The sequence below is a fragment of the Calliphora vicina genome, chromosome X, assembly GCF_958450345.1.
Source record: "Calliphora vicina chromosome X, idCalVici1.1, whole genome shotgun sequence".
In the NCBI taxonomy this organism is placed as follows: domain Eukaryota; kingdom Metazoa; phylum Arthropoda; class Insecta; order Diptera; family Calliphoridae; genus Calliphora; species Calliphora vicina.
Window position 1 is genome coordinate 5,726,080 of NC_088785.1, and position 144,179 is coordinate 5,870,258.

Here is a 144,179-nt window from a genome sequence, read left to right on the forward strand (position 1 = left end):
ACGTTATTTATTTCATATTTTTTATCCTTTATGTGAATTGTAATAAAATACAAAAGTTTAGAACCAAAAATATTTAAATTTAATGTTGGGTTTTCCTACTCGCGAACATGCAACTGAAAACCTTTCATGTGAAAAGCATGGATTGTCTAGACTTAGTCCGCAAACTTGCAAAGACTGACCTTGAGCTTTATCAATTGACATTGCAAATGCTAAGCAAATAGGAAACTGCAATCGATTAAAATCAATGGCATTTCCGAAGTTATAATCGGAATACGTAACAACTCTTTATTTATTCAAAATGTACAACAACCACAGAATTAAGTAGCCACTCAATGTTTTTTTATACACGTTTATAAATACTCAGAAATACAGACACAATTTATAATGTACACGAATTTACTTGAAAAACACAACACACTTTAAGGCACTCAGTTGATGTTTATTCGAAAAGCGTCTCTGATAAGCTCACTCACGACTGCAACCTCTGCCACTATTTATAACACTGCATAACCATCTAGAAAGCTCTATTTCTAAAATGATCTTTAACTGAATATTCGAATTCGAATACAGCGTTGCCAACTTACGATCAATGGTCAACTGAAAGCTTTTATTTAATAATGCCCACAGATATGTTACAGTTTGCTATTACAGCACTGTTATTTGAAAGTATTATGCTACTTTTAAATCAGCTCTTAAAATCGTTATATTTGAATTCAAGTACAATTTCGTAACATTATAATTTGTCATCATATGTATCAAGGCATATTTAACAAGGTGACAGCAGTGGCGAATTGAAATAAATACAGCCGAATTCACTTATTTTTTATATATAGAGTTTGACATACGGGCGTACGGGCGAATATTTTTTATATATGTAGTTTGACATTTGTGCGTGATATTTCTATAATCAGCTGTGCTGCCGATGGCACCTTATTAAATGCACCTTGATATGTATCCTCCACATGAAATGAAGCAATAAAAATATATATTACACTAGTTTTTTTGTCAAATTCCACTTCAATTTTGAATTCGCCTTACTTGTGTTTTTTGACAGATTGGGTAAAAAGCAAAATGTATGTTTAGTTTGTTTCAAGGCGTATTTAACAAGGTGACAGCAGTGGCGAATTGAAATAAATACAGGCGAATTCACTTATTTTTTATATATAGAGTTTGACATACGGACGTACGGGCGAATATTTTTTATATATGTAGTTTGACATTTGTGCGAGCTATTTCTATAATCAGCTGTGCTGCCGATGGCACCTTATTAAATGCACCTTGGTTTGTTTTATGTTTTTGTATTGTTGTAGGGACGAGTACACCAAGGCGAATTTATAGAAGGTGACGACAGAACTACAACAAATACAACATATACAAAAACAACAGATACTTTGTTTTTGAAAAAGATAAGTGAACTGTCAAAGTTGCCGTTGGTTGTTTTTGCTTTTGGGTTTGTTGTATATTTCGCTTGTCTAAACAACTGAATAAAAAAATAATCAGCTGTTCTTCTGTCGTCACCTTCTAAAGATTCGCCTTGGAGTACACCAGTGCACACTATGAAAGGTGACTGCATCACTACAACAATACAAAAACAACAGGTACTTTGTTATTGTTAAAAAGTAGGTGGACTCAAGGCATATTTAACCAGGTGGCAGCGTAACGCCAGCTGCGTTTTTGTGAATTTTTTTTTGACACTTTACACGGTTTTGCTCAAACAAAAGTGATTATTGTTCTTGTATTGTTGTAATTGTTGTAGTTAGGCTGCCACCTTGTTAATACATCTTGGGTGGACTGTCAAAGTTGCCTGTTGTTGTTTTTACTTTTGGGTTTGTTGTATTTTTCGCCACAACAACCACAAGTGAATTGACAATTCAAACTGAATAAAAACAATAATCAGCTGTTTCATCGCAGACACCTTTCTAAGTGTGCCCTGGGAGTACACCATATATAGCAAGACAGCGTCACGGCAACAAATACAACAAGGCAAAAACAACATGCCTTTTGTTTTTGTTAAAAATTCGGCAAAATGTCAAAATCAGCTGATAATAAATAAAAATTGTAAACAAATATGTTCTTTGTTTTAGAAATAATTAATATTTTGTAATTTATAGATAGTTTAGATGAAAAACCAGTAAATTTTACTTTTACTTCTTATAATTCACACGATGCTGTAAAATTGCGATATTTGCAGTAGAAAAACTACCATATAATATTCGTATGTGCACCCAGCCAAAGGCTGCCTGTACAAGACTAAAGTTAAACAATAAATAAAGAACCTATGGACACTGCTACACGTTCAATATATATATATATTGACCGCGATCCAGTATCGCGATATTTATTTAAATCGCAGAATAACCTAATCTTGCGTGATCCGTTACAATGGATCGCGATCCAAATATCACAATATATATTGAACGTGTAGCAGTGCCCTATGAATTCAAAGATAAAAGTCAGCTGATCTCGTGATGTCACCTATATATATTGTGCCTATATATCATCATATATATCTTAAAATTTTGTATTTATAATTTAGTACAGTTTTATACAACTGTAATGTAAAGTGATTAGATTTTTTTATGATTAACAAAAAAATACTACTTAAAAATACAAGCCTGAATGCAAAATGGAAACATGTGGTACGAATGTTATGAATGATTGGCAGCACTGTATGACAACTCTAAATCGACATTGTTAATTCGCTAATCGTTTTTAAACCGGACAATATACAAGAATAATAATTAATTCGGAAATAATAATAATAATATTTACTTACAAAATATCGTTGTATATTTTATCTAACATAAAGACAGTGAATTTTTTTGAAACTTTGAAGAAAAACTATCGAGCAACAGAATTCTAAGTTTTAGTGCAACCAAAAGATACTATCGGGCTGCCATTTTACAAAAAAAAAACCCTGCATATATGATCAGGTAAAATTAAGAATAATTGTTAAAATTCATTATAAAAATATTAAATAGGCTTGGTTAAGTAACCAATAAAAATTTTCTTTGTTAAAAGAAAAAAAATCTATCACACTTTCTACGAGCTATGACCACGACATCAAATTACAGAAAGCTATTTTGTATTGCGGTACTAGCACAAACAACCATAATGAAATGTTTTATTTCAAGTGTCAAACGTTAAAAAGTATATGAAGCTAAACAAAAAATGCAATTTTTATTAAAATCTAAATTTCATCAACAGGCTACGTTTTTATTATTATTATTATTAATTACCCCTCTCCTGAAAACGCATTGAATACCCCTATAACAATAAGGAAAAAGAAAAAAACTTGTTCACGTGCTTATGGATGTGTGTGTTTGTGTAAAATGCATGCATGAGAAGAAATAGCGGAATCCACACTTTGTGTATTAATTTTTTTTCATTTTAATCTTTAGCTTTTATTTCATAGTTTATTCATGGCTTCACATAACAAAAAATTATAAACAAATAATTAAATGCAACGCTGCAATTACATACGTACAGTGTCTCACATAAGTATACGAATTTTGTTATACTATGAACAGCAACTCGATTTTACACATGACATTTAACATTTCTACAAATTCACTTGTAATATTAACTATACAATATTAAAGATTTATATCACAATTAAAAAATTTTAAAAACCCGCTTACACCAAAGTTTTTAAAATTTTTGCAAAAAAAAAAATGTGAAAATAAAATTACTTCTTAAAACTATATACATTTTCAAGATTCATCGTATTTGAACACAATTTATGTATAAGACTTGATTGCTTATGATAATTATTATTTTTAGGGTTTACTGCTAAGTAGTTAGGAATTTTTTAGTCAATTTGGATCATAATTCATACAAGGCCTTCATATAAAGCCATTACCAGCTTTACTCTACAAATATAAACAAAACAATTAAAATTATTTGGACCTGTCTAAACCTTGGGGGTATCTATTTGAAATTTCTCGGGTGCGTTATTGTGAAATATTGTTTGTAATTTAAATAATTGAATCTTAGGCCCATTTTTGTAAAATAGGGTTCAAAATTTCTTGCAAAATGGACTTATATATATATTTTACTATCCATATAACCATTAATAAATTTCAAGTTTCAAACACAATCACAACATGCAAAACATGTCTCAATTGAAGCCATTCATTATCATAAATCAAGATCGTCGAAACAGCTTGCATTTGAATAATTTTTTTTGGTGTAAAATTTTTGCCGGCTCTCTCTTAGTTTAGAAGTTATAGGAATTTTAAATCAATATATATATGTTTGTATTTAGAAAATTACTTGATCATTATGGGTATATCTGTGAAACACAAATTACTTATTATATTTATATGAAACTACTTTTGATATATAGAAAAAGTGATTTTAGCAAAGCCGGTGCCGGTGTTCGATACAATACATTGTTTTAAGTCGCACGGCCGAAGGCCGGCAATACAACAAATATTAATAGCTATTAACAGAAACAAAACTATGAAAATATAAACTGTTACTAGGATCGCGATTTGTTCCTATTCATTATAGTTGAAATTATGTTTCTATACAAAATGAATTTCAGATACACTATATAACGATCGATTTTGATTTTATTTTAATGTCCAATGTAATATTTATATTCCATTTACTATATCAAGGCTTCACTTTTAAAATACGATTTTTTTTATTGGCACTCCACCATCCTAATTATTCCTCCTTAGTACTCTTCGCCATGTTTTATCAGAAACATTAGTATGTAATATTGGCCAGAGTTCATTTTAAAATTTTTGAGATCATAGACGTTGTCTGCGATGCGTTTTTCCTAGGATTTTTCTTTACAACCGCATTGACAGTAGCTTGGACGATCTTATCGTATCAAATTTTCAAATAAATTTCGATTACATTTAGTATAAATATATGTCAGTTAATATTGCTGAAGAACATTAATTAAAGATTTCTGAAACAGAATTAATAAATTGGACTTTATTTTTGGTTACAAAATATATGTTTCTTTAATTTGTCGGTAGAAATTTGTTGCTATCCTACATTAAGCAAATTTTAAATATTGTATAACTGCTCCCATTCAAACTGTAGTAATCCAATGGAAACATACCCAGCGGGAAAAATATGCAGTAGAGAGTGCTTCCTAAATGCCTCTTTTTGCAGACACAAGTACATCTAGCTGCACTGCAAAATTATTTAATTTTTCACGGCGTGCAGAGAATTTAATTTTTTTATGTAGACTATTTTCATTTACTTACTTGTTATTAGAAGGGGGTTCATAGGGCTTCTTGAACAAATTCTAATAGCAGGCAGAGTGGTATTCGAATCGTATCATTTAGAATGTGTAAGTATGCCTTTTAGAAGGCCTATAAACTGATCACGCTGATAGGATAATAATAAAATACGTGCTCACTATTTTGTAAAAAAAATTAAAAAGCAATAAAACGTTATTCCTAGAATTTAAAAATTCCTTTTGTTACTATTGCTAGATCATAAAATAATTAGGTTCATGCTAATCGCATACTTATGAGAGACACTGTATGTACAAATGTGTGTTTGCACATGTAGATATATTTGTGTGTATGTTTGTTGTTTGTCTGTAATTAAATGTCATTTGTAATAATCTCTGGGACAAGAAAATTGTATGTGATAATTTGAAGTTAGCAAATTGTGTCATATCCCTTAAATGTTTATTTTGTGTTTTAATATGAGTTTTGATTGACTTCAAAAATCTGGACAAACAACGATGGCCATGTAATCAAATTATTCGTCGTATTAACAAAGTACTCTTTATTTTCCAATTTTAAGCAGAAAATTAGACTATTTTTTCTTTTTATAAATCTAAAGGTTACAACTATAATTTTTGGCTAAACTCTAGTTTATTTTTATGTGATTTTGATTTGGCGCTTAGATTTACTCAAATTTCGGGTATTGCATATAAGATTTAGATGCTATTTATCTCTTTTTACTCCGATGTGGACAATATAAGAGTGTATGCCTTTTGAACGGTTTTTTCTATTACTCTTCATGTTACAGAACTATCTAGATGCTATTTATCTCTTTTTACTCCGATGTGGACAATATAACAGTGTAGGCCTTTTGAACGGGTTTTTCTATTACTCTTCATGTTACAGAACTATCTAAAACTAACGCACGACTTATAAATAGTAGCTTTGGGGACCGAAATATTATGACGTATTCATTTTTCGATTAATATTTAACCCTTTGACGACGAAAAATTTTCAGCTGGAAATTTTTAAATTTTTTTTGCGGATTCTTACTCAGAAAGGCGACATTACAAGACTAAAGTGTTGTCAAAATTTAAAAATTATTACTCCTTCTACGAGAAAAATCATGGGACATATGTGTCCCATTCGTCGTCAAAGGTAAAAATTTGGGAACAAATGCATTGAACAATTAAAAGCTTTTTTACGTTTCAAAAAGTAGAGTATTGCTCTATTTACATTGCAAAACCAATAAAATTGAACAATGGCATAAGGTGTTCCCAAACCTTCATTGCATATACGGGCAGGTTTTATACCCAAATATATTTTAGAAGTGTTTAATAATACAGTTTGAGAGTTCGACACACTAATAGAGTACATAATTCCCCAACCGAAACGTATTGTGAGCAGAAATATTTTCCATAAGTGAAGCAGATTGAAAGCAATGAGTATCCATAAATTGGCAGAAATAAGATTGTACTCGTCTACGATGGAATATATTCAGTACCGTTTATGTCCAAGGTTATGATTCGAGGTAGTTTTGAATGTATTCTTTCAAGCTTACATTTTGCTAACAATGCTGAATATTTAAGCCGTCGACCAATTATACCATTGAGCCTTAAAAATACGACCAGTAATAAATCATTTCAACTCAGCATTTGGAAAAACTTTGACCCAAGGAAAATACTTATCAGTCTATATACGAGCATATGGTAAAATTTAAGGGCCGCAGTATATGAAAGACAAACCCATAAGCTTGGGTGTAGTTACGAGTTTAAATTGGTTATTTATATAAAACTGATATATACACAGGCAAAATCGCAGAGAGAGGTTGACATTAGCGAATGCGTGGTTCAAAATATGACAGCAGACCTGGAAAATGTTATATTTCGTTAACATTTCCAAGAATCCAATATTATTATATATATAAACTTATGATCAACCGAAGATCAGATTTTATGATCGTGAGTTTTTTGATGGCTGTAGCTGGACATTATCAAACAAGATAGAATGGAGGAGTAAGGACAAAAAACTGAATTGATAGTCGAACAAACACAATTTGTTTCGCATGTAAAAACCAAAAGTGCTTTACTGGAACAGAAATTGTTTTGAATTTTATCACAAATAAGTTCGATTTTGATTTAGATTTTATGAACAATATACAGGATCTCATAATTTTAAATTAATATTTTGTGATTTTTTAATGTTTTTTTACTGAATTGTTTGTGTTTTCATTGTTTATCAATTATAAAATATTAAATGAAATAAAAAAATTTTAAAGAAAAAGCTCTTTTATTTTTACCTTTGACGACGAATGGGACACATATGTCCCATCATATTTTCAGTCCCCCCAGGAAATGTATAGAACCGATTCAAAATGCGTTGGTCAATAAATTTACGTAAGGCATTGGTACATCTAATACTAAAAGTTTATCCAACAGTATCAATTAGAACTCGAGATATAAGAAAATTAAATTGTTAAAAAAAAAAAATACGAATTTCTGACTTTGAGAATCCCTTAAGCCAAACTTAAACAACATAACCTTAGTATTAACATTAACACCAAAGAACACATTTGTTTTTATCGAACAACACCGCTTAGATCAAAATCCAATGAAAATTGTGGCTGTAATGACGAAAATAGCAAATGGGACATATGTGTCACATTCGTCGTCAAAAGGTTAAAAATATATGAAGACATCTTAAACAAATGTAGCTTATACACTTCGCTGGAATATGGAAATGAGAACGCAAAAGAAATATTAATTTATTGAAAAATATAAAATGGTCTATATCAGGGTTGGCAAAATTGATACCATCGTACTTTTTTTGATACTATTTGATGTTCAAAAGTACCGTGGTACTCCCGAGACTCATTTGATACGCTCAAATCATATTGATACCGACATTGTAAATAATTTCAGAGAAAATTGCAAACAATTTTATAAAAAGTTTTGTCAAAATTTAAAAGAACGTTTAGATTTCGATGATGATATTTTGGTCTGGTTTAACAAATTTTCTCCAGAAAATGTTTTGAGTGGAAAAACTAATAGTATTATTCCGTTTTTAATTGAAATTAACATTCAATATAGAGCATTGGCTGATATAATTGAAATTAAACATTCCGCTAATGAAAATATATGTAATTTTTGGTTAAAGGTATCGCAACTAAAAAACTAATTAAATGAATCAATATTTTAGTAAAATTGTTTTTATGCTAAATTCCCAATTTTATTGATAAATTCACTGAAATTTATTGTTGGGGGATAAGCTAGTTCCTATGCGCATTCCACTGGTTGCTTAGGCCAGATCATCAGGAAACCTTTTCCCAAAAGGTTTTAGAAAAACTAAAGATATTATACAAATAAAACTATAGAGTGTTTGAGAATTACAGACACTCAAGCTTTATTTGTAAAAATATCAAAGCTTAAACAAAACACCAACAATAAACCGTGATTTATCTTTTCTTACATTACCTTACTAAATGGCAAAATCTGATAATGTGCATTGGTTGAGCTAGAGTGCACATTTATATCGATTTAAAAATTTATAATTTGTAATTTTTGTAGCTAGTTCTTACCTCATCTTTGAAAAAATTAAAAAAACACGAGTTTATTTTTTATAAAACTTAAATTTTACACACTACGCCTTCCATTATTTTTATCTTTTGGAATTTTTAAATGCATTCATTGTGATTTCCGATAACTCACATTGCAAATATGCAGTACCGAGTCAAATTTTTAAACATCTTATAAGGGGGTGCTTTTGTTTTGTCCGTTGCGTTTTGAGTTTTTATATGATTTATCATTTTAAATTAATTTTTAATAAAATTATCTTTTACTAAATGAATATTATATGAACATTAACAATATTAGTTAATAAAATATATACAAAATACATCCCAAAAAAGCCGTTTTTATTCAAAAAATTTATAATTTAGTTATGGCCAATACTGTATGTACATATGTGTTTTCTATTTAACGCGATTTTTAGGTCCCAATTTCTTTTTTGTTATGTTACTGATGTATTGTTTTACACGAAATAATGGCGCATTTTAGTCAAGCCAACAACCTTTAATTATTTTACTTCGGTGGCGTTTTAGTGTTATACCACCGAAGGAGGGCGCTGTGATAAATATTAGTTATTAGTAAACTAATAATTATTATAAACTGATGTTGTTTGTTGATTTTCAGCAGCTGGGAATCGAACCCAGGCCACAAATACCATATCATACTTAATGATCAAACGCGCTAACCAATTAAGCCACAGCACCCTTTATAAGTAATTGATTCGTATGAAGTTTGAAAACCATCACATATGGGAGTTAGAAAATAAAAAAAACACCTTCAAAATATATTTTTGTGACTTTAAATTACTAAAGTCTTCTTCTTTGTTTTCTATAACAAGTCTAACTTAAAACAGAGCGAAATCAATACTGTTTAATTGTTTCTCTTATTTATTTACAACAACAAATTAGACAAACATGCATTGCTTTGTTTACTTTTTAGCATGTACACATGTAGAAACAAATTTATGGTTGTTTTAAAATAATTAAATTTCGACATTTTGGCTCTAATTTTGTAAATCGCGTCACCAAACATTTTAAAAATTTGTTTTTGTTTAATATACAAATTCTGAACAAAACCACCAAATTCAGGCATTTGTTTGACTTTCATAATTTGAAAATTTTGTATGAAAAACAAAAACAAATTTTTAAAATGTTTGAAATTTTGTTTTTGCTATCCACATAAATATCACTTGGGTGTCGTGATTTACAAAATTAGTGCCTTTGCGTTTTTGGCGAGTTGTAAGTTTATTTACAACTTTTATTAACACAAATTAGTATAAAATACAAATACATATTTATATTTTTTTATTTTATTTTCCATTCTTTTTAATAGAGGAAGCCTTTATATAGCCAACATATTTAATAACAACCAGCAAACTGTCTTCAAATAGGCAACAGGTATCTGATTCTGAAAAATTGTCGTTGTCACAGGATCAGCAATCACTTAGTGACCAGCATATACTATACACACCGGTCTTCTATATCTCTGGTGAGAATTAATTTAATTTAAATATTATTTTAATTATTAAAATTTTCCGTTATAGAAAAACATGTCCTTGAACCACAATAAGTATTTTTTTAATATTACAGGGAACGGTGGTTATGTAGCAGCACCATCTGCGGGTTATACATTACCCCAACAGAGTGGGCTGCAACAGCCAACTCTAAGTGCAGCAGCTTCAGCCTCTGCTGTATCATCACAACCCCCACTTCAACTTCTACACGGCATTCAGCCATCAGTTTCTTCTGGGCAACAAACAGATTTATATAAAATGCAGCCCCAATCGGCGCAAAACATCGTAAGTTACTAGTTTTTAATATATACAATATCTAGAAACGTTTTAAGTTTTCATATATCGTGTTAAAAAGACATACATTCAATACAAAAGATATCATTTATTTGTAAGCTCTGTTTATTTATGTTAATTTTCTTTTATTGTTATTAATTTTGTAAAATGAAAAAAAAATATGCAAAGTGAGATTTGAAGTCTTATTTATTTAACTAACCTAATAGTAATGACTAGTTGATTTAAATTTATTATTTTGATTATTATTGATTATTGGCCTCATGAACTGATATGTATGTTTTGTTGTTGATACACAATTTCGTTATATAATTTATTTTTTGATATTAAGATTTTATTATTATTAGGGGGAGGATTTTCATGCATTTATTATTGAAAAAAATGCGCCTAAAATATGCTTAAAAAAAACAAAACGTGACTTAAAAATTTAAGAAATATGCACTTTATTTTTGTGCAGAAACATAAAATAATTAACAATGGATCGCTCAATGTCCAAAATACTTTATACATTCCATGTAATCTAGCGTAAAGGCAATAGTCACTTAGTGTAGTCACTTTAAACGTTAATAGCGTGGTGCATTTGTCTCTAAGTTATCCAAAAGGATCAATTGACCCTAAGCTTAATACATGCACGTGTTAAAATAACTAGTCACGTATCTAGTTATGTAACTAGTTGTCATTCTAATTGATATGTAAAATCACTAGTTAAGGACAGCCTCCTAGAACTGCTGGGAAATCTTATAAATCTTATAATTCGAAACTGCAATGAAAACAAATATGAATTTTGGATACATTTAATGAATGGTTTATTATTAAAAAAAACTCTAGAAATTACAATTTTCAATTGCTGATAGTGAAATGAAGAACTTGAATAATATGCATATAAATATGCATTTCGAAGAAAAATATAACAAAATATGCATTATAAATAAAATATGCACTAACAAATCGATGGCATTTAATTGTATATGAGAAACAGATCAGAGATTTAAAGGTGTTCAACAAAAATATTCATAATTCAATGAATATAATTTCAATTAAGCCAAAATCAATGTTAACATCTTGTGGCTTACGAGTCTGATTTAATTAAAAATCAACTTTTAGATGCAACAAATATAATTTTACTTTATTTACTTTACTTAGAACTTTAACACACTACAACATTATCTATTTAACAAACTCAAAACAAAAATCCAGATTGAAGAAAAAGAAATACAAAAGATATGCAAAAACATGTATGTGTGTACTTATTACTTTTGCATGTACATTAGAGAGTACCACCTTACAAGCAAGACTATCATTCCCACGACACACAGAGGGATTTTGGTGTCAAAAAGTCACTTTTTCAAACACTTAATTTCAAAAATCAAATGATGCAGTTTTGTAGAGAAATGTTTAAAGATCCATTTACCTTTAACATATTTGAAAAATATAGCATTTCTCCATAAATACAAAAAATAAATTATGGGGATATCATAAACCGTTAAGAAGATATGGCCATATTTATAAGCCTCTAAAAATTAGTTTATTTTTGATTTTCCATGGAGAAAAAAATGTAGCCCCACTTTCCCCCAAGCTGTTTTTTTTTGTAACAAAATGAAAGGTGGGATTGTCTTATTTCGATTTAAAAAAAAAATAGTTTTCGGAAGTTTTCGGAACAGGACGAAAACTTAACATTTTTTGTCGAATAATAAACGAAATATCCAAAAAATTCTTATCTATGTATGGGTGTCGTGGGTGGTGGGCGTGACCGATTTTATTGAAACTCGGCATGCGTGGGCGTTGGGCATGGTCGATTTTGATATAATTTTTTTTTTTTTTTAATTCTCGGTGCCAAATTTCAATGTTCTACGATCGCTCCTTATAATTTTTGCACAAAAATGTATTGCATTTGGATTGCATGGGCGGTATGCGGTGGGCATGGCCGATTTTAATAAAACTTAGCATACGTTCTTCTTTTGTTTCAGAAAATATATGTACCAAATTTCTAGACTTTTACTTGGATAGAAAAAATTTTATGCGAAAAAATCTATTTGGATTGTATGGGCAGTGGGCGTTGGGCATGGTCGATTTTGATAAAATTTTATTTTTTTCTTAGTTTGGTCGATATAATTCTCAGTGCCAAATTTCAGTGCTCTACGACCACTCCCTCTGTGCGACAGTCTGTTCTACGCACCGGAATGACCCGAGTTCACTCGGCCAAAGGCTGTCAACTCAGCAATCACTGCTGCTACCACAACAACAACAAGCAAGACCGTACATCTCTTGTATAAAGTAGTTTTGCAAGGCAGTTAAGCTACAATAAATAGTTCAAATTTAATATTGGTTTATATTGGTTTTAGTTTTTTTTCTTATAAAGCTGTTGTAAATTATTATGAATTGTACTGTAGATAAAAAGTGGCGGCAGTAACATTACTAACTTGTAAGCGAATTAAATAAATTTATTAAATAAGCTACTACCTACCACATTCTGACAAATATTAGTTATGGTCGTTTGCGATATGTAATTCTCAATACATATTGCAAGTATGTAGTATCAAATAAAATCTTGAATAAGTTATTTGTTGTTCTAGAAATCGATTTTTAAAATGTGTGCTGAAAAATGTTTTATCTAAAATTTTTATTTATTCTTTTTAGTATGTTCCGCAAAGTGCGGCCAATAATTCAACAGGTAGATCAAATCAACCTACAGCAGGAAATATTTATAGACAAAATCCTTCAAGTCCTTCACCTAGGAACAGATATGTCCATTCTGCCACTATGTATCCTGCAGTGCACCAAAGCGTTGTATTGGGACAATTTACAGCACCATATGGAACGCGCACACCACAAATACAACAGTGTCAATATTCACCTCAATACTATCCGCAAATGTATTATCCATATTATTTGCAACAGCCACCACAACAACAACGTACTACAGTTAATCCGGGAGTCGGTGTGGGATTAAGCAGTGCTATGACAGTACAATCAGGTGGTTCTGTTAGTGGCCCTACAGCACCCGGCAACCAAGCTCAGTTGCCATTAGGTGTAGCTCCGGTGGCGACAAATACGGTTTTAAGCGTTGCGAGTTCAACGGCAGCTCAACCAGTTGGAGTTGCTCCATTAGTTGGAATGCCACATCAGCCACCACCTCAACAGCAGCAACAAAATCCGATCCAAACGAAGGGAAAGCTGCGTTCACACGCGCTGCAAATTATCCATCCTGTTACAAATAGAAATATTTTGGAGGATTTAGATATTGACAAGGTAGTTTTAACACAGTTTAATTTAATCTATTCACATTTCTTAACTTCCAATATATTTACAGAATGAGTCGACTAATATTGCATCGGGATGTCAATCAACGTTATCATCTACAAATGCAGTTTCATCGTTAGATACAGAAATTGAACCCCTATCAACAGCATCGACTATATCTATAAAATCGGACCTAAAAATACCTGAAACTTTAAAATCCCATACGGAAGTCGTGCAACCTATAGAAGCGTCAGCACACCAAATATGCGTTGAAAGGAACTTCAAAGGTATATATTTTTCCTTCATGCAAAGGTGGCACAGTGGAGAAAATGAAAAAAGTGTAAATAAACCTGTAACTTCTAAACGTTTAGTACGATTTTGATAAAAAAAAAAATCCTACGACTATAAAGCAGGTGTAGCTGATTTTGGACTTTAATTTCGGTCTTTAAACACTAAGGGAAACCAAGGCCCCATAGTTGGGTATATGAAATATTAAGATTGAGGCCAAATGTTTGTTATCTATCCGATTTGAATGATTTTTATATATTTTTTTTATTATTTATTATTTCAATAAACAGTCATAAATTTCTACTTAATAATATTTTTTACAAAAAATTTAATGTTAATAAAATTTAATGAGGCTCCCTCCCCCTGAGTGCTTAAAGTCCAAATTCGCACATTAAACTCAGCTACGCCTCTGTAGTCATGAAATTTTATTAAAATCGGATTTATATATCCGTTTAGAAGTTATAGATTTATTTCCATTTTTTTTTTAATTTCCCCCACATGATATGTTATATGTTTAAGTATTTGACCCCTTAGATCCAGTAGTTCCTAATTTTATCGACTACTAATTTTTTTTATTTATTAATAAATATTAATTATTTATCAAAATTTTCTTTTCAAATGTTGATGTTTTAAACAGAAAATCCATATTAGTTTTAAAATGCCTACAGTAACACAACACATTTTTTTTTTATTTTATAGAAACAACTCAGCAACAGCAGCAAACACCAATTGTATCGGCAATGACAGACGCGCCATCTGTTGAAATTTTACCGACACAACCACCAAAACAAAAAACTAAAAAGTAAGTAGTACAAAACGACATTGAAACATACATATAAAAACTTATTTCCATAATAATTTTAATTAAATATAATATAAGATCATTAATTAATCTCTATTTCTTCTATGAGCAAAGTTTTCTTTAAGAAATATTTATTTTATTTATTATTTTCTATAACCTAGCTTATTGGCCATAATCGGTTATAAATTTCTACTTAATAAATATTAACTTTTCAATAAATTATATTTGGTCAATTCACAAGGTCTCTTATTAGTCATATTGTCATAATGTCCTAATATATCACTACTCAGCAGCACGGCTTAACCGACTCTTAGGCATTCGGCGCAGGTCTCTGCTGGTTGGTTACGATAACGCAATAAACATAACTTGAAAAACAATCAAAACCAAAACAAAATATTAGGACATTATGACAATATGGCATGATAAGAGACCTTGTGAATTGGCCAATTGTATTTTTGAAAAATACCCAGATTTTGTGCAGTCAAAATTATAGCACCATCGTAAGACCCCTTTTACACTAGGCAATTTAGTTGCTCAAGTCTCTTGTGTTTGTAGATGCCAGAAGTAATGTCGGGTTAAGGAGAACAAAATTTTGCATGCTGTTTTGTTGTTGGGCAAGAGACTTGCGCAACTAAATTGCCTAGTGTTAAAGGGGTCTAAGAAATTGTCAAAAAAAAATATAGAATATTCATGTTTTCGTTTTAAGAAATCGAAAACATGAAAAAAAATTAAAAAAAAAATTAAAAACAAAAAAATTTATTTTACTTTTCACATTTTTTTAGTAACAAAAAAAGTGGTATATGTGAGCTCTAGTTTAAAAAATAATCATTTCTGAACATACAAATTAGCTTAATTCAGAATAAAACTATTTATAGATGTTTAGAAATGGTTTTAAAAAACATTGCGTTGAAATAAAAATATAAATTTTATGTTTCGAAACCGCATCTCTTTTAATCATAACACTCTTGGCCCACCGTTTCGAAAATCAGGCATTAATGTTCTGCACGGTGGTCAAAAGTGACGACTAGTGCTGCAGTTATTCGCTGACCATTACAAAAACAAAATTTAAATTATTTAAATCCTAGAAAAGTTTCACCAATAACAATATAAGGTAAAATTTTCGAAGTCGCATTACCATTTTTCAACATTCAAGTACCAAAACACTTTTTGGTCAAATAATTAAACAAATTATATTGTTTGATATCAGACTTTTATAGAATGTCCTCCGAATCCAATTTCAACCAAAATTTAAGATAATATATTCATCTTATCTTACAAACATACAGATTTTAAAATTATAGTTTGATTGTGGTTTTTCTATTATAACATTCGAAGAATATATTGAATATGTAGAATAAATAATTCAATCTTATATGATATAATTATTTTGGCCTTTTTAGGCTTTCTATTACAAATAAATTAAATAAAATTAAATGCTTTATAAATTCATACTCAGATATAAATCAAAGAAATTATGACCATAGGAATGATCTATGGAATGATAAACTGATCTAAATTTGGGTTTCAAGCTAAAAGGTCAATGTCGTGGCACAGAATGCGATATCCCCAAACACAATTTTATTAAAAATAGATGGCCAAAAGCCACAAAAAGGGTAAAAGGAAACCAAAAATATTTAAGAATTTATTTTCGGGAATGAAAAAATATATTTGTCATACAAGTTCGATATTTTATTTTGAAAATTTTAGAATATTTATGGGTAGATACAGACCACCACTGTCTCGTTTTTGCCAAAAAAATACGAAAAATAAAGACAGCAATACTTTTAATAATAACGTGTTAAGAACGTTACAAACCATAATAATTGTTACTAAATTAAGTTTTGTTCTGGTTAATTTTTGTTTATTTTAATCGATTTCTATTTTGGTGCTCTTTTTTGACTGATGAATTTCTTAGGTATTTATATATTACTAGGACCGCCCGGTGGCCAAATTCGACCACTTTTAAACGCTTTTTTTCTTATTGTGTGTTGAAATAAAAACAGTTTTTTTTTTATTTTTAAATTTATTATAACATACATAAAACATGCTTCAAACACAAATGATTTATCAGATGCAATTATTAGGGACAATTTCAAAAACATTAAAATAACATTAAATATATCGCACACCCAGTTCAAAAGTGACACAACTCAAAATTAGAATTATTCAGAAATCGCCAAAAATTATACAGCAAAATCGGTTCAGTGGAACCAGAGTTATGAACCAAAATGTGAGACAACCTAAAAAAAACTTGATAATTTTAAAATAGTTTTTGTTATTTGTGCAAATATATTGAAGATAATACCATAACATTTGACACAAGTTATTTTTATGTTAAAAGGACTAAATCTGGTAAAAATTATAAGAATCGGTCCATGATTTCTCCTAGCCCCCATACAAATTTCTTCCCGAAATATGGTTCTATGGTCTGTAAATTCCTACAAAATTCAGGAAAAATAAGTTTCGTGCTAAAAGAAATCACAACACTAACTTTTTTGTGAATCGGCCCATATTTGACCTAGCCCCTATATAAAGTTCACTTCCGAAAATCACTTTAATAAGCATAAATATCGCTATTAAGTTCAAATTCGTCATAAATACTCCCCAATATATACCAAAATCGCTGTACCTAATTCTATGAAGATCGGTCCATAATTGGTCATAGCTCCCCTATAAGGCCCATTTCCGAAAAAGATATTAAACTTAATAAATCGATATCAAAATGAAATTACGCACAGATCAGTAATTTGTATCCACCAATCATACTACTGGATTTTGTGAATATCGGTCCATAATTAACCATAGCTCCCATATAAGGGCCACTCCCGAAAATCACCAAAATCCTCATAAATTTCTTACAAATATTGTTATCAGGTTGAAATTCGATGATAGGCCCATAATTGGTCATAGCCTCCATATGAGAACCACTTCCGGAAAACACATTAACCTGCACAAATATCCAAAATAATCTCTACTGAACCAAAATTTTACACCGATCAGTAATTTGTATCCAAGAATCGTACTACTATTGGTCCATAATTCGGTATAGCTCCCATATAAGGTCCACTCTTGTTTATATGAAATTCTACAAAAATAGCCCTCAAATACTTAGGCCCATAATAGGCATATCTTCCATATATTCAACCAAAATAATAGTACACAGATCAGTAATTTGTATTCAAAAATCATACTACTGAATTTTGTGAATATCGGTCCATAATTGGCCACAACTCAGATATAAATACATAAAAATCACGTTAAAATATTTGATGACAATCGAATCATAGCTTCCATATAAGTCCCACAACCCTTGGATATCTAATGATACATATTTATACCCTTGGATATCTAATGATACATATTTCCAAGACCTTTGCAACGACTTATATAAGAACATAGTAAGTTGGACCTACAATCTGTTAAAATCGGAAAAAATATTTTTTAATCCGTATTTTTTTTCCACCAAAAAAACAAAATTGAAAAACAATTTCTTTTATCAAATTAAAAAAAAAAAATTAAAATTAAAAATAACAATTCAAAAATTTTTTTTCCAAAAAATTAAAAAAAACTTTAGAAAAAAAATTTGTTTACCTAAAAATATTTAAAATTTTTATTGTGAAGGGTATATAAGATTCGGCACCGCCGAATATAGCTCTTACTTGTTTACACTCTGTTTCTTTACTTGAGGTTAAAAAGGAAAAATGTTGATCCAAACGTTTGCTGAATTAGATAACATTTTTTGTACATTTGAAATAAAATATCTTCTGCATACAACAATTTCTAACAATTGTTATATTATTTCAGTTGTTATACCATCATATTTAGGTGGAGGGTATTTAAGATTCGGCACGGCCGAATATACTACTCCTACTTGATTCCTCTTCGTTATGTAGATAGGTAATATATAATTATTGGCATGTTTAGCATTTGAAAATTTTTAGCTTGTTATGTTAATGAAGGACTGACTCTGGATTTTTAATTTGTGTAAGGTATGATTTACTTTTAATATTGTGGTTTGGTATTCTAGCTTTGGTAATGTGATTTTGGCTCATGTCATTAGAGGAAGTCCAGTTGGGGTATTGATTTAAGGAAATTAGTTGTGTTCTATATGTTAATAGGGAATTGTACCATTATTTTCTTACGGTAACTCAGATAATAGTTTTCCACAACTATCAACTAGTGAACAACATTGTACTTCAAATTAGATGAACTCAAACAATAAAAAACTGTTTTCAGAAGTAACAAGAAACAAAAATCATGATATCAGTGACGGTGATATTTTTAACGAACAACTATTGGAATTCTTTTTCAATGCTGTCGATGCTCTTCAAAGGTGTCAAAATAAATATGACATAAGCTAAGAGGCTTAGGTGTGATGCTTAAACATGCCATATAATTCAACTTGTCTACACAATATTCACGTTATGCATTGGAATGCTCAAAGCATAACAACTGAGTCAGCAGCTGCCCAGCTGGATTATTTTATATAAAATACAAAAATAGTTATTTTATTTGAAAATTTTTATTATATACGTTTTAAAGACCTTATTCATAATCAATTTTTAAATTTTTCAAAGGTTTATAAAACAAATTTTTTATTATTTTTTTTTTTTGCAGATCCCAGAGTATTTCCGGCATGAAACTGGACCAAAACTTGAGTCAAGGTAAGTTGTGTTTACACAAATAAAAATTAGTTTTATTTATATGTATGTACATATATTAGATATGGTAATGTATATAAATTCGTCGTACGACTGTTTTTATATCGGTTTTTATACATTTCGATTTGGCAAATGGTAGTACATCACTTTTTTTTTTTTGGGAGAAGTGCTTCTCTTGTTTGTGAATACTGGACAATTTATGCGCCCTTTTAATAATTGCTATCATAGCACACTGTGTAATTTGAGCTACTTTTTAGGCCATCATTAATTTCAGCCGATATGGCTGAAATTTGGAATTTAACCCTTTCGCTACATTGTATCCATATGGATACATTTTAGATTTTTGCACAAAACTTCGACAATTATGAATATTTTTAAAAAATAGTCTTTGAGTCTATTTTTGGAATATATTTAGAGATGTTTACAATTTATTTTATTGAATTATCGATATTCGTGTTCGATTGATAGCAATTTGAAAATGTGTGAAAATAGATTTTTGAATCCAAAATTTTTTTTAAAAAAAAGTGCCTTCGATTTTTTGCATATAAAATTTGTAAAAACTATAATTTTGTAATAAAAATTATTTAGAATGCTTAGAAACATATTAGGGAAATATAAAAATAAAAAATATTTTAAAAAAAATCATTGGGGGCTTCAGGATAAGCTTCCAGGACTAAAAATTTAATTTGGTATAACGGATAAACCAGGACACCTAGGACCTTAATATTAATATCAGTCAATATTGATATCAATACCAACCATATGATAAACTTAAAACATCTATTAACACCTCCAGTTAAAACTTGTAGCGAAAGGGTTAAGAGTTTTTATTAAAATTAAAAAAAAAACTGAATATCTCGCAAACTAACCGATAATTTTTTTGGAAATTCGCCACTATGAAAATACGCAAGCGGCTAATAAAATGGCGTATAAGCCATGCAGACAAAGTCTTGCTTGAAAAAGTCGTTAATTTTTCCGTGTGCCACCTTAACGATTAATTTTTAAAAAAAGTTTGTATCTTTTGCTTTAACGAAGCCAAATCTTGTTTTAAAATCAATTTCACTGATAATATAATTGTAAACAGCATCAGTGTTTTTATTTTTATTTTTTTCATAAATCCAAACATTAGAAAGTTTGCTATATTTTAAGCTGAGGCTGTCTCAGCTGTCGAAACGAAAAATAACAAAAGATAAATTCAGAATTCTTTTATTAACACTTTTCATCAATGAAAAACACGACTGTCCACGACCAACATTATCAAAAGCTTATGCAAATTTTATATTTATGGAAAAACTCATTAATTTAAGGTTAAGTTAGCATTGCACGTTTTGTTAACAAAACTAACCACCAAAGCGGTTTGATGGTTAGTTTACTAACCACATTTTCTAAATTATTTAAAACAGATTTTATTGTCATCTATTGCCATTTTGCTAAACAATTATATTTTTTAAGTCATCGTTTATGATTTTTTGCAAAACTTTGCCGTCAGGATGCTCTGGTTAGATAAATATATTAATTTGAAAATATTGCAAAAATCAGTTTTTTTAAGAGACTTTCACGCATTCAATAAAAAAAGCATAGAGTGTTTATTGTTCATCGAATTCAGTGTTAATTTGATATTTTGGTTGTTTGGTCAGAAAATTTAGTCAAAAATATTCGATTTCAAAAAAAATTATACGAAATAAAAATGTTTATCATAGTTATTTTTAATGCCAACCGCTTCACTCCACAAAAAACATTGGATTAATTTTTTCTTACTTTTTATAATAAACTAACCTTGATTAAAGTAAAAATGCAATTGTTTTAATTTTAAACTTATACACAAAAAAGCGTGGCTGAAAGAGTTAAGTCTGTAGTCGTTTGGAAAAACTAGGTAACTCCACTTTTCGGGAAAATTGAGATAACACCAAAAATAGAAAGTACGTTTCATTTACCATCACTCAGTCAGATCGAAATTTTGATATAGTTTCTCATTTAAAAGTTTTTACATGAAAATAACTTGATAAATCCATGCATTTTTTGAAAAAACAAGGTAACTCCATATTTTCTTAAAAAACTGAAAAATTAGAAGTTGTTTCGAAATATAATAATAAAATAATTTTTTTTTTTAAATTGGGTAACTCCACTTTTTCGTAAAAAATAACGGATAAATTAACTTACTGAGTCAAATAGTCAATGTTTTACCACAAATGATTATTTAAGTTGCCTTAATTCCGTAAAATATAAAAATAAATTAAATGTATATTGATGGAAATGCTTTATTGCATCCATATCAGTTTTCCTCTCGTAAAAATTACAATATGTACTATATTATTGTTGTTATCTTTGCCAGATTCCATTAGAGAAAATCTGATTGGACCTACATATGTAAGTCGCTTGATTGCATTAGTCAGGAGATAATCTGTTGTGTAAATTGAGAGATGAAAATATTTTTTGTACAGCTGCGGTCAAAATAATAGCACCACGAAATTCATAATATTGTTATATAATTTTTGCATAAATTTATTTTTATAAATTTATAATTTTGAAAATTAAATGCAAATTATAAAGAAAAACTACATAATATATAAATACTAGGGTATTCAATCGATTAACCGTTAATCGGTTAACCGATTAATTTTGGACGGTTAATTTAAAATTGCCGATTTTCAAATAACAAATAAACCGATTAATTTGTGTCGATTAACCGATTAACCGAAATTCCTTCTTTTTGCACTTTAATTTTTTTTTTTGATTTATTTTTTCCCTTTCAATTCAAATACAAATTTCAAATTAAAATTACATATTTTTTAAACATTCAATAAACATGATTAGTGAGTATGTATAACAACTGACATATGGGCAATTCCACGAGAATCGCTACCACGACTGAAAAAACAAAAACCCTTGAAACTTTTTTTCAAGATGATTTGAATAGAAGAAAAGTTTTATTAAATCTAAAGAAAAAAATCGTTTAAATTCTAATCTTTTTATAAAAGATTACTTCAGAAGATCTCACTAAAACCCTAAAAAACTCACACATCGCTCATTGGCTGCAACAAAGTCAAAATTAAAAAAAAGTCGTTTCGAGAAAAACGTCTTTGAATGTTTTATGACATTTCTTATATAAATTTTTAACAAATCATGCGATTTCAGAAGTATAAAAGTAGATGTTAATATCTTTCTAATCTGTATTTAACCCAAATTTCTACTTATCAAATATACAAGAAAACATGAACTCACAAAAACAACTCTCACACAAAAAATAATTGACGTTTTTGAAAACTGATAAAACTGTATATGAAGGACTAAAAAACGAATTTTGAGTTATGACATGACGTTGTTGCAACAAATAGGCGATATGTTTACAAAAATTATCTCAAATACCTTATTTGCTGTTTTTTATGTTTTTGTACACAAAATTCGTGTTGTATTTTCAATTTAAAATTAAAATATGAATTATTCGGTTAATCGAATAATTTTAAATTAACCGATTATTAACCGAATAAATCTAAAGCTCGATTAATTATTTGCTCGCTTAACCGATTAAACCAGAAACCCGATTAATTGAATACCCTAATAAATACCTAAGAAATTCTACAGTTAAAAAATAGCACCAAAATAGAAATCGATAAAAATAAACCAGGTCAAATTTGAATATAGTTACAATTCTTATGGTTTGTAACGTTCTTAACACGTTATTAACACGTTATTATTAAAAGTAAAATATTGCTGTCTTTTGTTTTCGTAATTTTTTTTGGCAAAAAAGAGACCAACCCACCGCCTAACCACAAAGATTCTAAAATTTTGCAACTTTTGTATCAAACTCGTATGCCAAATATATTTTTTTATTTTCCAAAATACATTCTTAAATGTTTTTGGTTTCTATTCATACTTTTTGAGACCCTTGACCATCTATTTTTTAAAAAATTCGGTTTGACCTTATAGCTTGAAACCCAAATTTATATCAATTTATCATTCCAGAGATCATTATTTCTTTGATTTATATCTGAGTATGATTTTATCAAGCATTTGATCATATAATATTGAGTTATTTATCACACATATTCAATATATATTGTTTGAATTTTATACTAGGAATACCACGATCAAACTATAATTTTAAAATCTGTGTGTTTTATTCAACTTATCCTACATTTTGGTGTAAATTGGATTCGGGGGACATTCTATAGAAGACTGATATCAAACAATATAATTATACCCTCCACTACCATAAGTGGTGAATGAGGGTATATATAAGTTTGTCATTCCGTGTGTAACATTGAGAAATATTCATCTGAGACCAAACAAAGTCTGTCCGTCCGTCTGCCTGTCTGTGTAAAACACGCAAATCAGCAAAATCGGTTCAGTGGAACCAGAGTTATGAACTAAAATGTGAGACAACCTAAAAAAAAACTTGATAATTTTAAAATAGTTCTTGTTATTTGTGCAAATATATTGCAGATAATACCATAAAATTTTTACACACGTTATTTTTATGTTAAAAGGACTAACTCTGGTAAAAATTATAAGAATCGGTCCATGAGTTCTCCTAGCCCCCATACAAATTTCTTCCCGAAATATCGTTCTATGGTCTGTAAATGCCTACAAAATTGCAGTATCCTTACCAAATTCAGGAAAACTAAGTTTCGTGCTTAAAAAAATCACAACACCAAATGTTTTGTGGATCGGCCCATATTTGACCATAGCCCCCATATAAAGTGCACTTCCGAAAATCACTTAAATACGCATAAATATCTTATAAATGTCGCTATTAAGTTTAAATTCGTCATAAATAGTCCATATATACAAAAATCGCTATACCTAATTCTATGAAGATCGGCCAATAATTGGTTATAGCTCCCATATAAGGACCACTTCTGAAAAACATATTAACCTACATAAATATCTAAAAAATATCAATATCAAAATAAAATTTTACACAAATCGCTAATTTATATTTAGAAATCATACTACAGGATTTTGTGAATATCGGTCCATATTTGACCATAGCTCCCATATAAGGTCCACTTCCGAAAAACAGTTAAGTACTAATAAATCTCTTATAAATATCGTTATCATGCTAAAATTCGACACAAATAATACTCATATACATATTTTAATTTACTGTACCAAATTTTACGCAGATTGGCCGATAATTGGTCATAGCTCCCCTATAAGGCCAATTTCCGAAAAAGATATTAACCTTAATAAATATTTAAAACAAATTGATATTAAAATGAAATTAAGCACAGATCCGTAATTTTTATCCAGAAATCATACTACTAAATTTTGTGAATATCGATCCATAATTCGGCATAGCTCCCATATAAGGTCAACTCTTGTTAATAGCGTTGTTTATATGAAATTCTACAAAAATAGTCCTCAAATACTTAGGCCCATAATAGGTCATAGCTTCCATATATTGAACCAAAATAGTACACAGATCAAATCATACTACTGAATTTTGTGAATATCGGTCCATAATTGGCAACAGCTCCCATATAAACACATAAAAATCACGTTAAAATATTTTATGACAATCGAATCATAATAGGTCATAGCTCCGATATAAATCCCACAACCCAATATTTTGAAATTTGTCTAAATATATTTGTATAACCTTTTTTATACTCCGTTTCTTCACTTGAGGTTAAAGCTGAATTAGATACAATTTGTATGTACTTTTGAAATAAAATATTTTCTTCGTAAACTAGTCTAACAATTGTTAAGTATATTATTTCAGTTGTTATACCATCATATTTAGGTGGAGGTATATAAGATTCGGCACGTCCGAATATAGTACTCTTACTTGTTTTTTTTTTATTATTTGACCAAAAAGTGTTTTGGTACCTTAATAGAGGAAATTTTACCTTTAATAGAGGATGTTATAGTGTTATTGGTAAAACTTTTCTATGATTTAAATAATTTGAATTTTGTTCTCGAAATGTTCAGCGAATAACTGCAACACTAGTCGTCAACTTTGCAGAGAGAACAGAATGCCTGCTTTTCCAAATCGTGTGCCAATTGTATTATGATAAAAAGCAAGCAATAACCGGTTATAAATATTTTTATTTTGAATTCAGCTAATTTGTATGTTAAGAAATCATAATTTTTTAAACTACTTTTTGTTACTAAAAAAATTAGAAAATATTTTTATACCCTTCACCTTCGTGAATTTTCCGACCCTATAAAGTATATATATTCTGGATCCTTATAGATAGCGGAGTCGATTAAGCCATGTCCGTCTGTCTGTCTGTTCAAATCAATTTTATGAAGACCACAGATATCTTCGGGATCCAAATCTTCAATAATTCTGTCAGACATGCTTTCCTATTTAAAATCGGCAAAATCGGTCCACAAATGGCTGAGATATGAGGAAAAAACCAGGACAACCTCGATTTTTTACCTACATCTGGATTCCTATGATAGATATTTCAAAGACCTTTGCAACGACGCACGGTGGCTCATATCTCAATTTCATCGGCCAAAAGTCCAACTTTTTGTTAACTCCGATTTCCAAAATTTTAATGCCATTCAATAGTAAACACATTGAAACTAAGGTAGCCAAAAAATTAGATAAAAATATTGTCAATTGTGTGCGTGGCATGCTGTTAAAGTCAAATATTTTATGTCATTTTATAAAAATGTGATTTTTGTAAATTTGATCAGAAGTAAATTATCATTACTCGCAAACTATTAGTTATAGCTCCCATATAAGACCCGCTTCCGAAAATCATTCACGAAAATAAATTATAGTGTAGGGTATTATATAGTCGAGCTTGGCCGAACATACTTCCTCACTTGTTTTTATCTGCTGATAACTTTTTTAATAAGTATAGTTGATTCAAAAAACAAAAAATTTGCATTTTCATACTAAATGCTATAAAAAATTAAAAGTTAAACTTTAACCTTAAATTGCGCAACAACTGCTAAACCGATCATATATAATATTTAGCAAAAAAATCTCGACTTAAAAAAGCACGAGTTAGTGCCTTTCTATATTAAGGTAACCAAATGTTAATATTATTTTTTTTGGATTTTGTGTTTATTTTAACTAATTTTTATTAAAAAATAGTTAAAAATCTAATTTTATTTCAATTTGTCATTTACTTGTAACTTGTATAATTTTTCTGAGGATCTCCGTCGACCCTAAGCTTTTTTTCTACAATTCTACAAGTTAACAAGTGCAAATTTAGTTTAGTGAAACAAAACCACTTGTAGAAGTATGACTTTTGACTTGTAAAATTCACTTGTATCTACAAACTTGTAATTGCATTTTGATGAAACACAATTATGCACAAGTTCACAATTTTACAGGCAAAAACACATGTAATTGTGAACTTGTAGCTTAGTGAAATAGGCCCCAGATATTCGATAAAACCTCAGCCAATTAGTTGCACGTTTAATGGCCGTAACTTCCGCCTGAAGAGCCGTACAAAAGTTAGGTAGCCTAAAATAGGATTTAATCCCATAGTTATCAAACCGGAAATATGCTCTAAAAAAAGTGTTTTAAGCGCTTTAAATATGCAGTAAAACTTTAAAATATGCTCTTAAAATTTTAAAAATATGCTCTTAAAAAACAAACTTTTACATAATTTTTAACCAAAAAAAATTTATACAATTTTAAAAAAATCAATACAATTAATTTCTAAAAGGGTAAATTAACATAAAATAAACAAAAATAACATGAACTAAAACAGGTATAACAAAAAATAAATACAACATAAAAACTATAGGAACTTAAGCTATGAAAAGGCCTCGAGAGGTATTTATTGATGATATTTTATATAAATATAAAGTCACATCTTCAATTAAGGTTATTATTGCAATAAATTACAAAATATTGACTTAAATTTTCAAATAAAAATCGTTGTCTATTGGATCTGAAAACATTTTTATACATAGAAAATGTTCTTTCGACTTCAACTGATGTTATAGGAGCAAATTTAAACGACAATATTTCTTTAACTCTTATCGGTTAAGTTTTAATTAGAACTAAAATTTGATATTTAGATGTGCGCTATTATTAAAATAGTGCTTATTTTATATTAAAAAGAAAGCCATCTATTTCTCAATTTTGAATTTTAAACAATGTAAGTAAAAACCTGTAACACAACTGCGAAAAATAAGTAAGTCAAAATTTGTTTTTGATAAAGTCAAAATATGCTATTAAACAGTAAAATAAGCTCTAAAACGCAAAAATATGACATATATATGCTCTTAAAACAAATATATGCAAAAATATGCATTTAAGGGTAAAATATGCAAAAATATGCACTAACAAATCGATGCCAAAATTCTTAAATAGTTCGGAAACGTGTAAATATCTTATCCATGTGCTCATTAGACTCACCAGAAAAAACATGCATTTGCATATTTTGGCTTCCCTGGCTATCAATAAAGAAACCACCACCGACCCTTTTTGAGCCATCAGTTTTTGATGACATCGTCAGGGGGAAAGAGTCAGCGCTGCCATAAATCCCTATTCGGGATCTTGATATGGAAATGCCTATCGAAAAAAGGTTTTGCGATGCAGTAATCGACATTACTATGTAAGTGCCCATAGTAGTTCAGTATCTTAGAGTGCCCATGATCTTTCCCAGACCACGAACATCCAGCATTCAGTCTCACAGCAGATTTGAGAGCCATTTGTATCACCATCAAGTCAACTGGTAACCAGTTTAGGATAGTAAAAAGTGCCTTAGAGGGGGTAGTCGTTATAGCGCCTGTGATCAGTATCGCAATAGTCCTGAGAACTCGTTCCACAGCCTTCCGGTGAGTAGCATTATCCAAGGCGTGCCACCACACCAACACTCCATAGAAAAAGATGGGTTTAACAACTGCTTTGAATATCCAATTGATACCCTTCGTCATAATACCCCAGTTAGTACCAATTGCCCTTTTGCAGGAGTAGATGGTCACATAAGCCTTGTTAATTCTGTTTTGAATATTCAAATTCCAGGATAATCTTTTATCTAGAATGATGCCAAGATACTTTGCATTATCCCTGATCTCAAGACTGATTCCATTCAGTCTAGGTGGTCTGAAGTCACCGATCTTATACCTCCTAGTGAAGAGAACCAATTCCGTTTTTTGTGGGTTCACACTAAGTCCACTCGAAATACTCCACTCACTTAGTGTACTTAATGCTGATTTCATGCAACTAGATATTGTATCCAGAAATTTACCAGATATAAAAACTGCAACATCATCGGCATATGCGATTGTCTTAATCCTTCTGTTGTCCATCCTGATCAACAGGGTATTCATAGCCAAATTCCACAGAAGTGGTGATAATACACCACCCTGCGGGGTTCCGCGATTGCCACCTAAAGTAGCACAAATGACTCTGTAACCGAGTATCTTTCCGACTAGCCGACGAACACATAGATCAATTCCCAGTTTATCCATCGCTGATAGGATGGCATCGGGCCTGACATTGTTAAAAGCTCCCTCAATATCGAGAAAGGCAACAAGTGAATACTCCTTATGTAGTAGCGACTCTTCAATGGAGCCAATAAACGAATGTAGAGCTGTTTCCACGGATCTGCCTTTGGTGTAGGCACGTTGGGATTTAGAGATGAGTTCCGACGGAATGGTCAGATATACGTCAATCACCCTTTCTAGGGTTTTCAGCAAAAAGGATGCAAGACTAATTGGCCTGTAGTCCTTTGGTTTAGTATGAGTCGCCTTACCACCTTTAGGAATGAAGACTACTCTACATCTCGCCCGCCATGTAGGGCGGACGAGATGTAGAGTAGACACACGCTGTGTATATGCTGATGAGCAGGGAAACCAAAATATGCAAATGCATGTTTTTTCTGGTGAGTCTAATGGGCACATGGATAAGATATTTACACGTTTCAGAACTATTTAAGAATTTTGGCATCGATTTGTTAGTGCATATTTTTGCATATTTTACCCTTAAATACATATTTTTGCATATATTTGTTTTAAGAGCATATTTATGTCATATTTTGCGTTTTTAGAGCATATTTTACTGTTTAATAGCATATTTTGAGTTTATCAAAAACAAATTTTGTCTTACTTATTTTTCGCTGTTGTGTTACAGGTTTTTACTTCCTTTGTTTAAAATTCAAAATTGAAAAATAGATGGCTTTTCACCAAAAGAAAAATTTAAAAAACAGAATTTTTTTTTTAAAATTTAAAATAACAATTCGAAAAATTTTTTTATCCAAAAAATTAAAAAACTGAAAAAAAAAAAATTTTTTTCACCTAAAAATATTTAAATTTTTTATTATGAAGTATAATTAGGTGAAGGGTATATAAGATTCGGCACAGCCGAATATAGCTCTCTTACTTGTTTTAATATAAAATAAGCACTATTTTAATAATAGCTCCATCTAAATATCAAATTTTAGGTCTAATTCAAACTTAACCGTTCTAAGTGTTAAAGAAATATTGTCTTTTAAATTTGCTCCTGTAACATCAGTTGATGTCGAAAGAACATTTTCTATGTTTAAAAATGTTTTCAGATCCAATAGACAACGATTTTTATTTGAAAATTTAAGTAAATTTTTTTTGGTTAAAAATTATGTAAAAGTTTGTTTTTTTAAGAGCATATTTTTTAAATTTTAAGAGCATATTTTAAAGTTTTTACTGCATATTTAAAGCGCCTAAAACGCTTTTTTTAGAGCATATTTCCGGTTTCCCTGCTGATGAGCCATGGTACAACTATTTCTTCATTTTTTTTGAAGATCAGCAGGAATGATCCGGCCCAGGAGATTTATATACTCATTTTCCAGGTTGGCTCCCAGTCGATGATGAGACTGTGACTAGGGCTGCTGATCCTGTTGCTCCTGGTGATAACTCTGTTCCAATAAACAGGGAAAGAATCCAGTGGGCAATCAAAAGCTTCGACCCGTTTAAATCTCCGGCCCAGGAGAGTATCTAGTAGGACCTCCTTTACCAATTTGCTAGTGTGTTTCGGGTCGTTGTCTTGTTGGAAGACCCATTTAAGTGGCATATTCCACACTGCATATGGCAGCATAATATTTCCACGTACATTTTTTGGTCCATAGTGCCTTTTATTTCGTGTATTGTATCAACACCGTTGTATGAAAAGCATCCCCATATCTATGCTTTCGCACCATCGTATTTAGCTGCCTTTCTTGTATACTGGACTTCATTTTCTGTGTTCGGGGTACGTCGAACGTAGATCCAGTTCCACCAAATAATACAATTTTGCTTTGGTCAGTCCACAAAATATTTCTCCACTTTTCATTTGGCCAATTGATGTGTTCGTGGGGGTTTTTAAATCTTGCCGCTGCTTTCTTCTTAGTTAGTAAGGGCACTTTTCACGGACTTTTAGCGAATAGTTTGTTCTCCAGTAGTGCGATTCGCTAACTTTTAACGAACCGACAATCGTAATGTTTATCGACATAAATAATCGCTTGCAGTAACGATAGTGTGATTCAGTAATTTATTTAAAATAAAACTGCTTTAAGTAACAGCTGACTTCAACCGACAGCGAATGTCGTTAAAAATGTTACTGAATAGCAAATTCGATAAATTTTCGTTATATTTATTTTAACGATACGATTATCGTTATAAAAGTTAGTGAATCGCACTACAGAAATCGCCTACGAATAGTAACAACACTTAAAGGAAGTTTAAGTTAATTTTGAATTTTATTTGCTAACGCGGAAGGGTCGCCTTTACTAAAGCGTACTATATGGCGGTTATCTTGACTCGATGTTTTCAGCTTCCAACCGCGAGTCTCGGCTTTTTTTCGTATGACAAGGCATTTGCAATCTTCTGATCAGAGCACGATAGCATTTCTTTAAGTTCAATGTATTTTTTCCCTTTATTTCGAAGAATTCTAATAATTTCACACTTTTATTCGCTACAGTACTTTCCACGTCCCAGTGTTTTAAAATATAACAATATTTTATATAAAAACATATTGTTACAATATTTTCGCATATGATTTTCATATTTACTTATTATTCCACACACGATTTATTCACTTAAGCACTTTAATTTATTGTAAATCACAATTGCTGCTATTTTTTTGATTCATGCACTTCATGAACAAGTAAAGAAATCACTAGGAAAAATCACAGAAATAAAAGCTATCACAATAATTTATTTTTTTTGGGAAAATTTCTTAGAATTTTCCGTAGAATGCGTTTCTGCTATATGATTTTTCGTGAAAAAAATCGACCCACCCTAATGTACATACTAGGGTATTCAATCGATTAACCGTTAATCGGTTAACCGATTAATTTTGGACGGTTAACTGTTCGAATAATTTAAAATAGCCGATTTTCAAATAACAAATAAACCGATTAATTTCTGTTGATTAACCGATTAACCGAAATTCCTTTTTTTGAACTTTAAAAAATTGTTTTGTATTTATTTTTCCATTTAAATTCAAAAACAAATTTCAAATTAAAATTAGATATTTTTTGAACATCCTATAAACATGATTAGTGAGTATGTATAACAACTGACATATTTACCCAGTTGGCCATGTCTTCAAGACAACGTCGACGATGCGTACACGACAATGTTAAATCCTTTACACGTAGGCTACAGCCCATACAAATCGTTGACGACTTTTTCGAACAAAGGGCACTTAAATCGTACACGACAATGTGAGCAACATTATCATGTACATTGTCGTTGATGATCATATGGGTGACAATGTGGTAAAAGTTGTCATCGACGACTATAAACACGACTTCTCTCTCATGTATTCGTTGATGACAGTTAGATACTGTATCCTCCAAATTGTCGTTGATGACAGTATAGTGGACACTATCCATAATCCGGTCGTCAATATACCCACTTTGTCACCAGACTTTTTTGTAGAAATAGATATTTGTTTTTTTTATTAATTAATTATATTAAATAATTTTATTAATTCTAAACATATTTATTAATAACGCACAAAATAATCTTCGAAAGAGTTGTTCGATAGTATTTGATATTGGTAATATCTGTCAGCAAAAGATCTGAAGGTTCATCGTCACACTGTTTCGTTACTTTTTTCGCCGTTACGCACTTGTCGCTCACTTTGTCCTGAATAATATTTTATTCAAGACAAGTTCTTGCAATTGTCGTTAGCTAAACAATTTCGTCTATGACTCTCTGGCCAACTGGGTAATTTACATGTCTTTGAAACTTTGTTTGTATTTACATGTATAGAGGAAACTTTTTTTTGACTAACTATTGTAACTAAACGAAACTATTAAATTAATCAAAATCTAAAACAATCCAAAAAGGAATATTCTATATAATGCTTTTGATTTCTCCAACATATACAATCAGCGAACGTTTTTTTCCAAGAAAAAAAAACGTCATAAGTCAAAAAAGTCGTTTCGAGAAAAACGTCTTTGAATGTTTTATTTACATTTTACTATTTCTTAAATAAATTTTCAACAAATCATGCGATTTCAGAAATATAAATAGTAGATGTTAATATCTTTCTAATCTGTATTTAACCCAAATTTTTGCTTATCAAATATACGAGAAAACATGAATTTTAATTTTGATGTTTACAACAAAAAACACTCACCAAAAAATAATTGACTTTTTTGAAAACTGATAAAACTATGTATATGAAAGGTTATATTACTCAGTTCAAAAAATATGGATTTTGAGTTATGACGTTGTTGCATTGAATACCTTAGTACATACTGGTATAAACAGTACCTTAACGTAGGGTCACACATTGCAAATATTTGCTCAAAAAAGCGTAACCACTTTTTTATCACACATTTGTTTGGCTTGTTTACTCTCACAAGTGTTTTGTAAGATCAAACAGCATCAAATAAAATAAAACTAAATTTTTTGTTTTGAATCATCCTAAGTAAAATAAGTTTGTGAAATAAATAAAATAATTCAAATGTATTTTATTTAGTGGTTACGTCTTTTTCGTCAAATATTTGTCAAGTGTGACCCTACCTTTAGTAAAAAAAACAAGTAAGAGAGCTATATTCGGCTGTGCCGAATCTTATATACCATTCACCAAAGGTAAACAAAATTTATTTTTTTTTAAATTGTTTTTCAATTTTTTTTAAAATTTTTTTTTAAATTTTTTTTTTTTAAAAAAGTTTTCTAAAAAATGTTTTTAAATTTTTTTTAAATTTATGACAAAAAAATTTGTTAGTGAACAAAAAATTCGGGTTAAAAAATATTTTTCCCGATTTTGAACCATTGTATGTCCAACTTATAGCCTTATCTACATCGTTGCAATGGACTTTGAAATGTCTATCATTAGATATCCATATTGTCTATATTACTGACTTAGTAATCCAGATATAGATCAAAAATAGGTCAAAAATCTAGGTGTCCCGGTTTTTTACTCATATCTCCGTTATTTATGGACGGATTTTGCTGATTTTAAATAGGAAACTTCTCGAAAGCATGTCTGACAGAATTATTGAAGATTTGGATTCCGAAAATATCCGGGGTCTTTAGAAAATTGATTTCAACAGACAGACGGATGGACATAGCTTAATCGACTCCGCTATCTATAAGGATCCAGAATATATATACTTTATAGGGTCGGAAAATTATATTGTGGAAATTACAAACGGAATGACAAACTTATATGTATATACCCTTCTCACGAAGGTGAAGGGTATAAAAATTAGTGTTTATTTAAAATAGCTTCTTAAGAATACTATTGCATCTATGGTTTCATCTGCCATTCTGAAACGAATTTTGTTTCCGACATATGCAGCTGCCGAAAAACATATTTCACATCACAAGTATTTGCAAATCCGTTTGCAAATACTTGTAACAAATCTGCAAGTATTTTCTTCCTCTTGTTCCTTCAGAAATAAAATGATATATTTCTGTTACAAGTTGCAAATCTGCATTATAATTTGGTTTAATTATTTGTGGGCTTTTACATTTATTAATAATATATTTTAGCCTTTGAGCAATCGAAATATTTGCATTTTGTTCGAGCACCTCAACTGAGATAAAATCAATTTCGTTTGAAGAGCATTTTAATTGATAAAAATTATGAAATAGAAAAATAGATTTTCCAGCACCCCACTCAAGGAAAACCAAAAATACAACTTTCCTTCTTAACTATGTTTTAGCAGGCGTTGAGCTTTACATCTTTGCTAAACATCACTTTGCGATATACAGGCATGTAGAAGTCAAAATGTATGAAAAAGGCACAAACGGGAATTGGAAAATACCGAAAATCCCGTGATTTAAAATTAAAAATCTCGAGCTTTGGGATTTAAGAAATTTTTTTTACAAAAAATGAAAAAAGTAAAAAAAAAAATAAATTTAGTTTACCTAAAAATATTTAAAATGTTTATTTTGAAGTATAATTTGGTGAAGGGTATATAAGATTCGGCACAGACGTATATAGCTCTCTTACTTGTTATATATAATTCTGAAAATTCTTTAAAAACATATCTGTAAAGCTTGACTCTTCAATCCGCAGCTGCGGATTGCCTGCAAAATTAATATTTTTGTTAAATTTTTCGAATTCATATTTAAAGGCCACACAATCTCGAACTGCTGAGACGTAAATTTTTTGATCTGATATCGAAAATCAGATTTTGGCTATCTTATACCCAACAAAGTCGGATTTTCTAGATATTTGTGCACAATTTTTGTCTCTAGCTTCTTTTTCCATTGTGTCTACACTTTTTAAAACTAAACATAATGACTTGCAATTCATTGTAGAATAACGGTAGATTTGTTGTTAAAAAGGTATATTTAATCTTTTTCCATTTTGATAACAGTGCCTACCGATTTTTAGTGGCCACTTCTTTAATACTAATTAAGAATAAATTTCACATTAAAATTTATTAAAAAATCTAAAAAATCACATTAAAATTTATTAAAAAATAAAAACACCTCTCCAGCTGCTGATAATCGTATAGTCCTTTAACTAAATGAGGTCATAGCAAGTAATCTAAAAAGATAACAACGGTTATTGACAAAATTAATCCGAATTATTATATGTATATCCAAAACAATAACCGTCTTCGACAAATCATTGTTTAAATTTGAAGTTTTCCCAATACACCTTTTTTAGTGTCCAAGTCTGAAAGAAATTTAAATTAAAACAAAATTCTAGAATTTTTCACAGGATAGTGGAAATCCTTGATTTTCATTTCAGAAATGTTTTCCTTAATAAAAAATGCGAAATATTCCTTATTGAAGTAAATTTTTAAAATTTCTATTGTTTTTTTTTAAGTAATGCACACACCTTTTTTTGTCCACATGTCCACAATTAACACATCCGTGTACAATTTGACACCATTCGGAGTCAATAGTGTATCAACCCCAATTTGACAACGATAAAATTACACCATTCCGTTGCCGAATTGACACCATCCGTTGTCGATTTGACAACGTTTGTGTAGGATTTTATAACAGACCGTTGACAATTTGTCACCGTTCGTGTACGATTTGACACCAGACCGTTGTCAATTTGACACCATAAGTTGTCGAATTGATACCGTTCGTGTACGATTTGACACCTGACAATTTTTCCTTTCTATTTTTTTTTTGGTAATTAATATAAATAACAATTTCTTTATTTTTTACATTTCTTTAATACAATACTTATAAATACTTAAATATAAAATAAATATAAAAACTATATCAGGTAATTAAGACAAAAATTGTTTGCTAAATTCCATGTGATCGTCAATTATTTTTTCAAATATTTCCACAAATATGTATGCATGAGGACTGTTTTAACCCACATGTGTGTTTTATTCAACTGTGTCAATTCATACATATTCACCACGAACCCATAAGATTTTTCTACAACTTGACAAAATTTTTTTTTTTTTTAATAAACTTATTTTTTTACTTTATATCATTATATTTTTATTATTATAAAATATTCGGACCAAATTTCGTATTTTTAGTTCCGTTATTTCGGTCATATCATGTTATTAACAGCGGATGTTCGCTGAGGTGGGTTAACGTATTTCCACATATCTTTGTCTATATATGTTTTACCGATTTTTCCAAACATTTTTGAGAAACTAGAAACATTAATAATAAATTTCATACCCTTAGAAGTTCTTTTATTTTGGCTTTATCGCACTTAAAATTCAGTTGATGAAAAAAATTCAAGTATTTTTCTTAAATTGCTGGCCACCACTGTATATTAATTCCTGTTGTTCCTATAAGAAGCATAGGGCCGTAAAATTATTATTTATTAAAAGATTTTAAATTTTTTAATGTAAATAAAATTAAAACACACTTATAAAAAGCAGCTCACGTTGAAATGCGTCGCGAATAATTTAACAACATTGCGTTGTCGATTCGTACCCGTTTGTTTACAACGGTTGGTGTCAAAATGACACCAACCGTTGTCGATTTTGAAACGTCGTTTTTCCCTCAGTGTAAACCTCCTCTATAGCCATTGGACATTTTATTGACATCATACTATAAGTTTAGAAGTTACAGATTTATTTCCACTTATTTCCCCACTGTGTAACGACTTAGATACCACTTCATACAACGTGGAGATGGGAGTCGTATTCCCCCTAACATGATTTTTGGAAATTTGTATGTTTGTGATTGTCAAATTCTATTTATTACATAAAATTTCATATCTCTTAAAACTGTGTTCATTATTTTCAAAAACAAAACGTCACAAAAGTGGTTTTTGTATATAAAAAAAAAAATTATAAAAATATGAAATTTCAAATGTAAATTGCATGTATGTATGTGTTCCCCACCCCTTGAACATAAAAATAATGTTGGAAATAATTTGTGTTAGTCAGCCGACGGTATTGCTTATATTAGCCATACAAATTGACAATAAAAAGCATACAAATTTGAATTGTAATTGTGCGTGTGGGTGGCTGGGATGGATGGTTTAGTGTTTTTCAAATAAAATGGATTTTTTAGATTTGAGTGCATTTCATCTGTAAGTATCACTGACTATATGTTTAAATTTAATATTTAGCCAAATAATATTTTGAATAATTCTATTACAATAAATAAAATTGCATAATTATCTTCTAATTCTCTGTATATAATGTTTACATTTTGTTTTGTGCTTTCTTATACGTCTTGTTTCTTTATTTGGTGTTTACAGTAGTCATTGTATGCACTACTAATAAGTGGTGATACCAAATAAATAAACCTCATAGTCAGCTACTTAATTATAATGAAAACGACAGCAACATCGTAACCAGCTGACTTTGAAGTTTGACGTTTCCAATACATGAAGTTCATTGTCGCCTACGAAAATATAAATTAACTTAAGTTGGCTACAGCGGCAAACGGTGGTCATGTATCCGAGTATTCGGATAAAGAAGTGGCCACTTAAAATCGGTACGCACGGAAGTAAACATAACAACGGATCCTGTTATTAAAATGGAAAAAGATTTACATATACCTTTTTAACAACAAATCTACCGTTTTTCTACAATGAATAGCAAGTCATTATGTTTAGTTTTAAAAAGTGTAGACACAATGGAAAAAGAAGCTAGAGACAAAAATTATGCACAAATATCTAGAAAATCCAAGCCAAGTTGTCATTACTCAATGACAAGTTGTCATTACTCAAATACAACTATCAAGCGGTATAATGAGAATAATATTGATGTTATACCAAAACACATCAATTAAACAAATGGCCCAAATTTCGTCCAATCGAGATATATTGGGCAATTGTTAAACGTAAATTGAAAAAGAGTACAGGTACAGTAAATAACAAGATTTTGATGAGAACAAAGTGGAATAAATATGCTGGAATAACGGTAGAAGTGGGAAGAAAAGTTGTGCAGCTATTAATGGGAGGCATAAGAAGAAAAGCCAGAAAATTTATTCGCAATAAAGATAAAGACATAAACCTACAGTTATATTTTTTTAAAGCTTAATAAATTACCTTTAATTTCATGTTAACATACGTTGTTTCATTTAAAAGTTATGCTCGCTTTAAAAATGTTTGTACATATCTTAATTTTGACTGGTTGTGGTCGGGGTAGCCTGCTGTAGTGTATGTGTTTAAAGCATGAAACGAAATTTTTTTCAGCGTTTTTTGTATCTTTTAAAATGTGGCTGGTCTGGCAGCACTGACCTTTTACACATTCATCTGTTGTTTATAAGGTTGTCTTTGAAACAAATGAAGAACTAAAAAAAAAAGAACAAAAACGTGTGCAAAGTTCAGGTCCATTACGCGTTATCATTTTTCTGTGTTAAAATTTTAAAATAATTTTGATGCATATTTAATAATAATCAATGATTCTTTTCTTAATCAAAAAAAAAAAAATCCACAAAATTTTAACTATCTGTGATAAAATAGCAACTAAATAAAAAAATATATATATATTTATAACAAAAACCGTGTGTGCATAGTGAACGTAATACGCCAGTTGAAATATACACATGCATAAAAATAAATTACCATAAATGTTAAAAAATACTTAAATGGTATGAATAAAAAGTGCATATACATATGTATCTATCTATCTATCTTTTGTTAAATAAACTACTGTCGGCTAAGATTATAACATCACGCACTTTGTTGTTGTCATTTTTTATTATTTTTTTTTGTTGTTCTTGTATTATTTTCAATCACGACCAACCTGAATATTGAGGTTATGTTAAAATATTGTCATATGTGTAACATACAAAAATTAAGTATGTTGTTCAAGTGCTATAAGAAAATTAACTTTAAAGAATGACAGACCAATATATTTTTCGTATTAATAAAAAATCGTGAGTAATGTACGCACATGTTTTTCCGTTTATTTTTTCTTTATAAGCATTGTCTACAATGGTCTTGCTATATGTAGAAACCATGTGTATGTAAAAAGCCGGCTACAATGTAGTGATTCAATAATTTGTGAGTTGCTGCAGATTGCTGCTACTAATTTTGGGCTTAAAATAGATTAAATGTAACTCACCGGTCTTTAAAGTTTTTTAACCATTCAATTTTAATTTTTGATATAGTATGTATGTAGTAGGGTATTCGAATTATTCGATTTTTCTCTTGTTCGAATAAAATGAATATTTCGAATAAGAGATTTTAACTTGTTCGAATAATTCGATCACACGTTTAAAATTAATCGAATTATTCGAATAATTTAAATTTTTTTAAAAAAGTAAAGAATGAAGTTTTGATGTCGGTTTTTTAATATTTTATTGTTAAAGAAAAACAAAAAATAACGTTAAAGTTAACAATTCAAGTATTGATAATGTTAAAAAACATTCGAAAACAAAGTCCATCATTAAATTTTCAACAGACATATTCTGATCAGATTAACTCCCGAACAATCTACAAAACAATTTACTAGCAAACACTTTATTTACATTTTTGGAGCTAAGCTTTAAAAAATATGAGCTAGTTGGACATGATCCTGAATTCAAGTACCTTTTATTTTCATTGGTTCAAGTCTTAAGTTAAACATTTTGAAAGATTTGTTTTTAGAATTGTAACTTCTTGCAGTAATATTTATATATTTATAGAAGGAGCTATCGGAACACTCATCTACAGTGATCGAAAGTCCCTTTGTCTTTAGTTATTTGTCGAATTTCAGTAACAATACAATTTTTGTGAGTCATTATTACTTATTTAAATTTGAAATTATGAAAAATTTTAAGCAATTTTATAATTTTAAACATATACATTAGAGTTCGTTTGTGACCAGGTCACTTCATTTGTTTTTCGGGTATCATTATTTTTCTGAAGGTTTTGCGTAAATAAAAATAATGGCGTCCTTTTTTTTTGGAAAATTTTCACTCCTTGTGGTGGTTCAACACACCTAAAGACGCGGATTTTGAGCAAATTTTTCTGTAGAACAAAAACGGTTGATTATATTGCAAATCTGATTTCACCAGTCGATTCTGCATCAAAAATTAATACAATTGATATTTTTTGAATCCTTAAAAGTAGTTCCTAAAACCCACAACAGGGGGCGCAAATCTGAGAGAAAAAAAATAAAATAAAGAATTTTAGATTTTTTAAACATGCACGATCAAAAGGCATTTTAAGCTTATCAAAACGGTACCAATATTGCCTTTCTATCACAACTCGTTAAAAAGTTATGTTGCTTTAAAAATGTTTTGTTAAAGCAAACTAATAAAAAAATTTCTAAACTTTTTTTTACCAGTTATTATTTTCTTGTTAAATAAATAACTTTGAAGCCTCATAACTTTTAAATGGTTAGTGATAGAAAGGAAATATTGGTGACGTTTTGCTAAACTTAAAATGGCTTTTCATCGTGCATGTTCGAAAAAACTAAAATCCATTTTTTTTTATTTTTTTCTCAGATTTGCGCCCCCTGTTGTGGGTTTTTTGAACTATTTTAAGGATTCAAAGAACGTCAATTGTATTAATTTCTGATGCAGAATCGACTGGTGAAATCAGATTTGCCATATATTCAACAGTTTTTGCTCTAAAGAAAAATGTGCTCAAAATGCGCGCCTTTAGGTGCGTTGAACCACCACAAGGAGTGAACATTTTCCAAAAAAAATTAAGCCATTATTTTTATTTACGCAAAAACCTTCAGAAAAATGATGATACCCGCAAATCAAATTTTTGAAATTAACTCTAATATACATACAGTTGCGAACAAGATAATAGCAGTACCACGAAATTTTGAAATATTTTAATTTTTTTCTCAGTTTACTGTGTTTGACATACAAAAGAGAGTGGACGTCGAATATATTAACTACAGCCTGAACTTCCAAATAAAAGCAGTTTATACCCGCCAGTTCACAAAATATTGCGATATTTGCTTGTAAACCAGTCGGCATTCAGCGTACTCCAAACAAGTACCACTATGTATTTTTGTTAATAGTGGATTTTTCCTTCGTCTTCGTTCTGTGAAGTTTGCATTTAGAAATCATCTCCTTACTGTTATATCAATAACTTCTAAATTTCATTCGGTTTTTATTAGCTTGACAGATTAAATGGATTGCATTTGATGATTCTGACGATATTTCGATCGTCCTGAGGTGCAGTTTTCCGTTTGCAGTTCCTATTTTCTATTTTTTCTTTCTTTTCAATAGCGTTTGATATAAAGTCCATATATTCGGAAAAGATTTTCCTTATTTTTTTAACTTTAAAATTAATTTTCGCTAAGCAATGGTGCTATGTATTGCGCAACCCACTAAAACAGGAATTATATAAAAAATAACTATATTTAACATTAAAAATACAATAAATTCAGCATATTTAACTAAATTTTACTTTAATCTTAAAAAATATTTGACTTCATTAAAAAAAAATAAAAAAAATTAATTCAATAATCCGGCACTGCTATTTCAATGTTAATAAAAAAATACATATTGTCATATATAAGAGCCTTTATTTCCGAAATTATCATTATTTTTACAAAAAGAATATCTCACAAAAAATGTACAGGCTTGACCGATTATGTTTATAAACAAAATTTTAAGTTTAAAATTTTTAAAGACGTTGTACGCCGTTTCAAAAAAATTCCTTAGTGGTACTGCTATTTTCTTGTTCGTAACTGTATATGAACATTTATTCGATTATTCTACAGATGTAGAATTATTGTGCAGATGTTTGTAACGGCCAAAAATATTAGTGTAACACCCACCTTAAATTATACCGATCGACTTAAAATCACTTTCAGAGTCGATTAAACGATGTCTGTCCATGTAAACCTTTTGCGCAAAGTACAGGTCGCTATTTTGAAGATATTTCGATCAAATTTGGTACATATAATTTTTTCGGCCCAAGGACCAATCCTATTGAAACCGGCTAAAATCGGTCCATTATTTCACATAGCCCCCATACAAATGTCCTACCGAAGTTGGACTTTATCGGACATAAATGTTTAATTTATATATGTATCTCCACAAATTTCGCTCCAAATAAGTTTTATATACATATTCGAAATTCGTGTCACCAAATTTTGTTACGATCGGTCCATAATTAGTCATAGCTCCCATATAGACCCGCTTCCAAAAATCACTTTAAAGTGCATAAATCTTTTAAAAAATTTTATACACTCAAAATTCACCATAAATAACTTTCATGTAGACATAAATCACATGACCTTATTTCATGGTGATCGGTCCATAATTGGTCATAGCTCCCATATAAGGCCCACTTCCGAAAAGCACTCACGAATATAAATTATTGATATTTTAAAAGAAAAATGTTTTTGCTCATTTACTTGATGTAGGGTATTATATGGTCGGGCTTGACCGACAATACTTTCTTACATGTTTTAAATTTTCAGTAACATGTCTAATATAATTAAGTTGTTGTAATATTTGTTGCCATATAATCCTACAATTAAGTAATATGGTTTGAAGTAGATTCCATCTTATAAACATTTCCTTTTTTTAAACCCAAATATTGTTTGAATTGGGTAAAAATTATAAAAGTTATTAAAAATTTCACAGACCATTAACGTGTCTCAGATTACTTGAATGCGAAATGTAGGCTAAAATCAACATATTTTGGGAAATATTCTAATAAAAGCGTATTTGTACTTTAAATATATCCGTATTTAATCGTATATGATATTTTGTATTATTAAAGTATTATTAAATAAAAGTTGATTTATTAACGGCAGTTTCGAAAATCCAATCTAAAAAATTTTAGAACATATCTTTAGGATTTATAGAGAACTAGCTAAAACCCGATGTGCTTCGCTACCCGTATTGTAATGAAATAAAAGGTTTAGAGTTAAAAAATATATTTATTTAGTAAATAAAATCTACAGTTGTCCTTTAAATTAATTCTTATTCTATTACATATCTTTTGATTTACAATATACTTACACACAGTTACTAAAGTATACGTACGATCGACTTTTTGGGCCTTTTTTAAACAAATATATATATTTAAAAATACAAGGCCAGACTCATTCACTCACTCTCTCACTCACTCATGACTGATGAGTCAGTGAATGAGTGAGTGAGAGAGTGAGTGAATGAGTATGGCCTTGTATTTTTAAATATATAGATTTTTTTAAAAAAAGGCCCAATTAATTTCTTTACTGTAAGCGGAGTGCCATTACAAAGTCGTGGTGTATTAGATTAATTCATAGCGGTTTAGACTACTATAAAGTACAAATAAGCAAACAATCAAACAAACACAAATTTATTTTTATATACATTTCTGTCCATTTCTGTCCAAAATATGCATATTGATAGCTGATCTATGGGAGTTGCTACGCCCACTAATCCAATCCCGACTAGCTATTTGGGAAAAGTTTGAATAATCTCGTAATTATAGTTCTCAAGATATTTAGAAATAACTGTTTACTTTGTATGTAATGTGACCGATCCCTCCCATTTTTGGTTAAACTTCATGCAGTGCTATAAAGTTTGAAGACTTTCACAATTATAGTTATCGAAATATTGGAAAATAACTACTTTGATACGTACCACGACCACTAAAGCAATCCTGCCCATGTTCAGCCACTGTCAAGCCCCTTGAAATTTCAAAATAAAAATTATCATATTGTTCCTTCCAATCGACTGTATTAAGCATACAAATTGAAAAGTAACAATTTCTGTTAGAATTAGTGGTTTGAAATAAGTGTTTCCTGTAAAGTATTGTATTGTCTCAAACTAGTAATCAGACAAATTTTTGGGTTCGGTCGGTAGATTATTACCTAAGATTAACAAATAATTAATACAAACAAATTTCTGCCAGCAATAAAACCTCCGCGATTTTTTATATTTTCATGAAATTTCAACAAATTATTAGAATATTAAGCCCCCTCGATTTACAAAATAATTGGTTGTCAATTATATAAAATAAAAATATTTTAAAAAATTTATAGATTTTTTGGTAATTATTTGAACTTTTTATTTTATGTAATTTGAAAGTAAATTTTTAATTAGGCTTAAAGTAAATTTTTAATTAGGCTGTAACAATTCAATGAATGTCACTGAATACTAATATTTAGACAATTGGAATTTGGTTTCCCATATTCTAATTCCTAATAATAGTAACTTAAATAGATGGAATTTACAATAGATTTTTACAATAAAGATTGTTGATGAAAGGGTAGAAAATACATTCCAATTTGCCAATTGCCTAAATATTAGTGTTCAATGATATTCTTTGAATTACTACAGATTAATTATAATAAATGAACTTAAGCCTAATTAAAAATTTACTTTCAAATTATATTTTAAAAATGTTTATAGAAATATATATGAAAAATCGTTTTTGAATTTTGTCAGGCAAAAGGTGCTAATGTTTGTATATTCGGATAAAAAGTATAAAAAACAAGTAAGAGTGCTATATTCGGCTATGCCGAATCTTATATACCCTTCACCTTTGTTGTGGATGCAATAGTATTTTTTATAATTAGTATATATGTATGTACATTGCCCACTTTCAACAACGCCAAAAGAAACAAAATACGCAAAGCATGCACATTCAAACATACGATTTGTTGATTTTTTGTCAAAAAAACCAACACACAACCAAACAAACGTTTAGTTGTATAAAAAACAACAACAACGCCAAAAGAAACAAAACACAAAAAAAAAAACAAAATACGCAAAGCTTGCACATCCAACCATACGTTTTGTTGTTTTTTTGTCAAAGCATGCAATACATTGTGTTTTTTGATGAAATTTTCAGAGGTTGTCTCGGATTTTTGCTCATATCTCCGTTTTTTATGGACGGATTTTGCTGATTTTAAATAGCAAAATTCTCGAAAGTATGTCTGACAGAATTGTTGAAGATTTGGATCCCGGAGATATCTGGGGCCTTCAGAAAATTGATTTCAACAGACAGACGGACAGACAGACAGACAGACAGACAGACAGACAGACAGACAGACAGAAAGACAGACAGACAGACGGACATGGCTTAATCGACTACGCTATCTATAAGGATCCAGAATTTATATACTTTATAGGGTCGGAAATGAAAAATGTAGAAATTACAAACGGAATGACAAACTTATATATACCCTTCTCACGAAGCTGAAGGGTATAATAATAAGTATCCAATTACCGTGTTTTAGAGGACCATAACTCGGAGAACGATGGATCGGGACTGCAACCCATAAACATAATAGTTTAGCATATACATATAATTATGTAATTTTTAGTATAAACAATTAAACGAGTAAATTAATATAAGTTTTCACTTTTTTTTAGGCAAAACGGAAGAAAATATAAAGCAAGTAACTGATGTATCAACAAATACTACTACCGCAAATTCCAATTGTGTTCAAGATTCGCTTCCAACAAATTATACTAACCAACAAGTGCCACAACAAGAACAATTAAAAGATAAAAAACCTGACGAAATTATATCATCCAAGTCGCCGTCATCGTCTATAAAAACTTCAAGTGATATTAATAATACTATTAGTAAACAAAAGGAGAGCGAAGAAAGTTGTACAGAAGAATATTTTGGTGCTAGTGAACAAGAAAAATCTACTATTTATAATATTGCGGAATCTGTAAAAACTATGCAACTAGGAGAAAAAGAAATTGTAACATTACCTCAACAAAAACAAATAAATATTGTTAATAGTAGTAGTAATGTGCAACATAAAGAAGATCAGGAACAACGAGAAACCCAATATTCAAATGCCACAAATGGTAATACATTAACAACGACAACAGCAGCAACATTAATTGAATCAACAGACAACATAATTAATAATAATGATGTTGTCAACAACAATAACAAAAACAGTAATAATGTAAATAAATCAAACAATTTGTCTACGAATACAACAACAAATAAAAATGCTGATAAAGTAGATAAGAAGAATGATAATATTACGGAAAATACTAAAACAGCATCAGCAACAATTGAAACTGTAACTGGAAGCGCCGATGCGTGTAAGGCAATAACCTTGAAGGATGAAGCTCGTGATGAAACAGATAAATCATCTGTCTTACCGAAAAACGAATTAGAAAGCAAACAAAATGTCGAAAATAGTTCGACAAAATCATCCTCATTAACATCTTCTAATAATAACGTATCAACTATTTCCACTGAAAATGAAAAAACGAAAACTGAACCTAGCAATGACAATGATAATGAGAGTAAAGAAGGCAGCGATGATAAAAAGGAAGAGGTTGGCGAAGATAGTAACACCACAGACGAAACGGCCGCCAATAACAAGCAGTCATTTGAATCATTGATTAATTATAATGAAGGTCAATGGTCGCCCTCAAATCCTAGTGGCAAAAAACAGTACAATCGTGACCAATTGATGCAGTTGCGTGAGGCAAAGGCCTCTCGTATACAGCCCGAAGTAAAGAACACATCAATATTTTCACAAACCAATTTAATGCCAGCATTTGCTTCGCGTGGCAATAAAAAGGTACAATCTATGGTCGGTGGCTTTGGCGGTGCCAGGGCCAGCGGTGGTGGTGATGGCAACTACCAAAACAACTATATGAAACAGAGTTCAATGTCGGGTCGAGGAGGAGCCGATGGCGGTCACCATAATCGAAATAGTGGCAAACCTATAATACATTTAAATCTATCTTTGAATCAAGACGTCAAACTGAATGAAGCCGATAACGCTTGGCGTCCTAGCGTATTGGTTAAAGGTGCTGAGAAACAAATTGATCCTGAACTTAAGGCGCAACGTGAAAAGGATGAATTGATACGACGTGTCCGTGGCATACTAAACAAACTAACACCTGAGAAGTTTGAACCACTTGTGGAAGAAATTATTAAACTTAAAATCGATAACATGGAGAAAATGGAAGCTGTAATGATTTTAGTGTTTGAAAAGGCTATCGATGAGCCCAGTTTTTCAGTTTCATACGCTAGTTTATGTCACCGTTTAATCAATGAAGTAAAAGCCCGCGACGAACGCATGGAGAGTGGAACTAAATCCAATCTCGCCTATTTCCGTAATGCTCTATTGGACAAGACAGAAAGAGAATTCAATCAGAATGTCACGAAAAGCAGTGCAAAGGAGGAAAAACTGAAGCCCATAAGAGAAAAAATTAATAATTCCACAGATCCCAATGAAAAGATAGAACTTGAGGCTTTATTGGATGAAGAAGAGCGCAGGATTCGTCGACGTTCTGGTGGTACTGTGCGTTTTATTGGTGAACTATTTAAGATATCCATACTAACCGGCAAAATCATACACACCTGTATCGAAGCCCTACTTAAAGATCCAAATAATGAGGATATGTTGGAATGTTTGTGCAAGCTTTTAACTACTGTGGGTCAGAAATTCGAACAGACACACATGTCCAAAGATGATAAACGTAAATACTCATTGGAGAGCGTAATACAACGCATGCAAAATATCGCTTCGAAACATGATAATGCAAAAATATCATCACGTGTCCGCTTTATGTTACAAGATGTCATTGATTTGAGAAAAAAGAAATGGCAATCGACACGCAATGAGGCTCCCAAGACTATGGAACAAATAGAAAAGGAGGCTAATAATGAACAATTGAGCAATCCGTATCATTATATGAACTCTATGCCAGGTGGTTCAGGAAAACGCGACGGGGGCGGTCGTAATGATAGTCGTTCCGGAAATTACGGAGGTAGTCATAGTCAACGAGGTGACACCGGAAGTCTTAAACGTCAACAGGGTGGTGGTGGAGTAAGTGGCGGCAGCCATAGTCAGTCGGGAAATTCAAATAATGACGACACTTGGCATGTACAGACTGGCAAAGGTAATCGTACACTGGCTGTAGATTCTAGTAAACTAGTTGGACTGGTAAGTTTAATATAAATTAAAAAGACATCTCCCAGCTCATGTATATATGTAAAAGCGACATGCCTGTTTATTATAACGTTCACGATGAGCAATAAGGAAAGGGTATAACATTAGCTTAAATGAAAAACCATGTAACTACACTTTTGTAGAATTTTCAGAAGAATAAAATACAGTAATTTTCCGATTTAACGAACCTTTAAGTTATCAGACTTGTACACAAACAATAAACATGCAAAAAGGCAATTCTTTCAGAAATACAGGCACACTTTCATAATGTACACGAATTCATTTGAAAAACACGGCACTCAGTTGATGTTTGTTCGACAAGCGTCTCTGATAAACTCACTAACGACTGCAACCTCTGCCACTATTTATAACACTGCCATCTGCACTCTAGATCGCTCTTTAAAGCCTAGTTTGCGAAATATCATGGTTTTTTCATGCGAAAAATTTTATATGCTGTTTGACAGCTAGCTGTTGCTTTTAATTTCGTGCGAAAGAAGTGCTGCGTATGTTATTTCGTGTGGAAAAATAAGGTTGCCAGATGTATTTCACATGTTTTCCACAATAAAAACAGAGTACAACTTTTACGAAATTATTTCGCATATATTTCATTCCAAATATTTTATATGAAGTTTGACAGCATTTCGCACGAAATTTTGAACAGAGTACCTAGCTTAACTGTCAAAGTTCGAATATTCTAGATCTTACTAATACATACGCCATCTGTGGTGTACTTTCTACAATGTTCTTTAACTGAATATTCGAATACAGCGTTGCCAACTTACGACCAAATCAACTGAAAGCTTTTATTTAATAATGTCCACAGATATGTTACAGTTTGCTATTACAGCACTGTTATTTGAAAGCATTATGCTACTTTTAAATCAGCCCTTAAAATCGTTATATTTGAATTCAAGTACAATTTCGTAACAATATATTTTTTTTGTTAAATGACATTTCATTCTTATTTAAATAATTTGTATTTGTTCGTTAAACAGGAAAACTACTGTTTGTAGGTATAAAAATATTTTGAAATTTGTAATAAAGTCTTTGTTGTTTTGTAATATATTAAAATTATGTAAGGTTATTTATTTTGATATAGTACAGAATATTCAATAGAAAAACCCATCTAGATTTCTTCTCCATCAATATTAAGTTTATAATTTCCACAATTGCCATTTACGACCACATAACATGTAACTATGGGTGAATTCCAAAATGTATGTATGCAATGCAACCTTAAAAAGTCGAGCGATTCTTAACGCAACCGCATAAACTTTAATAATGTTTCATATCGCAAAATGTATGAAAAAGAAAAAACAGGCAGTATGATAAGTTTTTTTTTAATTTTAACTACTTAGTCTTGATAAAGATATGACTGCATTGCATACATACATTTTGGAATTCACCCTAACTGTTTGTTGGTATAAATAGGATTTCCAAATCACATATAGTTATGAGAATTTTGGTATTGAAAATACTTTAATACTTGTTTGAAAAGATTTTTGTTTTCCTTCTTAATCAAACAAGCCATTCATCGATTAACATTTAAAATTTTCGGTTTGTTGCAGATTAAGTTTCTAATGTTTTTTTCTATAGTATATTTATATGATGTGGATATTTTATTTTTTACCCAAAAGAGCACACAAATTAAATGCCTCTTTTTGCCTACCAATGATTTGGATATATTAACTCGTACTACAAATCTTTAAAATAACCTAGTAAAATTTTGTTTCTTAATTATTGTATTTAACAAAATAAATCGTAAGAATTATTAAGATGTATGTATATTTTAATATATATATATATATTTTTTTTAATTTAATAGACTACGGTTGATATGAATAATAAGAAAATGGGTGGTCTTTCGTTATTCCTATGGCCTAAAGCTTCATCACAACCAACAACAACCCCATCAAATTCCTTTGCTGCATTGTCCATGGATTCCAACAGAAGTTCCGATCGGGATCGTGACCATAGCGGACCGCGTAATAAGGGTTCATATAACAAAGGTTCCATGGAACGTGATCGCTATGATCATGGTAGTAAGAATGAATACATAATTACATTAAAGAAATATAAATATTAAACAATATTTAATGTTATAGGATTACTCTCACGGACTGGTTCAACACAAGCATCACGAGAAAACTCCTCTTCCCGTAGTAGCCAAGGAGTACGTGGCATGGGCGGTGGTAATTCATCAAATATGCAAAAATCTGCTAGTCATTCGAAATATCAACAACCAATGTCGTCGTCCAACTCATCATCTAGAATGACTTCATCGAAAATGTCCGGCATGTCAACAGGCGGCGGTGGTAGTGGAAGCACTGCAAGTTCTAGTTTATACCGTGATAACCAACAACAGCAATCTTACTATTCATCTAATGCAACACATAATCAACAACAACAACAACATTTCAACCCAGCCGCTAGTGAATCAACTCAGCCGTCATCTGCGCCGCCTGCAGTTTTTGAAGAGCCATCCTATGCGGATTTGAAAATAATTAAGGCTGTTGTCATTGAGATGGGAGAAAATGCTGCCAACTCGAAATGTATAGATAACACGACAGTATCGTGTATAAAGAAAATTAAGGAAAATCAACGCTGTGGTTTGCTCTATTACATAATTACGGATTATTTGCATTTAGCAAATGTTGGACCAATGTGCCGGCGACACATGGCTAATGTTGTAGCGTATTTAATTGAAAAGAAATACATTTCCGTCGAACACTTCCGCTTGGCCTATAAAAACTTTTCCGAATTTGCTTGTGATTTAATTGTTGACATACCCGAACTATGGTTGTACATATTCGAATTTACCGGTAAGTAGCATTTCATACATCAGATTGAACGCAATCTTATTTTTTCTTTTCTATTTATGTATTATTAGGACCCTTAATGGTTAAGAAACTAATAACTGCAAATGATTTATGGAACACCCAACTGCGTGAAAGCGGCTCACCTAGTTTTTGCCTCAAATTCCTTAAAACCTTTTTACAGTACTGCACACGAGAAGTGGGTCCCAGTTTCACACGCAACATGTGGATGAAAAATCACATAAAGTGGACAGATTTTATGAATGAAAATGAAGTTAGCACCTTTATTCAAACAAATGTAAGTAAAAATATAGCTTCTTCGTCCACGAACAAATTCGAAAATAAACTTGTTTGATCATGAACGATACTAGTTTTTATTTAAACTATGTACATATATACATAATTAAATCTATACTTAATCTATTATCTTTTTTATTTTTAGAAATTTGAATATGTTGAAAATGAAAATAGCAAACCAGATATCGATAACAAAGAATCTAAAGAAAAGCGTAATAAACGCGTCGTGGAGCATATAGATCAATTGTTAAAAGAGGGCTCCAATGCTGACAATGTCATTGATTATATCAATGTAAATATACTTTAGTTTCAAACAAACCTGACACCGAAATATAACCATCACTTTATCTTATGTATTTTTTTTTTATTTATTTATTCTTGTGTTGTATATTTTTATTAATTTGACTATATATATATGCAGTTCTCTAGTTATTTTCGGTTTCTGGTTTAAATTGCTACATTGTTATTAAATGTTTTAATTTTAATATTTTTAGGGAAATATAGTGGATGTGGATAAAACGTTCATTAAAAGTTTAACGACTACGTTGACAAGCTTTGCTATAAAGGATTCCAATAATTATAGTTTAGATTTACCGTGCTTCCAAAAGATTTGCATACCTGTACTGCTGCGTTACTTAGACTCAAAAGAAGACTTGGAACTGGAATGTCTATATGCCATACAATTGTTGGTTCATAGTCTAGAACATCCAAGAGGTAATGTATTAAAAACAAACAAAACAATTAGGTGTGTCATTAAGAAACTTTTAGGGTTTTTAGTTATTGAAAGAAATTAATTAAACGTGGACAAAACTAAAATTTCTGACCCCAACCAATTTGAAAAGCTGGTGGAAGAGTTGGAAAAGAATACATCCCTTTTCCAAAGGATTTCGCAGGGGAACTTTTCCTAAAAATTTTAAGGAACAGTGGGAAAGTGTTGCGAATGTGCTAAATATACTATTCCCCTTGGAGGCCGATGTGTCAAATCTGCTCAACTCAGCAAACACTGTTGCTACAACAACTATAATAATAATAACACTATGAACAACAGAACCATCAAAATCCAATTCTCAAAACCCCTTAAAAAAGTTCGTACACTACAAAAAAAATTAAATTCCTATGAAATTCCTTTCCACTATTAGTTTCTTGGTCACTGGAATCCGAATCGAAATGAAAATCATTTTATTTCAATTATTTATAACAATATTTTTATTTATTCACAAATAATTTTACCTAAAAAAGTAAACAAAATGAATCAGCTGACTCAGTTATTAGATATGTGTGTTGTATGTATCGATAAACAGGCAACGTCGTCATAAGACTGTTAGGGAATACAAAATTAGCATTGACGCTGTGTTAATGTGATGTTGACTCAAAATTGACGACGATGTTGACGACGCCTAACATAATAAGGGTGAATAAATAAACATCGCAAACATTTGTTTCCATCATTGATAATTCTATGGCAGACATATAAAGACAAAGACTTCGTTTTGACCTAGTTTATATCATGCGAATTCATATATTATATCCGCATTTCAATATTATTAACGACAGTAAATAAACCTCCATCCTAATTTTGACGAGTTTTTCTAATTACGGATTTATTTTATTTATTTAAGTAATATTTAAGATTTAGCCTCTTTCTTAGATTTGATTGAATACGGTCTTATATAGCTCATACAAAACTAATAAATTTAAAGTTTTTATTCAATAAAATAAATACGTTCTTAATGGTAAACCTTTTATTTGTTTTAAAACTTGAAAATCTTTTTAAATATTTTTATTTATTGTTACTACAGGTTTATTGGGAGCTATTTTTGGTGAACTGAACGATGCAGATGTTATTCCCCAAGAAACCTTTATAGCGTGGCGTGATTCAAAGGATCAATCAGCTGGAAAAGGTAATTATCAAATTCGTAATATAACGGATTGAAATTCATATCATTGCATCGTTTTTTAACATGAAATTAACAAAAAATTCTTTAAGCTGCTTTTCACTAATCACGATTATTTGAACTGTTCCTATGATATCAGAGTTGTGATGTTGGTATGTCCGAGGGACAACTCTTACCTAATGTTTATTAATATAAAAAAATATGAAGGGAAAATATGAAAACAAAAAAGAGTTTTTGCCTTTTTTATTTGGTAAAGATACACCTCATGCTCTTTTTATGAGTGTGATGTCACCTCAGCTAGCAAGTTTTAAGACGTTGATTCCCAACCCGCATACACACTGGCCCGTATGAACTAAATAATAAAACCTACAAACACAATTATCAATTTCACAACTACAACATCAAATATTATTGGGTTAGATATTGCTCCCAACACATTGCTCTCCCAACCTTGATCATTCCTACTTTATCCTTAATGACCCCTTAAATATTCCTTCAACACTCACTCACTACAACATGACATTGTTAAATCCCTATTTCACCCATGCCGGCCCATTACTTTACCTTCAATCAACCCAAAATACCAACAGATATGTCATGTTTTCTTTTCAAAATTTCTTTTTAAAATTAACAAAGAAAATATTTAATTTTTTTGTTTTAAATTAGTTAAAGTAAACTTGCCACAACAAATTTAAATTCTCTTGTTTTCAGTCAATTCGAATGGTTCTATATGAACCTAATGACGTCAGGTTTATTATTTATAGAAGTAGTACAAAATGTCCTTATTAGCTGGCAATAATTACCCAGCAAAAACTTACATTGCAAATGAATGAGTTAAAATGCTAATATATTTACTCTTCACTACTCGTACTTTGGCATTGTAACTCATTATTTAAACACGGTGATGTCATTGGAGATAAGTACTCTGAAATTATACTGTAAATTATTGCGAAAATCGGGAATCATTTGTTCCTAGTCCACATACAACTTAAGCATTCAAAATTGTCATACAATAATTAATGTCGTGATGAAATTGGACATAAACAAGTTTTATATGAACCTAAATCTTTCTACCAACTTTTGTGAGGATTGCCCCTACCCCACATATGTATAACCCCTATTTCAGAAAAATATTTTATATAAAGACCTAATGAAATGAACTAAGATTACCTAAAGACTTGTGTAGCTAAACTAAAACTATAAAAAGACTAGAGTTGTATTTACATTCTCTGCAAACTTTTGACATGAACACTAATAAGTATCGTTATAGTTCATAGGGTCGTCACAACTCTGAAATATAAATTATTGATGGTAAAATTATCCATATGAGTCATATGAGCCACATGAAGAAATATATTATATATTTACTAATTATACGTACATATTTATTTATTTATGTTATCGTTTGTTTATTTTAGGTGTGGCCGTCAAAGCTCTTAATCCATTTTTCAATCAAGTTATAAACGGCGAAACAAGCGACGATAACTAAATTATTCATCACCATATGCATGCAATATTTTGGAGATTGTGCTGTGCAACTATTAGAAGACAAAACAACATCTCCCAAAAAAAACTAAAACTAAAATATATAAGTTAAAAACTTAAGAAATAAGGTTTTTTTTATATAAACAAAATTAAAAAAAAGTTTTGTATTGAATTGTGGGAAATTAAGTCGAATTATGTAATGAAAAAAACTATATAAATTCTTAATTTTATGTTGAACTTTTTTTTTATTGTATTTTTAAAAGTAAACTTGTATGAAATGAATAATATATTATAAATATTTAAAACGTAAATTTTTAAGGCCTACTATATTACATTTTGTGCATACCGATGAATATATTACTGAAAGTGTTAAATTTGTTGTATGTTGTAAAACACGTTTTTTTATTGGTTTTTTTATGTACAACTTCGATTTACGAAAAAAAAAATATGGTACCGACCGATAAAAAACAAATCATTTATGTTAATTATTATAATTTATACTGAAAAAGTCGAATCGCAATTTGTAAACAAGACAAAAACAAATTTTACAAGATTAGGCAAAAATAATAGAAACTATGAAAATAAAAACACTTGATACAAACAAAATGCTATAACCTATATATTATATCTCTAAGAGATTTTCAATATATGTAAATGTTAAACTTAAGCCCTTGCTCTTGCAAAAACTGAATAAAAACTAAAAAAAACTCGACACGACTTATATATATGTATACATATATATATATATTCTGGTACATATTCCTATAAACGCACATCACTTTTTTTAAACAAATTATCAAAAATAAGGTTTAAATAATATTTAAGGAGCTACAAATATGTTCAATAAGCCTTTGTTTTCTTTGACTTCAGATTAAAAATTATTAACTAAAACTAAGCCTCTAATTTTGTCAATCACGTCACCAAAATTTCAGACATTTCAAAAATTTGTTTTTGTTTTATATACAAATTCTGAACCAAACAAGCACACACAAATTCAAGCGTTGATTTGCCTTTCATAATTTGAAAATTTTGTACATAAAACAAAAACAAAATTTTTAAAATGTGTGAAATTTTGTTTTTGCTATGCACATAAAATAAATATCACTTTGGTGGCGTGATTTACAAAATTAGGGCCTAAAATTGTACATTTAACACAAATTTTTGGGGCGTTGTTCTATTAAGACCGTTTTTCATGCCAACAACATCTCAAAAAGTAATTTTTAATCTTTACTTCCTTTAGATGAAAAAAAAAGTTTTTTCGTCGCAGTAATCAACAGACTTTGTTTGACACACCATTCATTCATCATAATTTTTTTATAATTAATACAATTTATTTATTGTATTAATTAGTGGCTTACTCACCAACTAATTTTTTTTTATATGATGAAATAAGTATCATCCCTATGCATTTCGTGACAGCTGTTGAATTTTATTTATTATTCTTATAAAAAATGCCTTTTTCTATTAGATTCCAGTGAAACAAGCAAATCCTTAAGCTTCAATGTAATGAAAAGAAGCTATGATTTGAATATTTCGAACACCGGCTTCGCTAGTAAATATTTCATATGCAGCCGGCACTCGGCCGGGCGAAATAATTTTTTACACTATGGTAGTACGTGACAGGACAAACTTCTTTTATTTTGTTTACAATAGATAACTCCGCTAATAGCAACATTTTTAAGTGATTGGAAAAGTGTCAATAGAATTGACTTAAGCCGGAGTACATCCCTACCATGTTTAAAATTAATTGAAATAAAAAAATAAATAAAAAAAATAATTAAAAGAATAAATAAAAATAAATTGCAGCTCTAAGTTCTGCCATTGCGGTTTCAAATTGCTTCCCATTGTTGATTTTATTTTTTTTTAATTTCTCTAATCGCAACTATTTTTAATTTTTGTATGAGTCGTTGTCAAATATCGTGTCGACAGAAAATACTCGTTTTCAGTCAATGTCGACTTTAACGCGCCTTAGAAAATTGCAAATTGCTGTCAATAGTTAATAATTGTTATCGATATTGACTTCGCAAATACCATTTTAGTGCCGTCGACGTGACTTAATGTCGACAACGACATACATAATAGGGGTGATTAAAAATAAAGAAAAACACTTTGAAATCATTTGTTACTAAAAATAATAAATATTTCGTAAAAATGAAATAATCACCCCTATTATGTATGTCGTCGACATTAAGTCACGTCGACGACACTAAAATCGAATAGTCAACATTATACTAAAACTATTGCAATTTGGTACTTGCATTTTTGTAGTGTATGCTAATATAAATAAATGTTTATAAAATAAAGCTTTGGGCCTTTTCGGAAATGCATCACTGCGCTGCATCTGATGCGCAGTACATTCTAAAATGCAAAAGTTGCCAACACTGTAAATGTCATGAGTTCTAAAAAGCAACAGTGAAACATATGATGCGCAAAAACCCATCAAACAAGCATCACAAAAATGGCTGATGCATTGTCTGCGCATCAGCTGATTTGCATGAGCATCGCAATCTAATCACAGATGCGCATCAAATGCAGCACAGTGATGCATTTCCGAAAAGGCCCATTTTTCTACACAAAATTCTTCCAACATTCTTACAATTATCGCCTATTATTTTATCCGATTAAAAAATACTTACAAACAATCTTACAAAAATAAATCTGAAGATTTCTGGAACGTAATACTATTCTTAGATAATATTTTTCAGCAGGGTAACAGTTTGGAGAAGGCCAAACACTGAATTGGAAAAGTACAATGTAGTAAACACTGTCAAAGTGGATAAGGGGTCATGTTGTGGGGTTGTATGGCTGCAACCGTGTACCTTAATATTTTAAAAGAAAACCTACTACAATGCGCTCTAAAGTACAACAGTACAATGACCCCAAACACACAGCCCATGACGTCCGAATATCAATAGTGCATCATGTTCCACACATTCTCCCGACTCCTCCGCAAGCACCTGACATGAATCCCATAGAACATCTGTGGGATAAATTTGCCGAACGTGTAGGAAAGCACCATATTATTAGTAAGACTCAACTTAAAGAAGTCCTGTTACAATAATGGCAAAATATTGGAGCTGACGTCACCAAAAATTTATCGATTCAATGCCAAGACGGTTAAAATAAGTGATTCAAAAGATTGGCTACTCCACAAAATATTAAAAAAAACTATTTTCTTATTAAAAATTAGAAACTGTGTGAATATTTTTGTCCCCTTAAAATCGAACTTCGAAACAGTTAAATTTTTTTTCTGAAATGTGTCAACTTATTTTTAGTTTTTCAATATATTTCAATAAGTTATACGTAAATAACTATTTTTTTGAAACCAATACGAAAGTTGTGGCCTTCGTTTAAAAAATATGGAAGATTAAAGATAAATCTGTATGCTGTGTGAATATTTAAGTCCGGCACTGTATATTTGTATCACATTTTTGGATTAATTCTTTAGTTATTTCAAAACTTTGGCAGCATTTATTCAATCTTTTCAATCCACATCTTATATAGAGGAGTGAATTCATTGTATCATTATATTTCTTATTTTATTTGTTAAAATATTCATTCCGCTAAATACACGTTCAACTTCTGCAATACTAAAAGGCAAAACTAAAAATTTCATAACAAAATTGTACAATTCCAAAACTCAATAGTTGTCTTCTGATTTTGCCACTCGTATGAAGTTAATTTTTGCCCTTCTAATTCAAAAATTGTAATTTCATCATTTGAAAAATTTATAATTTTTTCTTTAAACTATTGTCAACAGCAAAAAAGTTAATATTTTTAAACTTAACAAATTTTTGGCTAATCTATGCCTTAGTTAACATTCACCCTTATTCTGTTAGGCGTCGTCGACACAACATAACGCCGTTTTTAATCATTTGTTGTAAATCTCGTTGACAATATTGCCACTTATGGTGTTTTCTTTTCTGGCATAAATGATGCATTTATTCTGCCTTTTACCCTTTTTTGTGTTCTTTTCTGAAGAAATGTACTTTGGTCGTGTTCTTTTCTAATAATGTTACCCTAAACCCCTGAATATATGCTACATGTTTCACCCTCAATTTTATCAAAGGGTTAGAAATGCACCACTTTTTATGTAAGCAAAAAGTATAGTTTTATAATATTTAGAAGCTACATAAAAGAAAAGTGCATAAATGGTAATGATTTTTGTTCTATTGCGATCGTTAAAAATGTAACACATTATGAGGGTATGGGTAACATTTAATAAATGGTACACAATATATAGGCAACATTTTGTGTCAGAAAAGAAAACACCATTAATCGCCGTTTACACATGCAGATTTTCCTCGCATGAAAGTTTACTTTATAGGCAAGAGGCATAGAAAGGGGTACACACTCTGATGTACTTGCAATTCGTTTTGTGTTTTCATTCGTAATACCTACATACACACAAACATGCACATTAATGTACAAACTGTCTGCAATAAAAATCTTTGTGTGTAAACGTGAATGCAAGTTTAAAGAAGAATAATAAAATCTTACAGTGTAAATGGGGACTTATCGATGACTGACAACATTTGTTTGGTATTCTGTAAGAAACATTGACGTTGATGTTGCTTTTCATTTTGTCGACGCCGTTTTTGGTGTCGTCTGCTGTTGTGTTCAAAAAAGTATGTAAACATTTTTTTTTTTTTTATGTTTTGTATTACAAATAAATGAAATAAAAATTAAATAGTAAAAGTAAAAAAAGAAATTAATTAAACGTGGACAAAATTAAAATTTCTAACCCCAACCAATTTGAAAAGCTGGTGGAAGAGTTGGAAAAGAATCCATCTCTTGCCAAAGGATTTCGCAGGGGCACTTTTCCCAAAAAAATTAAGGAACAGTGGGAAAGTGTTGCGAATGCGCTAAGGCAGCTGTGCAAATCTGCTCCAATTGCTGAAAATAATAACATCAACATTACCACGACAGCCGGTTCTACGCAACGGAATGACCTGAGTTCACTCGGCCAAGGGCTTTCAACTCAGCAAACACTGTTGCTACAACAACAATAATAATATCAACATTATCAACAACAGAACCATCAAAACCCAATTCTCCAAACCCCTTAAAAAGTTCGTCCACGACAAAAAAAGTGAAATTCCTATTGAACGGAACAAATCTTCTTTCCACTATTAGTTTCTTGGTCACTGGAATCCGAATCGGAATGAAAATCATTTTATTTTAATTATTTATAACAATATTTTTATTTATTACAAATAATTTTGCCAAAAAAGTAAACAAAATGAATCAGCTGACTCAGATATTAGATATGTGTGTTGTATGTATCGATAAACAGGCAACGTCGTAGCATTGACGTTGTGTTAACCCATTTCTTACCGCCGTGTGTTTGAACGCACGTTTATCATTTCTTAACTTTGAGTAAATATAAAACACAGATAAATATAAATAATAAAATGTATGAGGCGTTTATATTAAGGTTTGGTCTCTTACCAACAATTTCATAAGTGGTGATTGAAAAAGGGTCCAAAAATGGACTCTTTTTAAAATAATTATATAATAATTAATTTAAAGGAACCTAAGGCCATTTACCCAGCGTACTGGTGAATATACAAGCCGCTAGGTGGCAGCAAAAAAAATTGTACCGAACAAAAGATTTCAAAACACTTAACAGTACCAACGTGTGCTCAAACATACGGCAAAAACTATGCGTCAAAAACAAAATTTTTTTTTTCCAAAAATATTAAAAATGATAACATAAGACGTTCCTGAAATTTTCATCAAAAAACATTAAAGATTAAATTTCCGGTAATTAATCGCCCTTATTCTGGTTGTCGTCGTCGACTTGCGTCGACAATTTAAAATTGGTATTCTGTTTGTCGTTATTGACTGCTATCGATGACTGTCGACACACATTTGGTATTCTGTAAGTCAATACGGCGTCGATATTGTATTGTGTCGACACTGATTTTGTCGTCGTCATTTTTGGTGACGACTAGTTGTTATTTTAAAGTTAAAAATCAAAAAATATTACATAATGGAAAAAAATTCAAAAATTAAAGTAACAAATTCTTACCAATTTGAAAAACTTGAGGAGTTGCGTAAAAATCCATCTCTCGCATGAGGATTTAATCGAGGAAATGTTCCAAGCAATTTTAAAGTTCAATGAGAAGATATGACCAAAGTTTTAAATGCTCTTGGCGCACCCAGGAGACTTTCCGATGGATGGCAAAATGTATGGAAATTATTAGATGTTTATATATGTATATGTATCATAAATATATATTTTTTAGGTATGGAGAGATTTAAAATTTAAATTAAAAAAAAAACAAGTAAGAGTGCTATATTCGGGTATGCCGAATCTTATATACCCTTCACCTTTGTTGTGGATGCATTATTATTTTTTATAATTAGTATATAGGTATGTAATACATACCTACTATGTATGTACATTGCCCACTTTCAGCGTACAGCATCCTAAATTTATCAAGAACACAAAAAACAACAACAACGCCAAACGAAACAAAACACAAAAGAAAAAACAAAATACGCAAGGCAATGAAACCAACACACATCCAAACATACGTTTAATTGTATAAAAAACAACAACAACGCCAAAAGAAACAAAACACAAAAGAAAAACAAAATACGCAAAGCATGCACATTCAAACATACGATTTGTTGATTTTTTGTCAAAAAAACCAACACACAACCAAACAAAAGTTTAGTTGTATAAAAAACAACAACAACGCCAAAAGAAACAAAACACAAAAAAAAACAAAATACGCAAAGCTTGCACATCCAAACATACTTTTTGTTGTTTTTTTGTCAAAAAAACCAACACACAACCAAACAAAAGTTTAGTTGTATAAAAAACAACAACAACGCCAAAAGAAACAAAACACAAAAAAAAAACAAAATACGCAAAGCTTGTACTTCCAACCATACGTTTTGTTGCTTTTTTGTCAAAGCATGCAATACATTGTGTTTTTTGATGAAATTTTCAGAGGTTGTCTCGGATTTTTGCTCATATCTCCGTTATTTATGGACGGATTTTGCTGATTTTAAATAGCAAAATTCTCGAAAGTATGTCTGACAGAATTGTTGAAGATTTGGATCCCGGAGATATCTGGGGCCTTCAGAAAATTGATTTCAACAGACAGACAGACGGACAGACAGACAGACAGACAGACAGACAGACAGACAGACAGACAGACAGACAGACAGACAGACAGACAGACAGACAGACAGACAGACAGACAGACAGACAGACAGACAGACAGACAGACAGACAGACAGACAGACAGACAGACAGACAGACAGACAGACAGACAGACAGACAGACAGACAGACAGACAGACAGACAGACAGACGGACATGGCTTAATCGACTCCGCTACCTATAAGGATCCAGAATATATATACTTTATAGGGTCGGAAATGAAAAATGTAGAAATTACAAACGGAATGACAAACTTATATATACCCTTCTCACGAAGCTGAAGGGTATAATAACCGTACAAAATTCCAAAGTAATTAAGATTTAAACAATTATTTTGAGTAAACATATATATATGGTTATAATTAATTATGTACCTGTTATTAATTTACATCAATATGGTTATCAAAAACTTCTCTTAATTAAGTAAAAAAAATATATTTTTTTTAAGCACTCATTTGATTTACATTTTTTATTATATTAGCAACACTATTTCTGCTTTGTAGTTGACAGAAATAGAAATTAGTTTAATTCGGCTACAGCGGCAAAAGCAATCGTGTGGTCGTGTAGCTGTGCTGTCGTCAAAAGAATCGTCTTCATATAAACGTGTGTATTCTAATTTTGACAGATTGTAGTTGGTAGCCAGCTGTCTTCAATGTGTTCCATGCATAAGGGTGATTAACTCTGCTATGAAATTTCTACATATTCTAATTTCTTTTTCAGTTTCAGAATTTATATTTGTTATTGATTTCAAAAAATTTTCAAAATCATAATTAAAATATGGTGTAGGTATATAAAAATTTTCTAAAGATGAAGTAAAAGGATCAAAATATTCAGATTTTAAAACTTTTTGAGATGAAAGATTTTTTAAAAGAATGTGTAATTCTGAGAATAAGAGTTTGGATCGGCGTCATTACTTTCAAACATTTTATTTACTTTTTGCATATCTGATAATAAAGGCTTTAAAAATTTTAAATACAATAAATTTGTATCTGTATATAACTCTTTTAATATTTTAGCTTGATGACAAGATTCAGAAGAGGCAGCAATTTCAAAATGGAGTTTTAGCTCCAGCCATTGAGTTTCTATACGATTTACAGCTGTTTCAATTGACAACCACCTGGTGTCACAGGCTCTTACTATTTTTAACACTAACAGCCATATGCATAAACATTTACAAAAGGTTTATAAACCAATTATAGGAAAATTTTCATAAATGATTAATAGCTTAAAATACCTTTGATAAACAATTGTTAAATGTAAAAATTTTATAGTAGGTTCGACCCTACTTTAAACCTACTTTAAGGAATTCTTTTTACTTTTTAGATGATACTATTGCAATTGCTAGACACAATTTCAACTCCTCTGGCGATTAAGTTCCATTTTAAAAGTATATGATTTTGTTTGATATTCCTTCGGCAGAGAACTATATGAGGTTCACAAGTGAGTTTGATTGGCATTTTTGTCATTTACTTTTAACCTGCAACGCCATATAGTAATAAAATGTGTAAACATTGTGGAAGAAGGTCCACAGAATCTAATATACCCACTCCGGAATTAAAACTATTTGTTTCCACATAGAAATTCGTTAAATTTCGTTAAAATTTAACAAAATGTCAATAAAAATAAATTATAAAACCGTGATGTTTATTTTATCACAGAACATTCGTCATTCGAATACTTTAAATAATAATTGATATAAAATATATAAAAAAGTTTGTAAGTCTACAACTGGCATGATGTTAGTGTTGGATATACTCATCATTTTAGGCTTTTATCAATTTTTTAACACGGTTGTTAAGCCATGTGTTTTAACATCTCGAAATGCTGTTAAAACATCATGTTTTAACAGCATTTCGTGTTTGTTGTAGACGATGTGTAATATCGTCATTTATTCGTGGTTACAATCAATCAAATTTTAATTGTAACAGGGGTAAAAATTAAAAATAAATTTAAGCTAGAAAATGCTAAACAAATTATTAAAAAATGCTAAAAAAATGCCAAATGCTAAATCGAAAATTTGCAGCTAAATCAAAATAAAAAATGCTAAATCTAGCTGCAAAAATGCCAAAATGGTCACACTGATAACAATTGTTAACTATTGACAGCAATTTTCTAAGGCGCGTTAAAGTCGACATTGACTGAAAACGAGTATTTTCTGTCGACACGATATTTACAACGCCTGATACAAAAATTAAAAATAGTTCCGATTAGAGAAATTAAAAAAATAAAATCAACCGTAATGGCAGAACTTAGAGCTGCAATTTATTTTTATTTATTCTTTTAATTATTTATTTTTTTATTTCAATTAATTTTAAACATGGTAGGGATGAAATCTGGAATCCAATAGAAAAAGTCATTTTTTATAAGAATAATAAAATTCAACAGCTGTCATGAAATGCATAGGGATGAAACTTATTTATTTTAGATTATCGATAACGAGTCGACATCAACACAACATTGTTAGTAAATACCAATTTAGCGTCGAGTCGATGTCGACTCGAAGTGACAACGACTACAAAGTGGTGTCGACGTCGACAACTACATACATAATAGGGGTGAATATTAATTAGCAGGATAACCAAAAATATGCTCTAAAAAAAGTGTTTTATGCGCATAAAATATGCTCTTAAAAACGAAAAATATGCTCTTAAAATATAAAAAATATGCACTTAAAAATAGTTGGTTTTTGTTGAATTTCAAAGTTTTATTAAACAAATAAGTAGAAAGTAAACAAGTAAGAGTGCTATATTCGGCTATGCCGAATCTTATATACCCTTCACCTTTGTTGTGGATGCATTATTATTTTTTATAATTAGTATATAGGTATGTAATACATACCTACTATGTATGTACATTGCCCACTTTCAGCGTACAGCATCCTAAATTTATCAAGAACACAAAAAACAACAACAACGCCAAACGAAACAAAACCCAAAAGAAAAAACAAAAACAAAATACGCAAGGCAATGAAACCAACACACATCCAAACATACGTTTAATTGTATAAAAAACAACAACAACGCCAAAAGAAACAAAACACAAAAGAAAAACAAAATACGCAAAGCATGCACATTCAAACATACGATTTGTTGATTTTTTGTCAAAAAAACCAACACACAACCAAACAAAAGTTTAGTTGTATAAAAAACAACAACAACGCCAAAAGAAACAAAACACAAAAAAAAAACAAAATACGCAAAGCTTGTACTTCCAACCATACGTTTTGTTGCTTTTTTGTCAAAGCATGCAATACATTGTGTTTTTTGATGAAATTTTCAGAGGTTGTCTCGGATTTTTGCTCATATCTCCGTTATTTATGGATGGATTTTGCTGAAAGTATGTCTGACAGAATTGTTGAAGATTTTGATCCCGGAGATATCTGGGGCCTTCAGAAAATTGATTTCAACAGACAGACAGACGGACATGGCTTAATCGACTCCGCTATCTATAAGGATCCAGAATATATATACTGTATAGGGTCGGAAATGAAAAATGTAGAAATTACAAACGGAATGACAAACTTATATATACCCTTCTCACGAAGCTGAAGGGTATAAAAACATATTGAGCTCATAAATTAAATTTGGTAATAATACATGAAAATAGTCTGATTCAATTCATTTATTATTGCAATAAATTACTATGTATTTACTTAAGTTTTCAAATTTTCAAATTCTTTGTTTTAAATTTCCGTAGAGTTTCTTAGACAATCTTAATCAATTTTAAACTGTCTAATAATTCAAATTTGTTTAGTAATTATTAGGATAATATTTGACTTTCTGAATTCATGTGCCCCAATATGTATAGGATCAGTAGGGAGAGGATGTTCTGGATAAATTTCTATAAATGTTTCTATTCTACATGTAGATTTAAAAACCACTTTTTTATCATTTGAATTATATTTAAAAAAAAAACTCGTTGGAGAGGGTGTTTAATTTTTTGGTGAAACAATTTAAATGGATTTTGGAGCATTCATCATGTATTTAGGTTAACATCTAAATAAATTCGGCTTCAAAAATTTAAATAGAATTATCAAAAAGCCTTACAATTGTAGAATGACTTTGTTATTTAAGACTGCGGCGATTATCATTGGGACTCAAAATGGGTGACCCGATATACTAGAAGATAGTGTGCTGGACTATCAATCTGAGAGTTGCGAGTTCGATTCATGTCAGAGACTCTGGCTGTATCAGCAGACAAGCAAAACGCTTAGCATTGTTTCCTCTATCTAATATCTTCGTTAGAATTTGTGTAAATCTATCAACGAACAATGAATGCGAGGTTTTCAGTGGATCTTAATATTCTGAACATTTGTTTAATAATTTTATATTAATGGTAAACTGTCAATGCCCAACCATAACTGTCTAAAGCAAACTTAAGTTTTTTTTGTATTTTGAAAATGTATCCAAAATTTTGTTATGAAATTGTCCATAATACATAAAATTTTGAAATTTTATTTACCCAATAAGTATTTTTATTGGAATTCAAGTTGAATGCAAGTGTAATTAATTATAGTCAAGCAATTGAATTACAGTTGTATTACACTTTATCTCAATATCAGAAACATAAATTTAAGCCATATGTTTTTTGTTTGAAAAATATTTAATTTTTCAAATATTTTTCAAGTTTAAAACATAATTACATTTGCATTCAAGTCAAATTATAACAAAATGTTCAAGTGTTTGAATTTTTGGGACTTTGGTGCTTACTGGGTAAATTTTTTACGTATTTTTTATTATTTGTTAAATGTTGATATTTGTGTTTGTATTTTTTTAATTTAATTCAAATATAGGGAAATTAAGCTCCCTTAAATCCACGAAAATTTAATGAAGATAAGGCGATTATGGGTATTCTAATTTTTTCTTTAAGTAACTTAGGCCAATTATAATTGGACCCTGAAAAATAGTAAAATATAGAAATGAAAAATTACAATGCAAACAATAAAATTATATTAAGAAAACAAAATAATTAAAAAAAAAGAAAATATGCAACAAAAATATGCAGTTATGAGCTAAATATGCCAAAATATGCTATAAAAAGCAAAATATATTAAAATATGCTGTAAAGAGAAAAAATATGCAAAAATATGCACTAACAAATCGATGGCAAAATTCTTAAAATTGTCTGAAACGGATAAATAACTAAATCATATGTTTATACGACGCACAGCAAAAAATATGATATTGCATACTTTTGGTTGCCCTGTTAATTAGTAATAATATTATAATGAGTATCCGCGGGGATTTTTTCCCTTCACACTTCTTCCCAGGGAGAGGGAAAACAGCATTAGCTGTTCTGGTTTTGGCACTTTATTTTTTACTATCGCGTGCGTTTAACAATAAAAAAAAACCAAAATGTTGATATTTTTACTAAATTGTCATTAACAACATTTGTTTCTGTTAATAAAAATACAATTTATTTCCTTTAATTAAATATTAAAATTGAACTGTTCAGTTCATCATATGCTTGCGGAAGAACTTTTTCTCAGTCCACTTTCAGTAAAGTTCCTGCATCTTCTAAGTTCTTACAAATGGAATAATGAACAAGAGAGCTATATTCGGCTGTGCCGAATATTATGTACCCTTCACCAAATTATACTTCAAAATAAAAATTTTGAATATTTGTAGGTAAACAAAATTTATTTTTTTTCCAAAGTTGATTTCTTAATTTTTTGGAAAGAAATTTTTTCGAATTGTTATTGTAATTTTTTTTTAATATTTGGCGAATCAAAACTTTTGTTTAAAAAAAATTCGGGTTAAATTCCGTGTAATTTATTAATTCCAAAAATATTTAATAATTCTGTATTTCTGATTTTAATTTGATAGCGTTTTTTATATTAATACAAAAGTGATGTTTTTGGTACAGAAATTGATTAAAATTTTAAGAAAAACAAATAATTACAAACAAATATCAATTCCACTTTGAAAACTGTAAGTGGTTTCATTCCGAAAGAAATTTTCGTTTTACTTTTTGTGTAGAAGCAAATTACGGAATTAATTCCACTTTCGATCGGAATGGAATTCTGTGACAAGCCTGTATATATGTCGATGCAAAGGTCTTTGAAATATCTATCATTAGATATCCATATTTTCTATATTAATCAAGTTGTCCTGGTTTTTTCCTTATATTTGTGGATAAATTTTCTCGATTTTAAATAGCAACCGAGCCAGAAGAATTCCTGAGATATTGATGTATGAATCGGTATGTAAGTTATTTGGGGGCTTCGGATAGTTGATTTAAACAGACAGACGGACATGGCTTTATCGACTCCGCTATCTATAAGGATCCAAAATATAAATACTTTATAGGGTCGGAAAATTATATTGTGGAAATTACTGACGAAGTTGAAGGGCATAATAATTAAAAATATAGTCAGTTTAAACTATTATTTTTGCCAATAAAATGTTGTAATAAGTTCTAAATACATACTTACACATCAAAAAATCTCAGGTATTATTTACTTGTAATATTGTTATTTTGGCCTATAAGGCTTGATATTACAAAAATTAATAAAATAAAAAAAATTATATTGTGGAAATGACAAACTTATAATATATACCTTTCCCACAAAGGTGAAGGTTATAACAAGTAAGAGCAAGGCGAATTTATATCTATAAATTCGCCTTAGCCTAAATGGTATTACAGATGGCAACTGGCACACAGTTGCCATCGATTTTAACAAAAATTCTCATGGCTATAGAGGAGGTGTTGATAAAATTATGTTTTGAAATTGTGCTTATAACACCAAGGGGCGCCGAGCCAAAAATTAAAAAACAAAAATGATTTGTTTGCGATCCGATTTAAAAGATTTTTATATATATCGAATCTACTAGACTAGATCTACAAAAAACATTCACCCTTATTGTGTTAGGCATCGTCGACACAAAACAACGCTGTTTTTAATCATTTGTTTTAAATCCGTATTCTCGTTGACAATATTGCCACTTATCGATGACTGTCACATTTGTTTGGTATTCTGTAAGAAAAATTGACGTTGATGTTGCCTTTCATTTTGTCGACGCCGTTTTTTGGTGTCGTCTGCTGTTGTGTTAAATTAAAATTTACAACAAAAAAAATTCTAGTAGTGAAAAAAAAGAGAATTAATAAAACATGGAATCAATTAAAATTACCAACGCCAACCAATTTGAAAAGCTGGTGGAAGAGTTGGAAAAAAATCCATCTCTTGCCAAAGGATTTCGTAGGGGCACTGTCCCTAATGAAAATGGGAAAATATTGCGATCGGGATAAATGCCCTTGGCCCACCAAGTAGAACTGCTGATGGATGGCAAAAGGTAAGGTAAATGTGTGTGTTGTAAAAGTATTACAAAATTCATTTTACAGATTTGGCGGGATTTGAAATTCAAAGTTAAGAAAAAGATGCATACAAATAAAGCAGAGGGCAAAGCTACCGGAGGCGGTATAAATAAACAAATTATACTGAGCACCATGGAGGAAGCTGTGGCAAATCTGCTCCAATTCCAAAAAGTAGTATATCCTGGGGGAAAGTTTATGGGTGACCCGAATAATGATTGTGACAATCAACTTTTAGAAGAAAGTGTTGATATGAATTTAGTAAATTCACTTGAAATTGTAAGTCATATTGCCTTAATAGTTCCAGTGACATGCGCCTTATTAATATTTTATCATTTAAAGGAAAGATCACCCGCCAGCAGTACTACAGCTGCTACAAGAATAGCTTCATCAACAACAGCAGCGCCATCAACAACAGCAGCACCATCAACTACAACAAGATCACTATCAACAACAGCACCATTAACAACAAATTATCAAAACGCTTTCAAAAAAAGAAGTTCTTCCACGACAAAAAAAGATATATAAAAGCTCACTATTTTGTACATTTTCAAGGCCAAAGTCATTTGGGTAATTTTCTATTTCCTCATTTGTTATAATTAACCCATTTCAATACATATATTGTGAACTGCAGCACAAATATTTGCAATCTTAGTAGCTTTGGCTGGTATGTAGTGAAGTTGACGTGCGCCGAGAAGACAACGAAATCTATTTTTTAACACACCTATGGTTCGTTCCACTACATTTCTCGCCTTAGCATGTTTTGAATTAAAAACAGTCTCTGCACTTCCTTCACAAGCTGAGCGATATGGCGTCATCAAATGTGGCTGAAGAGTATAGCCTGCATCACCTGAAAGAAATAGTTACATTAATATGTATACATGTGACATTTTAATTAATATTTTACCTAACAGGCACGAATTAAGATCATTTGCGTCATAACGTGTTTGCAAAATTCGTTTTGCTTGACTAACATTCCAAATTAAGGAATCATGACAAGAACCTGGGTATCGCGCATCCAAAAATCGAATCCTCATTTTGTGATCACAAATCTGTGTAGATATGAAATATTTATGTATATAATATACAACGAAAATATTTTACAGACTTACAATCATGGCATTTAAGCTAAAGTATCCTTTACGGTTGAAATAAAGATGCTGGTCTTCTTTATTTGGTTCGAAAATTTTTATGTGAGTTCCGTCCACACACCCAATAATACCTGGAAACCCTGTTTTTTTTTTAAAAAATTAAATTTGGCTTAATTTTTTTCTGCATCAGTCATCTCGAACTTTATCCATTGATTACAAAGTTTCTCTTCCATGACATCCAGAGTATCAGACAACATTTTTAACACTACAGGTTGTGACAGTCCCAGGTTAAAATCGTTCCCAACACTGAGCTGGTACGATCCCTGAGCCAAAAATCACAATGTCGCCGCTAATTTTATAGTGTTTGTAATGAAGGTTGATTTGATTGCTTTTTTTTAAATAAGGCTCTATTGTCTCCAAAACATTCATAAATGAAGTTTTATTTAGCCGAAAGTAACTTTTAAATCTTAAAAAGAAAACAATACGCATTACTTTTCATCGGGTAACTGAAAAATACATGACTTCTGTCTGAGAAGTCTTCTTTCCACTATTAGTTTTTTTTTTTTTTATTTTCTTCGTCTTTATTTTAGTTATTTTTATTTATTCACAAAAAATTTTACCAAAAAAAGTAAACAAAATGAATCAGCTGACTATGATATTCGTTATGTGTGTTGTATGTATCGATAAATAGTCAACGTCGTCATGAGACTCTTAGGTAATACGAAATTATTTAGCAAACAATTTTGTCCCTAATTAGCTGGCCACAACTGTCTCTTAGTGGGGTGCGAGTGGGATAGTATCAAAATAAATGTTTTAACACAAAAATTGTATGTCTTGAGTTACAAAATATTTATTTTGATAGATATCGAACTTGCATCACACTAAGCGACCAAAAAACTCTTAAAGGAATGGACCTAAGATTTCATTTGAGGACAAAAAAATTTAAAAAGACGGCCCATTTTGAAAAAAGTTCGATTTTGACAAAAAAAAAAGAATCAAAAATTGTATATCTTGAGTTACAAAACATTTATTTTGCTATATATCCCACTCGCATCCCACTAAGCAATCAAATAGGTCTTAAAGGAATAGACCCAAGCTTTCTTTTGAGCGAAAAAAAATTTAAAAAAGGCCCATTTTTAAAAAAAGTTAGATTTTGCAAAAAAAGTCAAAAATTGCTTATTTTGAGTTCCAAAGATTTATTTTGATAGATATCCCTCTCGCATCCCACTAAGCGACTAAATAGATCTTCAAGGTAAATTTCCGAGCTTTCTGTTGAGCAAAAAAAAAAATTAAAAAAGGGCGCATTTCGAAAAAAAAGTCAACAAAGTTTCTGATTTTGCAAAAAAAGTCAAAAATTGCACTAAGCGACTAAATAGGTCCACAAGGAAAATATCTAAGCTCTATTTTAAGAAAAAAAGGGCCCATTTTTTAAAAAAAAAGTCAAAAAGGTTATTGATTTCGGAAAAGAAATATTAAAAATTTTTTATTTTTTTTTTTAAATATTTTTTTTCGAAAGAATGAAGAAATAGCTATCTAAACTATTTGAGACACATTTTGCTAAGAACAATAGGTAATAATTTACATGGATGAGAAAAATCACATGTATGGTCAAAATGTCAAATTTTGACCCCCTCTAACTCCGAGAGTTATTGACCGATCTTGTTGAAAAATTGTGTATTACTATCCAATAGATCTAACCTTGGTGCAAATTTCATCCCGATCGGAAGACATCGATTTTAAAAGTTGGTTCACTTGACGTGAAATCCCCCATATATGAAACACAAGAGACTTGCGCATCTAAATTGCCTAGTGTGAAAGGGGTCTAAAAAAAATTCCCATGGCTATAGAGGAGGTGTTGATAAAATTAAGTTTTGAATTTGGGCTAGAATTGGATCCGATATTAGCAAACTTTTCAAATGCGAATAACTCATAAACTATAAGAGACAATATATGTTTTTTGTAGATTTCGTGTAGTAGATGCCATATATATAAAACTCTTTTAAATCGGATCGCAAACAAAAATTTGGCATAATTTTTAATTTTTGGCTCGGCCCCCCTTGGTGTATAAGCCCAAATTCAAAACATAATTTTATCAACACCTCATCTATAGCCATGGGAATTTTTATTAATGGGTAATAATGAAAACATCGTGCAACAAAGTATCGGCTGTTCATACATAGTGTACAATCCACGAAGAGTAGTGTTTATAAAGCGGTTAACCGAAAAACCGATTTTTCTTCGAAATCTCGGTTTTTTGAGAAACGGTTAATTTAAAATGTCGATTTTTAAAATTTGGGACTAAAATTAATAAATCTCATGTTTTTGTGCATTTCTTATAAACCTAAACTGCTGATTTACAATACAAACCTCTTTAGATTAATATTTTTAAGAATTACAATAATGATTCATTATAAACTTAGGAATTATTTTACCAAACGTTAAATTGGATTTGATGTACAAACCTTCTTTCAATAAATTAGACTTCATTAGTGTGGTTTGTTCTTAAAATTTTATTTTTTTTATTTATTTCGTTAGTGTACAAAGTCCTTTTCAGAAATATTACAGGAAAGACAAAAAACGTTCTAAAATCAATGATTTAAAATATTTTTAAAATCTAATAATGGAGTTTCATAAGACAAATAATCACAGCTAAAAAGAAGTGCGTTTGCATCTTGTAGCTCCTTTTTTTGGACTTGTAATATTTTCTGTTTCATATCAGAAAGTCGAGGTGATAATAAATGTTAAAATTATCAAATATTTAATTCAAAATTTGATTTACAATTTTTGGTATTTTAATGAATAAACCAATAATTAAAACAAGTATTATATATTTGGTAACATATTTATACTCAATTCCATTTGACTGAGATAATAATTTATAAATTTTTACAAAGTAAAATGGACTTAGCACTTTTGTATATTTATAGTTATTACTGATTCTAAAAACTACAAATTTTAAAGCTGTGTATACTTTATAGGACATTTTATGTTTTCTACACATATATGACGGTTAACCGACAAACCGGTTTTTTAAAAAGTCGGTTTTTTATAAACTCTAACGAAGAGGTTCCGCGGAAGTCATTAGGCAAAAATTTGCTCAATATTTCATGAACGAAGGTAAACTTGACCGGGTTTAATATTAACATATTTTATCCCTGAAATATTTACATATAAGACTCCTTTCACACTAGGCAATTTAGTTGCGCAAGTCTCTTGTGTTTGTAGAAGCCACAGGTAATGTCGGGTTAAGTAGAAGGCAAGCGGGTTAAGTAGAAGGCAAATAGAAATTTACAGCTTGTTTCAATTTTGTACAATTTTCATCTTTACTTTCAAGATCTGAAAAAAATTGCAATATTGGCCACATACACATATATGTGTATTAATTTATAGCACGAGAATTTCTAAAGTTCTAAGTTACCTGTGTTGTATATTACATAACTACAACTCTTCGATCAAAGCACCACAACTTTGGAACATGTACGTCAATTATTCCCGCTCCACTTTTTTTGGAATTTTTCATCAGTCTTTGTTCCCTCATAAACTGATTTCTCAGAATTCTCCACTTAAGCTTCACTTCTTCTAAAGTGATATTGTTTTCACTTTTAGACAGTTCTTGTAGTATATTGTTGAAAGCTTCCGCATTTTTCACTCTATCCAAGTACTCAAATGATTCAATGTGATACAAGCATGGGTATTTTTCAACAAATACAATTAATTTTTCAACGTTTTCGCACTTTTTGAACTACACAAATTTGATCTCTGTTTCGTTTTTTTTTAATTATTTTCTATTTTACTTTTAATAAATTAAAATATATTTGACAATCAAATTTAAAAATCAATAAAAATAACTGTCAAGTATAGCTACAGCTAACTTCATGTTAGAAAATGTGGATGAAATACTCAAAAAAACTGCATGCAGAGTACGGAAATAAACAAATCGAAACGTTTGCTATCGTTTTGTTTAGTTCTTTTCAGTGAGTAAAACAAAAATCAAACACATACAATGAGAATGATTGTCCCATTTTGTTTTGTATTGTTTTTGCTCATGAGCGCAAACTGTACATTAATATAAACGTACGCAGCTAGAAAAGAAAAGAGTAAGAACAATATTGAAACATTCTGATAAAAAACGTTTTACAAACGTTTGGTAAATGATCTACTCATTATAATAGAGAACACAGTACAAAAAAAAAAAACAAAACGAATAAAAAATACGTTTCTCTATCTGTTTTGTACTCAAATGTACGATTGTAACGGTAAATTAAATAATGCAGATGAGTGAAAAGCCAATCGTTTCGTTTTCTCTCTTTGTCACTTGAAAAGTTTTTGTTTTGTTTTTGCTCATGTTGTATCGTATAAAAATTTTGATTTGTTTTGTACATTTTGCAAACGTTTGTGAAATGTTTTGTTTGTTTTCATACTCTGACTGCATGTACATCGACAAACTCAAATGTTTTACAGTATGGACGGGGACTAATTGAAATAGTTAAAATCATTATCTAAAGTATTCTTAAACGCATGTGCTTAGAAATAACAACAAAATGCCTCTATCAGCATATTCAATATGTTAGGTGTCTACACGATATGCTGAAAGTAGCAATTTTTTTTAATTTAACATATGCCAGCAAATGATAATTCAAAACATGAGTTACCATACAATTCTTGTGTCTACACGATACGCTGAATTTTATATGATAATATATATTATGAGTCTTATGAACATTTGTTTCAAAATGTCAAATTAATTATCGAAATAAAAATTAAACAAATTGAGTTAAAAAATCTCAATTTGTTTTAAATTTAGCTTTAAAATCAGAAATTTCTTTCGGTTTATATTAAATTTTTATTTGATATGAAAAAGGTCTCCTTAAATTTATTTTTATTTGTGGACGCTAATAGGAAATGTGTTAAGTATTGTGTACTGAATCTTCGGAAATTTAACATTTTTGAATTTTTAAAGCTCTATCATTATGCAATTATTTTTTTTATCTTTTACGAAATATTGTCAAATGCTATAATTTTCTATAAAATAAATAAATATTTTTAAAAATGGTATCAAAGATTTTCATAAATATTTGTTGGGCCTCCTATATTTCGCATCATCCTGACCTATGAATTCACGACTTTAGTAGCCATTTGGGATGAGTATTCAGTATGTCGTTTAAAATTTAGTCGGTTATGAATGATGATGGCCAGATATTTTATTGCTTCCGTGGAAACAATTTCGCTTCTTCCAACTTGGATCCTTAGGACTTCATTTGCTCTCCTGCTGCTTATCAACACGGTCTTTGTTTTGTGTTCTGCAAGTTTGAGGTTCGCTTTTACCATCCATTTCTTGATGGTCTCATTTGCGTATATCTTCACGTCTTCTAGATTCCGAGCTTGGACTTTTACTGCCACATCATCCGCGAATTCAACAATTTTCACCTCATTCGGTACTTGGAGCCTGAACACACTATCGTACATGATGTTCCATAGTAATGGGCCTAGGACCGATTCTTGCGGAACACAGGGTTATATCGGAAAAGTAATTTTTTACTATTTTTATAAGGGACTCTGGAACGTTCAAATTCTGCAGAGACGAATTTATATTGTTCCATTGCGCCGAATTGAAGGCGTTCTTGATATCTAGCGCAATTATTGCACAGTACTTGACCGACTACACTTTCTTACTTAACCCATTAACGCCCAAGAAGAAACTGATGGTAAAAATTTTGTTTTATTGTTATATAGTTATACATTAACGTCTAAATAGAAGGAATTATAAAAAAAATATTAAAATTTTTAATTCACTTTGAAGAAAAATAGGCGTCCTCACTTGGGGACAATGGGCATATAGGTGTGAAATTACCCAAAGAAGTTATTCAAACCCAAAGCGTTTTTATACATAATTTACATCTCCAGTGGCACTTACAATGGTAAATAACACATCGCATTTTATGAACTATCCATTCCGGATTGTGACCGTTATTTTTACGATCTGTGCCAACTACTCGGTCGACGTTTGACGCCGTTTTGATGTAGTGGGATACAAGTAGGACCGCACAATATTCTGTCTGAATGATAGTTGGTCCATCGGGGTGTTTTATTTACATAACATAACGTGCAATCGAGAAGCATTACTAACATCCATGTCGAAAATATATATAAATATTGTCTATCACGATTTTTGGCCTCTTATGGATACTCTGTAAAGACCGAGTAGTCTTCGTGTACTGAAGTCCACCTTTTGCTTTCGAACATTATACCTACTTTATTTTACTTTTCCCAAGGGATGTATCAAATCAAAATTTGTTGCCAAAGAAATGACGTTTTTATCATTCCAACGTACTATTGTTATTTGATTACTTCTGTCAAAGCGATAATCATATTCTGCTTTGGGTTGTTTTTTCATTTCTTTGACCGGTTCAAGTGGAAATTTTTCGTAATATTGTCTCGTATTGTACCAGTTGCTTTGTATCTCAATCAGCATTTTACATATTTGAACATAATAAATCGTCTTCATTACCTTCCTCGCATCATCTGGTGGCATAACTGGATCTGGTGGCATAACTAATATATCATATGCATCATAATCATCGCTTATGTAAATAATTAATAAATAATTATGAAAATAACAGTTTCTTGAAGTAGCAAAAATAAATGTTGAGCTCTAAAAATCTTTCCATGCGCCATAATGAAGACGATCAAAACCATGTAAAATTATTAAATTTATTACTAGTATCGCCCATTGTCCCCAATTGGGGACAGTCTAATAAAACCTTATCTTCTAATAAACATTTTCACTTTTTGTTAAAATAAATGGTGTTACACGATTCTTTACTCCCTTTACAAAATATTTTATATGTTTAAAGAATTGTAAAACACTTGCATTAAAAAAAATTACCAAAATTTATTTGGCAAAGTAGACCCAATCGAAATACGAAATTAAAAACACTAAAAACTGCACTTGTTTTGTATTTAGTCATGTGGCTCCGATTATAAACTCCATTGAGCTTAAAGAAGTTACATGTATGTGGGATAGTTGGTAATGGGTTAAAATTACTTACTTAAATACTAAAAATATTTAATGACTAGGGATCGGATTTATATGCAAATGCAAATTTTTTCTCGAATGTCCAAATACCAAAGGGCTAATTACACTGCGCAACAAGTAAAGACTTTTGGAAAAACACACGGACTGAACAGTATAGGTTCGACTCTACTACCAAAGGGTAGTTAAACCCTATACTCAGTTTGGCGATTTTGATGACCAATTTTCTGAAAATCAGTGAGACCTCAAAAAAAGGTGTCATCAGTTGTTTTCCAACAGCTAATTCAAACTTGGTGATACCCATTGGCGTAGATAGGGGGTGCTGGGGTGGGCAAAACCACCCCAGACTCGCATCTGCCCACCCCAGATAAAAATTTGGAAAGTCGCAGAAATATTTTTTTGGATTTGTAGATTGTTCCGTTAAGATATTCCTGTGCCCTAGAACATTAATTATGGGGTTTTAGGAACCCAAAAAGTTAAAAAATATTCCAATGCCAATCGTACAACGCACGATGGGGCCAATGACCAGTTTTTGAGGCAATAAATCACAGGAAACAGCTAGACCTTTCAAATTTCGCACAGATGATAATAAGAAGTTTCTAAATCTGCAGTAAAAAATTTAAGTCAATCGGACAGTGCCACACCCATTTCCAGTAGGTGGATTAAAGTGCAACTGTGGATGCAGATCACTGGAAAATAATAAGTTTCTGACTTTCAATTAGGTCACATAAATGCTCACCAAAGACTTTAGTAATCATTTCAAGTCAATCTGTCTACTGCCACACCCACTCTCCTGACAGGAGATATATGCATGGCGATAGGCGGATCTTGAAATTAAGCGAGAAGCTATCACTAGTTATGGACAAATCGCCCTAAAATTAGGTGGCATGTTTTCTGTGTATATGAAACTTATTTGTGTTGAATTTTATTTTAATACGAACATCTGTAAGAAATCTATGCTCGTTAAAATGATTTTTGGAAGTGGGTTATATGGGAGCTATGATTAATTATGGACCGATCGTTATAAAATTTGGTGACATGATTTTGTTCTATATAACTTATTTGTAGTGAATTTGAATGGAATACCCACATTTTTAAGAGATGTATGCTGGGTAAAGTGATTTTCGGAAGTGGGTCTTATATGGGAGCTATGACTAATTAAGGACCGGGCAATCGTATGGGGGCTAGGAGAAATAATGGACAGATTCTAACCATATTCAATAGGCTTTGTCCCTGGGACAAAAGAAAAGCTAATTTTGTCCAATTAGCTTTATAATTACAACCTGTAGTTTGATTACAAGGTATACATTAACAGAAGGACAGACGGACGGACGGACATCGCTTAATCGACTCAGAAAGTGATACTGAGCAGATTGGTATACCATGAGGTGGGTGTTGGGACAATATTTTTGCGCGTTATAAACATCAGCACTAACCCAATATACCCTCTCCACTATGGAGGTTTTGGGTATAAATATCCAAATTTTTAAGTTATACGCTATCTGGAAATAAATTTTTATAAACAGCGGCAGATGGCGGCAGATGGTTTTTCCAAAAAATTATAGTAGACATTATTACCTTTCTCCACATATACATTGTTTCATGCATACGCCCGGATAAACAAAACTTAAAATTCCTTTGTTGTTTCATTATGATAATACCAAAATTAAATTATTTTTTTTTTATTAAATAATAACTTTATTTGCATATAAATAAAAAAAAATATTTAAAAAGTTAATAAAAAAATATTTTTGGTATTTTTAACGTATTTTTGTCTTGACGATTTTTTCTTTTTAACTTGACGATTTTGACGATTTTTTTTTGTAAATTGACGATTTCTCCAAAATGTAATGTTTGGTTTTTACAAGCTAAAATAAAAGAGTAAAATCCGCAAGCCATTTTGGTTCATTGTTTATCCGACAGGCTAAACTTAGTTATTGTGTATTCGTGTTCACACATATCATCAGCGCAAAAATTCTTATCATAGAGGCATTACGCATTACTATTAGTTCTGCGAAAGAAGTTTCTCAGCTATGCGTAGAATAAAACAATGGTTACGTTGTGCAATGCTTCAGGAACGATTTTCAAATTTAGCAGTTTTTTTTCAATTCAATTCTTTATTAATAAAATTACTAATTCAACCAAAGTTAAAGTTTACATACAGATATACAAAATAAGGGAAAAAGTGGTGTGACCATATGTACCGATATTCTAAATACAATTTTTTGCATTTGATGTGCACTTTTAAAAACTTTTTATTTATGTATCCATATGGGCACACTGCGACGATTCGGGTTCATGAACATATTTGAAGATTAGGTGAATGTTACAGAAAGTACATTCACTTTTATGTAAATTCCTAATTCACAAACAAACAGTACCATATGTATTAGGAATATTATCTTTTCCTATATTCCTAACTAACCCGTGAAGTATATAGCTAATGATAGATTTATTAAAATCAGACTTAGATGAAACTATATTATACTCACATACAGTAGCCCAATAAAGTCTACATACAGGAATTCAAATAAATTTTTTATATTGAAAGCAGTATTCATGCTAATAAAAATGAAAACAACATCACTTAGGTCGGGTTTAGCAACATTTCCTATCAAGTCCAAAATTTCACCTTTATTAGAATTTTTGATTCTGATTCAAATAACGATTTTTTTTGGATTTTTTCAAAAGAAAAATAAGAAAATAATGTCATCAGAAGAAAGGAAAGTTTTATGGGTCAGGAATGAATCATAATTATAGTAATTTTTATATTCCTCACCCATTAACATAACAGCCACGTGTATATTTGTTTTAAAATTCAAAATACCAAATACTTTAAAATTTGTGGACTAATGACTAATGCAAATGCTGAACTACTCATTGAAAAAAATCTGAACCCATTGATTGTTCAAAGATGGTGTATAATTTCAGTATATTTAATTTTGCAATATAATTTGAAGAAAAGTATTTTCCATTTAAGATTTTGTATATAACCGTATTTTCATTAGAAAATTGTGTATTAAACGTATTTTCAAGAGAAAAGGATTTGTATAATTGTATGCATATAGAAAGTTTTGTTTTCGATAAGAAGAAAGTCGAGTATCATCAAATCAAAAAAAATTTTTGAAAAAAAGTCCACATTTATTTTGCTGTTATCAGTAATGCAGACACGTCTGAAAGTCAGATGAAATCTCAATTTACTCAAGAAATAAATTAAAAATGTTAAATGCGAAGAAATATTATTAAGTCCTGTGGTTTATTACTAAACTCAAGTAGATATGTGCTTCTAATATTATTTGCATATGTTAAATAATTTATTTAAATGCCACATCCTGAAACCTATGATATAACTTTCACGTCGCAGGATCATTAATCATTAAGCAAGCTAAACATTTTATACCACTATTATAACTTTCAGGTTTCTAGAATAATCTAGGGTCAAAGTACCATTAAGAGTCACCTTGTAAGTTCTTACTTTACTCATGATCATGGTTATCAAATTATATGTTTCTAGGTCAGAAGTAGGAGGTAGTCATTCAAAATTAAAAAAAAAAATATCGTTAAACTAAAAAAACTCAAAAAGCATCTAAATAAAAACGAACCAAAGACTTGTTTTCTTTTGTTTGCCCAGATTGACAAATTTGCAATGGTCCAAGAACCCATTTTCGATGGGAAAACTTGGAAAATTTCTTATAACTCCATGTTTTGTAAATGGATTTCGCTGATTTTAAATAGCATAATTTTTATGCTTCGTACATACAGGCAGACGGATAAATATTTTGTATATGCATAAGACTAAAGAAAAATGTTGACTTTTTGGGATTTCGGTAGGAATTCTGATAATTTTACATATTAAGTCCCTTGTTTTTAACTCTCAGAGAATCTCAAGTTCTAACTTTGAAGTATTCTATGTTTATGAAAATCAAAAGTACTATCTGATGAATAACATTATAATTTAGTCCGACTTTGTTATCATACTCTTAAATTGACGTTTTCTTAGTTTAATAAATAAATCGACATCAAAAAGTACTATAGTTATATGCAAAATTGTTTAATATAAATAGCATTGAAAGCGAGTTGACTTAATCTGTGCGGATAAACATTCATTATTCAAAATTATTTTCAAAAAATCTGAAACGATTTTTGATCTTTAAAAATACAAAATATGACATAATCTTCAGAACTTCAGCATTAGAATTCCGAAAAAGTGCTGAAAGCCTTATATTTATTAATTTATTATATATTTTCGCCCATAACGGTTGCACATTTTTTAATAACTGTAGTTAGATTGCTATTTTCAACACTATTTGAATTTAACTAATGGGGAATTGTTTAAAACATTATGTTTGAAAATAAAATTAGTTCATTTAAACATAAAAATAAACATTCTGGTCTAGTCTAAAGGCCTTGTTCATAAACAATTACTCAAAGGTTTATATTAAAATTTTGTATTGAAATTTGGTTTTATATACCTTTGATAAATTTTTATGAATATGGGGGAAGGATTTAGTCTACTGGAATTTATTCGAACAACCTGTGTTCGGGTCTCAGTGGAAACAATTTTATTGATCAAATTAATATAATAGTGCTTAAAATAGAATAGCTGAATGATTTGCAAAAAAGTACCAAAATATGTGTACTACAATTTACCCCTTAGTACCTATTTGAGTTCCGAATTTCATCATGTGGGTTTTTTGTGTTGTTGAATTCATATTTAAACCATAATGCCATAAAATTGTCTAATTTATAAGGCGAATTGGATGGATATTCAAAACACATTTCTCTGTTTTATTTCAATTTAAAGTCCTTCGCATCTATACAAAATATCCCTTAATTTGATAGTTTTTATAAATTAAAAAAATGGAAAATAATTTCCAACGTTCGTACTTTATAAACCTCTTATAAATTATAAAAAATGTTTATGAATATAGGGATAAATGTATCCTTCTAACATATCACTTTATACTAAAATTTTAGTTTAGTAAGATAATCCTGAATATTTTCTTCGGTAGCAAAGAATTTTGGTTGCTGTCAATGATTTATATTTTAGAAAAGTTATTAAAATTGCATATACAGTGGTGGCCAGGTAATTAAGAAAAAAATTGTTTGCTAAATTCCATGTGATTGTCAATTATTTTTTCAAATATTTCCACAAAAATGTATGCATGAGGACTGTTTTAACACAGAAGTGTGTTATAAAATTCAACAAAAGCGCGAAAAAACATTGAAAATAAATTTTCGCTGAAATGGGTCGATTCGAATCACCCTAAAATCTATTTTCTGTTTTACACAATATTTTAATTATTAAAAAAAATGTTTTAGTTGTTTTGGAAAATTAGAAAAAATCGGTCTAATTTGTATTGCTTGCCCGGATTTTTTAAAAAAAGTATCAAAACACATTCGATATGTTTTTAAGAAGAGACAAATTCGATTTCAATTGTATTCCTATCTGTAATACATACTTTAAAACTTAAATTGTGAATTAAAAAAATATTTGTTTACAAAAATTAAGAAAAATCACTTAAGTTTTGTTCCCTTATTATTCAGAATTTCAAAAAACATATACATGCGCCCGCTTATTTGTTGACGGCATTCATTTGCTTTTTGAATTTTAATTCCATCTGTCTGAATTTCAGAGATATTAGTTTACAGAATTTAGTTGTTTTTACCCGTTTAGCAAAAAAATCCCTTCTTAGTTCAAATTTCAGTGGAGGCAAAACCATTTTATTGAACAAATTCAAATAAAATCACTTAAAATAGAATAGCAGAATTAATTTCAAAAAGGTGCCGAAATATGTGTTGAATGTTTCCCCTTTTTACCCTTTAGTACATTAGTTCCGAATAGCATTTTGTGGGTTATTTTTTGTTCCCCGTGTTGAAATATTATTCGAAAATTTTCTTATTAATTATCAGTAAAAAGTGCGATTAGCAAAAATATTTCTTGGTCATTTTATTGCAAATATAAATTTGAATAAAAAGTACCAAAAAAGGATAAAATGTTTGCCCCTTCAAAATTCTAATTTGAAAAAATTACGAAAACGATTTCTAGGCATTATTTTTTTGGATCAGATGAATTAAAAATTGTACTTCTAAGTTTAATTATTTAGGAGATATAAAGATTAACAGAGGGTTCTACTGGTACTATTTTTACCCGTTTTGGCCACCTAGAATATCGAATTTCCAAAAAGTGCCAGGACACCTGTCGGCTCTTTTTTTGATTAAAGGTGGACACATTTAAAATTTTATTTCTATGCTTATTGGTTTTGGAGATATAGAGGTACATGTTTTACTCGGTTTTCCCCGTTTTATTCCCCTTAGCGTTCGAATTTCCAAAAATCCCTTCTTAGTGGATCTAGATGATGTAAAGGGAACCTACTACCTCAATATCATGATGAGTCAGTGAGTGAGCCAGGCCTTGTAGTTTTATATATATAGATTTGTACAGAGGCGTATATATATTAGAGTTAATTTCAAAAATTTGATTTGCGTCCCTGTTGTGGGTTTGTGGAACTATTTATAAGGACTCAAAAAACATCAATTGTATAAATTTTTTATGTAGAATCCATTGATGAAATCAGATTTGCAATATATTCAAAAATATTTTATAAGTAGTTATGTTAGCAAACTGAATTTTTGTGATATTTTAGTTTTGTTTTAATAAAAAATTAATTTTTTTTTATAAAAAAAATTTTTTATTTTTACTATTTGGGAATGTTGTCAACACGATATGCTAAAATTGTGAACATACAATAGTTTGTTGGAATTGTTATTGCCCATCATATGTGTTTGTTTTTTTAAGTATATGGGTACTTCCATATATAACCAACCAACAAAATATAAATTTTGGATCTAACCCTCTCCAACCTTGACATAAGCGTAGCTAAACTATTACTCTGGAGTGGGCAAGTAAAAAATAAACAATTTTTTTTATTAAAAAAAATATTTTTTTATTAAAACAAAACTAAAATATCACAAAAAATCAGTTTGCTAACATAACTACTTCATTTTCAATATTTAAAACTGCTAATTTATTGTATAGTTTACTTTCCCAGTAGATACTTGCAACGAGAGATTAAAATCAAAATTTACAAAATTACTCTCTTAAATTCACAAAAATAGTAAAAAGTAAATGAACGCTTTTCCAGTAACAATTGTTTTATACACACAATTTCCTTATTTTATTCCTTTTAAAATGTATAAATACTCACATTTTCTTCAATTTTACTGAAAATTCTATTGTTTTGACATTTTTTCACCAGAAAAATAAAATTTTAAATAAATAAAATATAAGCTGCTAACTTTTACGAGTTCAAAATAGAACTTGTAATAGTTTGCAACGAGAGAACACTCTCTAAAATTTATACGCTCTTGATTTTTTCTCTACTTGCAAGTTTTTTAGTTAATGAACGCTTTTCCAGTAACAATTGTTACTAACTAGTAACAACTAGCTAATATTTTTATTTTAGCTTGTAAAAACCAAACATTACATGTGCTCCGTTGCACTATAGGTTAAACGACTACTTTTTCTGTGCTAAATTAATAACGACTACAAAATCATGGTATTCAAACCAAAACCTTAAAGAATTTCGAAAGTAAGAATAATTCTATTAAAAAAATGGAATTTAACCCACTAACGACCAAAAATTAACCCATTTACAATCATTAATCCAAACTTAATACATTAATTTATTTTAATTATACTAAAACCTTTAGTAATTGCTTAAATCTAATTAATTTTGTAAATTTAAATCAAAAAGGTCTTCTTCGCTTTCATTAATTTCATTGTCTTGGTGGCTAAAGTGAAATTCTTCCATGGGTTCACTGCAACATAACAGTTGAATTACTTCTGGTAGAAGTGTGGAACGTTTCCGGTTTTGTAAGCGCCTATCTAAAAATGATGTGGAAATTAATGGATCTGTAGTGCGATTCACTAACTTTTAACGAACCGACAATCGTAATGTTTATCGACATAAATAATCGCTTGCAGTAACGATAGTGTGATTCAGTAATTTATTTTTAATGATTGTTTAAGATATGACATCTCTGTCTACAAAATATCAAAATAAGCGAAAAGTAGAAAACCATTATTTGACACACAGTGAAATAATTAACCAGTGGTGTAGTGAGTACAAGGTTGACTAGCAATCGGAAGGTTGTTGGTTCGACACTTGGCTGCGACTTACGTTTTTTATTTTTTTTTTTTAGTAAATACATAATTTTATAAATAATTCTACTAGCAAAACAACTTATTTTCGTCCAAAATGTAAAGGATTACTTTTGGGACATCGCGAACAAAAATAAGTACTTTTTCCAGGTGAATAATTAGTAGTATAATCTTCAAATTCCCCTATTTTCAGCTTATTTTTTTATATTTTATTGTAAATATTAATAAGTTAAGTAAACAAAATTGTGTTTCCATTATTTTTACTATAGTTGCAGCTACAAAAGATGAAGATAACGAAGAAAAAATTGCAAATACACTTTATCGATTAAATAAACACAACTTAAATTATTGTCGCTAACATAACGAAAAATAAAACTGCTTTAAGTAACAGCTGACTTCAACCGACAGCGAATGTCGTTAAAAATGTTACTGAATAGCAAATTCGATAAATTTTCGTTATATTTATTTAAACGATACGATTATCGTTATAAAAGTTAGTGAATCGCACTACTGAGGTACAGCTTAATATTAATTTGGAGCTTAAAAAATATGTCTTCTCCGCTTCCATTAAGCGTCTTTTTGCATCTCAAAAAATTTTCAGCAATATGAACTAAAATAGATTTCAAAGAAACTTTGGCAAGAGTCTCATTTGCTTTTAAAATTTCAATAATTTATATTCGTGAGTGATTTTCAAAAGTGGGTTATATGGGAGCTATGACCAATTATGGACCGATCGTCATGAAATTAGGTCGTGTGATTATTTTCTTTATGAGAGTTGAATTTTATGTATATACCAAAATTTTTAAGAGATTTATGCACGTTAAAGCGGGTATTATATGGGAACTATGACTAATTAAGGAGCGATCATCATAAAATTAGCTGACATGAATATATAAAATTTGTTTGGAGCAAAATTTGTGTAGATACCTATGTATATAAATTAAATATTTATGAGCGATAAAGTCCAATTACGGGAGGAAATTTGTGGTATAATGGACCGATTTCACTCAATTTAAATAGGCTTCGTCCTTGGACCGAAAAAATTATATGTACCATATTAAGGTGGGTGTTAGACTAATATTCTTGGACATTACAAACATCTGCACAAACGCATTATACCCTCCCCATTATGGTGGTGTAGGGTATAACTAATATATTGTTTTCGTTATATGCTTCTCTACTTCATCTGAAAATATGTTTACTTCAATTTTGTCCACTACATGCTTGAAAACTTCATAAAAATTTTTATTTTTTTGAATTTTCGTTAAGCCAAATTTCAAACAATAACCTAAAAAAGATAGTATTATTCGAAAACGGCTAAAAATGACTATTATATGTAAATGAAAATTGGTTTATAACATTTCAATACATTCATTTCTGATTTCATTTAATCTGCCGAACTTTGCCGAAATTTTAAAAGCTTCCACGAAGCAATACAGGCTTTTCAACAAAATTTATTAAGTAATTACGATGCAATGTCTTTGACTGCGTGTTGTCAAATGGAATTTAATATTTACCAAAAACAAAAAGCTGCCTTAGTTAATTTGGAGTATTGGTTACAAAATGGCATTAAAAAAAGTGCAATATTTGCATTTGAAAAATTGGACTTTAGCACAGTTTTGGTAGCCGTTTAACCTATAGTGCATACGTTTAATTGTATAAAAAACAACAACAACAACGCCAAAAGAAACAAAACACAAATGAAAAACAAAATACGCAAAGCATGCACATCCAAACATACGTTTTGTTGCTTTTTTGTCAAAGCATGCAATACATTGTGTTTTTTGATGAAATTTTCAGAGGTTGTCTCGGATTTTTGCTCATATCTCCGTTATTTATGGACGGATTTTGCTGATTTTAAATAGCAAAATTCTCGAAAGTACAGTGGTGGCCACCAATTTAAGACAAATACTTGAATTTTTTTCATCAACTGAATTTTAAGTGCGATAGAGCCAAAATAAAAGGACCTCTAAGGGTATGAAATTTATTATTAATGTTTCTAGTTTCTGAAAAATGTTTGGAAAAATCGGTAAAACATATATGGACAAAGATATGTGGAAACACGTTGACCCACCTCAGCGAACATCCGCTGTTAATAACATGATATGACCGAAACTAATGAAACTAAAAATACGAAATTTGGTCCGAATATTTTATAATAATAAAATTATAATGATATAAATTTGAGAAAATATGTTTATTTAAAAAAAAAAATTTTTGGTCAAGTTGTAGAAAAATTTTATGTGTTCATGGTGAATATGTATGAATTGACACAGTCGAATAAAACACACACATGTGTGTTAAGACAGTTCTCATGAATACATATTTGTGGAAATATTTGAAAAAATAATTGACAATTACATGGAATTTAGCAAACAATTTTTGTCTTAAATTCCTGGCCACCACTGTATATCTGACAGAATTGTTGAAGATTTGGATCCCGGAGATATCTGGGGCCTTCAGAAAATTGATTTCAACAGACAGACAGACGGACATGGCTTAATCGACTCCGCTATCTATAAGGATCCAGAATATATATACTTTATAGGGTCGGAAATGAAAAATGTAGAAATTACAAACGGAATGACAAACCCTTCTCACGAAGGTGAAGGGTATAAAAACCAAATTAAATTGAAATATCATTGTCTCATGTAAATACAGTTTTATACAGATGCCTCTATGCAAACGACATTGGTAGTTTTAATTAGAGTATTTTTAATAAAATCTAAACCAATAGCAAAGGTTGAACCTAGCTAAATATTAAAAATAAACATTCTTGTTTAGAATTTTCGGAATACAACATTTTATTTATCCTCAATAAAGCTAAAAAGAAACATCCATCAGAATTATTATATTAAAAAGAATCATATGTTTACGTAGACCAGTTTAATGGTAAAACATTTCATATTCAATGCTTTATTACCTAAAAATTAGAAGAAAAACTCCAAAAAATAGGGTATGTAATGTGAATATAAAATCAAAAAATCGATATTTCTGAAAAAAAAACAAGTGTAACATACTGCTGTGAGTTCATCAACTCTTTCAAAATGTAGTTGAAATTTCCGACATCAAAATGTCTGTTCCGCTGGTGTAATTAAACCAATATTGGGAACTCATTTACATAGATCCCTAAATCACAAAAATATTAAATATCGTTTAAAACAATTACTCTTTCACAAATCTTTTGGCTTCAATTGCCAATCACGATAGATATAATTTGTTTAACTCTCATGTAAAATTATACACCTATAACAAGGATTAACACAAACCGATGTCGAAACATTTATTTTTAGAGTAGGATCGTATATTAACCCATTTCGCTCCGAGATAAAATTTTTATTTATTTTTTAAACAAAAGTAACATCTTTTTAGTTAGGATCGTATATTAAACGTTGAAAAATCTGTCTATAACAAAATGTTTTGAAAAAAGTAACCAAAATGAAAAATAAATACACAGCTACACATCAGGAAAAAAATAACCAAAACGGCAACACTGCACGTAACACGTATATGTGAGAGTAATTTTTAAAAATTGAGAGTCGTAATTTAAACCAGCGAAATGCAAACTCACACCACTACAGTTTTTAGATATTGTAGTTGTATGAGTTGAGTATTGTCCCAGCGGCGAAAAGAAGTAGTAAGCAGGCCTTCTGGAAGGCCTTATTTATCAGACACAAGGCCTCATTGCTCCATTCCATACTCATATATATTTTTTACACACGATGTCCTAGCCAGCCAAGGCCTTCTTCAACAGGCCTGATAGAAGGCCTTCTTCAACAGGCCTGGTAGTAGGCCTTCTTCACAGGCTTGTTATCAGGCCTTTTGTATATTATTTGAATAGCTGTCACAATTATTTAAAAAACTGTCATTTCTAAAGGTAATTTTAATAATTACCTTTAAAAATTAAACATATTACAAATTATTTTAATTTGTTTATAATAAAAACTCGTAAAAAAATTCACACAACGCACAACCGCGTTGTCAAAGAATTTAAGCAAAACTATTTTAAGTTTACTTCTTTTTTCTTTTCACTTTTTGCATTTTATTTTGTGTTTGTTGTTTTGTCTTTGGAATGTGATTTTTTTAACGGTATTTTGTGCTTGTACTTTTTTTGTACCAATAAAAAGAAGGGAGCAGGTAGGCCTTCCATAAGGTCTTCCTGAGAAGGCAAGCGAGCATGAGTACTGGATCTAAAAAAAGGTCTAGGAAGGTCTTACAGAAGGCCTCAAAAATTTCGCCGCTGGGGTTCTCTGGCAAAAACAAATAGCTGAAATGGGATGTTTGGACCAAATACGATCACTTTATTGTCAATGGACAATTTTCACTTGCGGTGATTTGAATTTAACCAGGAATTGGATATATGAGGGGTATTAATTCAAGGTTAGCAATGTCTTTTTTTAGTGAACTTTTATAATTTAATGAATTCTTGAGATCAGTCAAATATGTCAATCCCAAATACGCTTTTAACAAATATTAATCAATGTCCATTCGGAGATTGTTCCATTTTAAAATTAAAAAATAGCACAATGTTTGCTTTCGAATTTTAATTTATTCCTAATTTATATTAAGTGCTTTGAAATCAGTTTTGTTTTCAGTTTCAAAGATAAATATTTTTTACTATTTGTTTAAAAATTATAGCTCTGATCATTTTTCTTCCCAGTAAATACTTTACCAGTAAAATCTTGTAACGTTTATATTTTTAAAATTTGTAGTTATAAATTTGAAATAAAGCTTCCGAAATAGTAAGTCAGTTTTATTGTTTATTATTTAAAACACAAAAAAAAAATTTGTAAATAAATTTTTCTCCCACAAATTCCTACGTTCTTGTTTTTTTCTCTTAAGATTGGCTAACGTTACTCCGAAATAACTGCAATTACCGCTACCGATATTACCTTTATTCTATAAACAATTTAAAATTATAAAAATACAAATTTTCGATTTTGGGTTATCTTGAAAATTAACGTTTTTCCAATAACAATTTGTAATAACTTGTAAAAATGTATAGTTATTGTATAGTATTTGTTGTTTTATATTTTTTTCATGTTGAAATTAAAAGTCTTATATGTATATAAACTAAAATTTAGTTTCTATTACCAATATTACGCAAACAAAACTATCAAAAACGGCGAAATGTCCACTTGGAAAACCAAACATAGCAATCTCCAAATTACTTATCGTATTTTTCTGCAAACCTATTTTTCGGCCACGGGCGATCCTAGTACATATAATTCCATTATACTGAGTAACAAACGAGTACAATATAATAAATATTGTTACGAAATTGTACGTGAATTCAAATGTAACGATTTTAACGGCTGATTTAAAAGTAGCAGAATGCTTTTAAATAACAGTGCTGTAATAGCAAACTGTAACATATCTGTGGGCATTATTAACATTGAATAAAAGCTTTCAGTTGACCATTGATCGTAAGATGGCAAAAATGTTTGCTGCGACCGTATATTCGAATTCGAATATTCAGTTAAAGAACATTGTAGAAAGTACACCACAGATGGCGTATGTATTAGAAAACTCTAGAATATACGAACTTTGACAGTTAAAGAGCAATCTAGAGTGCAGATGGCAGTGTTATAAATAGTGGCAGAGGTTGCAGTAGTGAGTGAGTTTATCAGAGACGCTTTTCGAATAAACATCAACTGAGTGCTGTGTTTTTCAAGTGAATTCTTGTACATTATAAAGTGTGTCTGTATTTCTGCGAATTTATAAACGTGTATAAAAAAACCATTGAGTGACTATTTAATTCTGTTGTTGAACATTTTAAATAAATAAAGAGTTGTTACAATTTTTAAACTATAAACGGCTTTTATTTGCAATCAAAAGTATCCGGTTTATTTAAAGGAAATAAACCAACGTTTTGAAAAGGTTAAAACGTAACAATATGAATACATTTAGAGATACTGGATTTTTATTTATCAACTAAAATAGACGATATTGCTACTATCCCTCATATAAATGTACATATTTATTTCAATCGGTTTTGAAATCTGAACAATCCATAATTCATTCAATTAAAATCTAAAATATAGATAAAAGACATACATTGACAATATATTTTGGATATAATTGGAATTTAAAATTACACATGAATTACACATTCACTCAATTACACATGGGCTACACATCCAAGTTAAAATTACACACAATATGTGTAATTCACATGAAGTGGCAACACTGGTGTGCTTGCGTACATGTGAAAACAAAAACAAGAGAGCTCATTTGAGAGCTCACTGCAGCTCGCTGATTTAAACCAACTTGATTTATTACAAAAGCACACTGGTTTAGGGCAGTGATGTTCAAAAATAAAAATGAAGATGTATTGGTGAGAGAGCTACCCAGCAAACATAATGTCAAACATTTAAAATAAGAACAAAATAATGAAAGTTTAGATTTAGAATTTTTGTCACATATAACCAATTTATTTAATGAATGTAATTTAAATTTTAAGGAAAAGAAAAAATATGCATTATACGGCCTAAATTCTATTTAATTTTGTATTTATTTTTGACTTTGTTATTATGTGTTCAATTGCAATTGAAACGCTTGTGTTTGCTATGCTTCGTCCAAAAACAACCAACAACAATGCTTAGTAAATGTCTGAAAAAAATGACGATAGTCCGTCGCATGTGTTTTCATCGAGAGCTAAACGATGAATGAACAAAAGTTTTTAAAAGAGCGTAACAAATATGTGTAAATTTTTCAAACAATTGTTGTATGGCGTCAGTGATGTTAACCGTACGGTAATTACCGTATTGTACGGTAATTTAGACCTCCGTACGGTAGGCAGGTAATTTCTACATTTGTACGGTAATTTTGAAAAGTTTAAATTTTTAAAAATTATATCCCAAACGTTATATTTCCATAATGTGTCTACATATAATGTACATATTTCATATTAAAATAATCATAAAACTTTGAGGATGATGATAACCAACTACCACTAGACAAAATATATCTACGCGGTAAAGTAATCGCAAGTCTTTCAAGTATTGATATTTCAACATACAAATTAGTATTAAAAACTGATCGTAATAAATCCCCAATTGTTCGATACCAATATTTCTATAATTCCTTTAGTTTTGCATTTCCCAGAAGCTGTTGAAATGGATGAATTTAAATAAATAGATACGGAATTTATATTATAAGGCAAATAAATGATGTTGATAGAAATGGCATTCTGCTGTTTTATATCCTATAGTCCTATATTCAAAACCCACTATCTTTGATATTCACGAAAATTACTTTTTGATAGTAAAATATTCAGTAAAACAGCCCTCATCTATGGTGTGAATTTCTTACAACCTATTGTCTTTTGCAGTTTTATTTGCATTTTTGTTATTTCTCTATGTTATACAATTATTTTTTCCGAATGCAAAAGCCTCTATCTTTTCAAATAATTTTCAAATATTTTTTTGGAATAATTTCTTCTTGCAATTCATGTTTTCCTACTAATTTTTGAATGCTGAACATGAATTTTACATTTTTCAATCATTTAAAAAAATGAATTATCATGAAAATATTTTACCATTTTGTTTTTGGAAAATATAATTTCCATGGCATAAAAATAAATGGTTAAAGTTGGAGTTTGCTTAAAAAGTGTCTACTTTTAAAGTTTTTTTTTTATCTTATGTTGTATTATTATAGCCGTTATCTTAAATAAATCACGTTAAAAACTGACAGATGGCATAAATGAAATCAAAATAATTTAATTCTATTAAAATGCAAAATCCTCTATCTTTTCATTTTTATATACACATTGAATATTTTGAGAAGAAAAACCCTCTAGCATACCGAATTTAAAAAACTCAAGTAATACGCGACAAAAAACAGGTTTTTGGCTTTCTTGAAAAGTTGTTTTTTAAGATAGAGAGTTTTGAATATAAACTTTGGATACGGTAATTTTACCTAAAAAACGGTAATTTTTTTAGGGCTGTACGGTAATCGAAATTAAAAAGTTAACATCACTGTATGGCGTGAACATTACTGGTTTAGGGAGATCATTGTCGATCAACAATAAATTTTAAACAGGAGTTCTGGGGTCGATAAAGAAATTATAATTAGCCTTATTATGAGTGTCGTTGTCGTGTAATGTTTGTATGGAAAATGTGTCGTTTTTATGCAATGGAATTATGATTGTCGTAAACGACAAAAATGAGAATCTGTTACAAATTCAATTACAACTTTCGGTACCACGAATATTGTTCTTGAACGTCAATTGTTACAAAAATCGTCGTTAAATTTCTTGTTCACGACAGTATTAAAATAAACGTAAACAAATAAAATTGATTTAAACAAAATCTATCTTCTATATAAATAAAAATCAAATGTCGTTCGTTGGTAATTGCATCAGTTGAGAACGGCGGGACCACTTATATTTTTACGGAATGAAAAATTGACCACACCCACTTTTACGCCTACTTTTTTCGATTTATCTAAAATCGGAAAACGGCTACACCGATTTGGCTGATTTTTTGTTTAAATGTTCGTAGTTATCCAATTTATGTTTTTACTGAAGGAAAAATTTACCACGCCCCCTTTTTCGATTTATCTAAAATCGGAAAACGCTTGAACCTATTTGGCTATTTTGTTTTTAAATGTTCGTAGTAAAATTCGTAAGAAAAATTTACCAGTACCGCAATTCGATAAGTAACGAAAAATATCGGTTGCTTTAACGAATTTAATATTAACTGTTTGAAGTTAACGCTATCTCTCGGTAATACATTTTAACGACGAATATAGTTAAAAATATAAATGTCAATATTTTTAAAATTAAAAAATCATAAAAATATTCACTATTTGTTCGTGTTTGCAGATAAATTCGTAGTCGTGTGAATAAATAATCGCATTTATATATAAAAATCAAGCATCAGCTCACCCAAATATGTTCGCGAAACCTACTGAAAACAAAAGAACTAGAGAAATAAAAAATAAAAGTAACCCAGTGTAATACATATGTCTATGCCACCACAAGTGATATGGTTTAAAATGCTCACTAGGAAATTTGAATATTGGGATAAACATTATACACTCCAGAAATGTGTTAATTATGGATATTATGCCCCAAATTAAAGTTGCTCTTAAAATTCGAATACTATTTTCTAAAATTAATATGATTGGTCAATTCACAAGGTCCCTTATCATGTCATATTGTCCTAATATTTCACAGAGGTATGTATTGCTTTTCAAAATAAAAATAATTGGTCAATTCAAGGTCTCATAATGTCCTAATATTTCACAGTGGTTTTTATTGCTTTTCAAGCAAAAAAATTTCCTAAAATAATACTAATATCGGTCAATTCACAAAGTCTTAACCGACTCTTAGACATTCGGCGCAGGTCTCTGCTTGTTGGTTACGAAAACACAACAAACATAGCATACAAAGTAGTATTATTTTAGGACATTTTTTGCTTGAAAAACAATAAAAACCATTGTGAACTATTAGGACAATATGACATGATAAGAAACCTTGTGAATTGACCATATGTATCATATATGACCATATGTAACCAGCCAGCAGAGACCTGCGCCGAATGCCTAATAGTCGGTTAAGCTGAGCCGCCGAGACGAGCTATGTTAGGACATTATGACAATATGACTGATAAGAGACCTTATGAATTGACCAAATATATGTCCAAATTTATATTAAAAAGATAATTAAAGCATGTTAATTTTTATATTTAAAACTCAAATCAGTCCGTATCTAACAAACACAAAAAAGATGACTAACCGTACTTTCAAAAAATAACTTATTTCGAATATTTAGGTTACAAAACTAACTCCTAAACCATTATCATTATGGCTTAACTAGAACATTTTATTTGTCGATAACCTACCGACAAATTTCGTTATCTACCGACTATTTTTAACGAAAATAATCTGTAAAATTTAATTCGGAATATCTCTTACCGATAAATATTCTTAGCTAACGAATTTTGATTACTTAACGACAAAATTTTGTCGTTAAAAAGTTACAGAATTGCGGTACAGGCCCACTTTTTTTCGATATATCTAAAATCGCAGAAACTCAAAATATCTAAATTCGCTAATAACTTATACAATAAGTGTTTCAATCTTACCCAATAAGCGTTTCAAACTTATCCAATAAGCGTTTCAAAATATCCAAATTCGTTAATAACTTGACCAATAAGCGTTTAATCAAGAAAAAGAACTCGTTCTGTGGTCACTTACATATATTTCTGGCCAAAAATCGATCTTTTTATATAAAAATTCAAAATATCTAAATTCGTTAATAACTTGGCCAATAAGCATTTAATCAAGGAAAGGAGCTCGATCTGTGATCACTCATATTTCTGAACAAAACCCTCCACCACCACAACTGGTGAATGAGGGTATATATAAGTTTGTCATTCCGTGTGTAACATTGAGAAATATTCATCTGAGACCCATCAAAGTATATATTTTCTTGATCCTTAAAGTCAAGAAAATATATATATCGATTGAGCCATTGCCCGTCTGTCTGTCCGTCTGTGTGTCTGTGTAAAACACGCTCACATCCAAAATACGCAAACAAAATTGGTAGATTTGCAAAATATATTGTTACGAAATTGAATTCAAATATAGCGATGTTAACGGCTGATTTAAAAGTAGCAGAATGCTTTCAAATAGCAGTGCTGTAATAGCAAAGTGTAACATATCTGTGGGCATTATTAACATTGAATAAAAGCTTTACTAACAATCCATACTTACAATCAATGGTCAAGTAAGTATGGCAACGCTGTTTGCTGCGACCGTATATTCGAATTCGAATATTCAGTTAAAGAACATTGTTGAAAGTACACCACAGATGGCGTATGCATTAGAAAGCTCTAGACTGTTAAAGAGCAATCTAGAGTGCAGATGGCAGTGTTATAAATAGTGGCAGAGGTTGCAGTCGTTAGTGAGTTTATCAGATACGCTTTTCGAATAAACATCAACTGAGTGCCTTAAAGTGTGTTGTATTTTTTTCAAGTGAATTCATGTACATTATACAGTGTGTCTGTATTTCTGCGAATTTAAAACGTGTATAAAAACATTCTGTTGTTGTACATTTTAAATAAATAAAGAGTTGTTACAATTTTTAAACTACTAAACGGCTTTTATTTGCAATCAAAAGTATCCGGTTTATTTAAAGGAAATAAACCAGAGTTTTAAAAAGGTTAAAACGTAACAATATGTTTATTGTTGTCCTAAGCAGTTTGGTGTTGAAAATCAGCAAAATCGGTTCAGTAGAACCAGAGCTATGAACCAAAATGTGAGACAACCTAAAATAAAATTGACAATTTTCACATATTTTTGGTTATTTATGTAAATATATTGCAGATAATACCATAAAACTTTACACACGTTATTTTTATAATAAAAGGACTAACTCTGGTGAAAATTATAAGAATCGGTATATGATTTCACATAGCCCCCATACAAATTTCTTCCCGAAATATGGTTCTATGGTCTATAAATGCCGTCAGAATTGCAGGATTTTGGCCATTCTCACCCTCCAGTTTGGTGAACATTAGTAAAAAAATCATCCTGAAAAAATGTTAGGTAAAGCGGTTGGGGTTAAGACGTGCCGCAAGCCCTCTGAAGTTTTGAGATGCATTTACAAGGGGAAAAAATGAATTTTTTTTCAGTTTTTGTAAAAATTTTGCCATTAAAAAATTACTTTTCCAATTTAATTTAAAAGAATAGAAATGTGTACGTAATTGGCTTTCTAATGAGACATAAAAACCAGAAATTGGTCAAAAAATGTTAAAGTTATTAAAAATTCGCCAGGCCATTAACGTGCCTCAGGCAACTAGAACAAGAAAGTAGGAACAAAATTAACATATTTTGATAAATATTAAAATAAAAGTTAATTTTTACTTAAAATATGTCCATATTTACTTCTATATGAGTTTTTGTCTTCGTAGGATACCGTTAACCTATTCCTAGGTATGAACAAAAAAATAAAATTTTTTTAACTGCTCCATTTTCAAATTTTTAAAAATTTAAAAATAAATTAGCATAAATATCTTATAAATATCGCTATTAAGTTAAAATTCGTAATAAATAATCCCCATATATACCAAAATCGCTATACCTAATTCTATGATGATCAGCCTATAATTGGTTTTAGCTCCCATATATATCAACCTAAAAAATATGTATGCTGGTGGAGGGTATTTAAGATGAGATGAGAGGTCTTAAATACACTCGGTGGTCTAACTTTCTTCAAACAGACAACTTTGCGTGAACTGTTACCACTTGAATTGGAAAATGCTGTAAACAAGATCACTCATATACTCAGGGAGAGCTACGAACTATCCTGACCAATGCAATTTCCAGGCAGGCGTAAGCAGCCTTAATGGTGGAGCAGGGAACTTCGCGTTCAAAGGTCGAAGGTTATCAAAATACTCTAAGTTATATTCAAAGAGAGGACAACTCATGGACGGAATCCAGCTCGGAGACACTCTCTTTGCTTATGGAGACGCAATTTCCTGGTTGTGCAAGGAGGTAAACTAGGGATGATGACCACGATGATATTGGCTTACGACATTTTTTATTTATATTTTTCTTTATTGAATCTTTCTTTTGAAAAATTTACAATAAGTATTAAAATCTTAACCTAAACTAAAACTTAAGTTGTTATTGCCGCTGCAATGTCCAACATGAGTGCTAGTTAAAATGATTATCTGGCCAGATCCAGTGTTTCCAATCGCCTCAGTCGTCTATGACCCTCAAATGACAACAACTCCCTGGCAAGGGTATTTGGATGATCCATTAGTTTTGAAAGGTAGTTGAAACTGGAGAGTTTGATCTCCTCGCGTATTATGGGGACATTTATACAGCCATTTTTCCAAATCGCCGATGTTAGACTGGAGTTGTTAGCTGATATATATCTGAGTGAAATTAGTGTTAGAAATAGGGGATAATATTTAGGTACCAAAATGTAAGAACTGAACTATAGGTACTTTTTTAACTTGTGAAATCATTATCTTCCGATCGGGATGAAATTTGCACCAAGTTTAGTTCTAGTTCAGACACAGTTTTTCAACACGATCGGTTGAGAACTCTTTGTGGTAGAGGGGGTCAAAATTTGACATTTGACACTAGGCCTAAAAGTGCTGAAAATTTGAGTCAAATCGAACAACGATTTCTGGACGCGCATCGACGTCAAAGTTCAGATATATGCAAAATTTTACTATTTATATGAAATAAATAGGTGAAACTCGTTAACTTTCTGCATTGTTATTGACCTAAAAACTGTATTATCGCCAATATTCCGAAAAAATTCATATTTTTCAGTTTTTGTAAAAATTTTGCTACTAAATAAATACTTTTGCAATTGAATACAAAAGAATCGAAATGTGTACGTAATTATCGTTGTAATGAGATATAAATGACAAAATATGCTTAAAAAATGTTAAAGTTATTACAAATTCGCCAGACCATTAACAAGAAATTTATTTTTTGTTTTCGTAGGATACCGTTAACCTATTCGCAGTTATGGGCAAAAAAAAAAATATTTTGTTAACGGATGTTACGAATCTCCATTTTCAATTTTTTAAAAATTTTGTTAAATTTCAGAATTTTTGGATCATCACATTGGAATTTATTGAGATCATCAAATATGAAAAAATTATGACAATACCTCTTACAGTAATACTCTCTTATAAGTGGGTGGATGTTCCCAGCATACTTACCATTATATTTTCTAAGATTATCTACAAAAACTCTTCAAACACATCAATAACATTAATTTTGTTTTATTTAAGTTTATTTTTTTTTTAAAAATTGCACATTTATATAGAAAATTTCTAATATTTTACATTACAATCGTAATAGCTTTCAAGTTATTTTGTTTTAAACATGTTTTTTATTGAAATATACTATAGTGTATGATGAAGGCTTTAAAAGTCTTAAGAGTATAATAGATTTTTTTTTTTGAATTTTATGTGACATAGTAATTTTTTTATTATGTATTATATAATTGCAATTTAATCCATGTAATTATTATTTTACCCATAATTTGAACTACAATATATTTGACGTTTCATGATCTCACAATTATATATATATACTTATATATATATATATATTTATATGTATATATTTATGTATTTATGACAATATATTAATTTTAATAATTAAATTCGTAAGCAGCAGAAGAAATAAAGGTCCTATAGAGAGGAATTTCTTCTGGTTAACATAATCACAATAATTTTGTTTTTTATTATTTTATTAATCATCAGTTAATTACAAACTAATCAAATGCTTTCGCAAAATAGTCCAAAATCTGTTTGAAAACTATAAAACACTGATATCTGTATGTATCCTTACCATTTGTTTTCTAATTTAAATTAATACATATGTATATAATTAAGCGTTAGCTTCAAGAATAACAAAAAATTACAAAATCTATCTTATTTTTATGTACCTTGATGTTTATCTTGACCACGTTTTTTTTTTTTATTAATTTGCCTATATACATATATTAGTATGTACATTAGACCGGGCCTTAAAAAATAGATTTGCTTTGGATGGATCTTATATTGTTCATTAGTAGCTAAAACTAACTACTGCAAAATTTAAGTGCAATCGGATAAATATAACCCGAGGCGGAAGGAAATCTTGAAAAAATCCCTATTTAAATGAAATTTTCTAAACATTTGAAATAAATCTTATCTTCTAGAGAAAATTGTCTTTCTATCAAATCGATATTTTTTGGCAAAAAATTAAAAAAAAAATTTAAAAATTGCTAAAAATGTATTTATTTTCCTAAAGACAACACTCCAAGCAATCAAGAAAATATATTTTAATAAACAGTTGGCAACACTGCCGGTCTGCTAGGCTTTCCAAGTTGAAACTTTAAACACGTGTTCTTAAATAAGTGTTAAAACAGTGTTACAATTGTAGAACGAGCAAACCTTAAAAAATAAAGTTATAAAGTATTTAAAAAATGACAAATATAGCCCAAGGTAAGTAGTTTCATGGTATATTTTTGAATTTTATTTTTGTTGAGTCCTTGTCGTAATTCTTGATATTGTGACTGAGTAGTTTTGTAGTCTCGCCATAACCTATAAGTTCCGTGGCCCAAAAAATGTGGAAGTGTTAGCCAAAGTGTGTATGTATTTTGAGTGTATTTTCATATCTTGCATATCAGCATTTTTCAGCAAACTCCCACAATTGTCATTTTATTTTAGCACAATTTTTGATTACCCGTACCGAAATGCTTTCGGATTGGACAACAAACGGGCGCAAATATGATATACATACATACTAATAGAGTGGGTTCTTTAAAAAAATCAATAAAAATCTGAATATTATCAAAAAAAAATCAAATAAAACAAAATGTATATAATTTTCATTTACATATATAAAATAAATATAAAAAATATAAAAAAATACTTCAGTTGGGATACCTTTCCATTTAGTGGGCGTAGGGTATAGGCGTGGTCCAATTGACTATTTTTTGTTTAAATTTATTTATATGACATGGACATTAAATGTGCTGAAATTAAAAGCTCTGACATGATTATTTTAATTTATGTCATAAAAATTCGATTTGGAACCATAGTACAAGACACGGGTTATATTTATAAACTTAATATTTCGTTATATTAGTATGCCTTCTAAATATATACAATTTTTATATAAAATTGGAGGATACCTTCCATTGATTTTTACAATTTTAATTCAAATAATTCAGTCTGCTATAAAGGATGTGCCAAATCCTTCAACTTAATGGATATATTTTTCAAGAACACCAATTTCAAGATAACGGCAAATTCCACATTTTAAGTTCAATGGTACTTTTTCATTTTAAATTAATACATATTGCCAAAAATTAAGTTTTTCTCGCAATCATTAAAGTTCAAATTGCTGAGGTATTGATTGACCAAATGCTTTTAGTTTTTAGATTTTTTTTAAATGTTTAGCAAATTATTGACAATTTTGTAATGGGAGTTTTGTTAAAATGTTAAAAAAATGAGCTAGTTAGATATATATGTATAGCAGAGCATTTATTATTTTTTTAGGAAGGTGAAAATAATATTGGGACCCATAATAATCGGAGGAATCTTTAAAAACTCATATATTTTATAACTGATTTTTTTATTTTGATAGAATAATAATTCTGAACAGATTACGATGGAGTTATAATTAATTTAATAACATTAATTTTTGTAAAAACTGAAAACATATCCTTTTAACGTATTTACAAACGCCATAGCCGATATTTGACTTAAATTTCCAACGTTGCAGTTTTATACAAGGTGTATCTAACACGGGTCCGATATATTGATTCAACAACATTCCTTTTTTATTTCTACTTTGTAATACAGTTACAAATTATATTCTTACCGCGCAGGTTACAAGACACAATAGGGATGATACATCCTAAGGGCGAGGCCACGCAATGAGCGGCGAGCGTCAGAGCGATGAGCGTAAAAAAATTAAAACATATGAAATACTACCGCTTAGCCGCTCATTGCGTGGCCTCGGCCTAAAGCGGACAGCAGTCTAATTTGTCATTTCCGATTTTAACGAAATTGATCACAGTTATTATGTACTGCAAGTGTTTATCAAATTATAGACATTTTGACTCGAGACTCTTTCCGCTCCAAAATTAAGAAGTCTTAAAAAATTCACAAAAGTAACATAACTGCACGTAACTTTTAAACTATATAATGTACAACATTAAATTTGATTTTACTGGAAAGATATCGATATGTCCATTCACATTTTATGAATCACATTACATACTTTCAAAAGTTCAATTTTCAATTCCTGAGTTCTCAAATTCAAAGTTCTATATCTCAAAAAGCAAATTTTAAATTTTTTTCTAAATATATGTTGCTAACAACATAAATCCCCTTCTATATTTGTACACATTTTTAAGGTGGAAATCATTTTATTTTAGTTTAGGAGTTGTGCACCAGATCAACACATTTTGGTTCATAACTTCTAAGCAAAATTTTTTAAAACAAATGCGGTTTTTGAGATAAAGGCCTTTGAACTGATCACATATCTCAAGAACCACTGCCCTAAAAATGTATGATAATAACCAAAGTGTTTTAGGATGGACATTCTTTTAGTTAATAAGTTATGAACCAAAATGTGTTATTATGTAAGTTTTTTCACACCATTATATGTAAAGCAAAATAAAAAAATATATAAAGAACATGATTTATACTACATTTTGATGCATAACTCCCAAACTAAGAGAGTATTCATCTTAAAAATTTGTACAAATATACAAAAGAATTTGGTTATTATTATATAATTTGTCAAATATTTTCAAGGGGTGGTTTTTGTTTAGTTTACTCAACAACATATATATTTTTTAAATAATGTAAAAATATGATTTTTGAGATATAGGCATATGAATTATATAACTAAAGAATTAAATGTGTCGATTATGGATGGCAGAGGGCAACCACAAATTTCTGGTTGCCATTTGTCAACAGAAAATGATGCTGCCAGTTGCCATCTGTAATACCATTTAGGCAACTGACAACGCAACTGAATGAAGTTCGGTTGCCATCCATAATCGACCCAGAAGCTTGAACATTTGACAGAAATATGATTTATTCACAAAATTTAAAGGATCTTTTAAATAAAATAAAATATAATGTTGCATATTGTATGGTTTAAAAGTTATGTACACTTTTGTGAAAAGTTTAAATTTTTCTATGATTTGATAAACACTTGCTTGCAACAAATAATAACTGTGGTAAATTTCGTTAAAATTAGAGATGAGAAATCCGAAAAGTGCTGTTTTCGGTCCGCTTTGGGATGGATTTTCCCAATAAGTGAGTTGTATTGAAATAGGCCAGTATCTAGCGGTATTTGAACCAGTAACCCCTATACTTAACAACCAGCACATTGACACAAACTAGCCTAAAGAGGCATCACACAAAAACATAATATGTACATATTAGCCCTATAAAAGAGGCGTGGTTAAAAAAAAACGTATTATCGTTACCATTTTTACAAGAAACCATATTTAAATAGTTTTTTGTTGTTGTTTAGTTAACTATCAGTGCTCACTCTTTCTCAATGCCACAGATTTTTCTTGAATAATATCTAATCATGTGTTTAAAAATTATATATGAAAAAGACTAAAAGACAGACTGACCGCACTAAGTCCAATTTAATAATAAAATTCTTTAACTATATTGCAAAAAAGCATCGAATTTAATTCGTTTTTATTCGTTTTATTCACAACCGCTTAATATTCTTCATTTAAATAATACAAAAATAAATTTAAAATTCTAGTTAAAACTATACAGTATACAAGAAAATGCTTATACCCTCCACGTTATGTACATATAGCGCTATCAATTAATGCTTGTCAATACAATTAAAGTAGACAATTATACATAATAAGTCCATGATAATGTAGAGTTTATACTGTAATATGAAATTGAAAAATAAATGTATGTATTTAAATTATAGCACATTCAGAATGCAACCAAATTTCGGACGAAACCAAAACAGAGTTGACAGTTTAGTTAATATCGCTCAGGAACAATTTGTTTTTTTTTTTAAGTAAAAATTTTAAGGTTTTATCATATATTAATTATATTTATTTAATTATTTTGCACATTTTATGCAAATTCAATAATTTAATTTTCTTATTTTGACAATGTCTTTATTTTGATTAAAATATCGTTTATTAAATTACAATTGCGCTTAGTCAGATTTACAAAACAGCTGATAATTTAAAACGCAAGCCTAGCTGTGAGTTGCAGTTGTTGGTAAAGTATTGTATGTTGTTGGGCCTTAAACAGTACATTTTGAGTTGTTAGTCCAATTTACTTTCCACATTTCTCCATTCATACAGATATTGTTCATTGCAATTTCAAGTAAATGTGATGTTGCCGAAATGTAATGAAAATTAATTATTTTTGTGCAGATTTCAGTTGAAATTGCCTTACCCCATGTCTCCACGTAGCAATATTTATTGCTGCAATTGTCAAATTTGATTGTGTCAATGAAATTTGCGACTGTATCCGCAAATTGCCATAAGTAGCAATCCATTGCGCAATGATTGCTTTACTGATTGCCTGAGCAATTATTGCTAAGCAATGAGCTGTCAGTTCAGCTGTCATTAATGTAAAATCTCTTCTTTCTATGATTCAGTGCGATTAATTCATACATATTTAATTTATTTAAGTACCAAATGTAAAAAACAAAGAAATTAGTGAAAAAAATCATTCAACACAAAATATAAGCAAAATACACATCAGTTTTTCATAGAACTTCTCGCGTTGAAAATTTTGTATTTGTGACGAACGTTTTCTCCACCTAAAGCAATCAGCAATTTGCCGTGTGTTTAGCAATAAAAATTGCTACGTGGAGACATAGGGTTAATTGTCTCGGTCTGAACAGACTATTATTACAGTTTGAAACATTTTAATATAAAAACTTATATTACAAACGTATGCATAATATGTGAACTCCTACAATTATATTGTATATACTATATATAATGGTTAGTGGTGGGTATAAAAAAATCGGTTAGTCCGAATTTGCATTTCTTAGTTTTGATTTTTAATGTTCACAATTAAATATTGATATTATTTTCTGTTTATTAATAAATATTGTAATTATTTATACATAATTTCAATATTTAATATTTATTATTATTATTTTATATTATTATTACTGTAATTAACATTTAAAGTTATATTAATAGTACATAATTAAATTATTGTTTTAATTTCTTGGCTACAATTTAAAAAAAAAATAATAAAACAATTTATTAACATATCAACACTGAAAATAAAAGTTAAACATTTTCAATTGTAATTCAAAATAAACAACTCAAGTCTTAAATTGTCAACTGTAAGACAGACAAAACACCAGCATCATCATTAAACTAAATCACATACAATACTTTTACTACAATTGGGCGTATGTAGTCAGTTTTCCAAAATAACTGACAATTTAAAACGCAAAGTTTGTTATTAAATCAATTACAATACGATAGCGGCCTAGCTGTGAGTTGTACTTATAGTTTTGTATGTGGTTGGGCCTAAGAAACAGTACGTATTGCGATAGTAGTCCCATTTACTTTTCACATTTCGTCATCCATACACACCACTGGGCCCTATTCCACAAAACAACTTATCAACTTTTCACTCTGCACTAATCAAATTTAATTTTTTTTGGCAAAGTGATAAGTGTTTCTGTTCCACAATATTCTCACTTTGCAATAAGTTAATTTTTGCAAAGTCTTTGTTCTCTTTGCAAATTCGTTGCTCTATTTGCAAAGTCTTTGGGTTTTCTGTGCAAAGTGTTCCACAAAGCATTTAATCATCTTTGCATTTCTGCCATATTACTTTTCACTTTGTTTTGCTAAATAGAACATTTTAACACGTAATAACATGGTAAAAATACTTCCACTGTTACATGTGAATAAAGAACTAGTAAGAGAGCTATATTCGGATGTATACCATTCACCAAATTATACTTTGAAATAAAAATTCTAAATATTTTTGGTGGCATGTCACAGTGTCCATTGACATAATGTCCACCGGTCAAGCCCGAGAGAGCGGCCGTAGGCCGCCACGCAGAAAAACTTTATTTACAAAGACAAGTTTTTTTTGCACTCAGTAGAATGGCGAGCAACTATTCGGTATCGCAGAAAAAGGTATTTCTTATTGGCTGCCTGCGGCCTCTTTTAGGGGCTTTCTCCTCCATGGAACGCGACAGGCGGCTTCGCTACATGAAGTTTTCTAATATATGAAAATATAAACTGTTACTAAGATCAAAAATTTTATAAAAATTAGTTTTTCTGAACAAAATTTTACATTATGACACTTTCAAAAGTGTCATAATATCCATAAGCATGGTGACATAGTGTCCATGGACATAATGACACTACCAAAATGACATAATGTCCATGGACATAATGTCACTTTATGGGGTGTCATAATGTCCATGGACATTATGTCAATGGACACTGTGACATGCCACTATATTTTTATGTAAACAAATATTTTTTGTTTAAAAATGTTTTTAAATTTTTTTAGTGACAAAAATTTTATGCCAAAATTGTTTTTCCAAAATTAATTTTTAAAAAAAAATTTTGTTATTTTTTTAGTGACAATTTTATGAAAACAATTTTTTTCAAAATTTATTTTTTAATATTTTTCCATTTTTTTATTCATTTTAAATTTTTTTTTAAATTAAAGTTTTGTAGTTATGAAATATTAATCGGTCTCTATAATTTCTTATTATAACCGCGTCTTCACTATCGTTGAACAAAAATTCACGTCTTAACGTTTTTAAAGCTTCACTAGTTATAACAATACGAATTTGTAAAGCGATCGTTGTTTACCTTGCAATTTTTTGACAAACTTATCAAAATTTGCTGTGCAGAAATAGAATTTACAGTTTTTGTGGAACGAAACAGCACAAAATCTTTGCAAATTATACTTTTCAATATTAACTTTGCACTTTGAACAAGAGAACGTACGTGGAACAGAAATTATCAAATTTTATAGTTCTGAGGAATATAAAGTTTTGCAAATTGACCAAAAATTTGATAAGTGCAAAGTGAAAAGTTGATAAGTTGTTTTGTGGAATAGGGCCCAGGTTGTTTGATAAATATGTGATAAATAAATAAATTTATGCGCCTAAAGATAGGCAAGAAATCTGTTAAACGAAATAGTTATTACAACGAAAAACAACAAAAACAAAATATATCAATACTCGTTCTGTTTGTTTGTTTGTTTTCATCAGAGATCGAAAATAACTCGTCCATATACCAAAAAACACAAATTGTGATTTATATTTTTGTGATAAAAATAAATCACTGAAAATAACAGTTATAAAATGATTTTTATTTAAATGGTTTGGTATGTCTTTTATTTGTTTTTGTTGTTTTTTAATGGTTTGATGTGATAAACAATTCAATTATTATTGTTCTTAATAACTGTTACTATCTCTTTTATTTACATACAATAACATACCATTGTTAGTAATTTTTAAAAAATTATGGAAATAATATGATAAATATGAAGTAATGAAGTCTGAGTAACAGAAGTGAGATTTCTTTTTAATTTGTTATTAATCTTTTGATAAATTTTATATACATATTTAAGCGTTGATTTGCATCAAATGCATTTTTGAAATTTATTTTTCATGTTTGCAAATAAAAGTCACAAGCTGACCTTTACTCATTCAGATTATTTGTGTTTGTTTCTTTTCTGTTTCTCTCAACGCCAAACCTAAAATGTTATCGAATAAATCACTCTCTCAGTGATATATCACAAAAAATTACTTTTAAATGGCTGCGAATGAGAATTTACCATTGAAATGAAAGGGAACCCGTTATTTTGGGTCTCTGGTTTTCATACTTTAACAATCATTGTTTAATAAAGCATATTCTTAGGCTCATGAAAATCCGCCCCCTAGTGATAAATGTACATGCAGTTTCTACAGTTATACATATAATGAAAATGAAAAACTTAAAACCCTATTCTTTGTATCGGCAAGCTAGAAAACACTGTGAACGTCCATTCCGAAGAACTTTCAAAGTGTCTAACAAATAAATCATTTCATAAAATGAATAATCCTGTTGTGTAAAATCGCAAAAAAAAAGAGCCTGCGAAAAAGATCGGATTAGCCGAACGTTGCATAGATAAAACCCTAATTTCTATAAATAGTTTTAGGATGCTAAACTTTAACTTATGGTCCATAGTTCCCGAGATATGGGCCTCCAAAATTCGAATATTGGATATGTTGAATTTCCATTAAATATATTTTTTATAAATATTTTAAAATACCTTTTATATGAGATATAAAATAGTTGAAACCATTAGAGCTAATTTTTGACATCGTATTTAAATATTTATTATATTTAAGTTCTTCTATTTAAGTTTTATTAACTACCATATGTTTTTGACAGCTGACTTTCGTGTTGTCTGTTTTTTTTTGTCACTCTATTGTAGCGCTGAATTTTTTTACAGCATCTAACAAAAACTACACTTCCGATGCGAGGAAATTGAGGCATTTTCCTACCAATAACTTTATTCTCTAATAACCTTTTTTTATATTGGGCAAAATGTATCAATTTTTGTTTTGGTTGAACAGCTGCAAAACTATAGATAATTTTTTGATATTTGGTAGTGCTACAATAATTTTGTCTTATTTAAATAAGAAAAATTATATAGCAGTGATTTGAAAATAAAAAAATTAACTAAATAAATATTTAAATACGAAGTCAAAAACTGGCCATTAGAATCAGAATTCAAAATTTTGTGTTTTTCTCCCAATCATTTTTGGTAAAATGCCTGATTAATGGTATGCATTTTTTGTAATGGTTTTATTATCTGTAATAATTTGGGATGGTTTATATCTTATTTTAAAGCTATTTCGAAAAGCTTTCAAACGATCTAAAAATGTTTCGATCAGAAGGAAATAAAAAGAAAAATTACCGTTTTAAAATGAGAGGTCCATAACTCGGAATATATGGTTGAGTAACAAAATGTTTTTTAATTTTATTTTGTTATTTTAGCTTGACGTCCTTAAACTATATTTGTGTAGTTTAAAAAAATTGTGCTGTTTAATGCGATTACCCTGTTTACATGTATTGATTGGGAAATTTATTCATGTTGGCAATTGTCAACACATAATCGTTATGTGGAGACCACAGATTTTAGTGTTTCAGCATTTATTTCTAGGCAAAATCCACAATCAAAGTAATTATGTATATTAAAAAAGCTTAATTAAGCAGAAAATTAAAAAAAAAAAAATAGTTATACTTTGAACGTAATTTTGTCGAATTTATTGCTTAGGACCACCATAAAATACTCAACATTTACAGACTTCAGCTGTTTAAGATGATTTGTGACAATGGTATAACCTCAAACAAAAAAAATAGTATGTCTATATACGGCTATGCCGAATCTAATATAACATTCACATTAGTATAGACTAAAGGAACTTTTTAAGTCTGACCACTTTGTTTTGAGATAAAAAATGGAGTTTTAGTGGAAAATCAATAGTTATATTTTATGGTATGAAAATATTTTATTTTGGGAATTTAGAGGAGTGTGTGTATAGAATAGTTTAACTCTAAAAATTTGTGTCAAATGTGATAATTTTAACTCGTAAACGAAGGTTCCAAAGTTTGGGAATACATTTACAAAGAAAAAATATAACTATTTTCACATTTTTCAAACATAATGTCCTAATATTTTTCGACTCTGCGGTTCGACTTAAGCGACTTTTACGCGTTCGGCGCAGGTCGCTGCTGGTTGGTTACGACAACACAATAAACATAGCATACACAATAGTATTATTTTAGGAAATTTTTTCAAGGTTGGCAACCGAAACGAATAACTGTATCGGTATTAATTTTATTATTTCGGTATCGGTAACGATATTTAAATTATATCGGTATCGGTATACCGGTATAAAACTAATATATCGGTATTTATACCGGTATTAAAATTAAATGCATCAAACATAACAAAATGTTTAAAAAATCTAAATATATATGGTCAAGTCCGACCATATAATACCCCGTCAACACTAAGTAAATGAACAAAAACATTATATGGGAACTATGACTAATTATGGACCGATCCATAGGGAACTATTGGAAATATTGTTACGAAATTTCACATGATTGGAGATGAGGTGTTTTCGAGTTGATTTACATTTGTTCATCTACCTAGCGCTAATGGGGGCCAGTGCGTAGCCCTTCAAATTTGGTCACCTCGGGTCTCAAATTTATAAAAAAAATCGCCAAAAATCCAAAATAGTCCTTGAGAAGATCTACAAAAATACGCTTACATGTGTAGGTTATCTCTATTAGTTGAAGAGATATTTAAGTTTATTGATTTATTTTTTTTAATTTTGCTCAATCTTTTTCGTATCGGGTGTATCAAGTTACTATAGTAACAGAAAAAATAAATTCATAATTGGAATGAATTTTGTAATAAATATTATTAATCGAACTTGACTTTTATTTCCCAAACTATTTTCATTCAGAATAAGAACATGTTCATAAATATTATAAAATTGTACATGACGGACATTTTTAATTTTTTTACGTAAATTGTATGCTATTTTATAATAAATTGCATTATAACTAATGAATTATTTCACAAAATTGTTGCATAATAACAATATATTGGCCAATATATTAAGATGAATTATAAATATCTGAAATTTAAAAAATATCATTAATCATAATAAAACATCAATAAACATTAAAGCATTTAATGCTTTTAACAAAATTTAGTGAATTTCGCGCATATTTTCTCATTTTGTAGCTGAAAATCATAAAAAAGTTTCAAAGCAGAATTTCTAACATTTTTGAACAACATAAAAATATATGTATATAAATGAAATGGAAATAATATTATTCAAGCCTTCTAGATTTTTTTTGAAAACATAAAATATGAAATAAATCATACTATTTAAGAAATTATTTATAAATGTTATGAATTGAAATCAATGAAATCAAATCATAATATTTATGTTGAAACTTTTTTCTGTGTATTGAACATCAAATACATAGTATGAAAAAAGTAAGGTCGTAATAATTTTGCCTTCCCTGTCGTCAAGGTTCAAATACTTTCTACTAGCAACAAAATTGTTAAAAAACGTACATATATAATTTTAACCATTTTTGCAAAATTTAATTATAATGCCGCTATGATACCGGTATTGATTTGCAATTGATACCGGTATGATAAAGGTATTGATACCGTTATGATAACGGCATTGATACCGGTATTAGAGGAAACGGTATTTGAATACCAGTATTTTACCGAAATAATTATTTCGGTATCGCTATCAATACCGGTACTCAATTTTAAACGGTCTTTAATCGGTATCGGTATTTATAACGGTATCGGTTGCCAACCTTGATATTTAGTTTTTTTTTATAAAATTTTTGTTTACAAAATTTTGTTTACGCTCTGATTTAGGTAGGCCTGTGAGTCGATCTGCATACGTTGTAAACACCAGCACAAACTCATAATACCCTCTCCACTATGCACAGTGGTTTAGAAACTTTTTTTTTGGAAATAATTCGGTATCTCGCCAACTATTAGACACATTGTTACGAAATTTCACATGGTTCGAGGTGAGGGGTTTTCGAGTTGATTTACGTTTTATAAGCTTCCTAGCGATAATGGGGGCCAGTGTCTCAATTATTTTTTAAAAAATCGCCAAAAATCCATTTATGATCCGAATGAGCTGAAATTTTAAATATAAATAGTCCTTGAGAAGGTCTACAAAAAATACGCTTACAAGTGTAGGTTATCTCTATTAGTTGAAGAGATATTCAGGTTTATTGATTTTTTTTTTTTAATTTTTGCTCGATCTTATCATGGTTTTTTAGATATGGCGGGCCTATGGAGGGTCGAAATTTATTTTTAAAATATCAGCTGTATTGGCGATAAAATTCTAAATAAAATAAAAGAAACTTGTATAAAAAGTTATACGCATCCAAAGTTGGAACTTGTAAAAATGGCCGTATTTTTTACGTTTTTTCCCAAAAAAGCCCATATATTTTTTCTTTTGTAGAAAAAAATTTTCTTCGGGACTATATAGAATTTTTATATGATTCGAAAAGATAACTTTATGCAAAAGCGTGTTAAGAAAAATTTGACTCCCTAAAGCAGACATATCACCCCTCATACCTATCCAAACTTGGTCAATTTTAAAAAAAATTTCGGTTTCAGTAGAAAATTCTAAAAAGGCAAAGCACTGATCCTCGAAAAAGCTGAAGAAAGGTAAATCAACTCGAAAACTCCTCAGCTCAAAAATTGTGAAATTTCGTAACAATATATCCAATAATTCCCAAGATACCGAATTATTTCCAAAAAAAAAGTTTCTAAACCCCTGTGCTATGGTGGTGTAGGGTATAATTATAATTCAAATTACCTTCAAGTTTACTAGCATTATTTACTAATCTGTTCAATAGTTTCGGAAATATTCAGATTGTTATAGCGAACAAAATTTAAATATATCCATAAAAATCGTCTAAGAATGATATGTTGTAAATAATATGAGGCATATTTAATAAAAATCAATGCAATGTTATGTTATATCGGCATTTACCGTTGTATAGAAAACTATGATGGTTCATCACCGTCAATAAAAGAGGGTAATTGTAGGCATAGAACTTGATTATGACATCTACATACATGCAAAGTTTAGCGCCGCTGAAAAAAATCAATTTGTTTCGTTCTGTTGATTGTTCACAAAAATTATCTTTAACTCATATTTAGAAAATGTTATTATCGTTCATTACGCAGTTTAGTTATTCGTTTTTCCATGTAATTTCACTGGCGTTTTTCACACTTACATATACTTAGGCCCGTTTTCTCAATGTATGTATCGCCAAACTGCCAGTTAATAAATGTCGACATAAATTTATTAGGCCGATAAACTGTCCGTTAACAATTTTGGTTTTCTCAATATACCGACAAAAATCATTATTTTCAGATGGCAATACCTCTCAAAGTGACAACATGTTTACATAAATCAATTGTTTAATGTGGCCAACGACAACCGGAATCATGGTGTAATGATATACAAGGTGACATTAACCAAACAGCTGATTATTTTTTGGTCGAGTTTGTTTACAACTTTCATCTTGTCAAAATTTGTTTTGCTGTAATTTGTATACATTAAGCAGCTGTTTTTGACACTATAAAAGTTATTTGTTTTTGTATTGTTGTATTTGTTGCCGTAACGCATACACCTTATAATCATTATGCCATGGCTGGAATCTTTTGAAAAATACAGGAAGTTAGGCCTGGCATGATAAACTCTTTCAACATTCACTTGGAACTTATGTTCTTCGAGTTCATCTTCCATCAAATTAATGTTAATTCCTCTATTAAACCTTTTTTTTTTGTAAAATATATTTAATATCGTTTACAAAAACACAAACATATAAAAACTATGAACAGCAGTCAGCTGATTGAATTTATCTGTACGATAAATAAATAATTGGCAGATGAGGTCGGGTTAGCTTTGCGACAGAATAAAAGCAAATGAGACATTGAGAAAACCAAATTTCATTAATCTGTAGTTTTTCGTTGGGAAAAAAGATAATCAATCACCAAATGGGAAAACGGCCCTTAGTATACATATATGTATATAGAGGAGCATTTGTTGTCGTGTCATGTTTGAGAAGTAAGTGTATTTATGTTTGTATGTACTTAGGAATTTTTAATAAATATTTTTTACATTTAGTATGTATATATGTATGTGGTATAGATAGTTTTTAGCAGCATAATACTTCACAGAGCTTAAATGTGGACAATTATTATCTTCAATTGGGGTCAATTAGCCTTTTGTGTAGATGTGACTGTTCATTTGAATTTAATCACCATCAGAAACCACTAGTGTAGCCCGTTATATCGGAGGGTTTCAATCGATCGAACATGGCCAAATGATGGGCTGTATGATGAGCATGTGGATGGCCATGATGATGGTTGGCGTGATGAGAGTGGGGATAAGCTGAGTAGTTGCTTTGACTCGAGGCTGTGGCGTAGCCATATGGGTAGTTGGGACTAGGCATATGAAGAGTATGGCTAGTAGCGACGCTGCTTTGTGTGGGCGCATAAGGATTATGCGTAGTTGCATAGTCAGATGCCGAATGTTGAGGAGCACTGCCATAGTGCGTCACTGCATGGTGATGATGTGCAGCTGCCACAGCTGAATGATGATGATGGTGGTGCGTTGGTGGTGGTGCTGCCGCGGGATATATTGAATTGACAGGTAAATGTGTTGTTAAATGAGCATGTGGATCCATGTACATTGATGTATGATGGCTGGTAGCGGCTGCAGCAGCAGTAGGTGTTGAAAGATTAGTTGGTGTATTAGCTGCGGCAGCAGCTAACACGGCTGCAGCCATTAGATTTGAATGGTGATAAGCATTGGGATTGGCTAGAGGTCTGTTGTTTGAGGGCAGACCATAATTTTCGTGGTGGTTGTTATTACTTGAGGCAGCAGACGCTGCTAAATTGCTGACAGAAAAATTACTATTTAACAAATTCGTAGTGGTATTGGACTGTTGCACTTGATTGTTATTTGAGGGCGCTGAAGTTGGGATGGTGCTGGCAGTTAAAAGATTTTGTGGACCTGTTGTAGATGAAAAAGAGTCGTCCCCGACCACCTGCGAGTCGGCAATGGACGCGTTTTGTATACCTTGTAGCCTACTTTCAACAGCTGCGGCTGCAGCAACCTGGGCATTGACAGCTGCTGCAGAGGAGAGAGCAATCGATTCACTCTCCGAAATAGTGGGTATTTGGTCCACCAAGGACTCCAGACCGGATAGACTTTTACGCGCAACATCACCTGCGTTATGTTGACTTTGATGATTATGATCTGTGGCGTGATTGTGTGAATGTGTCTGATGAAGCTGAGAACTTAATAAGTACGGATCGTCATAACGGCTTTGATGCCTTAAGGGCCATTGTGGCTGAATTTCTTGGTGTTGTGGTTGCTGTTGTTGTTGGATAGTTTGCATTTGTTGTTGTTGAGGTTGATCATGATAATTTAGCGATGGCTGTTGGGGAGAATTTGCAAACATTGTACTTGTGGCAGTTGCTGCAGGAGAATGCATATTATGGTTGGGTTGGGGTGACAGCCACTGCTGAAAGTGTTCGTTTACATTATGGTCTGGTATAGCTTCGGCGCTGATAGGACTATTAAAACGTGATCTTTGATGGTTGCTGTGCAATCGTTGATGTATTGCATTCAAATCGCCATTAACATTTTCGCTTACAATCGATGAAGCTGCAGTTGAACCCGTAGGTGGCTCAAAGTCAACAGTACAGATGTTGGGAGAACTGGGTGGTGGTGAATCACCAAAATTTTGATCATCTATAGGATGCTGGCGATGTGCTGATGGCACTAAATCTGCCGTTGTTGCTTTAGAAGACTCCCTCCCATTGTTATTTAGGCCCAACTTATCATGATGTGGCTGAGAAGGAGGTGTATTGGTGGTATAGGAGCAATTAAGCGATGGAGAATCCATTGGAGAATCCATTGGTGAATAAATGCTTCTTTGATGTGGTGGCGGAGTTGAGTACAATGCCACATGCTGATGATTTGTTGGCAATCCCTGCATTTGATGTGGTGAACCTTGTGTTATATCACTTGTCAGTGATTGAATAGACATTATGTTGGGTTTCTGGCTTAACATCGCAGTAGCTTGTCCAATATCCTGCTGCTGCAGCATATTCGGATGTGGTTTAACCTTTTTGGGTCTACCGCGCTTTTTCTTTGGCATTTCATTGTTGGACACTTGTGCCACGGACAGGTTTAATATATTGGCGTATTCTCCACTATTTCCCATCATCAATTGGTTATTCACATGTATTTTATTACCTGTGACTGGATCGATAATTTCCTGACCTTTAATCTTTTTTGGTCGGCCTCGTTTCTTTTTTTCGTGCTGAGTACCTACCAATGATGACATCATGAAATTATTACTTACATTGTTGTCTGCCACTGGTGGCGGCGGTGGTGGTGGTCCAGGCCCTTCACCAGCACCATGCGCATTAGTTTCAGGGTCAAATGAATAACCTACTACAGGGTTTTGTAATGGATTATTCGTGTTTGACATCCCTATGACATTTTGATACGCCGTCTCATTTGCCTCTGATGCGCTGTTTTGTTGATTTTTATAATTTTCCTGTTCGCATTGTTGTTTAATGCGCTCTTCTGTAAAAACGCACTCGGATTGATCAATGTGTGGTATTAGGCCATTTAGATAGTCTCGAAATTTCTTTAGAGCTGCATAAAATGGCACCTTATCGGCAGCTCTCGGCAACTGAGCACAACGTGCAGAAGATGAAGGCATAACCCAAATAAACTGAAAATAATCAGATTAAATAGTTTTGGATTAAAAAGTGTCTACAGGGTTCTAAAGTACAAATTTCATACTTTTAAAATATAATTTCTCTTATCATTATTTTATTTAAGCTTTTTATTTGCTATATAATATATTATGTAAGTATATCCATAAGTAACGGTTTTGGGGAATTCAAACTACCATTTAAACTAGTAAATTTATTTTGTAAAATACAATTTGTGGAATTTTAGGGAGTACGGTTCGTTTTATTGTGACACTTGATATAACAGTCTAGCTCTGAATTTCACTAAAATCGGTTAATGTTGTCCCCTGCCGAATCGGCTCTGAATTTTGAAAATTAGTTTATAAGAGAAAAATATTTTATATTTAAAAAAAAAATATATAAAATTTCTGTTTACCTAAAACGTAAAAATGTTTTACCTAGAACGTAATACACAAACAATTATCTTGATCTGGGGTTGTTTATATCTTATGAGAGGATAAACCGAAACTTTGTGTGAATTAAATTCTTATCACAGCAAGAAATTTGACTGATGGGCGGGATCGAAACAGTGGTACACTTATACAAAGTAAATTGTTATTTTGGAATATCTGGTGAACTATAATTTCAAGAGTCTTCAAGCTTTATCTGAATCACTTTCATATCATTTTACGAAGTATGGCTGAAATGGGAGGGATCTGCTTATTGGGAATGATCGCAACCATATAAAGTAAATAGTTAGCGCACAGAAGAGTGGGAGTCGTACCTCCATACCAACTAAATAGTTATTTTAAAATATCAGGAGAACTGGAATTGTGGGAGACTTCAAACGTTGTGTAATACTTTTATACCGAACTAATGCCAAATATTAAGGGGATCGGTAAAGGGACGGGCCCACCATATAAAGTAAATATTAATTAACGAATATCTGGAGAACTATCGTATAGGGATAAATGATAGACCGATTCTTACCATTTTCAACAGAGCTTGTTTTTTGTCATGATATTATTTGTAATACACTTTAAGAAAATAGTAAAACATTTTTGAAAAATATCAACCTTTTTGAAGTTGTCTCATATTTTGTTCCATAACCTGGTTCTACCTGACCGATTTTGTCCATTTTCAACACCAAACATTCAGATTAGATTTAACAAATTGCGGATCATCGCAGCCAGCCTCAACAACTCCAATGGGAAATGAAAGTTCACCATTAAATTAACAAAACTGCTAAAGGGTTTTAAAAAATTAGCTCGAATTTATTTTTTATGGCCTCTTGAAGTTGGGCAATTTTTGATCATTTTATACACTATGATTGAAAAAAACGTATTCTATATCTATCTATATATATAAAAGTGTAACGTTACTGACTGAATGACTGACTGATTCATCATCCCACAGCCAAAACGACTGAAGCTAGAATCATGAAATTTTAACTGTGGGTTCCTCCCTCCCCAAAACGATCCACTAAGAAGGGATTTTTGGAAATTTGAACGTTTAAGCCTAGTACTCTGTTCATATTTATGGTTTTTTCATGCGAAAAATTTTACATGCTGTTTGACAGCTAGCTGTTGGTTTTAATTTCGTGCGAAAGAAGTGCTGCGTATGTTATTTCGTGTGGAAAAAAATGGTTGCCAGATGTATTTCACATGTTTTCCACAATAAAAACAGAGTACTGCTTTTGCGAAATTATTTCGCATATATACTCTGTTCAAAATTTCGTGCGAAATGCTGTCAAACTACATATAAAATATTTGGAATGAAATATATGCGAAATAATTTCGCAAAAGTTGTACTCTGTTTTTATTGTGGAAAACATGTGAAATACATCTGGCAACCTTATTTTTCCACACGAAATAACATACGCAGCACTTCTTTCGCACGAAATTAAAAGCAACAGCTAGCTGTCAAATAGCATATAAAATTTTTCGCATGAAAAAACCATGATTTTTCGCAAATATGAACAGAGTACCTAGCTTTAGGGGGTAAAAAAGGGTAAAAACGTGTAAATTCGGTAACCTTATATGTTCAAAACTAATAAAGATACAAACAAACTTAAAATTGCATGTTACTCCATTTAAAAAATAAGCTGATAGGTGTTTCGTACTTTTTCGAAATTCGAACCTTTTAGGGGAGAAAACGGGCAAAAACTGTATTTTGGCACCCTATGTATCTTTTAAATCAATAAACATAGAAACAAAATTTAAATCGTATTCTTTACTTATCAAAAATAAAAAATATAAGTTTGGTACTTTTTGGAAATTCGAACCCTTAAGGGATATAAATTGTGTTTATTTTTTGTACTTTTTCATAAAATATGTTTTTCTATAATTTGACATAGACATACGAATATTTTATATTAAGCTCCCACACTGATACAGAAATTTATTTGAATAAAATTTTACTACCGCAATGGGGATAAAAAGGTACCAACAAGGGGATAAAATCAGAAAAATACATTTTATTTGAAATTATAAAGCCAATTTTTATAATTTTTTTAACATTGGTTCCTGGATTCATACAATAATTAACTAACAGCTGGTTGTTATTTGGAACTCGAGTGCCAAGGTTTATATTGGGCCAAATCCGGGTATACAGTTTGGTACTTTTTTTAAAACATATTTTTTCTTGGGCACATTAACACAGATTTTAATCGTTTGAGACATGTCGATAGCATACACAATTTTGGCAAAATGGAATATTTTTAAATTTCAAACTTGAGGTGTGTTCAAGGAGGAAAAGAGAAATTCTCCTAATGGTACTTTTTTAATATTTTAAACTAGTTGACCGCAACGGTAGCATTTACTAATGTTAGTTCTTCAAGTTTCTCCAACCCGCATACTTCTGCCTGTTCATATTTATTTGCAAATAAAATATCTAAATTTGTACTGCATACTTTAGGGAGCTTTTTTTATTACAGTTGACTGGACTTCAAATAAAAAATCCTAGTTTTACACGGAATTTTTTTATTTTTTTCTTTACAACCCATCTCATGAAAATTTCGAATAGAATAAAAAAAAATCATCCAAATCGCTCCAGCCGTTCTCACGTGATGCCATTACATACATGGACCATTTCATTTTTATACCCTTCACCTTCGTGAGAAGGGTATATATAAGTTTGTCATTCCGTTTGTAATTTCCACAATATAATTTTCCGACCCTATAAAGAATATATATTCTGGATCCTTATAGATAGCGGAGTCGATTAAGCCATGTCCGTCTGTCTGTCTGTTTAAATCAATCTTCTGAAGACCCCAGATATCTTGGAATCCAAATCTTCAATAATTCTACCAGACATGCTTTCGAGAAGTTTGCTATTTAAAATCAGCAAAATCCGTCCATAAATAACGGAGATATGACCAAAAAACCGAGACAACCTCTTAAAATTTCATCAAAAAAAGACAATTTATTGCATGCTTTGACGAAACGTATGTATGTTTGGATGTGTGTGGGTTTCATTGCTTTGGGTATTTTTTTTTTTGGAATTTTGTTTGGCTTTGTTGTTTTTTATACAACAAAACGTATGTTTGGATGTGTGTTGGTTTTATTGCTCTGCGTATTTTGTTTTTTGGTGTTTTGTTTCGTTGGTAACTTCTACAATTTTTAAAGGTGTTCTTGATATAGTATTTATTATTATAAAAAATAATAATGCATCCACAACAAAGGTGAAGGGTATATAACATTCGGCATAGCCGAATATAGCACTCTTACTTGTTATATATATAGAATCTATATTATAGATAGATTATTTCACTTATCGACATTAAAGTTAGCTGATATTTATCTGAGTGACGTTAGTGTTAGTTATCTCCTAGTTAAAGTTAAACATATATGGTCCTAAGTGAGTGAGAATTCTAGGAGGAGACTTTTTGGTACCTTTTTTTAATTCGAATGGTACTTTTTGTAATTTCGTCACCAATGAACCTAGAAACATGAAATAAAGCTTATTAGTTCAATTATGAGTTATTTCCCATTGAATTTGAATAGAAAAAATGAGAAAAGGGAAAAAACTCCCGGGGAATTTTTATTCACAATTGGGCTGTATATGGAACCGAGTGAGTGGGAATAAAGAAATGCCTGCTTTTTGGAACTTTTTATATGTATATTGTAATGGTACTTTTTGAATTTTCTGTAATAATGGACATAGAAATATGAAATTAAGCGTATATGAACCTAAGTGACTGAGAATTCTAGGGGAAGACTGTTTGGTACATTTTCTTTATTCAAATGTTACTTTTTGTAATTTCTTCACCAAGGAACCTAGAAACATGAAATAAAGCTTATATGGAACCGAGTGAGTGGGAAACCACAAGTGTGGGCTTTTTGGTACTTTTTCTATATTCTAATGGTACTTTTTTGAATTTTTTATAACAATGGACTTAGAAAGCTATATGGTCATACGTGAGTGAAAATTCAAGGGGATACTTCATGGTACTTTTTCTTTAATATAATGCTACTTTTTTAATTTTCTGTAATAATGGACATAAATATGAAATTAAGCGTATATGGTCCTGAGTGAGAATTTTAGGGGATACTTCTTGGTACTTTTTCTTTATTCGAATGGTACTTTTTGAAATTTATTCACCAATGAAGCTAAAGACATGAAATTAAGCTTATATGGACCCGAGTGAGTGGGAAACCACAAGTGGGGTTTTTTTTTGTATTTTCTATATATTAATGGTAGTTTTTGAATTTTCTGTAATAATGGACATAGAAATGTGAAATTAGGCGTATATAGTCCTAAGTGAGTGAAAATTCAAGGACATACTTCATGGTACTTTTTCTTTATTCTCATGGGAACTTTTTTTATAATAATGGACCTAGAGTTTCCAAAAAAAACCGAAGAATTTCAAAACCGAGGTTTCGGTTTTAAAAAAATTTATTAAATATTAAGTGTTATAGGAACAAAATTAGTTGATAGTACCCTTCACCAAATTATACTTCAAAATACAAATTTTAAATTTTTTTTCCAAGAAATGAAAAAAATTTTGGAATTGTTATTTTAATTTTTTTTTTTTTAAGTTTAAAATTTTTTTTTATTGTTTTTAAAATTTTTTTTTTTTTTGGTGAAAAAAAAATTCGGGTTAAAAAATATTTTTTTCGTTTTTGACTCATTGTAGGTCCACTATGGTCTTATATACGTCGTTTCAAAGGTCTTTGAGATATCTATCATTAGATATCCATATTGTCTATATCTATCATTAGATATCCATATTGTCTATATTTTGTCCTGGTTTTTTCCTCATATCTCAGCCATTTGTGGACCGATTTTGCTGCTTTTAATAGGATTTTGCTGCTTTTAAATAGGAAAGCATGTCTGACAGAATTATTGAAGATTTGGATCCCGAAAATATCTGGGGTCTTCAGAAAATTTATTTCACTGGCTTAATCGACTCCGCTATCTATAAGGATCCAGAATATATATACTTTATAGGGTCCCCTTTCAGGGGAGAAAACGGGTATAAAATATGAATAATTAAATTAGAGTTTCCAAAAAACCGAAAAATTTTAAAACCGCGGATTCGGTTTTAAAAAATTGAAAACCTATCGGTTTTGTAATAATTTATTGAAAATTAAGTGTTACAGAAACAAAATCTGTTGATAATATATGAAATGCTATACAAATTTAAAAATCAAACTTGACGGGTATTCAAGAGGATAAAGGAAAATTCGTACTTTTTCTTTTAATGGTACTTTTTTAATATATTAAATTAGTTAACTTATATACATTAACGTTGGCTAATATGCTTTTCAGTAAAGAAATAATCAAGTATATGGGGCTTAATAGTATTATGATACATACAAAAAAAGGAGAACTAAACCAAACTAAGCAGTACTTTTTCGTTCTTCAAAATGGTACTTTTTAATTTTCTTTAATATTGAACCTAGAACCAGGAAATTACTTTGATTAATTTGTACTTTTTCTTCTATTGTATTAAATTATTTTACTTATACTATATATAATAGTTTGCTAATCTGCTTCTGAGTAAAGAAAGAATCAAGAATAGATGACTTATGATATTGAGGTAACAAAATCTATTAGTATTTTTTCGTTCTTCGAATGGCAGAAAATTAAACATATATGATTCTGACAGGTACTTTTTTCCAATTAATAATTCTTTTTGATTTTTTTTTTTTTTTTAATTAAATAAATAAACAGTCATTTGAAGTTAAATTGTCAGGAAATACTCGTATGATCAATATTTTTAAATGAGTCTGTGTCATTCATTATTAACAGATTTTTGCAATACAATTTAAAAAATTCAAAGAAATCTTTTTGTACATTGATTTGTTTTTAGAGAAATTGGATGAAAAAGTTTGTTTTTTAGATTAAAGAATTGAAGAATAATTGTCGGTTTCAGGCCTTGAAAAACCGCGGTTTCGGTTATAACCGAACACAAAACTCTAGATTAAATACTTGAATACATATTTGAGAATTCCATGTATGTATAAGATATATTTTATTTAGCGTATTTATTTCAAGAATCCTGGGTGTATTTATTATAATTTATATTTAAATTAATTCGATTTTTGTTGAAAATACTTACGGTATCTGTTCCTTCCACACATTCTGGCTGTCGACCGAAATTGAAATCTTTTTTACCCGAAAACACTTCAAATATCAGTTTACCATTAAAGACGGCAATCTTTGGACGAAATCTTTGCAATTTTTCTAGAAGAATGCGACTCCCTTCTTTTATTTCCTTCCGCGTTAAATCGGCTGATCCTTTAGTAGCTCTTTGTACCATGTTGGTAAAGCCTATGCCATATTTAATCAGCTTAAAGTCTTCATCAGCATTCATTTGTTCTTGTGTTAGGCCAGACAAATACAAACATTTCCAAAAATGGTTACCGGGTCCTGCATAATGGTGACCTTTATATGCCGCAAATAAGCCAGGATTAATACCAATCTAGAAAAGAATATATCTTATTAATTTTGAGGAAATTCTATACATTTTCTAAAAAGTAATCAGTCGATATACCATTCTCTTAGTGAACATATGTAACATACATAAGTACTTGAACCGGTTTGATATTATTACCACAATTAATAATACATTTAATACGAATGATTAAAATAATAAGACCTATAAACACCAGATATATTTGGCCTATCACTGGTTTTGTTTTTAAATAATATTAATCTCTTTTTTTTGAAGCATTTATAAAATAATTAGTTACAATGCTATGAAGATTTACTTAAAAGTATTAGGCCCGTTTTCTCAATGTATCGACAAACTGCCTGTTACTAAATGTTTTAGGCCGATAAACAATTTTAACAATTTTGGTTTTCTCAATATACCGACAAAAAACAATATTTTCAGATGGCAATACCTCTCAAAATAGATGTGAAAGTTGGGAACCCTGCCTTCAAGTGACAACATGTTTACATAAATCACCAGTTTAATGTGGCCATCGACAGCCAGAATCTTTTGAAAAATTCTTTATCCTGCATGTCTGCCAGGTAATTAGGCCTGGCATGTCATTCCGTTTGAAATTTACAGGACAACCTCGATTTTTTACCTAATTTTGACCTATATCTGGATTACTAAGTCATTAATATAGACAATATGGATAGCTAATGATAGATATTTCAAAGACCTTTGCAACGACGTATATAAGAGCAAAGTAAGTTGGACCTACAATGGGTCAAAACAAAATTTATATGTTTGTGTTTCGTTTACAAAAACACAAACATATAAAAACTATGAACAGCAGTCAGCTGATTGAATTTATCTGTACTAGGGTTCCTACGCGGGAAAAATTTTACGAGAATTTCCGGGTATATTTTTTTGTTAGTTTTCGGGAAATGTTTGTCGGGAATTTTCGGGAATTTCTTAATAATTTTTATTCTAAAAGTTGCAATTTTTAGAATCGTTTCGATGGCCAAATTTGTTGCTAATTGAAATTGAAACGGTTGAAATAACCGAATTTTTTCACTTAACTCAAGCCACAGCAGAACAATTTGGTTATTAAGAATGAATCTAATTTAAAGTTATGCTCTTAAAGGAATTATTAAGACGCTTAACATTACAACTTTTAGGGATATTCAATGAATATTCATATTTAGAGAAAATAATAACAATAATAGTGGTTCATATTTGTTTATCTACAATCAGATATGAAAAATGTCTCTAACTACGTATGTTTTATATATTTGACATAGTCGCAATTCTTAAGTTTTTAATTAGACAAAGAATTTATTGATTTTATACTGATAAAAAATACGACTGTGACAATACCGATAAAATGCCACTATTAAATTAGAAACCTTTATAATGGCTGGACCAACATTGTAGAACCAAATATAGTTATTTTATACTTCTTATAAAACCACGGCATAATTATAATTAATGTAGTGTTAAAAAATTCCCGGGAATGAAACGATTTTTTAATTTCCTCCCGGGAAAGGAAAAAGTCCGGGAAATTAGGAACCCTAATCTGTACGATAAATAAATAATTGGCAGATGAGGTCGGGTTAGCTTTGCGACAGAATAGAAGCAAATGAGACATTGAGAAAACCAAATTTCTTTAATCAAACTGCAGATTCGTTGGGAAAAAAGATAATCACTTAATGAGAAAACGGCCCTTACAGTAATTAGTGGTTTTACATGTACTACCATAGGGTAACATAGAGACAAGACGCAATTGTCAAAAACCTAAGTCTGTTGTCAAAAACCTAACTCTTGCAACAACAAAATACATGTATGTAAGTCAATGTATTTTGTTTCAGACATATTATTTCGTCTCTATGTATATTTCTCTATGGGTACTACAATTACAGTGTAAAATGACTTATAAAACTAAAAACAAAATAAAACTAATATGCAATGTTCTCTTCTGTTTGTTTGTTGGTATTCGAAATGCATTTTGTTCAAAAAAATCTCCAACTGTTTTTTATTTGTTGTTTTTTTTAGATTGTGTGATCGCATTATTTTTTGCTACTATTTTTAAGTTATTGAATTTTTAATTTGTGATATTTTCATAATGCTCATATTCAGTCATTATGGACATACATATCTCGTTTGTACGGAAAGTAAATTTTGTACATTTACAAGTGAATAAATACTATATTTTTTTGGAAATTATATTTATGAAGAGTAGTTTGATTGTTGTTATTGCGTTTTAGTTTTGTTGTTGTAACCCCAATATCCTATATATAGGACGAATTAAACAACCACTTTTTTCAATAAATTTTTAAAAAAACTATATTTGCACTGTTTTTTATTTCTCACTAGTTGACCGCCCCGGCTTCGCCCAGTAGCATTTACTAATGTTAGTTCTTCAAGGAATAAAATAAAATGCAAATAAAATATCTAAGTTTGTACTGCATACTTTAGGGAGCTTTTTTATTACAGTTGACTGGACTCAAATAAAAAAAATATTCCGATTTTTATCCTGAATTTTTAAATTTTTTTTCTCTACAAACCATATCCTGAAAACTTCGAATCGAATAACAAAAAAAATCAGCCAAATCGGTCCAGCCGTTCTCACGTGATGCCATTAGATACATGGACCATTTAATTTGTATATATATAGATTTGCTTCCAAAATAATATAAAAGTATTTCTAAAATGATCAAGCTAAAGCAATCGGCATATCTGGTTTAAAGATAATTCGATGAAATTTGGTACAAGCTTTTCTATTGCCCCAACGACAAAGCCTATTGAATTGCGTTTCTACTAACCTTCATATAATTCCCTATCTGAAAATAGTTAAGTTCTACCTTAGTTATATAAATATCCAAACCAAATTCAGCACAAATTAGTTTTATATAAATCGAACTCGCACTACCAATTTTTGTGACGATCGGCCCACTTCGGATAATCGCTTTAACTAGCATAAATCTCTTAAAAATTTTGGTATTCCAATAAAATTCAACACAAAAAAGTTATATATATGTATATACAAAAGTTATGCCACCAAATTTTGTAACGATTGATACACAATTATTCATAGCTCCCATATAAGGCCCGCAACCAAAAATCACTTTAACGAGCATTATAATCTCTTAGAAATGTTGGTATAAACACAAAATTCAACAGAAATAACTTCCATATAGACATAAATCACACGACCAAATTCCATGGCTCCATAATTAGTCATAGCTACCATATAATGCCCTCTCCCGAAAATCATTCACGAAAATATATTATAGTTTAGGGTCTTATATGGTCGAGCTTGGCCGAACATACTTCCTGCTTACACATTTTCTTTTCTTTTCAACTTTAACTTTAAATCTCTCAACAACTGCTGAACCGATTATAATGAAATTAAAACTGGAGAAAAAAGCAAGAAGATATGTATCCGTCCAAAAGTTAGAGAGTTTTGGCCTATGAAAAACGATAATGAGCCACTGCGCGACGCCTATTCCTCTTTTTATTTTCATTTTTGTTTTGTTAAAGTTTTCTGAGTAGATTTTAAGTACACAATTAAAATTAATGTGTTATAGTTGATTTTAATAAATAAAATAGGATAATAATCATAAACGAATTTTTCTCTGATCATTTAGTGGTGTCACGTTTTGGAAATTTTAAAAGGTGGCAAGTCTAATATAAGACCCACTTTTGAAAATCATTTTACCGAATATAGATTTCTTAAAAATTGTGATATTAAAATAAAATTCAATACAAATAAGTTTCATATATACAGAAGACATGCAACTTAATTTTGTGGTTCATAATAATGTATGGTATCATATAGCTGGGCTTGACCGACTATACTTTCTTACTTGTTTTTTTATATTATTGCTTTGAAATTGACCGAAAAATATAAATAATTTTGGTATAATGTGGACAAAAATTCATCAATATTTATGACAGGGTTAATTAATAATAGTTAATTTAGCTATTTTAAAATGAAATTTACACTCACTATAACAATATCTAAGTTATCGCACAAATGATCTGGTAGTATGCGTTTGACCACTTCCTCTTCCGACATGCCATTAAAACGATCGTGTTTCTTACGTTCCTTCGTTTTGGTAAATCCTGCAATCAAGTTAACATCATTTGGATTTGACCTTTAAAAATTAAATTTTTGATTCAATATTTAATAAATGCTATTACACCTTATTAGTCAAGTACTTACCCATCTAACGTTGGTGGTAATCCGCCGCCATCCGGTACCTTTTTCTTGCGTCCTCGTCTTTTTTGAATTGATTTCGTCTGTAGGTTTAAAATATCAGCCGGTTCCGGCACAACAATATCAGCAGATGCTCCAGAAAAATGTAGTTCAAGCTCCGCATTCGTTCTTGGTGTCGTTAAGTTAATATCCAAACAGGTCGGCTTTTGTGAATGATGATGACGAACTGACCTTGTGTTTGTTAGGGCGTACATATCATTGGTTTGATTTAGGCTGTTTGATGCTGAGGCATCAGATTGCATAACCATAAAATCATTAATTGGTACCCCCTCTTGGTTACTGCGTGTAAGAGAATGTGGAGGGGTTAAGATGTTACGCAGATTATTGCTATTCGCTGAATTTAGGTCGTCATCGATAAAGTGATAAGGATCTCGGGGCGTAATATTTGACGTCGATTCATTGGTTACCAATTCTTGTTGAATATTCGGATTTCGTTCATTAATTCCGTGAGTGTTGTGTTTAGACTGCTGTTGAAGTCGCTGTTGATCCTCACACTTTACAACATTTGTAACTAGACCACCGTGTTGCATGTGATGTTGGGGTGTCACTGAATGCGTGGATGATGCGTGTGAGTTTGGCGTAAGAACGTCACCAGCACTAGTCTCGTAGCCATCATCTTGGTTCTCATGTTTAACCGTCGACGGAGAGAGTCCTCTATAACAAGACAAGAAAAAAAAACAGTTTATAAAAAATTAAATTCGTCCAAATTAAATATGAATATAATAAGGGTCCTCATGTAAACTCTTAAAAGCCTCGCAAACTGTGCAATCATAAACAAAGTCCACCAAACTATGTATACCACCGTTTGTTCCAAAGATTTAACTTTCATTCAACATTTTAAAATTAAAATTTATACAATTTGAAAAAAAATTATTAAAGCTTTTGTTGAATTTATGTATTTTTCTTTGACAAATATAAATTTTCTGTATAAACTTGCACAAAATTGAAAAGGTGGGTTCATGAAACATGTCGCGCAAATTTGCCCATTTGCACAAATGGGAAACTTAAGCGTTTAAATGAGTACCCTTAATATATAATATAAACCTACTAGCTGATTTATTAACAAAAAATTCAATGTATTTGTTAACGTTAAAATATATGTATGTTTGTACTTAATTTTTTTCCAGTATAAATAAATATCCATGCACTATATATTTACTTATATTTAGCCATTACAGGAAAATCATTAACAACCTGTTTTTGTAAAACAAACGAAATATTTGACATGAAAACTAATAGCTTATTCAGTTATTTGAAATTAAAATTACATATTGTGCAATTTATTATTTTATGTTTGCCTCGAATAACAAACAAAAATATTTAACATTTATTGAGAGAATAGCTGACCTCACAGACGTTGTTCAAATTAAAAAAAAGCTTGTGTTCGATTTGTGAGAAGCGATTTGAAATGGGCAAAAATAGTAAAAACAAGTAAGAGTGCTATATTCGGCTATGCCGAATCTTATATACCCTTCACCTTTGTTGTGGATGCATTATTATTTTTTATAATTAATATATAGGTATGTATGTACATTGCCCACTTTCAGCGTACAGCATCCTAAATTTATCAAGAACACAAAAATAACAACAACGCCAAACGAAACAGAACACCAAAAGAAAAAACAAAAACAAAATACGCAAGGCAATGAAACCAACACATATCCAAACATACGTTTAATTGTATAAAAAACAACAACAACGCCAAAAGAAACAAAACACAAAAGAAAAACAAAATACGCAAAGCATGCACATTCAAACATACGATTTGTTGATTTTTTGTCAAAAAAACCAACACACAACCAAACAAACGTTTAGTTGTATAAAAAACAACAACAACGCCAAAAGAAACAAAACACAAAAAAAAACAAAATACGCAAAGCTTGCACATCCAACCATACGTTTTGTTGTTTTTTTGTCAAAGCATGCAATACATTGTGTTTTTTGATGAAATTTTCAGAGGTTGTCTCGGATTTTTGCTCATATCTCCGTTATTTATGGACTGATTTTGCTGATTTTAAATAGCAAAATTCTCGAAAGTATGTCTGACAGAATTGTTGAAGATTTGGATCCCGGAGATATCTGGGGTCTTCAGAAAATTGATTTCAACAGACAGACAGACGGACAGACAGACAGACGGACATGGCTTAATCGACTCCGCTATCTATAAGGATCCAGAATATATATACTTTATAGGGTCGGAAATGAAAAATGTAGAAATTACAAACGGAATGACAAACTTATATATACCCTTCTCACGAAGCTGAAGGGTATAAAAATAACGTATTTCTTGAATACGTTATTCATATCGTCCCCTCAATAAAACAATAGTGTATAAGCATATATTGCATAATAAGAATCTGCATAACTGATTCTATATGTGGTAAAAATTTGGTGAAATTCTACTTCCACAATTATTTCGAACACTATTGTTTTATTAAGGGGACTGTCATAATTACATACAAAATTGCATATCATATACATATATACCAATTCATTGTATTAGTTATTGTAAACTAAGTATGTAAATAGATATAAGAAAGAATAAATAAAAGTCAGTCATAAGAAAGCAACCGACCGATTAACATCTAGTTATAAATTCACGTGTGAAATTTTTTTTACATAGAAAAACTTTGTACAGAAAATGCAAAACGAGAATAATTCAGTTCATGTGAAGGAAATGGTTTCCTTTTTTAGTTTTGAGCCGTTCGATGCTACATAGACAACATGGCCATGTTGGGTAAAACGCTTTAAAACAGCACTAGAACTTTATGAGTGTCAATCTACAAAATACCAACGGTTGCTGCTACATTTCGTGGGAACAGAAACTTATAAGTAATCAAAAATGTTTTCGATGTGGCAACACTACACATTTGGCAGATCAATGTCAATATAAAGAGGCCAAATGTCATTTCTGTTTTAAAAAAGTTCATCTTCGTAGAATGTGTTTCAAGGTGAAAAAACAATTACATCAAATTGAAGAGAAAAGTAATACAGTGGAAGATCTCTTAAAAATAGAAGAAAGTGCTGAAGTGGCTAAAACTCGCACAACGTTGTTATAAGATTTTTTAATAGACGGTAAAAATATTGTTTTTGAAATCGCCAGTGTCAATAATTAATGTTGATGACGCAAAAAAGTTAGTGCCTAAATCAAAGCTTTATGAACCAGAAATGGAATTAATAAGTTATTGTGGAACGCCTATAAAATGTGTCGGGTACATCAATACAAATGTAAAAGTTAAGAACGAAGAAAAAAACTTAAAACTATATATAGTAAAGTCGAAACGTAAATAGAAAGTTGACCACTCTGTGGCTGAGAGTGGCTACACCAAATTAAGTTTGATTGGTGTTCGGTTTTAAATGGAGATTACAAAACTTCAGTGAACAAAATTGAGTCGTTTAGCATTGATGCGTTGAAAAATAAATACCTCAAAGTTTCTTCGTCATCAATTGGAAAAATCAAAAATTTTCAAACTCGAATATATGTCAAACAAAATAAGCCAGACGTGTCCCATTCCCCTTGATGGATGCAGCTAGAAAAACTGGTGGTTGAGGGATTGTTGGTAAAGGTGGAAACAAGCGAGTGGGCAACGCCAATAGTTGTCGTACCCAAAAAGAATGGCGATGGACGTATATGCGGCGATTATAAGATAATACTAAACCCCGTGATGCTCATTAATGAACTGGTGGTGATAAATTTACTAAAATTGACCCGTCGAAGGCTTATCTACGATTGGAGGTACATCCTAGTGACCAACATTTGCTAACCCTGAGCACCCATAAAGGTTTGTATCAACCTACTCGTTTAATGCTTGGTGTGGCTAGTGCGCCCGCTAAGTGGCAACGTTTAATGGACCAACTACTATGCGACATACCGGGAGTTTCAGTTTTTTTAGATGATATAAAAATAACAGCGTCCGATGATGCCAGTCACATGCAACGAATTAATGAGATTTTGGAGCGACTTGAGAAATATATCATGAGAGTAAATTTAGAAAGTTACTGCGGATATGTAATAAACAAACATGGTATTCAACGTATGCAAACCAAAATTGATGCAATTCAAAAAATGAAAATGGGACTTATAAATTATTATGGTCGCTTCGTTAAAAATGTATGTAAGCGATATAGTTTATCCACTGAACCGCTTATTACAAAATGATGTGCCATTTATATTTGATAAAAAGTGTGCAAACGCGTTTAATGAAATAAAAAAGCAAATGCTGTCGGACACAATCCTCGCACATTATGACACAAAAAGACACGTGGTACTGGCGGTTGATGCTAGCCCTATAGGTGTAGGAGCTGTTTTGAGTCATACCTATGATGATGGTTCCGAGAGGCCGATACAGTTTTCATCGAAAACGCTTAATAAAACACAGCAACGCTACTCCCAAATTGATAAGGCCTATGCAGTAATTTTTAGTATCCGTAAGTTATATCAATATTTATACCATTATACGATACTGGATCGCGGTCAATATATATTGAACGTGTAGCAGTGTCCTAAGGAAAATGCAAACGCAGATGCATTGTCACGATTATCTAATGCTGAAATGTACACATTCACAGAAGAGGTTTACGCAATCGAAGAAGAAATAATCCAAAATTTACCAATAAAAGCGTATAACCTGAAAGCAGAAACTAAGTCCGACCAGGAAATCAAAACATTAGTCGAGTGTTTAAAGTATGTATGGTGGAATAATATGGATAAAGACATAGAAAACGTAGTCAACAATGGTTTTGCCTGTCAATCAACACGATCTGACCCAAATAAAGTTTTGCCAATACGTGGATGGGGAACTCCAAGCAAACCATTTGAAAGAATCCAAGTAGATTATGCCGGTCCGGTCTTGGGAAAATATTTATTTGTTTTAGTCGATGTTTACAGCAAGTGGCCTGAAGTACACATATTTTTTAATATGACCACAGACACTACTATTCAAAAATGCAGTGAAATATTTGCAACATTTGGTCAGTGATCATGGAAGACAGTTTGATTCTGCTGAATTTCAAAACTTTCTCAAAGCAAACGGAATTTTGCATAAGCAAGGAGCTTCGTATCATCCTGCTACTAACGGCCAAGCCTAGCGTTTTTTGGTCTGGTTTGTTTCGTTTTGTCCGTTTGTGGGTTAAATGTTTGTTTTGTCTTTTCTTTTTTACTGACTGTTTTTTTCTTTATGCGGATGAGTATTCTCTAGTGGAACATTGAAATCCAGTGACTCAGTCGAAGCCACGCTTTTTACATATGTATATTACACATTATGGACAAAAGAATATTCAAATTTGAATATCTTTACTTAATTTCAAACAATTGGGATTGGTAAACTCAAATACAGCGTTTGGGACTTGTGCTATAAAACCATATGTGTTTATTTTTTTTAGTTTTCTATTTATGACCAATGATGTTGACAATTTTAGTTTTTAAGATTCCAATCTTACGGGCTATTTATGGTCAATCATTTGTTACCAAATGTATAAATAAAAATCAAAGTATTTTAATTTTTTATTATTATTTTCCCAGCGTTTCGTTTGTTTGTTTCAAACTTCTTCAGGGTTTTTTTCCTTTTATTGTTGAATTGAAATTCTATTGTTACATTGTCAATTAATTTATTATTTAAAAAAAAACTGGACTTCAGACACAGAATTAATAAATAAATAATCATTACAACACAACATATACTATAAGTCAAACTTAATCCTAGTATCACAGAACTTCAACTCCTGTTTAAATTAATGAAAGTTAAAATTTTTTGAATTTTTTTTTTTAATATTAAGCGAAAAATACTTTTGGTGAAAGAAATATTAATAAAAAAATATTTTTTTCCGAGCCAGAAGAATTCCGGAGATGTAAGTTATTTGGGAGCTTCGGAAAGTTTATTTGAACAGACAGACAGACGGACATGGCTTAATCGACTCCGCTATCTATAAGGATCCAGAATATATCGCACACCCAGTTCAAAAGTGACACAACTCAAAATTAATTTGTCGGGTTATTTAAATCCGAAAAATGAATTTTACGCTTGAACTATGCACAATACTCTTGTTTACCCTAGGTCTCCACGTAGCAATTTTTATTGCTAAACACCAGCAATAACGTCGGCAGAACAACAGCACAGCGATTGCTAATTGCTTTAGGTGGAGAAAACGTTCGTCACAAATACAAAATTTTCAACGAGAGAAGTTCTATGAAAAACTGAGGTGTATTTTGCTTATACAGTACGGGCTCGATTTGCGCAACCGAAAGGAAATCGAGGTTGTTGCGATATTCGAAATGTTGCAATAAGCAGCCACTATATACACTATTATTTTTTATTCTTTTTTTAACAAAAACATGCAATTTAATTAACAAAAAGTAATTAATTCATTTATTAAACAAAACAAAGTAAAAACAAGTAAGAGTGCTATATTCGGCTATGCCGAATCTTATATACCCTTCACCTTTGTTGTGGATGCATTATTATTTTTTATAATTAATATATAGGTATGTATGTACATTGCCCACTTTCAGCGTACAGCATCCTAAATTTATCAAGAACACAAAAATAACAACAACGCCAAACGAAACAGAACACCAAAAGAAAAAACAAAAACAAAATACGCAAGGCAATGAAACCAACACACATCCAAACATACGTTTAATTGTATAAAAAACAACAACAACGCCAAAAGAAACAAAACACAAAAGAAAAACAAAATACGCAAAGCATGCACATTCAAACATACGATTTGTTGATTTTTTGTCAAAAAAACCAACACACAACCAAACAAACGTTTAGTTGTATAAAAAACAACAACAACGCCAAAAGAAACAAAACACAAAAAAAAAACAAAATACGCAAAGCTTGCACATCCAACCATACGTTTTGTTGTTTTTTTGTCAAAGCATGCAATACATTGTGTTTTTTGATGAAATTTTCAGAGGTTGTCTCGGATTTTTGCTCATATCTCCGTTATTTATGGACTGATTTTGCTGATTTTAAATAGCAAAATTCTCGAAAGTATGTCTGACAGAATTGTTGAAGATTTGGATCCCGGAGATATCTGGGGTCTTCAAAAAATTGATTTCAACAGACAGACGGACAGACGGACAGACAGACAGACGGACATGGCTTAATCGACTCCGCTATCTATAAGGATCCAGAATATATATACTTTATAGGGTCGGAAATGAAAAATGTAGAAATTACAAACGGAATGACAAACTTATATATACCCTTCTCACGAAGCTGAAGGGTATAATAAATGGTGTAAATAAATATAATATGTACTCGAATAAATAAAAAAATCTTTTAATAAAAAATAACTGTGAATAAACAGCCAAAATTCTTTATGAGAGCAGTGTCGTCGTGAAAGTATTTTTCAGGTGCCTATGATTTGGCAAATAGTTTTCAATTACGCTTCTGATTAAAAAAACAACCAGAATAAATAGAGAAGAGAATAGAATAACTTCTGAATTATATTACATATGAAAAAAAAATAAAGTTGCACTTATCGCGTCTGTTTTTTGAAAAAAGTTGCAGTTATAAAGACTCTAATGTTAAAAAATAGGCTGTTGCGCTAATCGGTCAGTTGCAATAATAGGTAGTTGCACAAATCGAGCCCGTACTGTATTTTGTGTTGAATGATTTTTTTCACTAATTTATTTATTTAAAAAATCTTACACCCTATCTTTTTAAATACAGATATCACTTGCATTAAATCCACCATTATAAAGCCTTTTTTATTTCTAGGGCTTTGGATTTTAAAGAAATTCTTTTAACTTGAATGTGTTTTTACCTCTGTTCTGCTAATCAACAATTAAATGCCTTTTCCACAATGGGATACACATCATTCTTTATAGATCAATGATTATTTGAGCCATTCTTGATAGCTTGTTATAATTTTTAATGTTAAAAATTGTATCGTTCGTTTGTTTTTGTTTCTTTCTCTCTCAACATTCGTTATATCGAGTACAGAATGGTTGAAACATTCGTTATATAAGGTAGTTAATGTTAAAAATATGGTTGTACGTTATATCGGATTTTCGTTAAAGTGAGATTCGTTATACCGGGATTTGCCTGTATATCTTTTGACTGAACGATTTTTTAATTTGTTTTAATAAAAAAAAATAATTTAATATATGTACCTTATATGTTATTCGAACCGGTTTATGATAGAAAAAACCGAAAACCGGTTTTTAAATATTAAGCTTTTTCGAATTATTCGAAAACCGGTTTTTAGAAGATGTCGAATATTTGACAACTCTAATTTCAGCATATCAGTTTAAAAATTCATAATTTTCTTTTCTAAAACTTTTAAAAATTTATTTTAATTAATGTTTTATAACTGTCAAAATATAGAATAGTAGAATGATAAAATTTCCTGGTGGGCTATAGTGTGCTGTAAATTTCGAAAATTTGGTTCAAAAATCGTTCGTTCGTTCCAAACTTTTATCTTTTATTTCTCTATGTTGCAGTTTATTTAAATTTTCCAACTGTTGAGTTTTAGTCAAGTATGGAGTAACATCTAAGAATTTATAAAATTCGACTAATTTCGTCCATTTAATCAGCCACTACATTTTGTTCGTGTTTTTCCAAAATTCGGTTTATGTGTAACGAGCGAGTTTTGCATTTCACCTACTCAATTTTAAACTACTAAACTACTGTTATTTGCAATCAAATGTATCCGGTTTATTTAAAGGAAATAAACCACCGTTTTTAAAAGGTAAAAACGTAACAATATAGATAGAAGATGGGTCAACAAATATAATAGCGTAGACAGGCGACAGCGTTAATTTGCATTAACAGCCTTAATTCAAATTAACTTGAGAATTTTCCACATCCAAATTTGACTTGACGTGAATGCACAAAATCAGAGTGAGCTATTTAAGCCCTTTCATTAGACCTTAATAAAGAATTCATTATGAAATGAGTATTGGAGCTTTTGAAATGTGTAAATAGCCCTCAAAGGTGACCCTTGCAATTTTTTCCGCTGAGAATTGAATAAAAATTCTGGCTGAATCGTTATGTAGATATAAACCGTAAAAAAGAGACATAAGTACAAAAATTTAGTTATAATGCAGTTTTGTTTTGATTTTTTTCATACACTACTCACAGTTTATAGGGTGGATTGTGTTCTTCGTGAAACTCGTCCATCATCAGGTCATGATACACTTCGTGAATTTGCTGCTGCTGCTGATGTAAAGGACTGTGGGTGTTTGATGAATTCGGGTGATGATGATGATTTGGATGTAAAAAGTCCATAATGTGTGAATGTTGTTGTTGCTGTCTATGTTCTATTTGGGGATTTTCTGGTATGTTATGGTGCTGTTGTTGTTGTTGCAACTCCTCTTGTTGTTTCTGATGCATTTGATGATTCATATGCAATTGCTGGTGATGGTGTTCCTGTTGCTGCTGTTGCAATTGATATAATTGATCTGCTGAATATTGTTGCATAGAATGTTGGAGAGTATGTAGTTGTTGTTGGTGAGAATGAACTATGCTATGCTGGTGTTCGTCGTGATCGGTTTGGTTGTTTGTTTGGTGTTGATGGTTACTTATCATTTGTTCGTATGTCGAGGGTATTGATGGGACATGTTGTTGTTGCTGGTGCTGATGGTATTGCTCTTCAATTTGTGTGTAGACCTTGTCAGCTGCATCGATTATATCTTTTTCATGTTGCTGGTGGGTAATTGTCTCAGTTTGTTGCATCTCAAATTCAGCATGCTGCACTTGAGTATGCTGTTCCAAATAATTATCAAAAGGTTGATCCTCTTCTTGATCCTGTTCTTGAGAGTTTTGCTCTTGCTCTTGGTGCTCTTGCTGCTGTTGATTTCTATTTTCTAATTTGTCATGAAGTTTTTCTGAAGTTTTCTCTTGTTGTTCTAAAGATTCGTGTCGAGATTGATTTAATGTGGTGGGATCTAGTTTTAAATTAGTTTCTTTGCAATCACTGTTATTGTGTTGATCAATATTACCAATATTAATATTTATGGAAGTTTTTGGATTATTGAAGGTACCGGCCTCCTCTTCCTTCATGTAGTCAGTGTCTGTATTATCTGCATCTGTTCCTACAGCAGATGATACCACATTATCGGGACAGTCATGTTCAGTCATGACTGTTTCTTGAAAACATGTAGCGCTTTCGTTGGAAGTCTCTTTTTTCGATTGTTGAGTAATATTAATTGGCGTTGGCGTTGGTGGTGGTGGTGGTGTTGTTGGTTGTTTGGAAGTTTGGATTGCACAACCATTATTTTCATCGGCATTATAATGATGATATTGTTCATCATCGGTCGAACTTATGTTACCAATATTTGTAGTGTTTTGCGGATGTTTTGTGCTATTATTAATTAAACTCGTATTCATTGTTAGATTCGTTAATTTGAATACGTGGTTTTGACTTTGTTCGTCGATTTCGTTTGGGTTAATCTCATCGTGTTGCTGCTTAGATTTGGTATTTTCCATAGATATTTCGCCGCTTGGCTCTGACGATAAGCTATTTTCTGAACATACTTGCTGTTCTTCATCGTTGTTACTGAACTGAGCTCTGGATGATGATGACATCTGTTCAGTCACCTGAAATAGCGAGTTATTGGAGGTGGTTTGTAATTCGTTAGAAGATGTGCTGGTGAAAACAGAATGTTTATTTACAACATCATCATCTGCTCCAGAGCTTTTTGGAATTTCCCTAACATTCGATTCCTCTGTATCTTTGACATAGTTTTGCATAGAAATTGTATTATGGTTTCCAAAAGCAACATTACCTAAGCCTTCATATTCGTCTGTTTTCGTTGTATGATATGATAATGGTACATGGGCATTTTCATTTTCATTTATGTCCATTAAACTGGGCGGTCTAATACTACTGCTGCTGCTACTGCTGCTGCTACTGCAATTGTAAGAAGTTTCCTCGTTTCCACTTTGCGTCTCATGTTTCATTCTCTCTCTCTCTAAAGCTTCACCCATATCCTCCTCTTCGCCTTCAAAGTCTTGCAAATTTTTATAGTTTTCTTCATTTTCATCATTCTTAAAATCATGATTGTTGCCATTTGCCAAGGACATTATGTTCCTACTGTTGTCTATATCGCTTCTATCGGACTCTCTAAAATTCATGGTATCATATGTTGGAGATATACTAGGTTTCTTTAAATCTTCACAGTCACGCAAGAGCTCATTATCCTGCTTATTAGATCTTAAATATTTCTTGGAACCTGCTGTTGCCACATGTGATTGTATATCCGTTTTATTGGTTTTAGTTAAATTATTGATTGTTGCTATTAAATGTCTTTGAGTTGACTGTCGTTGTGTAGTTTGCCTTAAACGGGTGGATGACGTATCACCACCGACAACCCGTTCGTTCACAATTTCCGCCGCCTCTGCCAGAGCTGAATTGGGTCGCCTACGTTTACGTTCTCCCAACTTATTTTGCAAATAACGTTTACAACTAGCTCCAGCCATTACAACCTTTTCGCCCATAAATTCGTTAGGATTTTGCTGAGCAGTTACCGAACTGTTACAGTTACCAGATGCCGTTAACGATTTTAAAAAAGCAGTTTTAAATTTCGTTGTGTTTGTTATTTCAGTTTTATTATACAGGCAATCGCTATTTATAAATTCTTCATCAGCATTAATAATTTGAAAGAAAACCGCACAATAAAATATTCTCTTTAATGATTCTGTTAAGACAGCTGTGGAATTTATAGATTTTTTCGAATAGGATGGTATTGACACTTGCATTATCTATATATGCTAAATATATGCACGCTAACAGCTCGGTGCTAGTTTTTTTTCGTATATCTAACTATGTTTCTATCTCTCTCTCTTGATTCTTGAATTTATGCTAATAAAAAGCTGATTTTTAATGCGAAAATGTTGTGACGAATTTTTAACTGCAAGTATGTAACAAATAAAATTATTTTAGTTAAATATTTATATAGTACATTACATTTATGTATATAAAAAACATTAAGCTATCACATTAAATCATTGGCCCATAATCATAGTCAGAAATAAAGTATATTTTAAGAGAAATAAAGTCGTCTTTACTTAAGAGTGGACTTTAGGTCTACCATAGACAAGATAAAATATACTTTTGACGTTAAAGTCGACTGTAAATATAAAACCAGCTGAAGCTGTTTTTAACTCATTTAACAACAGCATCAGCTGTTCTTCACCAAGTAAAAAAGTTCGACACAAAGTCAAAAATGTTTATGTTACAAGATATTGGCAGAGATTTTGCAATTATTGAACAGTTATCAATAAAATTAGAACCAAAATATCCTAATTATGATATTAATCTTATTTTTTCCATTTTTCCACCACAATTTGCTTTTTTTCTTTAGATTTCGCTGTTACTTTTATTGTTTACCATTTTTTTTAAAAAAATTTTCTCTGTCAGCTGTTCAGTGGTGCCACTTGTCTATATTTTGTTTGTAAATTGTATGAAAACATTTTCTACATTTGAGGTGGCACCCAGTTAAAGTCGGTTCAATTTAAAACACACTTTAATTTTGACTATAGTTGCAAAATAATTAAAACCTGGTTTTTATTTTAAAGTTGTTTTTAAAAAAGAACTGACTTTAGTGTTTGACTATGATTATGGGCCATTTAAATCAAACTACAGCCATTCAAATTTTTATTTTACACTTCACGATGAATTTGTTGTTCGAAGCCCCCATATAACTCACGAACCTAAAAAGAGTATCATTATATTAAATATAGTCATGAGAATTTTGGTACATATTTGACAAATCGGCTGAGATATAAATGGATGAGATATAAACAAAAACCTTGGTTTTCACTCGAAAATTATACACATACATAAATAATTTTTTCGCAGCTCCCAGATAACGTATGAAACTAACAAGTAAGAGTGATATATTAATATGTGCTAAATCGTATATGTATATGTACATAGCTGTTAACTTAGTATACTTTATACTTAAAGATTAAAACATTTTATGCACAGAAAAAAGTTTCAAAATAAATATTATGATTGGATTTCATTAATTTCAATTCATAACATTTATAAATAATTTCTTAAATAGTATGGCCCATAATCATATTCAAACACTAAAGTCGGTTCTTTTTAGAAACAACTTTAAAATAAAAACCTGTTTTTAATTATTTTCAACTATAGTCAATATTAAAGTGTGTTTAAATTGAACCGACTTTAACTGGGTGCCACCTCAAATGTAGAAAATGTTTTCATACAATATACAAAAAAAGTATAGACAAGTGGCACCGCTGAACAGCTGACATAGAAAAAAGGTAAACAATAAAAGTAATAGCGAAATCTAAAGAAAAAAAAGCAAATTGTGGTGGAAAAATGGAAAAAATAAAATTAATATCATAATTAGGATATTTTGGTTCTAATTTTATTGATAACTGTTCAATAATTGTAAAATCTCTGCCAATATCTTGTAACATAAACATTTTTGTTTTTTGTCGAACTTTTTACTTGGTGAAGAACAGCTGATGCTATTGTTAAATGAGTTAAAAACAGCTTCAGCTAGTTTTATATTTACAGTCGACTTTAACGTCAAAAGTATATTGTTACGAAATTGTACTTGAATTCAAATATAACGATTTTAACGGCTGATTTAGAAGTACCCTAATGCTTTCAAGTAACAGTGCTGTAATAGCAAACTGTAACATATCTGTGGGCATTATTAACATTGAATAAAAACTTTCAGTTGACCATTGATCGTAAGTTGGCAACGCTGTTTGCTGCGACTATATATTCGAATATTCAGTTAAAGAACATTGTAGAAAGTACACCACAGATGGCAGTGTTATAAATAGTGGCAGAGGTTGCAGTCGTTAGTCAGTTTTATCAGAGACGCTTTTCGAACAAACATCAACTGAGTGCTGTGTTTTTCAAGTGAATTCGTGTACATTATAAAGTGTGCCTGTATTTCTGCGAATTTATAAACGTGCATAAAAAACATTGAGTGACTATTTAATTCTGTTGTTGTACATTTTAAATAAATAAAGAGTTGTTACAATTTTTAAACTACTAAACGGCTTTTATTTGCAATCAAAAGTATCCTGTTTATTTAAAGGAAATAAACCAACGTTTTGAAAAGGTTAAAACGGAACAATATTTTATCTTGTCTATGGTCACAAAGTATACAGAGGCGTCACGAGACAGAAATTAATCTCGTTTTCTATTTGTCTCTTTATTTATAAACTTCCCTTTTCATCGTTTTGTTTTGTTTATTTATTTGTTTTGATTACATTATTTTGTGTACCATATTCGCATTGTGTATAGTGTTGTGCTTTAACGCGTCACTGATATTGTAGTACAAAATATTTGCTATCCCTTTTTAAAAGAACTGCCCTATCATCTGATTTTGAATTTTTGAAACGTAAAATTTGACATCTCTGTAGACTTTGTGCTATGGTAGACCTAAAGTCTACTCTTAAGTAAAGACGACTTTATTTGTCCTAAAATATACTTTATTTCTGACTATGATTATGGGCCTATGATTTTTTTCATATTTTATGTTATCAAATCAAATCTAGAAGGCTTGAAAAATATAATTTCAATTTCATTTATATTTTTATGTTGTTCAAAAATGTTTGAAATTTTCCTTGGAATTTTTTTATGATTTTCAGCTACAAAATGAGAAAATATGCTCGAAATTTATTCAATTTCTTTAAGAGGATAATATGCTTAATGTTTATGGATGTTTTATTCTGTTTATTTAAATTTTCATCGTACAATATTGGCCAATATTGGCTGTTGTGCTACAATTTTTGAACTAATTCAGTACATAATGCAATTATAATTTACGTAAAAATAGCTAAAATTTCCGTCATGTACAATTTTATAATTTTACATGTTCTTATTCTGAATGAAAAAAGTTTGGGAAAAAAAAGTCATGTTCGATTAATAATATTTATTACAAAATTCATTCCATTTATGAATTATTGGTGAAAAAAAAGTTGGATTTTTTTTAAGCGGATCCACTGGGAGGAAATAAGGAAACCCTCCAAATGGAAAGAGAAAAAGAAAAAAGATAAAGGAAAGAATAGAAAATAAGCAAAAAATGCTAATTATTTTTTAAGTAAAAAAAGTCGCCAACGAAACGCTACCTTAACTCCTTGTGGACCAAGACTTTAAATCGTTGAAAAAGTTTTATTTTTTTATGAAATATTGAAAATAAGGACTTCAGAAAGTTATTTACAAAATTTTAACTTTGTTGAGGACCTGCAAGGATCCGAAAGGGACCTGATACCGTTGGGACAGCATCAGCCTAAAGATAAAAAAACTCGTTGGTTTTTGTTTAAATTTTATTAATATATTGATTAATTAGTTTTGTAACTTTTATAACATTTTTTATTACAAGTCAATTTTATGGTATTTTACGAAATAGTTTTTTTATTATTACCACATATAATAATTCTGATAGAATTATTGAAGATTTGGATCCCGAAGATATCTGGGGTCTTCAGAAAATTGATTTCAACAGACAGACAGACGGACATGGCTTAATCGACTCCGCTATCTATAAAGATCCAGAATATATACTTTATAGGGAAAATTATATTGTGGAAATTACAAACGGAATGACAAACTTATATATACCCTTCTCACGAAGGGTATATACTATCTATAAATTTTTATAGATATGTAGTTTATTTCCTATTAGGGATGCCAAACGGGACTGGGTTTTACAAATCCCGGGATTCGGGATTTTAGAAATGTAAATCCGGGGATTTTTCGGGACTTCGGGATTTTAGTTAAACGTCAAAAACATCAAATTCAACAATAAAAACTATTGATTTCATTAATATATTTAAGTAAAAATATAACAAATCAAAAACTAATGCATTAAATTAAAATAAATGGCCCAAGATTTCCCCTAGCTCCATACAATTGTCCCCCGGAGTACTGTTTGAGCAGTCATAAAATTCGTAAAAGTGTAAATTGTGTAAAAGCCTGTCAATGCAAGGGAGACGTGCTGCTCCCTGATTCAAATGAAAAAATCTGGCTGCGTTTGGATTTGAAGCGACATTAGTATTACAAATATGCTGAAATTTAGCTTTCTAAGTATTTTGGGTGCTTCAAAAATCTTCCTTAATATCAAAAATTTCATAATATTTCGGGATTTGTTAATACCGAAAAATCCCGGGATTCTTTTTCACAAATTTTCGGGATTGGCATCCCTATTTCCTATATACAGGCTTACAAGGTCAGTGACTGTTGTAAAGAAAAATTGTCAAAACAAAAATTTTTTCAAAGAAATTACAGTAAGATCTCGATTATCTGTAATGGTCAGGACCGGGAGCATTCTGGATAATCAATTACAAATAAATACATATAGTTTTTCGATAATGATCGGTTTGATCAATGACGTCCAATTTGGTGGAAAAAAAATTACAATAACGATTTCAACATTGAAATTATGCACGTCTGGATGTGCTGGGCAGTTTTCCAATAGCAGAATGATTTTACTATCAACTTTTAGACCGTATTTTTCATTATGGCAAACCAAACTGCTCTCAGCTAAACACTTCGAAAGAAATTACGTTTTTAATCCCGGATAATAGAGGTAATTACGGTTAATCGATGCAAAAAAAATTAAATCGGTCCAAAAATATTTTCATTTTCTTTCCCGGATAACTGATGTTTCCGGTTAATCGAATCACGGATAATCGAGGCCTAACTGTAATTCTGTCAAAAATTTTTTTTTTTCAAATACAATAAATTTGTCGGCCGAAAAATTTTTGTTTTTTTAATTGGAGAAATAAATTAC

The 144,179-nt window shown here is 30.5% G+C and overlaps 2 protein-coding genes and 1 pseudogene across 7 annotated transcripts in view; 1 reads left to right on the plus strand and 2 right to left on the minus strand.

Moving 5' to 3' along the window:
- The first annotated feature begins 2,713 nt into the window (after positions 1-2,713).
- Positions 2,714-55,392, plus strand: eIF4G1 (eukaryotic translation initiation factor 4G1). 2 transcript variants are annotated; one of them, XM_065514644.1, is made up of 15 exons: positions 2,714-2,933; positions 10,097-10,252; positions 10,354-10,562; positions 13,206-13,817; positions 13,879-14,095; positions 14,796-14,898; positions 19,516-19,562; positions 45,624-48,181; positions 50,013-50,229; positions 50,293-51,009; positions 51,078-51,301; positions 51,446-51,592; positions 51,795-52,014; positions 53,100-53,201; positions 54,614-55,392. In XM_065514644.1, the coding sequence occupies exons 3-15, from the start codon at positions 10,536-10,538 to the stop codon at positions 54,682-54,684; spliced, it is 5,262 nt and encodes a 1,753-aa protein (XP_065370716.1). In that variant the 5' UTR covers positions 2,714-2,933; positions 10,097-10,252; positions 10,354-10,535; the 3' UTR covers positions 54,685-55,392. The 2 variants fall into 2 exon arrangements, with proteins under 2 accessions (XP_065370716.1, XP_065370717.1); XM_065514645.1 differs by having other exon boundaries at positions 50,013-50,226.
- A 14,377-nt stretch (positions 55,393-69,769) lies between these two features.
- LOC135962843 (putative nuclease HARBI1) lies at positions 69,770-70,827 on the minus strand (annotated as a pseudogene).
- Positions 70,828-103,655: 32,828 nt separating this feature from the next.
- The window catches only part of Tdg (Thymine DNA glycosylase), a 54,940-nt gene continuing 14,416 nt past the window's right edge, over positions 103,656-144,179 (minus strand). For all 5 annotated transcript variants that reach the window (XM_065514711.1, XM_065514708.1, XM_065514710.1 and 2 more), the window contains 5 exons: positions 136,532-139,304; positions 127,385-128,092; positions 127,169-127,316; positions 122,842-123,204; positions 103,656-116,314 (listed from right to left, as the gene is read on the minus strand). In XM_065514711.1, coding sequence (XP_065370783.1) covers positions 113,825-116,314; positions 122,842-123,204; positions 127,169-127,316; positions 127,385-128,092; positions 136,532-139,152 — 6,330 coding nt within the window. In that variant the 5' untranslated portion in view covers positions 139,153-139,304 and the 3' untranslated portion in view covers positions 103,656-113,824. The remainder of the gene's footprint in view (positions 116,315-122,841; positions 123,205-127,168; positions 127,317-127,384; positions 128,093-136,531; positions 139,305-144,179) is intronic.

Bases quoted from the DNA above. Each gene is read 5' to 3' on its own strand.
- eIF4G1 (XM_065514644.1), top strand. From the start codon at position 10,536: ATGCAGCCCCAATCGGCGCAAAACATC. The intron at 13,818-13,878 runs GTAGTTTTAACA...ATATATTTACAG, and splicing joins AGGATTTAGATATTGACAAG to AATGAGTCGACTAATATTGC. The intron at 50,230-50,292 runs GTAAGAATGAAT...TTAATGTTATAG, and splicing joins TGATCGCTATGATCATGGTA to GATTACTCTCACGGACTGGT.